This window comes from Nannobrachium achirus, assembly GCF_963921795.1.
Source record: "Nannobrachium achirus genome assembly, chromosome: 13".
Lineage (NCBI taxonomy): Eukaryota > Metazoa > Chordata > Actinopteri > Myctophiformes > Myctophidae > Nannobrachium > Nannobrachium achirus.
Genome location: NC_137833.1, coordinates 53,247,794 through 53,391,972, shown reverse-complemented (window position 1 = coordinate 53,391,972; position 144,179 = coordinate 53,247,794). Strand labels below are relative to the sequence as shown.

At 42.2% G+C, this 144,179-nt stretch overlaps 5 protein-coding genes across 6 annotated transcripts in view; all 5 read right to left on the bottom strand.

Moving 5' to 3' along the window:
• The window catches only part of LOC308297645 (semaphorin-4G-like), a 98,207-nt gene extending 59,449 nt beyond the window's left edge, over positions 1 to 38,758 (bottom strand). For both annotated transcript variants that reach the window (XM_080741160.1, XM_080741161.1), the window contains exons 1-2: positions 38,580 to 38,758; positions 12,225 to 12,559 (exon numbers count right to left, since the gene is read on the bottom strand). In XM_080741160.1, coding sequence (XP_080597286.1) covers positions 12,225 to 12,381 — 157 coding nt within the window. In that variant the 5' untranslated portion in view covers positions 12,382 to 12,559; positions 38,580 to 38,758. The remainder of the gene's footprint in view (positions 1 to 12,224; positions 12,560 to 38,579) is intronic.
• Positions 38,759 to 45,139: 6,381 nt separating this feature from the next.
• On the bottom strand, positions 45,140 to 79,482 carry LOC308297436 (uncharacterized protein; the record flags this gene model as incomplete). The annotated part of the gene is made up of 16 exons (XM_080740842.1): positions 45,140 to 45,181; positions 45,766 to 45,968; positions 47,251 to 47,417; positions 48,031 to 48,164; positions 49,663 to 49,800; positions 50,882 to 50,977; positions 51,484 to 51,636; positions 63,428 to 63,489; positions 64,442 to 64,678; positions 65,549 to 65,785; positions 67,091 to 67,257; positions 67,891 to 68,024; positions 69,523 to 69,660; positions 70,741 to 70,836; positions 71,340 to 71,492; positions 79,396 to 79,482. The coding sequence occupies 16 exons, from the start codon at positions 79,480 to 79,482 to the stop codon at positions 45,140 to 45,142; spliced, it is 2,244 nt and encodes a 747-aa protein (XP_080596968.1).
• Positions 79,483 to 81,133: 1,651 nt separating this feature from the next.
• On the bottom strand, positions 81,134 to 89,322 carry LOC308296998 (apoptosis-stimulating of p53 protein 2-like). The gene is made up of 8 exons (XM_080740378.1): positions 89,187 to 89,322; positions 88,625 to 88,771; positions 88,023 to 88,118; positions 86,799 to 86,936; positions 85,224 to 85,357; positions 83,722 to 83,888; positions 82,944 to 83,146; positions 81,134 to 81,248 (listed from the first exon to the last, which is right to left on the bottom strand). The coding sequence occupies exons 2-8, from the start codon at positions 88,658 to 88,660 to the stop codon at positions 81,207 to 81,209; spliced, it is 816 nt and encodes a 271-aa protein (XP_080596504.1). The 5' UTR covers positions 88,661 to 88,771; positions 89,187 to 89,322; the 3' UTR covers positions 81,134 to 81,206.
• Positions 89,323 to 96,713: 7,391 nt separating this feature from the next.
• Positions 96,714 to 104,922, bottom strand: LOC308296798 (apoptosis-stimulating of p53 protein 2-like). Its single transcript, XM_080740123.1, has 8 exons — positions 104,787 to 104,922; positions 104,225 to 104,371; positions 103,623 to 103,718; positions 102,399 to 102,536; positions 100,824 to 100,957; positions 99,326 to 99,492; positions 98,548 to 98,750; positions 96,714 to 96,846 (listed from the first exon to the last, which is right to left on the bottom strand). The coding sequence occupies exons 2-8, from the start codon at positions 104,258 to 104,260 to the stop codon at positions 96,805 to 96,807; spliced, it is 816 nt and encodes a 271-aa protein (XP_080596249.1). The 5' UTR covers positions 104,261 to 104,371; positions 104,787 to 104,922; the 3' UTR covers positions 96,714 to 96,804.
• Positions 104,923 to 112,363: 7,441 nt separating this feature from the next.
• LOC308297435 (uncharacterized protein) lies at positions 112,364 to 143,940 on the bottom strand (the record flags this gene model as incomplete). The annotated part of the gene is made up of 14 exons (XM_080740841.1): positions 112,364 to 112,405; positions 114,113 to 114,315; positions 114,945 to 115,111; positions 116,420 to 116,553; positions 118,087 to 118,224; positions 119,309 to 119,404; positions 119,911 to 120,063; positions 130,808 to 131,010; positions 131,638 to 131,804; positions 133,071 to 133,204; positions 134,738 to 134,875; positions 135,960 to 136,055; positions 136,562 to 136,714; positions 143,854 to 143,940. 14 exons carry the CDS (start codon positions 143,938 to 143,940, stop codon positions 112,364 to 112,366), a joined length of 1,911 nt encoding a protein of 636 aa, XP_080596967.1.
• Positions 143,941 to 144,179: the final 239 nt, after the last annotated feature.

Here is a 144,179-nt window from a genome sequence, read left to right as displayed (position 1 = left end):
ACTGTGTAGTGATTTTCGTGATTGTAGGGCAAAATCTGTAGGAGCAGTGTCCAAAAAAATTTGTTTTTAAAAATCGGCCTGAAGGTGGCGCTATATGGGACAGATTCATGTTGATGGGATGAGTGTAGACATACTGTGTACCGATTTGCGTGATTTTAGGGCAAAAATGTTAGGAGCAGTGTCCAAAAATGTGTTTTGCAAGAATCGGCCTCATGGTGGCGCTAGAAGAGGGCCATGTGAGAAAAGTATAACTATAAAAGTATATAAAAAATCGATCTAAGTCAAGTGGATGGCAGAGTAGCTAGCTTACACACCTGCTATAAAAATAAGTAATATAGTGAGGGGGAAAAAAGAAAGAAAAAAAAAAGATATAAAAACTATATGTAGCCCTGGCTAAATCTCATTCACCATTTAATTTAGGCTACTGGCTTTAATTCATGCAATAAATAAATGGATTAAAACATTTAAAGCATTGTATTAAAAAGACTGAGTTCATATTGTTTGAATGGGGTTAAAATAAGGTAAAATATATGGAAGGATTTCATGTATGAAAATGGGAAACTAATTCATGGTCTTTTGAGTTAAAACCTCATAATGCATGCAAAAGGGCATAGTTTGTTTGAAGTGTACATGCCCAGCACATGATTGCAGTCTCACAGCCTAGCTTGTGAGCAGCAGCATGTGTCAATCTTGTGTTTCTTTTGTTTTTGATTTGTTCGTGCTTAATTGACAGCCAATCATGAGTCCAGTTCCAGTTGGAAGGTTGGGTTCTCAGATCCTGCTAGCTGCTAGGGGAACAGGTGTACTAGATCAGTCCTTTTCTCTCTAATCAGTCATTCCAACTCAGACAGCCAGAGTGAAAAGTCACAGTTTGTTCAGTGAAGCCTGTGTCAAGACATAAATGTTTGTAACCTTGGTTGACGACCAGTTATCCTGTTGGTGTGAACATTATTGATCTGCAAGAGGTAAATATATGCCTGTATTGTTTCTGTTGCTGTAACTAAATGTTGGAGTGTAACAGTTAATGTGTTTGCAAATTGTGATTAGCCATTTGCACTTCCACAACATCAAAGAGCTTTGTATTGTGTTGTAAATGCATAGCTTGGCATTTTAAGTCATTGGATTAAGTACAAGCTACCACTATCTCTTCATGATGTAGTATTTTGGACTTGTGGCTTAGCTGATGTATTTGCTTCAGGACACTGGCAAGTGTGAGCGTGGAACACTTTGCCCAGCTGTAGAGTGAGGTCCCTACTGTTTCTTCGGGAGTGTTTCTTCTTCTGGACTGATTCTCCTGGACTGATTCTTCTGGACACTGACCTGTGTTGCTGTTCCCCCTGCTGCATTCCCCCCATCATGCAGTAACCCCTCACCAAACGTAACCTCCTATGTAACCATGGCGTTGTGAGTACTGTACATTGAGCACGTGCATTTTATTTTCTGCTTGTGAGATCAAGTGAAGCGGCCACTACAGTTTGTAGGCCTCAACGCACCCAAGCCACGACTCAGGCCTGCAACGAGCGTTCAGTTAGGGTCACTAAAGGACTTACACGTTGCAGTCAGGTGTGTGTGTGAGAGTGTGAGTGGGGCCCATTTATTGTGTGACCTGTTTGATATTTGTATCCACATTCGCAATCTTTTATTTTATTTTTCATACTGCATTTGGAGACATTATTCATATTTTATTGCTTTTTTGTATAATAAATATTCCTGCCTACGTTGGGTAGTTATAGTTAAAGTAACCTTGTTGTGTCATACTAGCTCACAGAGAATTCATGTTTGGTACTATTTAATTCATGTTGGGAAATAAGTAATTTAAAAGGTGTTTAAAAGCAAGAGTTACATACAGTACTTTTGAGGAGTATTTGATGCTCTAAGTTTATATGGAGGAACAGCCGGTTGAATTAAAATTACTTAAGTACCCAATTAAATAGTTAATAAGTTAGACTACAGGTAGACGCGTTAGTTCATTAAAACGAACTCAGGCCCCGCCCAGTGTACTACTACACAAGAACCCTCATAGCTACCTGGGACGGGTGTTACACATTGGAGGCACTGCTGAGATGGTACCAAACATAAATTGAGCTAATTGACACACAAGTAAAGAACAGTATTTTAGTTGCAGTGAAAGTTTAGCACGTTGTAAATATGGCCAGCCGTACAAACAGTCCAACACAGTCAGATTTAATTGATTGGTGCCGGGGAGAGGGATTAGATGTAAAACATGCTCTCTTAATATATGATGTGCCAGAAGACACTAACCAAGATGTTATTGAAGAAACAGTAGCGACTGTCAAAGCTTTGGGCAAAATTCAGATAAGGGGAAGGATATTTCGTTCACAACTCCAATCCCTAATGTTATTAGTAGAGTGCCGTGAAGAGATAGACCCCACTAAAATTCCCCCAGAGATTACGCCAATAGCGGGTGGGAGCTCTTGGGGTACATTGCACTACATAGAAGATACTGGCAGCCCAGATGAGTTCAAAGAGAAGTTAAAGAAACTCCTCCAGGACGAAGGGAAAACAATGGATGATATCCAGAGACTATACACCCCCAGTGCATCGGGGCCCAGCAACACTGAGTCCATCATACGTGCAGTTGGAGATGTATGGAGCAGAAGCAGTAAATTCGCAGACAGCCATGGTTATAGACGTCTGAGGACATTCTCCGGAGTCAGTCCCACTCCAACAGGAGAAGAATGCCTAGATCTCTGGCTGGAGCAGGCCAAATTCATGGTTGAGGAAGGCGAATGCTCGGAGAAAGAAAAACGCAGAAGAATACTTGAGAGTCTCAGAGGTCCCGCCTTAGAGATCATTCAAGCCGTCCGTATGACTGATCCTGATGCTAGCCCCATGGAGTACATAGAGGCCATAGAAAGCATCTTCGGTGTGACAGGGTCAGGTGAAGACCTTTACTATGCGTTCAGATCCCTCCGACAGAAGCCCGAGGAGCGTTTATCTGAATTTCTGCAAAGAGTTGAGAAGTCCCTTATGAAAGTAGTGCAAGGAGGTGGCCTCCCTGCACACGCAGCTAACAGAGCCAGAATTGAGCAGCTCATTAGGGGTTCGACCTCTGACCTCCTGTTACTTCAGCTGAAGGTTAGGGAGCGCAAGGATGACCCCCCTTATTTTCTGAACCTGCTGAAGGAGATACGGGAAGAGGAAGACCGCCACTCTGTTAGAGAAAGCCTATCCGCACCAAAGCACCGTCAGCATGTGCGCACAGTGCAGGCATCAAAAGAAAGAGTGCAGTGTGAACCTGAAGACCAGATGGATGAGGAAAGTCCCCAGCCCTCTGATCGTTCAAGTGGTTCAAAGAAAAGGAAGAAGCCAAAACCTGAGTCACACAGTGAAATGCAGTCACTTAAAGAACAGGTGAAAGCACTAGAAAATATGATGAGTGTTATGTCAGTGACATCAACCGCAGGCCGCGGCTCAACTACCTGGTCCAGAAGGAACAAGGCTTCAGGCCATAAGCCTGGTCCAACCAAAGAGCAGTCTCCCAAAGAGGCTGATGGGTATTTCTGCTACCGGTGTGGAGAGAGTGGTCATATTGCGCCAAATTGCACTGCCCCAGAGAACACACAGAAAGTAATCAGAAAGCTAATACGCTTAGCGCGAACCGGAAAAGACAACAAGAAAGACAATCCAGAAGAGGATCAAGAGGACCCCGAAGACTCCTCAAACGAGCCTGTTGCCAGGGTCAACAAAGTAGAAGTCCCTGAAGACGACAGCCTGCCTGAGGGTCTCGTGGGCCCGTCAATGATTTACCCAATCAAAGTCAATGACTTGACCTGCAATGCTCTCCTAGACAGTGGTTCCAACGTGACCATAATATTTGAGAGTTGGTTCAACGAACACTTGCAGGATGTCCCAGTACAGCCCATCTCTCGTTTAGGCCTCTGGGGTCTGTCCGACACAGAGTACCCTTACCAAGGTTATGCCGTCGTGGAGATGGAGTTCCCAGAAAGTTTGACAGGCGTCAAAGGGCCCATAGTAGTTTTAGCTTTGATCTGTCCAGAGCCAGAGCACTACAGTCAAGCCCCTGTTATTGTCGGTACCAACACATTCCTGTTTCACAGACTGTGGGAGCTGTTGAAAGAAGGTGGTGACGAAACCATTGTTCACTCTATGAGAATCCAACCAGTGTATGCACCAGTCCAAGTAAAGGCTGGGCTCACTGCATCTGAGACAGTGGATGACACTGTTGGACAAGTGAAATGGCAAGGACCTGGTCCACTCTCAATACCCCCAGGGGAGAAGTATTACGCCACTTGTACAGTAGACAGTCCAACTCCCATGTCAAGAGACATAGTGATGATTGATGCACCCGCTGAACAGTCACTACCCGCTGGCGTACTAGTACAGCCCAGTGTGCTGCAGAGCACCGACATAGACGCCAACAGTTTCACAGTGCTACTTCATAATGAGTCCCAAAAGCGAACCTCAATACCAGTAGGCACTGTAGTGGCAGAGATGTATGCTGTTGATGCAGTTACCCCAGTCCAGTCATCTAGCGTCCCAGCTGATGCAATAGACCCAGCTCTGTTTGATTTCGGCAGTTCCCCCATCTCTGCGGAGTGGCAGAACCGGCTTCAACAGAAGTTAGCTGAGAGAATAAATGTCTTCTCATTGCAGGAGTGGGATGTTGGCCTGGCGAAGGGGGTGGAGCACCACATACGCCTACATGACCCCAGACCATTCAGGGAAAGGTCACGCAGACTGGCTCCCGCAGACATCGACGATGTCCGACGCCACCTACAGCAGCTGCTAGAGACCGGGATTGTTAAGGAGTCCCGTAGTCCCTACGCCTCTCCCATTGTGGTTGTCCGCAAAAAGAACGGACGGGTCAGATTCTGTATTGATTACAGAACCCTCAACAGTCGCACCATACCGGACCAGTACACGATGCCTCGCATCGATGATGCTTTAGATGCACTGACAGGCAGCAAGTGGTTCTCGGTATTGGATTTAAGGAGTGGCTATTATCAGATAGCTATGACTGAGGAGGATAAAGAGAAGACAGCCTTCATTTGCCCCCTTGGATTCTATGAGTTTGAGCGCATGCCACAAGGGATAACTGGAGCTCCTGCAACGTTCCAACGCTTAATGGAGAAAGCTGTTGGGGACATGCATCTCCTTCAAGTCCTTGTGTACTTGGATGACATAATTGTCTTTGGCAAAACGCTCGAGGAGCATGAGCAGCGTTTACTCAAGGTCCTAGATAGACTTGAAGAAGTAGGCCTGAAAGTATCAATTGACAAATGCCAATTCTGTCAACCACAAGTGAAATACGTGGGCCACATCGTTTCGGAGTCCGGAATCGCCACTGACCCAGAGAAGGTGGAAGTGGTAAAACACTGGAAGGAGCCCACCGATATCAGATCTCTGAGATCATTCCTAGGCTTTTGCGGCTACTATCGCCGTTTCATTGCCAATTACTCAGTCATTGTCCGTCCTCTTACTGAACTCACCAAAGGCTATCCACCAACTCAGCGTGAGACTAAGGCCCGAAAGGGGAAAGACCCAAACAAGACGTACTTCAAAGAGTCTGAGCCTTTCGGAGAACGTTGGGATGACGCCTGTCGTGATGCCTTTCATGAGATCATTGAGCGCCTGATTAATGCCCCTGTTTTAGCCTTCGCCGACCCTTCTAAGCCCTACATTCTGCATGTGGATGCTAGCATGAATGGCCTTGGCGCCGTGTTGAATCAGGAGCACCCAGAGGGCCTCAGACCAGTGGCCTTCGCCAGTCGTAAACTTAGTGGACCTGAGCAACGCTACCCCATCCACCAGCTGGAATTTCTGGCGTTAAAGTGGGCAGTGGTGGACAAGTTCCATGACTACTTGTATGGTGCTAAGTTTACTGTAAGAACCGACAATAACCCGTTAACGTATGTCCTTACGTCCGCCAAGCTGAGTGCAGTAGGACATCGTTGGCTTGCTGCCCTAGCCACCTACGACTTCACTGTTCAGTATCGTCCAGGGCGTCACAATATTGATGCTGATCTACTGTCCAGGCAGTACGACCAAGAGGCTAGGGGCTGGACAAACATCCTACCATCAGGGATCAAAGCCATCTGTCAGCGAGCTTGCGGCAATGAAGCACATGTCAGATTAGTAGAGCAACTAGGGGTTCCAGCAACTGTGGTGCCTGAAGCCTATGCCTTCCCAGTGAACCTGAGCCTAAGCACCATCGACCAGTTGACCCCAAAAGACCTAGAGACCGCTCAAGATCTAGATCCAGTGATTGGTCCTGTGAAAAAGATGATTGAAACGAAACAGACATTGACTCATAATAAGAGCGATCCCCCTGATGTCGCCTTACTCATCCGTGAGGGGAGCAAGCTTGAGTCACGGGATGGAATACTCTTCAGAGTAACAAAGAAAGTGTCTGGAAAGAAGATTAGACAGCTTGTCTTGCCTGAAAGATACCGGATCGTGGTGTTAAGATCACTACACGATGAGTGTGGGCACATGGGAGTGGAACGAACCACCCAGCTCATCAAAGACAGGTTCTACTGGCCACGTCTAACAAGTGAAGTGGAGCAATACGTCCGCACCTGTGGGAGATGCATCTCTAGAAAGACACTTCCCCACCGTGCCTCACCACTAAATCAAATAACCAGTGATGGCCCTTTGGATTTAGTCTGTATTGACTTCCTACAAATCGAGCCAGACTCCAAAGGCACGGCTAATGTCTTAGTTGTGACAGATCACTACACGCGCTATGCACAGGCATTTCCTACCAAGGACCAAAAAGCCCTCACTGTAGCAAAGGTCTTGTGGGAAAAATACTTTGTGCATTACGGTTTACCTGCACGGATTCACTCTGATCAGGGCCGGGACTTTGAGTGTCGACTGATCAAGGAGCTCCTGTCCATGCTTGGGATCCGTAAGTCACGTACCTCCCCATACCATCCACAAGGTGATGCCCAACCAGAGAGGTTTAACCGAACTCTCCTGGCGATGCTTGGTACCCTGGACACTAAAAAGAAGCAATGTTGGAGCCAGCACATCAGTCAGCTTGTACACGCGTACAATTGTACTAGGAATGATGCTACTGGTTACTCTCCATATTGTCTAATGTTCGGGAGAGAAGCAAGGTTACCAGTTGACATCTGCTTTGGTACGTCACCAGATGGAGAGGGTGAGTCGTCTTACCTGCAGTACGTCGCTCAGATGAGAAAAGAGTTGCAGAGTGCCTACAAGCTCGCATCTGAGGCAGCTTCAAAGAGTCACCTGAGAAACAAGTCATACTATGACCAGCGTGTGAGGGATTTGCCCTTGGGAGTTGGTGATAGAGTCCTTATCCGGAATGTTGGACTCAAAGGCAAGCACAAACTGGAAGACAGATGGAAGTCAACCCCCTATGTCGTGGTGAAGAAGCTACCGAACCTGCCAGTGTACAAGGTCAAACCAGAAGGCTCTGGTGTAGGCACAGTCAAGACTCTGCACCGAGACCATCTGTTGCCCATAGGTTACCTGGTAAGGATGTCCGCTCCTCCTGATGATACCGGGCATGTCAAAAGAAGACCTGTCACCAGATCGCAGCATGCTCGACGGAGTCACAGACCGACTACGTCTGTTGAAGAGTCTTTGGAAAGTGGCACAGACTCATCGGACGAAGAGTTTGAACAAAGCCATAGTCCACCAACTTTGGATGTGGATGAGGTACGGAGACACCTCTCTACAACCTATCAAGCCCCTCAAGATCCTGAAGGTCAAGAGGAAGAGGTCTCTGAAGATCAATCAGTTATGGAAACTGAGGATGAAGAGGAATCGCCTGAAGGCACAGCACCTTCTACTGATGACGAGGAACCTGAAGGCACTGAACCTTCTAGTGTAGCATCTGATGCAGAAGAGATGAGTGATGATGCTGTGGAGGAAACTGAGCCAGATTCAGAAGGGGGAGAAAGCTCAGTCCCTACACCTGCCACAAGGAGTAAAGAAACTCCTAGTCCCCGAAAGTCTCTCAGAGAGCCGAAACCAGTCATACGATTGACTTACGATAAGCCTGGTGACCCATCCAATGACCCAGTTACCATCATGCATCATGGGATGGTCATTCAGTTCAAGTTGAATCACCAGGAAACCAGAAGATCAGTTAAGAAGTCTAAACTAAGCCGGATGTCAACGGATGATGATAGACGGAGGCACCCTACTAAACTGAAGAAGAAGGATGTCAAATGAGGGCATCTTGACAGTCAGAAGGGGGAGGGTGTAGCCCTGGCTAAATCTCATTCACCATTTAATTTAGGCTACTGGCTTTAATTCATGCAATAAATAAATGGATTAAAACATTTAAAGCATTGTATTAAAAAGACTGAGTTCATATTGTTTGAATGGGGTTAAAATAAGGTAAAATATATGGAAGGATTTCATGTATGAAAATGGGAAACTAATTCATGGTCTTTTGAGTTAAAACCTCATAATGCATGCAAAAGGGCATAGTTTGTTTGAAGTGTACATGCCCAGCACATGATTGCAGTCTCACAGCCTAGCTTGTGAGCAGCAGCATGTGTCAATCTTGTGTTTCTTTTGTTTTTGATTTGTTCGTGCTTAATTGACAGCCAATCATGAGTCCAGTTCCAGTTGGAAGGTTGGGTTCTCAGATCCTGCTAGCTGCTAGGGGAACAGGTGTACTAGATCAGTCCTTTTCTCTCTAATCAGTCATTCCAACTCAGACAGCCAGAGTGAAAAGTCACAGTTTGTTCAGTGAAGCCTGTGTCAAGACATAAATGTTTGTAACCTTGGTTGACGACCAGTTATCCTGTTGGTGTGAACATTATTGATCTGCAAGAGGTAAATATATGCCTGTATTGTTTCTGTTGCTGTAACTAAATGTTGGAGTGTAACAGTTAATGTGTTTGCAAATTGTGATTAGCCATTTGCACTTCCACAACATCAAAGAGCTTTGTATTGTGTTGTAAATGCATAGCTTGGCATTTTAAGTCATTGGATTAAGTACAAGCTACCACTATCTCTTCATGATGTAGTATTTTGGACTTGTGGCTTAGCTGATGTATTTGCTTCAGGACACTGGCAAGTGTGAGCGTGGAACACTTTGCCCAGCTGTAGAGTGAGGTCCCTACTGTTTCTTCGGGAGTGTTTCTTCTTCTGGACTGATTCTCCTGGACTGATTCTTCTGGACACTGACCTGTGTTGCTGTTCCCCCTGCTGCATTCCCCCCATCATGCAGTAACCCCTCACCAAACGTACTGTACATTGAGCACGTGCATTTTATTTTCTGCTTGTGAGATCAAGTGAAGCGGCCACTACAGTTTGTAGGCCTCAACGCACCCAAGCCACGACTCAGGCCTGCAACGAGCGTTCAGTTAGGGTCACTAAAGGACTTACACGTTGCAGTCAGGTGTGTGTGTGAGAGTGTGAGTGGGGCCCATTTATTGTGTGACCTGTTTGATATTTGTATCCACATTCGCAATCTTTTATTTTATTTTTCATACTGCATTTGGAGACATTATTCATATTTTATTGCTTTTTTGTATAATAAATATTCCTGCCTACGTTGGGTAGTTATAGTTAAAGTAACCTTGTTGTGTCATACTAGCTCACAGAGAATTCATGTTTGGTACTATTTAATTCATGTTGGGAAATAAGTAATTTAAAAGGTGTTTAAAAGCAAGAGTTACATACAGTACTTTTGAGGAGTATTTGATGCTCTAAGTTTATATGGAGGAACAGCCGGTTGAATTAAAATTACTTAAGTACCCAATTAAATAGTTAATAAGTTAGACTACAGGTAGACGCGTTAGTTCATTAAAACGAACTCAGGCCCCGCCCAGTGTACTACTACACAAGAACCCTCATAGCTACCTGGGACGGGTGTTACATATATATTTGTTATGTTATGCGTCTGTTGGGTTGCTTGAGAGAGCGCACCACAACACAAAATACTTACATAAAAATGAAGAGCTTCCCATTCGTTCTCAAAGTGTGGTCCGGGGACCCTTGGGGGTCCCCAGCTAAATGATATATAATACTGCACGGAAGCGGGGATAGAACCCGGAGTTTCCACTTGACAGTCCAACACACAAGCCATCACACCAATCGAGCAATGAATTTTATTGGCAGGGCTGTTGTATTTAGTTAGGAAGTTATATGAACCAAATGGACCCTAATCTTGGGTATGTAGCCTGCTACGTGCATGTACAAATGGGACCATTTAATTGTACAGAAGGCCTACACTCTCTGAGTTACACCCATGATGAGGGTTCATTTGGTTCCTACTTCAACCTTGTTGCCACCGCTGTTGGCTTGGCGGACTGTATGTTAGACTGATGAGTCAAAGCCTCGGGTTCGACTCCCGTTTAAGTACATCGCCACATATCAAGGACCTCTTGGGGTCCCCGGACCCACTTTGAAAATCAAAGCTCTATAATACAGTCTCATGGTAGCTTATATAAATATTTAAGATGATTTAGACGAACAGTTAAGTCTTAGTTTAAAATTAAAACAACTAGGCTATTTTGTGCAGCCGTTAAATCTTCCAAGTAGAGTTTAAAATAAAAACAAGGGGTCTGTGTGGTCAGTTAGCCTACCAACAAGTTTGTTAATTTTCAGCATTGTTTTCTACTTCTTTCTCGCGGGGCGAGTACAATCACACAACAGCTGAAATTCATTCGCGAGCGCAGCTGGTTGTGGGGATCAATCAGGACCCAGAGCCATTCAAGGAGAGTCGGTGCAGAGTTGCATCATCTCCGTTCACATGGGGGCAGAGTTGGCAGAACTCTATAATACAAGGCTCTGGCCAGCCTAAGGGCATGCGTAGCCTGTTTTGAGAGAGGCGCGTTTGGGAAACAGCTTCGTCGTCGTACCGGAGTGTCCTACGACGGGCTTCTACGACTGCGCTTTGGGAAACCCGGCCAATGATAATAATAATAATTATTATTATTATTATGCATCATTAATTAAGGTGTGTGTGTGTGTATGTGTGTGTGTGTGTGTGTGTGTGTGTGTGTGTGTGTGTGTGTGTGTGTGTGTGTGTGTGTGTGTGTGTGTGTGTGAGAGAGAGAGAGAGAGAGAGAGAGAGAGAGAGAGAGAGAGAGAGAGAGACTACAGACAAGTGATGAAGGGCTTGCAATCAAACACAATTATTTCGCTACAGTATCAGATGATCAGATCTGGTGGGTTACACACAGTGCATGTAATAACATTATGACACAAACGTTTGTATGAGCTTGTAGATCAGCTATTTTCGCTGTGCAGCATGCTTCCACAGAAGACAGGCTGACTTCCATGGCATCCATTTGGCTGAAATCAGTTGTGGCGAGTGGCGACAGATAACTTTAATCCATGATATGACTTGGCTATGTATCATATCGTTGTTATCTGGGGTGGAAACCTTGTGTGTCCAAAACCGTTCATTTTGTTATTATCATTTAAAAGAAAATCTAAAATAGTGAAAATAGCCGATCTACAAGCACACAACACCTCGCATCGCGCCTCGCACATAGGGTACAGACCTGTGGAAGGTACAGTGATAAAAAAATGAAGAAAAATTACACATTCCTTAATCTCATCTCACGCATCTTAATTACAATGAATTTGGTGTGTTTTTTCTTTTAAGGGCAACGGTTGTATAATCGCAATGACACTCGGGGGTGTGCAATATGTCAATATAATCACTTCTGCGCTGGCAACGGAACTCGCCCTTCGGGCTCGTTCCTGAGGCAACGCAGGCGTGATTATATTGACGATATTGCACACCCTCTCGTGTCATATTGCTTAATCCATTCAGAACGGGTACACATTATTGTGTATCATTATTTTATGCTTTAACTATAAAGAAATACTGAGTGCCGCGCTGCGAGCTTGTAGATCTGCTATTTTGAAAATCCGATTCTATAAGTGTCTTTTGAATCCTTCTAAGGTTTTTTGAAACACCTATGTTTCTATGTCAGCAACCTAGCCATCGTCACAGAAAAGGTCCTTTTCACTTAACTGGAGCTCAGTCTGTTCTTGAGAGACTACTATGTCAGTGCTTCTCAAACTTTTTCATGTGAAGGACCCCCAAAATGATATGTATTTTGCCACAGACCCCCATCTCAAAATATTTAGTTCCAGGGACCCCCCAGAAGCAAAATTTGAGTTACAAACGTTCGCTTTAAAAATACATATATTCAAAGATTTGCACACGTCATTTTCACGACTTTTTCAAAAATAGCCTAACTAAAATGGGTTAATTAACATAGGGTACAGACCTGTGGCAGGTACAGTGATGCGTGGGGTGACGTCCAGGTCCTGGGGCGTTCTGAACAGATAGCCGCCGGCCACGCCCACACAGCAGCCCAATAGGACCGCCCACAGCCACCATGGCCGACGCCACACGGCCGCGGAGCGCCCGGCCGCCGGACACATCGCCGCTCCCTCCTCCACCCCGGGTGCAAAACACACGTCCAGGAGACGCTCACGCACACATGTTTACACACACACGCGCACGCACGCACACACACACACACTCACGATACACACACACACACACACACAAACGGTAGCGTAGTGTGTGTTGTACAGCGGGATGGAGGGCTGCTGTTATCTGCAGAGAAATACACAAACACAACACTGTAGTCTTGTCTAGACTGTCACAAATAAACGCTGAATAAAAACGTAACAATGAAAATCACACCTAGTGTGAAGTGAGCATTGCTATTCATGAGTTAATTTCAGCAAGCATCCCGCTATAGCCAATCACGGTGCGTCCTGGCGAAGCCTGGCCAATGGGACCCTGGGCGTACAATAAACTGTGAGCCAAGATGTACAGCATCTAGGCCAGATTTAGGCCACGCTTCTTTACTTTAGGGCCCGGACATTTTTTGGGGAGCGGACATAAGGAGCTTAGCACCTTCCATGAGCACCGCTCAATAAGTACAAAAAAAGTACACTCAATGGCTTCAATTAAAAACCTTTTCAGATGTGGGCTCCACGGCCAATTAAATGTCGATTTGGGGTTCTTCTTGAAAAGGTTTGAGAACCATCGGTATCCACAAGTTTCCGCGGGAGTTTACTGGAGACTATCCGGACCAAACTTCCGGGTTTAACAGCAGACATACAATACTCACGTCGCGTTGCAGATGCAGCCCGTTGAGAGCTTGTAAATCGGCGCCGGAAGATCGATGCAAACGTTTGCGCAATGCACTATGGGGCGTAGGAAACTCGTGGATAGACTATAGAGGGTTTTAGTGGTTCAACGTATCATCAGACAGAATGTTTGACATGAATGTCAAAGACGACACGCACAGTCGCACACACTTAAAAACATCACGATAAGGAGCCATACACACTCTGAAGGATCACACACACACACACACACACACACACACACACACACACACACACACACACACACTCTCACACACACACACACACACACACACACACACACACACACACACACACACACACACACACACACACACACACACACACACACACAGGAAAGATGAATCTAACTCACAGGGGGAGGGGGGGTGAGAAATGATATTGGGGATCTGCATGGTGCAATATGGTGGTTTGAATACTAATAGTGTTCCAGCAAGAGAAGATGGAGTTGAACTTGACTTGCGTGTGTGTGGGAGAGAGAGAAACGCATCAGTGCACAATACACACACACGCGCGCGCACACACACACACACGTTGACTTTGTGTGGTGGAGTATCATTGACTTTGTCCCTCCTAACACCGATGATGACATATGTCTGTCTGTCTGTCTGTCTGTCTGTCTGTCTGTCTCCCCCCTTTTAGGACATCATCATGGCAGCCTCGAAAACGAGGATCCGTTCTCCTCATCGATTCATTTGCTCTCTTCTTGAGCAAGCCGAGCTGATCCCTCTGCCTGTGTGCCTGCTGGTGACTGTGGACTCCACAGTGTGGAGTCCAAGGTGTGAGTAGAAGAGTCGGGGGCAGTCTGGACAAGGAAAGTGTTGGAGGTGGACGGGGTAACATAAGACGTTGGTGTCTTTGTTGGCGCTTCGCTTCGGCTGCTTGTGCCCGATCAGTCTCAAGTTTCTTAACACCGTTTTCAATTGTGTTGCGCCAGGATGAGCGGTCCGCTGCAAGGGTCTCCCAGTTTCTCCCACAGGGATCCTGGCAGGGACGTGCTGGGCCCCTGATTCAGCCCGGGAAAAAGAGTTGTAGAGGCCCTCATTGCACGCTATAGAGAGAGATCTCTCTCTATAGCGCTGCTGCTACTCAAAGATTTGCCATTTCAGATCATGACAAGTGACAAGCCAGTGTGCCAATTACTGTACATGAGTTATATTTCATCGTTGTCGGGTGGAAACCTTGGAGTCCAAAACCGTTTGTTTTGTATTTATAATTAAAAAAAACGTAAACTAGAGAAAACAGCCGATCTACAAGCACACAACGCCGATCTGCTGTTTTCACTACTTTTGTGCAACTGCCTTATATGATGAAGCGGGGCTTTGCTTTGCGAAAAAATGTATTTGAAACTTGGAGATACAAGGTTTCTGCCCGACAGTGATGATTTACTTTGTTGGCCGCCCAGCCCCCAAAATGGAATGAAGGCCGACATTTTATTTGTAATTTTTTCCTAATGGCCGGCCTGGACCGGCCGGGAATGAACCGGCCGTTCGGGAGTTGTCCCGCTTTTCCCAATGGCCAGCACGTCCCTGGATCCTGGTCTTTTTGAGTAGCTGTTTAAATTGGTCTTTCCGCCGTCTCTTGGGTCCCCCTAGCAGCCTAGAGCCATGAGCCAGTTCACAAAACAGGGTCTGTTTTGGGGAGGGACGAGTCTTCCCTGCGACATAAATGACCAAGGAAGCGCAGCTGGTTCTTGGCAATGATAGCTTCTACACTTGGGAGACCGGCACGGGTTAGAACGTCGTTGTAAGTAATGCGTTCTTCCCAGCCGATTCCCAGGATTGCCCGCAGCTTTTGCTGGTGAAACCACACTGTCTCTCTCTTTCTCTCTCTCTCTGGAACTCCTGTAGTTATTATTTAGTCACAGTTATTATACAGTCATGCTAATAGAGGAGAGAGACGCTGGAGCAGCTCAGACAGTTCAAGCCCTTTATTCAGGTACGACAAGTTACAGGTGAACGTTGTGATGATGCATCTTCATCAGAGTCACGTTATACGAGTCTGTAACGACCGCTCAAAAATCCAAAATACCAAAATGAGCACAAGTTCACGACGCATCACGATGCGGTTCATCGTGAGCTTGTAGATCGGCTTTGTTCGCTACTTTTGTGTGACACTGTCGTATGATGAAGAAGGCCAGGGTTCCCCAATAGGCGGCCCGCAGGCCATTTGCGGCCCGCGGGGGGCTACTGTCTGGCCCCCACCAACCCCAGTAATAATGGTGGCACAAGAGCAGCAACAACACTAGTATATCGTCGTTGTCGGGTGGGAAACCCGTATCTTCTCAAAATGTGTATGTTCTTTCGCAACGTAAAGCTCTGCTTCATCAAACAAGGCCGTCGCACAAAAGTAGTGAAAACAGCAGATCTACAAGCACACAACGCCTTGGGGTGCGAGGCGTTGTGTGCTTGTAGATCGGCTGTTTTCACTAGTTTAAATCTTTTTTTTAAATGATAAATGCAAAACGAACGGTTTTGGACATACAAGACTTTCACCCGACAACGACAATATCTGAACTTTCGCTGGTGTAGCGGGAACGCCACTGTCGCCCCCTGCAATGTTGTGGCCTTCGGCTCGGTACCCTAGACATAATTCGGCCCTTGGGGAAAACTAATTGGGGAACCCTGAAGTAGGGTATTATTCATTTACCAAAAACGTAGGTTTCTGCCCGACTGCAACAATGTGGTGGATGTCAAGAACACTCTCTCTCTCTCTCTCTCTCTCTCTCCTGCCCCCCGCCTCTCTCTCTCTCTCTCTCTCTCTCTCTCTCTCTCTCTCTCTGTCTGTCTCTATCTCTCTCTCTCAGTGTAAACACAGTTGGCGCTCTCTCTGTGTTAAACAAACCAAGAGAGAAGACAGCCTGCTCCATGCACCCTGAACAACACACACACACACACACACACACACACGCGCACACACACACACGCACACACACACACACACACACACACACACGATGCCAACTTGCGTTCCATGCGTGTGCGGCTGCAAGCGTGTCTTGAGACGAATGAATGCCATTAAGCACTTAAGCCATGATACTGAGACTACTTCATACTTCAGCTATTTCAAAAAGGAACAAATCTGCTGCTCCATAGACCAGCTGTTTTCTGGGTGAAAGTGTGGTGAACGTAACCTAAGCCTGTGTGGCCCAAGGTGCGGCCCGGGGGCCCTGCAATGGTACGGTAAGACAGGGGTCTTCAACGTTTTCAGGACAAGGACCCCTTAGTTGAGAGAAAGAGATGAAGCAGGGACCCCCACAACCTGTTCATAGATTCCATATAGTTTCATTGTTTGACAGCACAATCGTCAATGTATTTTGGATTCATGTCAATTTGTGTTTTCAGATATTTAACCACTTGAACTGTATAAACTTGACCTTTCACTCTGTAGTTAGTCTGCTCTTTTTCCCCTCTACACCAAACCTCTTTGCCTAAAGTTGGCTAAAGTTCTCAGAATATGGACGCTAGGGTTCAAGTGGTTAATATATAAAGGGAGAAAAAAGGTTTTTATCACACAAAGATTTGGAGGACCCCCTGTAGTAACTTTGAGGACCCCCTAGGGGTCCCGGACCCCCTGTTGAAGACCCTTGCCCGAGGGTAGGTACCCTAAAAAAATATAATGCCTCCCCCTGGTCAGCCGGACCAGCCTTGACCCAGCCTGATGGAGGGGAAAGGAACTGGCTGGAATAACGTGTTCCTTCCACGCGCTGCGTCCAACCGGGGAAGCTCGCCCTGTCAGGTGATAAGAAGCGTCGTGCTCACACCTCTTGCATTGAAGGAAACATAAGCTCAGTTCTGGGCTCTCCCCAGGTTGGCAGAGGGAGAGTAACGCCCAGGATTAGGCTACAGCTTAGGCAATTGGCACTGGGTGAAAAATGGGTTACAAAATCGTGGGATAAAAAAGACACAGCTGTAGGACAACAGCTGGCCATATGCAGTGGTGGGAGAATACTGTCATTTATGTTTTACTTTAAGTATCAATACCACAATGTAGAAATACTCTCTTAAGGTCTTTGCACACTGCTGCGTTTTTCATTGCGAAATGCATTTTTCAGGGCAAGGAGAGAGAGATAGAGAGAGCGAAACAGGCGGCAGTGTGCAAACGTGACTGACATAATGTGAGGTTGATTTTTGTATTTGCGCACTCCGAAATTCACTCCGATATTCGACCCGAAAAACACCCATATTCAAAATGTACTTGAGTAAAAGTACAATAGTATTGGCATCAACATCCTAAACGACCGAATATCTGTCTGTCCGATGTCTTGCTGACATCACTGATACACTAAACAAAGCCCAAATTTGGAGATGACTGACATCACTGATACCGCCATCATGGTAACAGCCACATGGTGAAAGAGTGCCCAAATTTGGAATTGACTGACATCACTGAGTGAGCCAAAATATATGTAGTTAATCATGAATGTTGTTAATGTAGCCTATGTCTTGAAATAATAATCAAGATCTACAACAGTTTTCAAATAATTGTAGCGGAGTAAGAATTTATCTTTCTTTTCGAGCGGTGGTAAACCGCTCCATAGAGTGGCTGTGCGTGTGTCTGTAGCCTTTTTCCTCAGCGTTTTGCCATAGTAAAATGTGTGTACGTAGCATCATGTTTGTCTAGTGATGTCATATGTCGTATGTCTGTAGCCTTTTTCCTCAGTGTTTTGCCATAGCAAAACGTGTGTGTGTAGCATGGCCTGTACATCCTAGACTCAAATCCTAGTCTGAAGCATATGCAAGCACGACCACCGCTCACTTCACATTGGGTGTGATTTTTTATAATACTCTACTCTGTCCTGCATATCAGGTTTGGCTCAAAATGACTTGGCTATCAGTCAGTAAATCACCCGTGCCTCTGTCAATCAGCCAGCCAGCCAGCCAGCCAGCCAGCCAGACAGACAGACAGACAGACAGGCAGACACTCACTGTCAATCAGAAAGTCAGTCAGTCATCAGTCACGCCACAAATGTCAGCCTGTCAAACAATCAATCAATGCAAGTGAGCCACCTATAGGCTTGACAGCATGATATCACGGTAGTCCAGCCTGAGACCTGCTGCGAAGAGAGAGAGAGAGAGAGAGAGAGAGAGAGAGAGAGAGAGAGAGAGAGAGAGAGAGAGAGAGAGAGACAGAGACAGTGAGAGTGAGAGTGATAGAGAGATGTGTTTCCAATCTTCTGTCATCTTCAACATGTCTCTCCCCACAGGACATGTGTGTGTTCATCATTTCACATCCACTGGTGGCTGCGCTCAGCAGTGAAAAGATGGGAGGTTTGTGGAGAATGTATTCAAAAAAGTGCTACGACTATAAGGGCCGATGCATACTCCACTTTTAGAGACAAATCTATTTCGGTTCGGTTCGGGGAGTCACAAAAACTCATGAATTAATGACAGTACCCGCCCGGACGAACCTCTTGTCATCTTGTAGTTTAGACAGAGCCGAACCAAAATAAATGACGCTTCTAAAAGTGCAATCGGCCTTAAAACTACAACAAATTGTGCTGTCAAAAGTAACACTGATGAGGACAGTGGTAGAAAGAGAAGGCGACCACCACGAGCCAATGTGACGGTGACTGCAGCAGCAGCGCTCAGCGTCTGACCTTTCTCACCTTCTTCCTCGTCTCTCTGTCCCCTCGCCGTCGGCCCGCTGCCAGCGGCCGCCAGGGCTGTCGCACCAAACTCTGGGCCCTGGGTACAAGGATCCACTCACATTTTGCGCTTTAACTATTGAAAAATAGCAGATATACAAGCTCACAGCGCGGCACCGAGTGCCGCGATGTGCGAGCTTGTAGACCTGCTATTTTTGAAAAATCGTGAAAACTTGTGCAAGTCTTTGAATATTTCAAATTCTTCTAAGGTTTTTTGAAAAAAACGATGTTTCTATGTCAGTGGTGCTCAAACTTTTTCATGTGAAGGACCCCCCAAATGATATGTACCCCCATGTCAAAATATTTAGTTCCAGGGACCACCCCCAGAAGCAAAAATTGAGTTACAAATGTTCGCTTAAAAAATACATATATTCAAAGATTTGCACACATTTTCACGACTTTAAAAAAATTGCAGATATACAAGCTTGCAGCGTGGCACTCTGCATATCTGCTATTTTTCAGTAGCTAAAGTATAAAATAATTAAGGCCCATCTACCTTGGGCCCTGGTAACTCAGTCCCACTTTCCCCCCCATGTGACGCCCCTGGCGGCCGCTGGCTCCCTCCCAGCCCACGCTCCATTGATTCATCCACAGGTCAAATGGGTTTTTACAAAATCCCTGTCCTGACCGAGACGGCGCTAAGATGCCAGCTCCACCGAAGAAACACGCCACACTGAAGCACGTGTTGGCCTTGTGTGTGCTCACTTTGCACAGGTTTGATTGTTTTACGACCGTAGGTCGCAAGTTTACTATGAAAACCGGCACATCTTCCACATATCTGTGTATCTCTGAAGGTCACGCCTGACACTGTGGTTCCCCTGACACATCACTGTGACATCACAGGTGATATCACAGGTGACATCACCTAGGTAAAAGTAGGGGTGGGCAATATGGTGATAATTATCGTTGAGACAATACAATGTATCCGATATGCCTTTTCAAAGGTATTGTATATATATCGTGATACAATTGAGGGAGCCTTGTAAAAAATCCTGTTTAATCGTTAATACAGAGATTCATTGCAGAATTCAATTAAACCTGCATTTTGGTCAAAATCGTCAGTTCTCAAACTTTAAAATGTCAAGGTCTCCACTTAACTATTTGTATACTGTCAGAGTTACATACTTGTAAAGTTCAATTTAGACCTTCCAAAAGGAACCCAGAGAGTCTAGTTTTTGTCAAGTAACTTGAAAAATAACCATAAAAACCAACGTGAATCGTGATAAAATTGTGTATCGTGATACAGCTTGGGAAAAGATCGTGATATTGTATTTTTCCATATCGCCCACCCCTAGGTAAAAGTCAATATATAGGTATTCCCCAGAATCCCTTTTATGTCCATATACTGTATGAAGATCCCTGATGTCATCGATATACATCACTGGCCAGATGGCCCATAATCTGTGGCTGGTTCAGATAGGGATCTCCACGTATGGGCATAAAAGGGATGTACCATATACATTACATGGCTCTCCATATATGGGTACCAGGGGTCTCCATATGGGTAACTGGTCCGATATACTGTACATCACTGGCCAGATGGCCAAGAATTGTCACGTGTTGCAAGTAGTCTAATAGGGCGCGCCTTTTTATCATTTGTGGCCACTAGGGGGAAAAGTGGCGCTGTTTTAATTAATGAATAAATTAATGATTAAATTAAATTAATTGAATAAATTAATGATTAAATTAAAATATTTTAATTGTTGCATAAATTAATGATTAAATTAAATTCATTTAATTAATGTAATCATAACTATATGTTTATGGTTTTATATTTTTTATGGTTTTATAGTTTAAAGTACTGTAGTATGTCTTTGTGTGAGAGATAGAGTGGAGGAGAGAGAGCAGAGTGTGGGTTTGTGAGTGCTTCATGTGCATGTCTGCATAGTTGAGCAACGTGCTGTGCAACTTCTGGCCAACTGCCAGGTGATGTGCAACTCTTTGCAACATTATTGCGGAGATGGTAGTGCAGGGCTGAAGTCTTCCATTCTAACGTGATGCAAGCAGTGTATCATAGTAAATGATAATTAGATGTACCAAACATGTATCATTGGATTACATCGTATAATCGGTGTAACCATTGTTGTCTAAAAGACTGATCTACACATCATGGGGTGTTTTTTTCATATATTTAACCACTTGAGCCATCATTACCTAATAAATTGGTATTATACTCTGTACTCGGTCTGCTATTTTGTCCCCCTACACCAAACCTCTTTGTGAAAATAGCCAATCTGCAAGCTCACAACGTCTCATTGTATGCATGTAGATCTGCTATTTTTGTGTACAGTTCTACAGTGTTAATATAAAATGATTGGAAGCTTTTGAGGACCCCCTTTACTAACTCTGAAGCCCTTAGTTGATATTAAACCTACATTATAATTTAGTTTCATCTACACCTGTGATTTCAAAACCCTTCCACCCATGCATAGTCATATTGGGTACTGTATGACAGGGTGCACAAATATATTTCCTTATCAAGGTATCTAATTACCCTTATCTGACCCCCCACAGATGACACCAAGAGGGTACTCTATATCTTTATCTCTGATCATACTAGCAGTAGCTGATCTGTCATTTGAAAGTGTTACACGACAATCAGTCATTCGATAAAACAATGTGTTTATACATAAGATATTTAAAAGGGTAAACAAAAATTAAATCATGTGTAAAAGTAGGTGAAATAACTACATGTTGTACCAAGTGCCCCCATCTCTGGTTAGTTAATCCTAAACTTCCTCATTTTTTCACAAGTCTTCTTATCTACAGTACTCTACTGACTGTATCTCTTATCACACTAACATTAGGTAACCTGTTATTTGAAAGCTTCTCATAACTAATCAGCCATTCGATAAAATATAATGTGATCATAGGCCATACCATGGTTTTATAGGGTAAAAGAAATAAAATCAAGTGTAAAAGTAGGTGAAATAACTACATATGTTGTACCAAGTCCCCCCTACTCTGCTTAGCAAAACACTTAAAGATCTGTTATACTGTTAATTAGCAATTGATGAAAGCATGATCAGGTAGTTTCAAAGTAAGAGGACAGCGCTGTTTTAAATAGCTGAAAGGAAGTTGTTGATCGAATATGAACATTACCTATTAAAAGGTACCAACCTACAAGCTCACAACGTCTCGCAGCGCGACACAATATGTACTTGTAGATCTGCTATTTTAGGCATTTGGAAGAATCATGGCTTCTTGAGATGATAAAGGTTCGTCTGTTACCATTGATCATTGCAGTGCTAATGATTTAATGCTTAGGGTTGGGGGTTAAGATGAAATGAATTAAATGATCTGAAAGTGTGTTGTCATGGTATAGTTGATGCAATGTGTTGCAGACAGAATGTGCAACTTCTGGCCAACGGCCGTGTATTGCGGAATGACAGCACATACAGTAGCAAACTACTCTAACCCTCTGTAGTAACTATTTGATATTAAACTCACATTAAAGTGTGTTGTCATGGTATAGTTGATGCAACGTGAGGCAAGCAGAATGTGCAACTTCTGGCCAACTGCCATTGTTTATGCTACTCCTTGTAGATGTGCAACTGTTGACCAACTGCCATAGTGATTGCCCTGACAATAGTCACCCATGTCTATGTGAGTGGTCACTAGTGGTACTGCATCTGTGCTGTAACAGTATTATAGGCTTGAGGGATGTCCCTGTTGAATAGTATACTGGAAATATAGTCTGCCTTATCACTAAACGCAGCCATAGTGGTCAGAACTGGTACTACACATGACATTGTATTAATATTACAAAATGATGATGGGTAGCAGGATTTGTTATTGTCCATGATATGGTTATAGCAACATGTGTGGACACTAGTGGTCACTAGTGGTACTGCAGTGGTAAAATACTATTTGTATTGTCCATTAATAATTACCTTTGCTTGTAGCTTGTAGATTGTTATTTTGAGTATCAGCTTGTAGAAGGGCTATTTTGAACCCATAGGCTAACAGCTTGTAGACGTGTTATTTTGGGATAATACCTTGCCTATCTATTATTTTCACTGGGGGGTGTGATGTTTGAAAGTATTATTTGCATGAGGAAATCATGTTGAATAATATATTGAAATATGGTATGATTTATTCATGGATTTGTTGGGTTGTGACTAGGGGGATTATTTGTGTGGTCAGTAGTTGTATCTATAAAATAATAAATGTATTTCTCATTAACATTACAAAATGAGAGAGGAACCCAACTTGTAGATCGGCTATTTTCACTAGTATGACTGACTCTACTACTGGTAATACACATGACAATGTCCTAATATTACAAAGAATGATAAAGTGTCAGCTTTGTAGATCTGCTATTTTAACTGTTTCTGTGATATATTCTTAACATAAATGTGTATGGTTGGTATAATCTCTAATCAAATGATAACATAAGCACTAAAGCCACCATAATGTTAACATTGAAAATGATCAACCAGTTACTGTTTTATTCAACCAGTCAGATCATTTTGTTACATGTCAATTCCCTATAGGTCTATTCATTCTTACCAAGCTACTGACTATCTCCACAGAGTATTGGTAAATGAGGGGCTGTTCTATTATGTTTATCTGATATTAATCCCCAATGGTCTCAGTTACAACTATCGACCCATCCCATAACAAACAAGTTACAATTATACCGACAAGGCAATGACAGATTGAAAATAACCTTATATTAGTGTTTTAACCACTTGAATCCCAAATTGGTAAAAGATACCTGTTACAGGGGGGTCTGTGAGAAAACTAGTTTATTCTTTTTGTGTGAACAAATCTCAACAGCCCCAAATATGGGGTATCACTGTGTTTAAACCTTATGATATGCAAGAGACTAACCATGTTCATTCGATTTACATTATATTCACTAAAACATCCCATTAGATGAATATGTTAACATTTTTAAAGTTTTTGTGACATTAGTCCAATACACTGAAAACATTTATTTGTTATAGTATATTATCTATAGATGGGTTAAAAGACTAGGTATTCCTTAAATTGTACAACATATTGCGTATAATCTAAATATTTAACTATACATACAGCATCATAACCCATAGCATGTTGCCACTGCACATATTGTACGCTATTATATGCTATATGGTAGGATGATGTGATAGGACGTAATGTAATTACTGTAGATAGAATTTATGTATAACACTATGCATTGGGATACAACCTATGCTGCATAGTCTAAATGTACAGATTTCAGATTTTTTCTCTTTGGTTAATCAGGACACCGGAGCTAAATGGTAAATGTTATCCATATTGCATGGGGCCCAGAGGGTGGTTATCTACAAAGCTTAGCTATAGGTGACAGACCTGATACATTAGGTGGCTATGATAAACCTATTTTGCTCTTTTTGTGAACAAATCTCAAACAGCATAGATATGAGGACTGATTGTCTGTGTATTCATGTAATGTGTAATGATGCTTATTTCAGATGGAATTGCAAACCCATCATACAGGCCTTTTTCTGAAATTATGTGTCAGATGTACTCATGGAACACTAAGTTGACAGGTGTAGTAGGGGGTATAGTTATATATTATGATAGGCTGAATCACTAACAAAGATATGTGTATTCGTTGTAAGTTGCTGGGGATAGGGAGATCACATATTATTTTGTGACAAACAATGAATCTGAGTACATGTAAAAGCAGTATCCATATGAATTTCATCAAATGTCCCATACATCCCCAATATTTTACCTATCATACACATTTGATACGGTACATTTTCAGTATAGTGTATGTCTAAGATGACTATTTAGTGTGTTTTAAAACAATTATTCATTTCACTTGTAAAATAGCCCACAATATTCTGAAATGTGAGGTATTATAGTCTTTGAATCAACACATACGTGTCTCCAAGCTCCTCAAGTCCCCCATAGTTTGCTGATCAGCCAAACTTTATCACAGGATGCATAATGTGCTATAGTTTTGAATATTACAACTGACATAGATATGAGGTATGAAGGATTCGCTATTCAATATTACCTGTCTATTTTCATCTAACTAGTGTTTCTCCCCACAATTTAAATAAAACATGGCCCTCATACACTTCAACATAACTAAACAACCCCGTACACCATCAACAAAACATAAAACTTTGCAAACAAAATAGAAAAATATTTAAAACATAACACCACTAAGAATTTCAATCACCACTAAAACGCACAAAACATAAAACTTTGACACATAACAAAAATATTTAAAACATAACCACTAAGAATTTCATTCACCACTAAAACGCACAAAACATAAAACTTTGCCACAACAAAAATATTTAAAACAACACCACTAAGAATTTCAACCACCACTAAAACGCACAAAACATAAAACTTTGCAACATAACAGAAACATTTTACAAAAAATAACACCACTAAGAATTTCATTCAACACTAAAACGCACAAAACATAAAACTTTGCAACATAACAGAAAAAATAACACCACTAAGAATTTAATTCAACACTAAAACACACAAAACATAAAACTTTGCCACATAACAAAAACATTACAAAAATAACACCACTAAGAATTTCAACCAGACCCAAAACGCACAAAACATAAAACTTTGTCACATAACAAAAATATTTAAAAAATAACTCCACTAAGAATTTCATTCAACACTAAATGCACAAAACATACAACTTTGCAACATAACAGAAAATATTTAAAAAAAAAATAACACCACTAAGAATTTCAATCACCACTAAAACGCACAAAACATACAACTTTGCAACATAACAGAAAATATTTACAAAAATAACTACTATGAATTTCAACCACCACTAAAACGCAAAAAACATACAACTTTGCAGCATAACAGAAAGAAATATTACAAAAATAACATCACTAAGAATTTCAATCACCACTAAAACGCACATCATAAAACTTTGCAGCATAACCGAAAAAATATGACAAAAATTTCAACCAGCACTAAAACACAAAACAAAACATCAAATAGTATAAAATAACATCACTAAGAATTTCAATCACCACTAAAACACAAAACATAACACTTTGCAACATAACAGCATATATTACAAAAATAATACCACTAAGAATTTCAACTACCACTAAACACTTTTCCACATAACAAAATATTTTAAACATAACACCACTAAGAATTTCAACCAGACCCAAAACGCACAAAACATAACACTTTACCACATAACAAAATATTTAAAACATAACACCACTAAGAATTTCAATCACCACTAAATGCACAAAACATACAACTTTGCAACATAACAGAAAAACTTTACAAAAATAACACCACTAAGAATTTCATTCAACACTAACATGCACAAAACATAAAACGTACAACATAACAGAACATAATATAAAAATAACACTAAGAATTTCAACCAGAACCAAAACACACAAAACATAAAACTTTGCAACAAAATAGAAAAATATTACAAAAATAACACCACTAAGAGTTTCATTCATCACCAAAAGGCACACAGCATTAAACTATGCAGCATAACAGAAAAAATATTACAAAAATAACAACACTAAGAATTTCAACCATAACCAAAACATAAAACCTTAGCCATGTAACAGAAAATATTACAAAAATAACAACCCTAAGAATTCTCAACCAGAACCAAAACGCACAAAACATAAAATATTGTCACCTAACAGAAAATATTACAAAAATAACAACCCTAAGAATTTCAATCACTACTAAAACGCATAAAACATAAAAATTTGCAGCATAACAGAAAACATATTACAAAAATAACAACACTAAGAATTTTCAACCAGAACCAAAGCATAAAACCTTTGCCATGTAACAGAAAAATATTTAAAAAATAACACCACTAAGAATTGCAACTATCACTAAAACGCACAAAATATAAAACTTTGCAAACATAACAGAAAATATATAACAACCCTAAGAATTTACAACCAGAACTAAAACGCACAAAACATAGAACTTTGCAACATAACAGAAAATATTAAAAAATAATGCCACTAAGAGTCGCGACTATCACTAAAACGCACAACACATGAAACTTTGCAGCATAACAGAAAATATATAACATTACCACTAAAACGCACAAAACATAACACTTTGCCACATAACAGAAAAATATAAAAAAATAACACCACTAAGAATTGCGACTATCACTAAAACGCACAAAACAGAAAACTGCAACATAACAGAAAAATTATTAAAAAAATAACCACTGAGATTTCCAACGAGCACAAAACCAAACAAAAACAGCAAATATTGCAAGAATAACCTCACTGAGAATTACAACCAACACAAAAACGAACAAAAACAGCTAATATTAAAAAATAACATCACTTAGAATGCCAACGAGCACAACACCAAACAAAACCAGCAAATATTGCAAACGTCACTGAGAATTAGAACTGACACAAAACCAAACAAAAACAGCAAATATTGCAAAAATAACATCACAGAGAATCACAACTAACACAAAAACAAACAAAACTAATATTACTGCACAAACATCTCTAAGAAAATTTAAACTAGCACAAATCAGACAAAATAACGGCACTGAGAATTTCAACTAACACCATAACACACAAAACAAAACTTTACATCATAAGGGTCATACAGGGGCTACATAATATGTCCAGGACATGTCAACAAAAGGAACGGAGACATCACTGAGACATCTAGATTACGCTCTACAACTATTGCACAGTCATTAGTTTGTTACTTATTTTGCAAATGGTATTGTTCATCTGTGGATTTTTAGATAAAAAACATATTTTTGGGGTCAAAGGGGGACTCTCTCTCATACATAATATCTCTGAATCTCTCTCCAATACAATTTCACTCATAATTTCTCTATTTTTTTCTCCTCTAAACTATAACAACTAGCAAACATATCTAACATGGCAGTGCCCCAGTACATCATTACATCAAAATCGGGGACCTATAATACGTAGGTGAGTTGAATTGTAACATGGATGATATTACATGTACAAAGATGAAAAGATTTGTGTGGTCCTGTCTCTGCTAAAAGACACAAAACTTGGACAGGATATCTGATCTGAAGAAAATGTCTTGGCACGGTCTTCCAGCAATGGTTTTCGAAACAGAGAAGGAAGGCTTTCGTTTCAAGCAGGGAATGTCATTTACAGAGATTTTAAGGGTAAACAAGCCCAACGGCAACGAAAGCCTTCCTTCTCTGTTTCGAAAACCATTGCTGGAAGACCGTGCCAAGACATTTTCTTCAGATCAGATATCCTGTCCAAGTTTTGTGTCTTTTAGCAGAGACAGGACCACACAAATCTTTTCATCTTTGTACATGTAATATCATCCATGTTACAATTCAACTCACCTACGTATTATAGGTCCCCGATTTTGATGTAATGATGTACTGGGGCACTGCCATGTTAGATATGTTTGCTAGTTGTTATAGTTTAGAGGAGAAAAAAATAGAGAAATTATGAGTGAAATTGTATTGGAGAGAGATTCAGAGATATTATGTATGAGAGAGAGTCCCCCTTTGACCCCAAAAATATGTTTTTTATCTAAAAATCCACAGATGAACAATACCATTTGCAAAATAAGTAACAAACTAATGACTGTGCAATAGTTGTAGAGCGTAATCTAGATGTCTCAGTGATGTCTCCGTTCCTTTTGTTGACATGTCCTGGACATATTATGTAGCCCCTGTATGACCCTTATGATGTAAAGTTTTGTTTTGTGTGTTATGGTGTTAGTTGAAATTCTCAGTGCCGTTATTTTGTCTGATTTGTGCTAGTTTAAATTTTCTTAGAGATGTTTGTGCAGTAATATTAGTTTTGTTTGTTTTTGTGTTAGTTGTGATTCTCTGTGATGTTATTTTTGCAATATTTGCTGTTTTTGTTTGGTTTTGTGTCAGTTCTAATTCTCAGTGACGTTTGCAATATTTGCTGGTTTTGTTTGGTGTTGTGCTCGTTGGCATTCTAAGTGATGTTATTTTTTAATATTAGCTGTTTTTGTTCGTTTTTGTGTTGGTTGTAATTCTCAGTGAGGTTATTCTTGCAATATTTGCTGTTTTTGTTTGGTTTTGTGCTCGTTGGAAATCTCAGTGGTTATTTTTTTAATAATTTTTCTGTTATGTTGCAGTTTTCTGTTTTGTGCGTTTTAGTGATAGTCGCAATTCTTAGTGGTGTTATTTTTTTATATTTTTCTGTTATGTGGCAAAGTGTTATGTTTTGTGCGTTTTAGTGGTAATGTTATATATTTTCTGTTATGCTGCAAAGTTTCATGTGTTGTGCGTTTTAGTGATAGTCGCGACTCTTAGTGGCATTATTTTTTAATATTTTCTGTTATGTTGCAAAGTTCTATGTTTTGTGCGTTTTAGTTCTGGTTGTAAATTCTTAGGGTTGTTATATATTTTCTGTTATGTTTGCAAAGTTTTATATTTTGTGCGTTTTAGTGATAGTTGCAATTCTTAGTGGTGTTATTTTTTAAATATTTTTCTGTTACATGGCAAAGGTTTTATGCTTTGGTTCTGGTTGAAAATTCTTAGTGGTGTTATTTTTGTAATATGTTTTCTGTTATGCTGCAAATTTTTATGTTTTATGCGTTTTAGTAGTGATTGAAATTCTTAGGGTTGTTATTTTTGTAATATTTTCTGTTAGGTGACAATATTTTATGTTTTGTGCGTTTTGGTTCTGGTTGAGAATTCTTAGGGTTGTTATTTTTGTAATATTTTCTGTTACATGGCTAAGGTTTTATGTTTTGGTTATGGTTGAAATTCTTAGTGTTGTTATTTTTGTAATATTTTTTCTGTTATGCTGCATAGTTTAATGCTGTGTGCCTTTTGGTGATGAATGAAACTCTTAGTGGTGTTATTTTTGTAATATTTTTCTATTTTGTTGCAAAGTTTTATGTTTTGTGTGTTTTGGTTCTGGTTGAAATTCTTAGTGTTATTTTTATATTATGTTCTGTTATGTTGTACGTTTTATGTTTTGTGCATGTTAGTGTTGAATGAAATTCTTAGTGGTGTTATTTTTGTAAAGTTTTTCTGTTATGTTGCAAAGTTGTATGTTTTGTGCATTTAGTGGTGATTGAAATTCTTAGTGGTGTTATGTTTTAAATATTTTGTTATGTGGTAAAGTGTTATGTTTTGTGCGTTTTGGGTCTGGTTGAAATTCTTAGTGGTGTTATGTTTAAAATATTTTGTTATGTGGAAAAGTGTTTAGTGGTAGTTGAAATTCTTAGTGGTATTATTTTTGTAATATATGCTGTTATGTTGCAAAGTGTTATGTTTTGTGTTTTAGTGGTGATTGAAATTCTTAGTGATGTTATTTTATACTATTTGATGTTTTGTTTTGTGTTTTAGTGCTGGTTGAAATTTTTGTCATATTTTTTCGGTTATGCTGCAAAGTTTTATGATGTGCGTTTTAGTGGTGATTGAAATTCTTAGTGATGTTATTTTTGTAATATTTCTTTCTGTTATGCTGCAAAGTTGTATGTTTTTTGCGTTTTAGTGGTGGTTGAAATTCATAGTAGTTATTTTTGTAAATATTTTCTGTTATGTTGCAAAGTTGTATGTTTTGTGCGTTTTAGTGGTGATTGAAATTCTTAGTGGTGTTATTTTTTTTTTAAATATTTTCTGTTATGTTGCAAAGTTGTATGTTTTGTGCATTTAGTGTTGAATGAAATTCTTAGTGGAGTTATTTTTTAAATATTTTTGTTATGTGACAAAGTTTTATGTTTTGTGCGTTTTGGGTCTGGTTGAAATTCTTAGTGGTGTTATTTTTGTAATGTTTTTGTTATGTGGCAAAGTTTTATGTTTTGTGTGTTTTAGTGTTGAATTAAATTCTTAGTGGTGTTATTTTTTCTGTTATGTTGCAAAGTTTTATGTTTTGTGCGTTTTAGTGTTGAATGAAATTCTTAGTGGTGTTATTTTTTGTAAAATGTTTCTGTTATGTTGCAAAGTTTTATGTTTTGTGCGTTTTAGTGGTGGTTGAAATTCTTAGTGGTGTTGTTTTAAATATTTTTGTTGTGGCAAAGTTTTATGTTTTGTGCGTTTTAGTGGTGAATGAAATTCTTAGTGGTGTTATGTTTTAAATATTTTTGTTATGTGTCAAAGTTTTATGTTTTGTGCGTTTTAGTGGTGATTGAAATTCTTAGTGGTGTTATGTTTTAAATATTTTTCTATTTTGTTTGCAAAGTTTTATGTTTTGTTGTTGATTGGTGTACGGGGTTGTTTAGTTATGTTGAAGTGTATGAGGGCCATGTTTTATTTAAATTGTGGGGAGAAACACTAGTTAGATGAAAATAGACAGGTAATATTGAATAGCGAATCCTTCATACCTCATATCTATGTCAGTTGTAATATTCAAAACTATAGCACATTATGCATCCTGTGATAAAGTTTGGCTGATCAGCAAACTATGGGGGACTTGAGGAGCTTGGAGACACGTATGTGTTGATTCAAAGACTATAATACCTCACATTTCAGAATATTGTGGGCTATTTTACAAGTGAAATGAATAATTGTTTTAAAACACACTAAATAGTCATCTTAGACATACACTATACTGAAAATGTACCGTATCAAATGTGTATGATAGGTAAAATATTGGGGATGTATGGGACATTTGATGAAATTCATATGGATACTGCTTTTACATGTACTCAGATTCATTGTTTGTCACAAAATAATATGTGATCTCCCTATCCCCAGCAACTTACAACGAATACACATATCTTTGTTAGTGATTCAGCCTATCATAATATATAACTATACCCCCTACTACACCTGTCAACTTAGTGTTCCATGAGTACATCTGACACATAATTTCAGAAAAAGGCCTGTATGATGGGTTTGCAATTCCATCTGAAATAAGCATCATTACACATTACATGAATACACAGACAATCAGTCCTCATATCTATGCTGTTTGAGATTTGTTCACAAAAAGAGCAAAATAGGTTTATCATAGCCACCTAATGTATCAGGTCTGTCACCTATAGCTAAGCTTTGTAGATAACCACCCTCTGGGCCCCATGCAATATGGATAACATTTACCATTTAGCTCCGGTGTCCTGATTAACCAAAGAGAAAAAATCTGAAATCTGTACATTTAGACTATGCAGCATAGGTTGTATCCCAATGCATAGTGTTATACATAAATTCTATCTACAGTAATTACATTACGTCCTATCACATCATCCTACCATATAGCATATAATAGCGTACAATATGTGCAGTGGCAACATGCTATGGGTTATGATGCTGTATGTATAGTTAAATATTTAGATTATACGCAATATGTTGTACAATTTAAGGAATACCTAGTCTTTTAACCCATCTATAGATAATATACTATAACAAATAAATGTTTTCAGTGTATTGGACTAATGTCACAAAAACTTTAAAAATGTTAACATATTCATCTAATGGGATGTTTTAGTGAATATAATGTAAATCGAATGAACATGGTTAGTCTCTTGCATATCATAAGGTTTAAACACAGTGATACCCCATATTTGGGGCTGTTGAGATTTGTTCACACAAAAAGAATAAACTAGTTTTCTCACAGACCCCCCTGTAACAGGTATCTTTTACCAATTTGGGATTCAAGTGGTTAAAACACTAATATAAGGTTATTTTCAATCTGTCATTGCCTTGTCGGTATAATTGTAACTTGTTTGTTATGGGATGGGTCGATAGTTGTAACTGAGACCATTGGGGATTAATATCAGATAAACATAATAGAACAGCCCCTCATTTACCAATACTCTGTGGAGATAGTCAGTAGCTTGGTAAGAATGAATAGACCTATAGGGAATTGACATGTAACAAAATGATCTGACTGGTTGAATAAAACAGTAACTGGTTGATCATTTTCAATGTTAACATTATGGTGGCTTTAGTGCTTATGTTATCATTTGATTAGAGATTATACCAACCATACACATTTATGTTAAGAATATATCACAGAAACAGTTAAAATAGCAGATCTACAAAGCTGACACTCTATCATTCTTTGTAATATTAGGACATTGTCATGTGTATTACCAGTAGTAGAGTCAGTCATACTAGTGAAAATAGCCGATCTACAAGTTGGGTTCCTCTCTCATTTTGTAATGTTAATGAGAAATACATTTATTATTTTATAGATACAACTACTGACCACACAAATAATCCCCCTAGTCACAACCCAACAAATCCATGAATAAATCATACCATATTTCAATATATTATTCAACATGATTTCCTCATGCAAATAATACTTTCAAACATCACACCCCCCAGTGAAAATAATAGATAGGCAAGGTATTATCCCAAAATAACACGTCTACAAGCTGTTAGCCTATGGGTTCAAAATAGCCCTTCTACAAGCTGATACTCAAAATAACAATCTACAAGCTACAAGCAAAGGTAATTATTAATGGACAATACAAATAGTATTTTACCACTGCAGTACCACTAGTGACCACTAGTGTCCACACATGTTGCTATAACCATATCATGGACAATAACAAATCCTGCTACCCATCATCATTTTGTAATATTAATACAATGTCATGTGTAGTACCAGTTCTGACCACTATGGCTGCGTTTAGTGATAAGGCAGACTATATTTCCAGTATACTATTCAACAGGGACATCCCTCAAGCCTATAATACTGTTACAGCACAGATGCAGTACCACTAGTGACCACTCACATAGACATGGGTGACTATTGTCAGGGCAATCACTATGGCAGTTGGTCAACAGTTGCACATCTACAAGGAGTAGCATAAACAATGGCAGTTGGCCAGAAGTTGCACATTCTGCTTGCCTCACGTTGCATCAACTATACCATGACAACACACTTTAATGTGAGTTTAATATCAAATAGTTACTACAGAGGGTTAGAGTAGTTTGCTACTGTATGTGCTGTCATTCCGCAATACACGGCCGTTGGCCAGAAGTTGCACATTCTGTCTGCAACACATTGCATCAACTATACCATGACAACACACTTTCAGATCATTTAATTCATTTCATCTTAACCCCCAACCCTAAGCATTAAATCATTAGCACTGCAATGATCAATGGTAACAGACGAACCTTTATCATCTCAAGAAGCCATGATTCTTCCAAATGCCTAAAATAGCAGATCTACAAGTACATATTGTGTCGCGCTGCGAGACGTTGTGAGCTTGTAGGTTGGTACCTTTTAATAGGTAATGTTCATATTCGATCAACAACTTCCTTTCAGCTATTTAAAACAGCGCTGTCCTCTTACTTTGAAACTACCTGATCATGCTTTCATCAATTGCTAATTAACAGTATAACAGATCTTTAAGTGTTTTGCTAAGCAGAGTAGGGGGGACTTGGTACAACATATGTAGTTATTTCACCTACTTTTACACTTGATTTTATTTCTTTTACCCTATAAAACCATGGTATGGCCTATGATCACATTATATTTTATCGAATGGCTGATTAGTTATGAGAAGCTTTCAAATAACAGGTTACCTAATGTTAGTGTGATAAGAGATACAGTCAGTAGAGTACTGTAGATAAGAAGACTTGTGAAAAAATGAGGAAGTTTAGGATTAACTAACCAGAGATGGGGGCACTTGGTACAACATGTAGTTATTTCACCTACTTTTACACATGATTTAATTTTTGTTTACCCTTTTAAATATCTTATGTATAAACACATTGTTTTATCGAATGACTGATTGTCGTGTAACACTTTCAAATGACAGATCAGCTACTGCTAGTATGATCAGAGATAAAGATATAGAGTACCCTCTTGGTGTCATCTGTGGGGGGTCAGATAAGGGTAATTAGATACCTTGATAAGGAAATATATTTGTGCACCCTGTCATACAGTACCCAATATGACTATGCATGGGTGGAAGGGTTTTGAAATCACAGGTGTAGATGAAACTAAATTATAATGTAGGTTTAATATCAACTAAGGGCTTCAGAGTTAGTAAAGGGGGTCCTCAAAAGCTTCCAATCATTTTATATTAACACTGTAGAACTGTACACAAAAATAGCAGATCTACATGCATACAATGAGACGTTGTGAGCTTGCAGATTGGCTATTTTCGCAAAGAGGTTTGGTGTAGGGGGACAAAATAGCAGACCGAGTACAGAGTATAATACCAATTTATTAGGTAATGATGGCTCAAGTGGTTAAATATATGAAAAAAACACCCCATGATGTGTAGATCAGTCTTTTAGACAACAATGGTTACACCGATTATACGATGTAATCCAATGATACATGTTTGGTACATCTAATTATCATTTACTATGATACACTGCTTGCATCACGTTAGAATGGAAGACTTCAGCCCTGCACTACCATCTCCGCAATAATGTTGCAAAGAGTTGCACATCACCTGGCAGTTGGCCAGAAGTTGCACAGCACGTTGCTCAACTATGCAGACATGCACATGAAGCACTCACAAACCCACACTCTGCTCTCTCTCCTCCACTCTATCTCTCACACAAAGACATACTACAGTACTTTAAACTATAAAACCATAAAAAATATAAAACCATAAACATATAGTTATGATTACATTAATTAAATGAATTTAATTTAATCATTAATTTATGCAACAATTAAAATATTTTAATTTAATCATTAATTTATTCAATTAATTTAATTTAATCATTAATTTATTCATTAATTAAAACAGCGCCACTTTTCCCCCTAGTGGCCACAAATGATAAAAAGGCGCGCCCTATTAGACTACTGTTGCATGTCGCCCTGAGGCGTCTTACTAGTGTATGCTATTAATTAAAAATCTGTTTGAGACAAAAATGCTGCTATTTGTCCCAAAGCATGCGTGTATGTGTGTGTGTGTGTGTGTGTGTGTGTGTGTGTGTGTGTGTGTGTGTGTGTGAGTGTGTGAGAGAGAGAGAGAGAGAGAGAGAGAGAGAGAGAGAGAGAGAGAGAGAGAGAGAGAGAGAGAGAGAGAGAGAGAGAAACTAATAATGGTAGAAACAGGGCCAGTCAAAGCCATTGAACTGAGCTTCCATTGACACACACACACACACACACACACACACACACACACACACACACACACACACACACACACACACACACACACACACACACACTGTGTTTACGACGGGACAAACAGAGGCTGAATGAACCGCTATATGCTATAATAAAAGACCAGTGTCATATTCTTACACTGTCGCACCATAACACCATTGACTGACCGCATTATAAGGACCATGCCATGTGAGTGTGTTATTAGTGTGTTTTTCTTTGAATTGAGTACAACGGTCCACAACCACAATGTAAACAAGCCAAGTCTTGGGTTTAAAATCCTCTTAGCAGAACTTGTATTGAACTGTACTTTTATTTTGGGAAACTGCTAATAAAGTATTCAATCAAACAATCAAACTATGTGCTCTTTGAAGAGATACTACCTAAAATTGCTTTTTTTTCCTCTCCTCCTCCCCATCCTTTTCTCACCCCATGAAAGCCTTGTATTAATGGAGAGTTGTTTTGCTATTGTCGCATCTCTGAATGAACAACGCACGAAACGAAGAGAATATTTGATGAATTGAAGAGAATGTATGGGCTGGGGGGCCAAGCTATAAAAAGAACATCCTGTGCCTACCAAAACAAACAGTGAAAACAGCAGAATACAACGAGAGGCCAGTGTGCTTCTGCAGGTAAACAACACCGCACTGCTCCAGTGGCTGGTATAAATGATGGGTCAAGACCAGTCAACCTGAGTCAAGACATACATAGCCTACAGACAGACAGACAGCTCACAGTTAGTGAGCTCGCCTGGGGAACCAGAGCCCTGGGTGTCGCAGGTACGATTCCAGGCCAGGCCAGCAATGTGTCGTAGTATCCCTGAGCAAGACATCTAACCCCTAATTCTTCCTCCCCCCTCCGCGCTCCTCCTCTGTGGGCAGCACTCAGCTGGGTTAAACTGAAAACTGAAGTTCCCCCTTTGGATAAGCTAAGTGTAAATACAAATAAATACATATAATAACCAGTAAAGACTCCCTAATCGGGAGATAAGCGACCGCGACGTCACATACACAAACTTTAGAAGGCAGTCGTAGCCAATCAGGAGGGAATATGGTAAATGGGAACGGTCCTTGTTGATGACATGACATGATGAAATCACCGCTTTGCGTGATTTTCGGCCAAAATCTGTAGGAGCAGTACGTGTCCAAAAATATGTTTTGCTAAAATCGGCCTACAGGGCAAAGTTACATCCTATGTTTCAAGCCTGGCCCCTATAGCTGGGTATTATCTTCAGTTCAACAAATTCAATTCTTCGTGGGGTAAGCAATTGATTTTGGGGATGCAGTCAGCGCCTGTTTAAACTGACCTTTCACGCCATGAATCTTCAGATTGGATTGTGAAACTGGTGCAAAGAGCAGATTCATTGTCTGTATAGCGGTGATTCAAATGTTCTTTAGAACGAGAAGGATTTCAGCATTGACGCACGAAGGGTCCATGGAAGCTGTTTCTCAATGTCAGCTGACCACCCCTATATGGACCCTTATGGGGGTCTGTAGAACTCTGAGTGTACAAATGGAACCAAATTGACCCGTACGGGTCCATTATTTGGTTCCATTTGTACACTGTCAGAGTTCAGATGGACACTGATTTCACAGTGCAGGCTCCCTGTCCCAGAGATAATACAAACAAAAGATAAGCTAATTCAAACTGGGGGTTCATCAGGATTCAGCCCCTTGCACCAGTGAAATGGTCAAACTGTGAAAGTTTAGTTCGAGGAAAAGAAGGGGGGACGGTTTAAAGTAACTAATGAGGTATAGCTCCTCTAAGTGTATTCATTATTTACATCCATTATTTGACATCCACAGGGACTGACCCAGTGGCTGTTCACTTGAAATGATGGTGTTGACAAGCACAGAGTAGAGAATAGAATAGAATCGAATCGAATAGAATAGTGCATCCCAATATATATATATATATATATATATATATATATATATATATATATATGGCTGCAGAGTAGATCGACTACCCCCATCTGCATTTGTGGCAGACACCCCCCCCCCCCCCCCTCTCCATCCTCTCCATATACAAGATGTGTGATGTTAAAATGTTTCAAAACTGTTTTTCAAAAATATGCCAATTCAATCAAGATCAGATGAAGAGCTGAAAGTAGGCTATTATAGGGTTGAAGTGGTTCATTTCTATAAACCCCCCCCCCCCCCCCCCTATATCAAAAGCTCAAAACCTGTCTAGAAATGACAGTTGCAACTTCAAATGGCAGTTGGGACCAAATACATGCGGTGTGTGTTGCAATACAATAGCCTACAATACAAAGTACAGTAACAGTAAGCTACAGTGTAACCGTCTGAGCGCCACCAAGAACAAGACCAGTTTGCAACATGGGAGGGGAAAGGAAAGCCATGCAGGCGATAGACTTGGAAACGTTACAATGTAGCTACAACACACGTGAAACACATCGTTCAATTAATTAGTTCCAGATAATTACTTAATTACAAGCCAGTAAAGCCACCTATCACCTGAACAAGAAGAAAACTATGTCTCGGCTTTCGAATAGTCTCATTTCAAGTCAAGTGTAAGCTATTTGGTCTGACAGGTTGATTACTGTACACGCCTATACCGTGTTAACATAATTATTCTCTTCAATGGGAATTATGTGAATAAAGAACTAAGCGACAGACCTATGTATACTGTATACAGTAGCCTATATATATCCTTTTATCACAGACAGATATCATAATCGCACGATGAGATTCATTATTACACAAGACAAGAGATTGATCAGTGTGGAGCTGTTCTGTTGTCTCATATAACATCATAACGACAGGTAATAATTAATATAATACCTGAATTATGACGTGGAGGATTCCTTTACAAGCACACAGCATGCATCTGAACCGCGGTGCGTGGTGGAATATCAGCTCCGGATCATATTCCCAGTGGACTTTAAACCTCTCTCCCTACAGACCAAGACGAGTAGGATCCAACCTGGTGCAGCCTGGCTGTGTGTGACTGTGTCTCACACTCTCCCACGCCACGGACTGTAGTGTAGTCACTAGTACAGTGTCTGTCCATAGAGAAACACTTGCGGGTTCTCACCGTCACAGGTGGCACCGCCCTCACTCTCTCCACTAGTGTTTCCCAAGCAATGGGTCGGGGGCTCATTTTGGGGTCTCTCGATCACTCTCGATCGGACCGGCCCGTTTGTATGGGTCGTGATCTTTTTTACAGTCTATGATCGTGATTCGTGAGTACGCACGCACGCACGCACGCACGCACGCACGCACGCACGCACACACACACACACACACACACACACACACACACACACACACACACACACACACACACACACACACACACACACACACACGTATATAGCCTATATGTAGGCCTACTGTGTGTGTGTGTGTGTGTGTGTGTGTGTGTGTGTGTGTGTGTGTGTGTGTGTGTGTGTGCGTGCGTGCGTGCGTGCGTGCGTGCGTGCGTGTGTGCGTGTGTGTGTGTGTGTGTATATATATACACTGTATATATTTCTTTCCCCAACTAAACTGAAACACTGTCTTATATTATAGTTCCTCCATTACAAATCCATCAGCTGGCTGGCACATTTAACAGCAGCGTTCTCATGTAGACTAACCTGTCCTATTCAATGAAACAGTGTCTCTCTGACACCTACTGGACACAAAGAGCATTACAATTCTTACACTCTAGTTTTGACATAATGAAGAAATGCGTATTATTGTGTGCTGCTGCTAAGCCTATTAACAGAGATGACATACTTAAACACTTTATCAAAGCATCATTAACAGAGTATTAACCACTTTGTGATGATATAAGTGTACCATACAATAACAAACAATACAAAAAAGTGTCCCAATTTCATTACGTCAATGTATTGTTATTTCCATTTTCTCCAAGTTCAGGCCCAGTCCCAGGCAGGCATATCATTGTAAACATAGCTGTGTGGGCAAAGAGGTCACCTACATTAGCACCATTTCATTACTATTATATACTAGCCTGAAAATATTCCTTACAGCAGGATCCTATCTATACCCAGGGGCTATAAGATGATATCATGTCATGATTCCATTCAGTTGTAGTCTGTGCAGTCAGTGTCACCTGCTAGTTGTCCAATAGTCAGCGAATGCCAATTGTGTGTGCGCGCGTGTGTGTGTGTGTGTGTGTGTGTGTGTGTGTGTAACACACACACACACACACACACACACACACACACACACACACACACACACACACACACACACACACAGGTAAGGATTTTATGTTCTTTCTTGGTGCATTGAATAAAATCATAGGTCTTAGGTTAAAATCTGATATTCTAAGCAAGAGATCGGTGTGGTAAGATACCTTTTGTTGAGTACCCCCCAGTCTCCTAAGATAACACTCAAGAGAAATGGCACCAAATGGCCAGAAACGAGTATAAAAATCACCACAAATACTTAGTAGTACAAAGTATTTTTATTGTAAATGTGGGAAATACTACGTGTGTGTGTGTGTGTGGTTACAGTATATTGCCAAGAGGACAAGAAAATAGAACGATAGGTAGCAAAAATAAATATATCTGCGTTGACAGCCATGATGTCTGGGATTTAGAACGCATCAACTGATGGCAGACGGGTTTAATGAAATATGAAACTTAAAAAATAACTGCACTCATTATAAAGAGAACGGCAGCGTTCACCGTTACTACAAAACAACAAAGATTGAAGAGGGTTTGGATCATATCAGTGGTTCTTTTTCATGTCAAGGACCCCCCAAATTGACACATATTAGCCCACAGCCACGGATCCCCCATAAAAGAAGCCTTTTAACAACTAATAGCAATGATTCTCAACCATTTTCATTTCAAGGACCACCCAGTTTGATATGGATTACGCCATTTGATACCATTTTGATACCCCGAATCTACACTGTGGTACAAATGGAACACAATCCATTGATTTGCTCTCAGAGTTAGACACACAAGGGTCCATTCGGTTCCTAACTATCAGACATTTGGCTGGGGACCCCCTAGAACCCCTCTCGAGGACCACTGGGGGGCCCCCTGGAGCCCACTTTGAGAACCACTGAATTGAAGGAACATTTTACGTCTTTATCACCCCCATACATATTGTATGTACGTACTGTATCCATATTATACTGCAATTATGGAACGCTCACTACAGGACGCTGTCTACAAGCTTTCTCAGCGGTGGGCCGTGGATGGTTGGAAAACGTGCTTATCGACGATGGCATCGTCTGTGGTAGAGGTCTTCACGGGTCCAAAAAAGCGAACCGAAATCGAAAAGTACCGTCAAATTTCGTCCGATTCCGACCGGTTCCGAAATAATAATCACATTACAAAACCAAACCCGAGTGGCCCCGTAACGGCCTCGTCCGATTCCGTCCCGTTCCGACGTTCTTTCTTTTTTTACAGACCGAAACCCGTGACATGTTGTCCCGAAATCCATTTTTTCCCCGAGGATCCGAGAGACCTGACCATTAAATCATTATTAAAATGCCCTTTCATGTACCGAGATCCCTCACTCACAGCAGCTGTGCGGCGTTCGCTGTTAACTGATTGACAGGCAGAAGAAGGCTGCCAAGGAATCTAATATTAACATCGAAACAAATGCCAGGGATAAAGGAATACTTTTAGGCTATTTTCTATCAACAGAGGTAAGTCGATTTCTGTTTGTTTGTCATGGTTTAACTTGTAGGCGAGTGCGTTCTCACCAGCCTGACGGGCGACCAGGGGCGTAGCCAGGAATTAAATTTTGGTAGGCGAAATGCCAACCCCCCCCCCCCCCCCCCCCCTTTCAAAAAGCACAGTATGGAGCATTACAAACAAGGCGAACATTGCTCCCAAATAGTGACATATAGGCCTATTTCAACTTGTGATTACAACACTAGCTAAATTAGTTCAAAGTAAACTTGTGTCCCTTAAAATACATGGCTCACAACATGCGGTGGGGCTTGAGCTTGAAAATATCGATAATTTTGAGAGTGAACTACTCCTTTAATGAAATACATTTTATTTTTTATTTAAGGCCCATTCCCACTGGGCCAGATAACAGATAAAAAAAACTCTTTCTTTAGATATTTTTCCATTCAAAGTGGATGGTAGATACAGATAAAAAAATATATATATCTACCATGCACAGATATTTGCCACAGGTACTTCTATCTGTGGTAGATATTATAGATATATTTTTTATCTGTTATCTGACCCAGTGGGAATGGGCCTTACATTTATGGAAGAGGCTTGCTTAATGAGTTTTAATATGCTACAGCTGGAGAGACAACAAGATGTCAATTCTTAATCCAGCAGTGCTGGATTTAAACAACACAATGATCACGTATTGTGTTTGGAAGCTGTTTACCTACTACATTAAGGACTTTATTCATTTGGAACAGAGGATATCCTACAGGTAGGAGGAAAGCAGAATGGACTTTGTTCAGTGTGTTATTGTCTCTGTTGTTGCGACTTGAGTTAAATAGCCCGGCAGCCCAAATTTACATATCTCTAAAAGGGTAACACTTTCTCAATGGCCAGGCCGCCTACTAGTCAATGAATGGAACTGGTTGAGCGACATTCTATAGGCCTATGGTCCTCTCCACACTGTAGGCCTACTGCCCAGTCAGGCCTTTACACAATGGAAATAAGAGACTTTTTTTTTTTTTGAGATTTTTTTTTTTTTTGCCAGATCATTTCTCAGTTGGTAGGCGGTCGGCTCGTTCGCCTACCGCTGCCTACGCCCCTGCGGGCGACAGCAGGAGAAGCTCGCACACGCATGCATTACGCACGCACCAAGGTCTTTTTTTCCCCCGCTGTAAATCTGATCTTAGACCAGCATTATCATCTCAAAGACACAGTTACAGCCATTCTTCATGTCGCTGCCTCGCGGCTAATAACGGACCTAAATCTGATCCTAGGTCAGCCTAAACACAGCACAGCACACACGTTAAACACAACTCGCAGTTCGTTCGTTCCGTATCCTCATCATAGCGCAGCAGCGCTCGCCAGCGCGCACACACACATTGATTGATTGCTTGCTTTATAGTTTGCATATCGGGTCCTCTCGGGTTATACACATGATGATTACAGTCCCGAGTTCCGAAGTGTTCCGAGGGAAATGCGACCGTTTCCAACCCGACTCCGAGTGATTATGATAAAACACTGACCGAACCGAACCCGATACGGGTCTCTCGGGTCCTCGGGTAATTTCGGGGTCGGGGCCCCCGTGAAGACCTCTAGTCTGTGGTCATTTCAGAACAAGATTTCAAACTTTTTCAAACAAAAGAACAACGGCTCCATAAAGGCCAGGGTTTCTATTAGTTTGGAATCCCCCATTGATGATGTATGTCACTGGCTGCTGAACTGTCCCCAGCAGCCAACCAACGAGACAGTCACAGTGATTAGACAGAAACGGCACCATCTTATAACGATCATCATTTCGTCGTTGTCGGGCAAAAACCTTGTATCTCCAAAGTTTAAAATGTGTATGTTTTTTCGCAAAGTAAAGCCCTGCTTCATCAGACAAGGCCGTCGCACATTGTAGATCGACTGTTTTCACTAGTTTAGTTATTTTTTTTTTAATGATAAAAAGGTTTCCACCCGACAACGACGATTAGCAAGGACTAATTATGTGAAGATGGGGTTGGGGGAAAGGGGAAAAATGGGTGAAGAGTGCTCCTTCAAGAGTGGCCTTCTCATCGCAAAGCCTCTAAAACAATCTGTATCATAAAGTGATATAAAAAAACGACATATTATTATATCACCTCCTTGGTCTCTTGCCTATGATCTCCTTCACACCAATATTCAACCTGCTGCAGTATATGTTAGTATCAGTATGTCTGTGGGTATCTCGGCCACACTGCCAGCCCGGGGAAGAGAAGGAGGCTGGCTTCTGGGGTGTCATCGACCACAGAAGAGTCAAAAGCAAAGCAGTAGGTCTCTCTCTTTTAGAACGGGTACACATTATTGTGTATCATTATTTTAAGCTTTAACTATTGAAAAGTAGCAGATATACAAGCTCACAGCGCACCACCGAGTGCCGCGCTGCGAGCTTGTAGATCTGCTATTTTTGAAAAATCGTGAAAATCAAGAATTTTGATCAAAATTTGAGTTACAAACATTCACTTTGAAAATACATATATTCAACGATTTGCACACATTTTCACGACTTTCTTCAAAAATAGCAGATCTACAAGCTTGCAGCGTGCTGTAAGCTTGTATATCTGCTATTTTTCACTGGTTAAAGCTTTCAATAATTCTAGGCCTAAATGGGCTAAGCAAAATCATCAACCACATCATGGTGATCATTGCACATTCTAGAATCCAGAGCTGGAATGGTGGTTTGAGGAATTAATCCAAGTTTGAAAAGCTGTACAGCTGTTGTTGATGTAGCCATTACTGTATATTATGTTAAACTGAGGCATATTTGCCAAGTAAAGGACCAAGGCAAAAGTACCAAGCCTCAAGGGATTGTCACGGTAACAGAAAGGGGGACATTTTCAAAAAGCACGATCATCATCATCATCATCATCCTCCTGTCATTCATATCATGCACTGTGTGGTGAACCTATCGAAAACAACCAGTTAAGCTCAAAGAAATAACTACAAAAAATAAAGGTGTAAAGACAAAAAATAATTCACATTTTCTACTGTAAAATACTGCTTGCTCCCTTTTAGGGGTGCAACAGTTAATGACACTAATTGATAGTGAAACGGTGAAAATAGCCATTTACGAGTTAATGAGCTTGTAGATCGGCTATTTTGGCTGTTTTTTTCTTAACACCATTGTAGAACGAAATATAAAATAGGGCTAAAGTGGTTAATCAGTCAGACTCGTCGATTTAGTTGATTATAAAAAAATAAAACACAATTTAAATTTGAACCCTTCTCGATTATCCGATTAATCGAAAAAAGTAAACCGATAGAATATTGCAACCCTATTCCATTTGACATCCCAACAGAATGGCTCGGGGGTCGCATTATAAACGGCCCCAGATGCTTAAATCTCATTATGAAACAAGTTAAAAAATAAAATATAAAAAAAGAGGAAAGGGAGCAATACAGCATAATGCCATTAGTGTACAGTACATCAAGGAGTGGTCTGGAAAAATAGATGTGGAAATCCTGTCTGTGGAGACGTTATATAAAAAAAGTGCCAGTTGGACCAGAAAAGTACGGTGGTTTCCCGGGCCCAGCTATTAGTGTGTTGTTCATAATAGTTCATAGTTCATTTTTTAAAGATCCTTCATATGGTTTGGTCTTATTTCCACATTCTTCATTTTGATTGCTTTGTCTCTGGTGGTCCACCCAGCTGAAGATGTCCAGTGAGTGTCTGTGTCCTCTCAGTCTGTCTGTCTGTCTGTCTGACACAGTGGGACATGTCCTCCTCTAAGCCAGGCTTCTCTGACGGGGCTTTATTCTGGGGTAGAGCTGTTGGGAGGACAGGAGACACAAAGGGACACAACGTTAAATCCAGGGGCTCCCAAACTTTGCAGTTCAAGGCCCAAAAGATACATTTGGTGTCTCCCCGGAACCCAAACGTACAATTATGAATTAAAGGTGCGGTAAGTGATATTTTTGAAAAATCGTGAACATTTGAATTTTGACCCCTTCTATAAGTGTCTTCTAAATCCTCAGAAGGTTTTTTGAAAAACACGTTTCTACGTCAGTGGTTCTCAAACTCTTTCATGTCAAGGACCCCTAGAATATGTATTTGGCCACCGACACCCGTCTCAAAATATATATATTTTCAGGACCCCCCAGAAGCAAATATTTGAGTTACAAATGTTCACTTAAAAAAATCGATATTCAAAGATCCACACATTTTCGTGACTTTTTCAAAAAATTACAGATCTACAAGCTCACAGCATGGCACTCGGTGCCACGCTGTGAGCTTGTAGATCTGTTATTTTTCAATAGTTAAAGTATTAAATAATTCCTAAATGGATTAACCAATCAAGCACTGTGAAAATCGATCTACCACTGGCTATCATTATCTTCCTCCGTGAACTCACCCCTAGCAGGTTCCGGGGGATGTACCCCTCGGCGCCGGCGGCCGTGCGCGCCCACCACCACTCCACCTCGTCCTCGTCCTCCCGGCGTACGATGGCCATGCAGTCGCCCTCGTGGTAGGCCAGCTCGTCGGAGTTCTCGGCGGCATAGTCCCACAGGCCGTACACCACGCCCCGGTTCATGATGCCCATCTTCTCCTGGACGCCTGGGGAGTGGGGGAGAGGTGGGGGTTAAGACCTGAGGACCCGATTCTAAAAATGTCCTTCTACCACTTTTTGTGGTCACATGTTCAGATACTGGATTCTGATTGGCTTAAAACAGTAGTAAATCAGTCAACAACCTTGAGTTGGCTCATGGACCCCGCCCACTGTTGTGTTGCAGTTGTAACATTTCCAAGATCTTGCAAGTTACAACTGTGTTTTCTTTCATTTATATGGTAGAAGTGGTATAAAAGCAATTTACCATTCAAGGGTCGTGGGTTGTTGGCTGATTTACCAGAACAACCCACTCCCTCTCATGGTAAATGGCTTACTTCTAAGGCTTTTGAAAAACCTATGTTTCTATGATCAGTGGTTCTCAAAAGTTTTAATCTCAAGGACCCCCCAGAATGATATGTATTTAGCAGCGGACCCTCCCATCTCTAAATATTTGGGATGGGACGATATGAACATTTCATGTGAGAGTTATGGCGATTTACGATATTATCGCAATGATCAAAACATCCCAAACATCCATTATTCTGAGGTGGAATGTTAAAAAAAAAAAAAAAAAAAAATAGCAGATCTACAATTGTGAGATAGTAGATCGGCAATTTTTTGGCAGAGCGAGATTTGATAGAGAGTGAAAAGAGACAGTATCAAGTACGTCATTTCATCAGAGGGTTTAAAATGGTACTAGATATGCAGCTCGGCAAATACAAGGTGAATTGATCCCAGTGCATGACGGACTGTTTTTTTTATCACGATAAACAATAATAACGAATGTCGTCCCATCCCGAACACACACACATGGCTGTCACGATAATTACATTTTACATGACGATTATTGTCACTCAAATAATTGTGATTAACGATTTAATTGTGTTTTTGTCGTACATTACTTGTTGGCTTTTAGGCTTTGAAGTTGCTCATGGCAGATATGACACATAACCTAAATATACAAAGAAATTATGACATATTTGACAACTTTATACTTAAAAAAAGAAGATTAATAGTGGAAATAGCCGATCTACAGTACGAGCTTGTTGTAGATCTGCTATTTCCACTATTTTCGACTTTAAAAAAATATATAATGAACATTTTTCAACGTGGAAACGATTATGAAAAATAATCGCGATTATGTCAAATAATTGCGATTAGACGATCATGTAATAATTGTGACAGCCCACACACACACACACACACACACACACACACACACACACACACACACACACACACACACACACACACACACACACACACACACACACACACACACAGTCTTACCGTAGAGGAACTGGGAGCACTGGGTGTATCCCTCCTCCATCTCCTCACACTTATCAGCGGCAGTCTGCATGTCGCTGTAGGTCATGGCGAACACCGCCGCTCCAGACTCCACCAGGAACTTACACACCTGCACGTTGTTACAGGAGGCAGCACAGTGCAGCGGTGTCCTGAGACAGACAGAGAGACAGAGAGAGAGAGAGAGAGAGAGAGAGAGAGAGAGAGAGAGAGAGAGAGAGAGAGAGAGAGAGAGAGAGAGAGAGAGAGAGAGAGAGAGTTACAGTTTACAACCGCATTTTCTGGGGTCATTTTACACAGGACTTAATCAACAAAAGAAAGGTTAGGATAGAACCTAGTCTTGCGTAGCCAGAAAATCTCAGAATGCTACAGGTATATAGAGCACTACACCCTAACTACACCCTTCCTGGCTGTATATAAAATCAGGAAGCTGGCATTTCTCTTAAAAAATATATTTTAAAATATCTTTACATTTTATGTTTACAGCAAGCTATATATCGTCGTTGTCGGGTGGAAACCTTGTATGTCCAAAACCTTTTGTTTTTATCATTTAAAAAAATTTAACTAAACTAGTGAAAACAGCCGATCTACAAGCACACAACGCCTCGCACGGCAAGGCATTGTGTGCTTGTAAATCTGCTGTTTTTACTACTTTTGTGTGACGGCCTTGTCTGATGAAGCAGGGCTTTACTTTGTGGGAAAACATACATATGGAAAACATAATGTGATTTTTTTGTCATCAGGAGTGTAACGGCGGCCACTTACCATCCGTCGCTGTCTGCTGCGTTGACGTTGACTCCAAACTGCACCAGGAACTTGACGATCTCCGTGTGTCCGGCACACACTGCGTTGTGCAGGGCAGTGATGCCCTCGTCGTTGGGCTGGCTCGGATCGTCCACCTGGGGGCGCCATATTGACATGTTAGTGACAAAAATACAGGCACTGGGGCCTGGAGTTCCACAGGACTAAGGCACACCTAGTGCCAGTCTAATGTATTAGGTAGATGGATCTTGTATATCTGCTATTTTTTAATAGCCAAAGCTTTCGAATCCAAGATGACACACATGCTTTTGCGGTCTTCATTTGTTGAGGAAATCAGGGTAGCTAGAAGAGGAGTATAATTCAAAGAGTACCAAACACCAGTGGTGGAAAAAGTACTAAAATTATTTACTTAAGTAAAAGTACAGTATCGGTGATGGAATATAGAAATACTGTTACAAGTAAAAGTCCGGAATTCAAAATGTACTTAACTGAAAGTACAAAAGTAAAAGTACTCATTATGCAGAATGTCCCATTTCAAGTTTTCAAGCGTATAAAAATCTTTTGAAAGCTCACAACGCGTCAAGGTTGCAACGCGTTGTGAGCTTGTAGATCTGCTATTTTTGTTGGCAAATGTTCCGCCCCCCGGGGATATTTGATTATCACAATAATATTGTAAATCGCTTATTTCTTTGGTAACAATAATCGTGCCATGAAACCTTCATATCGTCCCGTCCCTATTGGGAACCAGTACTTTACACCAGTGGTTGAAACATTGTTTTCTCTCTCAACAGTAAACAAACCAACGTAAAGTTTAAGTGTATAGAGGGTACCTGCACATTTCTAAAGTGACAATTTAAGGACTTTTTAATACCTCTAAAACAGGGGTTTTCAAAGTGGGTGACGGGGCACCCTGGGGGGCCGCGACGGCAGTCCAGGGGTGCCGCGAGATCAGTTGATAATATTTGGACACTTGAAAAAATATTTAGTATCAGTTTAAACTTGAAGTAAGTACACAGTTATTTTCAGCCAGTTCTAACCAAAATGGCTATTGGCTCAACGTTTTCCTCGCAACATAATCACTAAAATATCATTACTGTCAGGCAGAAACCTCTGTCGCACAAAACTAGTGAAAACAGCCAATCTACAAGCACACAACGCCTCCCATCGCGAAGCGTTTTGTGCTTGTAGATTGGCTGTTTTCACTAGTACATTTTATAGTTAATAAATACAAAACGAACAGTTTTGGACATACATGGTTTCCACCCGACAAGATGATATGCTATAAATATAAGGTGCTGGGAGTGAAATTTATAATGTAGGGGTGCCTCAGATTAGAAAAATACTCATGGGGTGCCCTGAGACAAAAAAGTTTGGGAACCCCTGTTCTAAAAAGACAAATGAAACATTGGCCAAATTGTCAAATATTAGTGGCAGAAATTGTGAAAATAGACGATCTACATGCTCATGTAGATCTGCTATTTTCACAAGAGAACCGTGTTATACAAGATGTAATGCCTCAACTCTTAGTGCTTGTCTTGGTGGGGGGGTCCCCAGTTAAAATGGGATTCTTTTGGGGATTGCTGCCTGAAAAGGTTGAGAACCGGTGCTTTACACCACTTGAAGGTGCTTCCTCACCTCGTAGATGATCCTCTGCACCAGGTCAAACTCTCCCTCCAGCGAGGAGTCCAGCAGCAGAGCCAGCGGGTTGAACTTGACCCTCATGCTGTGGCTGATGCGCTCCGAGCCGTTCTTACGCAGGTTGGTCCTCTTGCCCTGCAGAACACAATCACACCACCGGTGAGCCGCACCACAGAGGCATCAGGAATCCCAAGCAGCAACACAAAACAAATAAAATAAAGAAAGCGAAAGAGACTAAATCTATGTGTTTGCGTCCAGATAATGTCCGCCTGCTTCGGTGTTTCGAGGGAGAAAAAGAGGAGGTGCTCGTTTCGAGAGGCTCTTAACCTCACCACTAATCCAATTCAGCAATGAAGGGTGGCTTGCTGTACCAAAAACGCACCCGCTTCGCTGAAAGATCGTTATGCAATCTGTTATTGTTGTACAAATCCTGTCTGGGGTTACGGGGCACAGGGCAGGACCCAGGGCAGCCAGAGAGAAATGGGACATAAGCAGAGGTGGGAAAGTAATGAATAAATACATAGACTCAGTAATTAAGAAGTACAATTAGTTATTCATTACAAGTAGTTTTGTAGATTTAGATGATTAACAAGTACTTTTATTTTTGGCACCGTAGTAATATTTTGATGCAAACACTTTTGCAATTTTGAATAAACGACTGACTTGCAACAGAGTATTTTTACACAGAGGTATTGCATTATTACTTTTATTATATTTTTCCTCCTCTGGTCAGAGCACTGATTGTCAGTGGTGGGACGTTCAATTCTTTTTTTTTAAGTAAAAGTATCAATACTGCAATGTAGAAATACTCTGCTACAAGTTAAAGTCCAATATTAAAAATATATATATTTTAGTTATAGTACAAAAGTACTGGTATCAAAATGTACTTAAAGTACCAAAAGTATAAAATAGTCATTAAGCAGAATGTCCTATTTCGCAAGTTTTCAAATGAATAAAATGTATACAAATCTTTTGAAAACTAAAATATTTTCAAATGGCCGAAATGTATAATACTGTAGGACTGACGTGCTTTAATGTATGTTTTGTAATAAAAATCAAAATCTAAAAAGAAGTAGTAACTAAAAGTTTTAAATAATTGTAGTCGAGTAGAAGTAAAAGTACAGAAAATTGGAAATACTCCAATACACCACTGCTGATTGCTGGTTGGTTTGACACTTTTAGGGCAAGACCTTCCACCTCACGGTTAAAGGCATACCTTGATGAGAGCTTTCTCAGGGCCTTCGTCGTCAAAGGTTTGTCTGGCCTTGGCAATAGCCATGATGACTCCCTGCATGGCTGGAGTCAGCATCATCTGGACAGGGAACAACATACAAGCACATAGATGTTAGAAACTACATTCCTATCCACATCATCATAGCCATGAACAGAAGACGTATGGATTAAAAACACACACGTGTGACATAACTCAGTGGTTCTCAAAGGGAGGCCCAGCAGCCGGTGGGGACCCCCAAGGATCCTTGAAGGGGTTCCAGGGGGTCCCCAGCAAAATGAGTGAATAAAGCCCTTTGCATACAGGGAGGGAGGGCGAGCTCTCTTGGACAATATTGTCTGTTTTGTCCGTGTGGAAAATCAGACCCTGTGTGCAAAAAAAACCCTATTTTATACTTCGGATATTCAAAGATAGCTATGAGCTCACAACGCATGGCGACGCGTTGTGAGCTTGTAGATCGTCAATTCCCAATATGAACATTTGGGGAATCATTTGTAAGATTTTAGTCAAGATTTTTGAAAAAGTCCCCGACATAAAAATGTAAATAAAAAAGAACCACCGATACAATCCGACCACATTTTACGAACCCCTTCGCTGTATCCGTCTGCGTCCGCTCTGACCATGATGCGTCCCACGTTGGGGATGTCCACCTCTGACACCACGTTCTCCGCCGGGGGCTGGCGCCGTCTCCTTCTGCGCCTGGCGGCACCCTCGTCCTCCGACTCCGACTCCGCCTCCACCTAGGGATGGGACCATAATCCTTATTATCGTTTATCGTGATAAATAACCCATTTAGGCCTAGAAATGATTGAATGCTTTAACCAGTGAAAAATAGCAGATATACAAGCTCACAGCGCGGCACTCGGTGCCGCGCTGCGAGCTTGTAGATCTGCTATTTTTGAAAGAGTCGTGAAAATGTGTGCAAATCTTTGAATATATGTATTTTCAAAGCGAACGTTTGTAACTCACATTTTGCTTCTGGGTGGTCCCTGGAACTAAATATTTTGAGATGGGGGTCCGTGGCCAAATAAATATCATTTTGGGGGTCCTTCACATGAAAAGGTTTGAGAACCACTGGCTTAGTTCATTTAGAATATTATAACTAAATACAATCTTTGTGACAAAGCATTACAGCATTATTTTCATTCCTCTCACCCTCAGTGCCGTCTGGTTCTGCCTGTTCCTCGCGCTGCTTCTGTTTGAAGTTCATGACACCATGGGGCATCACCTCCTCTCCTCTCCTCACGAGGCACGTTGACCCACGTCTTGTGTCCAAATGTACACAGCGTCGTCTCATGTTGTCCCAAGTTGTTTAAAGAGCAATTGAACAGAGCAATGTGACATCTATATACATCCCTTGACATAGTTTGAAGCAACACTCAACTCATGCGTCTGCTCCTAGGTAAACAGAGAAGGAGAGAGAACACTTCCTGGTCAGGTGATTGGGGAGAGCCAACCGGCTGCCAGGAGAATGTATCCCATGGGCTGGGGGGCCATGGCTGGCTTGATTGGTTACGTGGTTTGGGTTTTCTAGCGTAGCTGCCATGGCAGCTAGTGTCAATAGCGGGAGATAGGTTCTTATTTCACCAGACTCTACCTGGCTCCAGGGGGTTGAGGGGGGCCGCGGCCGCTTCGCGGCCGCAGCCAGAGCACGCAGTCCGGCTTGGGTGCCCTCCGAGACCTCGGTGTCTGAGTCTGGAGCTCTGAGAGAAAAAAAAAAAAAAAAAAAAAGCCAGCTGCTAAGCTGAGCTGACCTGTGCGTGCGTGCATTCAGTGCAATGTGAATGCATGTGACTAATTGATAGGAAGATAGAGAGATAGATAGATACGTAATAAACATGATTTGGTACAAGCCCAACTAAAAGGAGATCCCAGTAATGTTGTTGGCTTATTTCCACAGGGAAGTCATTCATGAATGAACTAATTATTGATATAGGACTGTCATAGGTATACAGTGTCATTGACAGTACAGTTCACTGGTACAAGGTCAACTAAAAGGAGATCCTAGAAAAGACTAAGCTTATTTCCACAGGAAACCATTGAAGTATCTCATATAACATTGAATGACGGATAGAACAAAGCACTATGCAGGGGAAACAATTTAAAAAATAAAACAATAAAAACAGCCGATCTACAAGGCTGCATATGTGAGCTTGTGGATCAGCTGTTTTGGGCGCCGCCACTGTCGAGGCTGACAAATGAATGATTGCGACCGTCAGGTCGCAGTTACTATCGAAACCTCGACCAGCTGTCTGTATGTCCGTCACACTTTTGCACTGCTCATATCTCTGCAACCTATCTCTGCAACCGCTGGCCGATCCGTGCCAAATTTTGCACAGACAGTCCTTGCCCTCCACCCATCGATTCTCTCCTCCTCTTCTAGCGCCACCATGAGGCGAAACCCATTCTGGACACTACTCCTACAGATTTTGCCCTAAAATCACGCAAATCGCCACGCAGTATATATTAGGGAGTCTTACTGGTTTAATTATTTATTTATCCATGCCAAACGTTGCACACACACACACACACACACACACACACACACACACACACACACACACACACACACACACACACACACACACACACACACACTCCTTGGCTGTATTTATTTAATGAATGAATGAATGAATGAATTAATTATTTCCCTGTCTGCACCAGGCCGAAAGGACACATTGGCCCCGGCAACTAACTTTCCCCCGACTGCGTAGGCTACTGATTCTTTAAATAATTAATTAATTAATTATGGCCCCGCCCCCTGCACTGGCTGGGCTCACTGGTACAAGGTCAACTAAAAGGAGCTTTATTTATTTCATTAATTATTATTATTATATGAGGCCCCTGTCGAGACTGACTATTTATTTATTTATTTATTTATTTATTTATTTATTTATTTATTTATTTATTTATTTATTTATTTATTCATTCATTCATTCATTCATTTATTTATGTATTTATTTATTTCCCTCCCGACTATGTTTCCTTCCATCCATCCATCCATCCATCCATCCATCTTCAACCGCTTATCCGGAATCGGGTCTCCGCCCCCCCCCCCCCCCCCCCCAGGCGTCTGCCTATCGGCTAAATAAATAAATAAATAAATAAATATATATAAACAAATAGCGTACATCTTTCTTCCTTCCTTCCTTCCTTCCTTCCTTCCTTCAATAAATAAATAAATAAATAAATAATTAAATAGCGTGCAACCTTTCTTTCTTTCTTTCTTTCTTTCTTTCTTTCTTTCTTTCTTCCTTCCTTCAATAAATAAATAAATAAATAAATAAATAAATAATCTCATTTACATATTGTTATGTAAATGAGGCTACATTAATTATGCAAATGATTATTATGTAAATGAGGCTGCATTAATTATGCAAATGAGGTTGGGGGCGTGGTCTGCATTAATTATGTAAATGAGACTGCACAACATGCATTCGACGTGCGCGTCTTGTTGCTAATTAGCCTAATTAATTATGCAAATGTGTTGGGGGCATGGTTTGCAGTAATTATGCAAATTAGGTTGGGGGCGTGGTCTGCCGTAATTATGCAAATGAGGTTGGGGGCGTGGTCTGCATTAATTATGTAAATGAGACTGCACAACATGCATTCCACGCGCGCGTCTTGTTGCTTATTGCACGCGAATGCAGGGGGCGGAGCTAATTAGCCTAATTATTCAAATTGGGGGCGTGGCATGTAAATGAGGTTGGGGGCGTGGTCTGCATTAATTATGTAAATGAGACTGCACAACATGCATTTGACGCGCGCGTCTTGTTGCTAATTACACGCGAATGCAGGGGGTGGGGCTAATTAGCCTAATTATTCAAATTGGGGGCGCGGTCTGCATTAATTATGTAAATGAGGTTGGGGCGTGGTCTGCATCAATTACGTAAATGAGCCTGCACAACATGCATTTGACGCGCGCGTCTTGTTGCTAATTATACGCGAATGCAGGGGGCGGGGCTAATTAGACTAATTATTCAAATTGGGGGCGTGGTCTGCATTAATCATGTAAATGAGGTTGGGGCGTGGTCTGCATTAATTATGTAAATGAGGCCGCATGACAAGCGTTCTCTTCACCGCGCTGACGTGGACGCAAATACAAGAGGTGGAGTCAAACTTAATGAGTGGGAGGAGTCTAACTTAATGAGTGGGCGTGGTTTCAACAAGAGGGAGGAGTCTGACTTAATGAGTGGGCCTAACGTAATGAGTTTTGTGGGCGTCGCACGCATTAATTATGTAAATTAAGCCGACTTATGCAAATGAGGGGGGGCGGGGCATGGTTTGGAAATGCGTGTGGGTGTGGTGCGCATACATTATGCAAATGAGGCTGTTAAGTGGCGTTTCCCAGCGCGTAAAAAATGCAGACGGCCGTATGTAAATGAAGGGGAGGAGCTTAGTCGACATATGCAAATTTGGGGCGGGCGTGGTTTGGAAATGCGTGTGGGCGTGGTGCGCATACATTATGCTCGCATACATTATGCTAATGAGGGCGTTAAGGTAGGTTTCCCAGCGCGTAAAAAAAGCAGACGACCGTATGTAAATGAAGGGGAGGAGTTTAGTCGACTTAAAAAAATTGGGGGCGGGGCATGGTTTGGAAATGCGTGTGGGTGTGGTTCGCATAAATTATGCTAATGAGGCTGTTAAGTGGCCTTTCCCAGCGCGTAAAAAATGCAGATGACCGTATGTAAATGAAGGGGAGGAGCTTAGACGACATATGCAAATTGGGGGCGGGGCATGGTTTGGAAATGCGTGTGGGCGTGGTGCGCATACATTATGCTCGCATACATTATGCTAATGAGGGCGTTAAGTGGCCTTTCCCAGCGCATAAAAATGCAGACGACCGTATGTAAATGAAGGGGAGGAGCTTAGTCAACGTATGCAAATTGGGGGCGGTGCATGGTTTGGAAATGCGTGTGGGTGTGGTTCGCATAAATTATGCTAATGAGGCTGTTAAGTGGCGTTTCCCAGCGCGTAAAAAATGCAGGCGGCCGTATGTAAATGAAGGGGAGGAGCTTAGTCGACAAATGCAAATTGGGGGCGGGGCGTGGTTTGGAAATGCGTGTGGGCGTGGTGCGCATACATTATGCTCGCATACATTATGCTAATGAGGGCGTTAAGGTAGGTTTCCCAGCGCGTAAAAAAAGCAGACGACCGTATGTAAATGAAGGGGAGGAGTTTAGTCGACTTAAAAAAATTGGGGGCGGGGCATGGTTTGGAAATGCGTGTGGGTGTGGTCCGCATAAATTATGCTAATGAGGCTGTTAAGTGGCGTTTCCCAGCGCGTAAAAAATGCAGGCGGCCGTATGTAAATGAAGGGGAGGAGCTTAGTCAACATATGCAAATTGGGGGCGGGGCGTGGTTTGGAAATGCGTGTGGGCGTGGTGCGCATACATTATGCTCGCATACATTATGCTAATGAGGGCGTTAAGGTAGGTTTCCCAGCGCGTAAAAAAAGCAGACGACCGTATGTAAATGAAGGGGAGGAGTTTATTCGACTTAAAAAAATTGGGGGCGGGGCATGGTTTGGAAATGCGTGTGGGTGTGGTCCGCATAAATTATGCTAATGAGGCTGTTAAGTGGCGTTTCCCAGCGCGTAAAAAATGCAGGCGGCCGTATGTAAATGAAGGGGAGGAGCTTAGTCAACATATGCAAATTGGGGGCGGGGCGTGGTTTGGAAATGCGTGTGGGCGTGGTGCGCATACATTATGCTCGCATACATTATGCTAATGAGGGCGTTAAGGTAGGTTTCCCAGCGCGTAAAAAAAGCAGACGACCGTATGTAAATGAAGGGGAGGAGCTTAGTCGACATATGCAAATTGGGGGCGGGGCGTGGTTTGGAAATGCGTGTGGGCGTGGTGCGCATACATTATGCTCGCATACATTATGCTAATGAGGGCGTTAAGGTAGGTTTCCCAGCGCGTAAAAAAAGCAGACGACCGTATGTAAATGAAGGGGAGGAGTTTAGTCGACTTAAAAAAATTGGGGGCGGGGCATGGTTTGGAAATGCGTGTGGGTGTGGTCCGCATAAATTATGCTAATGAGGCTGTTAAGTGGCGTTTCCCAGCGCGTAAAAAATGCAGGCGGCCGTATGTAAATGAAGGGGAGGAGCTTAGTCAACATATGCAAATTGGGGGCGGGCGTGGTTTGGAAATGCGTGTGGGCGTGGTGCGCATACATTATGCTCGCATACATTATGCTAATGAGGGCGTTAAGGTAGGTTTCCCAGCGCGTAAAAAAAGCAGACGACCGTATGTAAATGAAGGGGAGGAGTTTAGTCGACTTAAAAAAATTGAGGGCGGGGCATGGTTTGGAAATGCGTGTGGGTGTGGTCCGCATAAATTATGCTAATGCGGCTGTTAAGTGGCGTTTCCCAGCGTGTAAAAAATGCAGGCGGCCGTATGTAAATGAAGGGGAGGAGCTTAGTCGACATATGCAAATTGGGGGCGGGGCGTGGTTTGGAAATGCGTGTGGGCGTGGTGCTTATACATTATGCTCGCATAAATTATGCTAATGAGGGCGTTAAGTGGCCTTTCCCAGCGCGTAAAAATGCAGACGACCGTATGTAAATGAAGGGGAGGAGCTTAGTCAACGTATGCAAATTGGGGGCGGTGCATGGTTTGGAAATGCGTGTGGGTGTGGTTCGCATAAATTATGCTAATGAGGCTGTTAAGTGGCGTTTCCCAGCGCGTAAAAAATGCAAGCGGCCGTATGTAAATGAAGGGGAGGAGCTTAGTCGACATATGCAAATTGGGGGCGGGGCGTGGTTTGGAAATGCGTGTGGGCGTGGTGCGCATACATTATGCTCGCATAAATTATGCTAATGAGGGCGTTAAGTGGCCTTTCCCAGCGCGTAAAAATGCAGACGACCGTATGTAAATGAAGGGGAGGAGCTTAGTCAACGTATGCAAATTGGGGGCGGTGCATGGTTTGGAAATGCGTGTGGGTGTGGTTCGCATAAATTATGCTAATGAGGCTGTTAAGTGGCGTTTCCCAGCGCGTAAAAAATGCAAGCGGCCGTATGTAAATGAAGGGGAGGAGCTTAGTCGACATATGCAAATTGGGGGCGGGGCGTGGTTTGGAAATGCGTGTGGGCGTGGTGCGCATACATTATGCTCGCATAAATTATGCTAATGAGGGCGTTAAGTGGCCTTTCCCAGCGCGTAAAAATGCAGACGACCGTATGTAAATGAAGGGGAGGAGCTTAGTCAACGTATGCAAATTGGGGGCGGTGCATGGTTTGGAAATGCGTGTGGGTGTGGTTCGCATAAATTATGCTAATGAGGCTGTTAAGTGGCGTTTCCCAGCGCGTAAAAAATGCAGGCGGCCGTATGTAAATGAAGGGGAGGAGCTTAGTCGACATATGCAAATTGGGGGCGGGGCGTGGTTTGGAAATGCGTGTGGGCCTGGTGCGCATACATTATGCTCGCATACATTATGCTAATGAGGGCGTTAAGGTAGGTTTCCCAGCGCGTAAAAAAAGCAGACGACCGTATGTAAATGAAGGGGAGGAGTTTAGTCGACTTAAAAAAATTGGGGGCGGGGCATGGTTTGGAAATGCGTGTGGGTGTGGTTCGCATAAATTATGCTATTGAGGCTGTTAAGTGGCGTTTCCCAGCGCGTAAAAAATGCAGGCGGCCGTATGTAAATGAAGGGGAGGAGCTTAGTCGACATATGCAAATTGGGGGCGGGGCGTGGTTTGGAAATGCGTGTGGGCGTGGTGCGCATACATTATGCTCGCATACATTATGCTAATGAGGGCGTTAAGGTAGGTTTCCCAGCGCGTAAAAAAAGCAGACGACCGTATGTAAATGAAGGGGAGGAGTTTAGTCGACTTAAAAAAATTGGGGGCGGGGCATGGTTTGGAAATGCGTGTGGGTGTGGTTCGCATAAATTATGCTAATGAGGCTGTTAAGTGGCGTTTCCCAGCGCGTAAAAAATGCAGGCGGCCGTATGTAAATGAAGGGGAGGAGCTTAGTCGACATATGCAAATTGGGGGCGGGGCGTGGTTTGGAAATGCGTGTGGGCGTGGTGCGCATACATTATGCTCGCATACATTATGCTCGCATACATTATGCTAATGAGGGCGTTAAGGTAGGTTTCCCAGCGCGTAAAAAAAGCAGACGACCGTATGTAAATGAAGGGGAGGAGTTTAGTCGACTTAAAAAAATTGGGGGCGGGGCATGGTTTGGAAATGCGTGTGGGTGTGGTGCGCATACATTATGCTCGCATACATTATGCTAATGAGGGCGTTAAGGTAGGTTTCCCAGCGCGTAAAAAATGCAGACGACCGTATGTTAATGAAGGGGAGGGGCTTAGTCGATGTATGCAAAAAAGTTTCGTCACCAACGCACGCACGCACGCACGCACGCACACACGCACACACACACACACTTAGATGACATACTTAAACACTTTATCAAAGCATCATTACAGAGTACAAACCACTTTGTGATGATGCAAGTGTACCATAAATAACAAACAATACAAAAAAAGTGTCCCAATTTCATTACGTCAATGTATTGTTATTTCCATTTTCTCCAAGTTCAGGCCCAGTCCCAGGCAGGCACATCATTGTAAACATAGCTGAGTGGGCCTAGCACCATTTCATTACTATTATATACTAGCCTGAAAATATTCCTTACAGCAGGATCCTATCTATACCCAGGGGCTATACGATGATATCATGTCATGATTCCATTCAGTTGTAGTCTGTGCAGTCAGTGTCACCTGCTAGTTGTCCCATAGTCAGTGAATGCCAACTGTGTGTGTGCAACGCGCGCACACGCACACGCTCTGCGCACACACACACACACACACACACACACACACACACACACACACACATCCGATATTCTAAGCAAGAGATCAGTGTGGTAAGATACCTTTTGTTACGTACCCCCAGTCTCCTAAGATAACACTCAAGAGAAATGGCACCAAATGGCCAGAAACGAGTATAAAAATCACCACAAATACTTAGTAGTACAAAGTATTTTTATTGTAAATGTGGGAAATACTACATGTGTGTGTGGTTACAGTATATTGCCAAGAGGACAAGAAAATAGAACGATAGGTAGCAAAAATAAATATATCTGCGTTGACAGCCATGATGTCTGGGATTTAGAACGCATCAACTGATGGCAGACGGGTTTAGTGAAACATGAGACTTAAAAAAAAATAACTGCACTCGTTATAAAGAGAACGGCATCGTTCACCGTTACTACAAAACAACAAAGATTGACGAGGGTTTGGATCAAATCAGTGGTTCTTTTTCATGTCAAGGACCCCCCAAATTGACACATATTAGCCCACAGCCACGGATCCCCCATAAAAGAAGCCTTTTAACAACTAATAGCAATGATTCTCAACCATTTTCATTTCAAGGACCGCCCAGTTTGATATGGCCCATTTGATACCATTTTGATACCCCCAATCTACACTGTGGTACAAATGGAACACAATCCATTTGTACGCTCTCAGAGTTACAGACAACTATCAGACATTTGGTTGGGGACCCCCTGGAACCCCTCTGGAGGACCCCTGGGGAGGCCCCCCTGGAGCCCACTTTGAGAACCACTGGATTAAAGGAACGGTTTGCGTCTTTATCACCTCCATACATATTGTATGTACGTACTGTATAGAATATATGAATCCATATTATAGTCCATGGGCCATACGAGATGTCGGTATCGGAAAGGTGGCAAAGGTTATCATGCATTTTTGAAAAGCTCTATATCTGTAGATTATATTTTGGTATGATAACCCTTTCTGAGACACAGCTAAATTGGTGTTATCAGCCGCTAGAGTTGGTGTCCCATTAACTTTACATTACAGGGAAAAAAAGCAAAAGATTAATCTGCTTTAAGTAACATATGAGGGGTCAAACTAGGGGTTTTTCATGATTCTAAATCCATTGCAAACATCTGTTTTGCATAAAAAACATTCATTGGGCTAAAACGGCCCCTACAAAAGTGTGAAAAGTGATGACTCATCACTTTTCATCACTAAACCATAGTCTTGTGGGGCCGTCTTTTAGCCCAAGGAATGTTTTTTGTGCAAAACTCTAGCGGCTGATAACACCAATTTAGCTGTGTCTCAGAAAGGGTTATCATACCAAATTATAATCTACAGATATAGAGCTTTTAAAAAATGCATGATAACCTTTGCCACCTTTCCGATACCGACATCTCGTATGGCCCATGGACTATTATACTGTAATTATGGAACGCTCACTACAGGACGCTGTCGACAAGCTGTCTCAGCGGTGGGCCGTGGATGATTGGAAAACGTGCTTATTGATGATGGCATCGATAAGCACGATGATGATGACAGTGGTCATTTCAAAACAAGATTTCAAACTTTCTTTCAAAACATGGAACAATGGCTCCAGGGAAGCGAAAAGGCCGGGGTTTCTATTAGCCAGGAATCCCCCATTGATGATGTATGTCACTGGTACCAGTGGTACTACAGGCAGGCTGCTGACCTGTCCCCAGCAGCCAACCAACGAGACACAGTCACAGTGATTAGACGGAAAGGGCGCCATCTTATAACGATCATCATTCCGTCGTTGTCGGGTAGAAACCTTGTATCTCCAAGTTTCAAATGTGTATGTTTTTTTTTTTGCGAAGCGAAGCCCTGCTTCATCAGACAAGGCCGTCGCACGAAAGTAGTGAAAACAGCCGATCTACAAGCACACAACGCCTCGCGGTGCGAGGCGTTGTGTGCTTGTAGATCGGCTGTTTTCACTAGTTTAGTTATTTTTTTTTAAATGATAAAAAGGTTTCCACCCGACAACGACGATTAGCAAGGACTAATATCATGTGAAGATGGGGTTGGGGGGAAAGGGGAAAAATGGGTGAAGAGTGCTCCTTCAAGAGTGGCCTTCTCATCGCAACGCCTCTAAAACAATCTGTATCATAAAGTGATATAAAAAAACAACATATTATTATATCACCTCCTTGGTCTCTTGCCTATGATTTCCTTCACACCAATATTCAACCTGCTGCAGTATGTTAGAATCAGTATGTCTGTGGGTATCTCGGCCACACTGCCAGCCCGGGGAAGAGAAGGAGGCTGGCTTCTTGGGTGTCATCGACCACAGAAGAGTCAAAAGCATAGCAGTAGGTCTCTCTCTTTTAGAACGGGTGCACATTATTGTGTCACATTATTTTAAGCTTTAACTATTGAAAAATAGCAGATATACAAGCTCACAGCGTGGCACCGACTGCCGCGCTGCGAGCTTGTAGATCTGCTATTTTTGGAAAAAGTCGTGAAAATGTGTGCAAATCGTTGAATAATATGTATTTTCAAAGCGAACGTTTGTAACTCAAATTTTGATTCTGGGGGGTTCCTGGAACTAAATATTTTGAGATGGGGGGAGCTTGTATATCTGCTATTTCTCACTGGTTAAAGCTTTCAATAATTCTAGGCCTAAATGGGTTAAGCAAAATCATCAACCACATCATGGTGATCATTGCACATTCTAGAATCCAGAGCTGGAATGGTGGTTTGAGGAAAGAATCCACGTTTGAAAAGCTGTAGAGCTGTTGTTGATGCAGCCATTACTGTATATTATGTTAAACTGAGGCATATTTGCCAAGTAAAGGACCAAGGCAAAAGTACCAAGCCTCAAGGGATTGTCACGGTAACAGAAAGGGGGACATTTTCAAAAAGCACGATCATCATCATCATCATCTTCTCATTCATATCATGCACTGTGTGGTGAACCTATCGAAAACAACCAGTTAAGCTCGAAGAAATAACTAAAAAAAATAAAGGTGTAAAGACAAAAAATAATTCACATTTTCTACTGTAAAATACTGCTTGCTCCCATTTAGGGGTGCAACAGTTAATGACACTAATTGATAGTGAAACAGTGAAAATAGCCATTTACGAGTTAATGAGCTTGTAGATCGGCTATTTTGGCTGTTTTCTTCTTAACACCATTGTAGAACAAAATATAAAATAGGGCTAAAGTGGTTAATCAGTCAGACTCATCGATTTAGTTGATTATAAAAAATAAAATACATTTAAATTTGAAACCCTTCTCGATTATCCGATTAATCGAAAAAAGTAAACCGATAGAATATTGCAACCCTATTCCATTTGACATCCCAACAGAATGGCTCGGGGGTCGCATTATAAACGGCCCCAGATGCTTAAATCTCATTATGAAACAAGTTAAAAAATAGAAAATAAAAAAAAGGAAAGGGAGCAATACAGCATAATGCCATTAGTGTACAGTACATCAAGGAGTGGTCTGGAAAAATACATGTGGAAATCCTGTCTGTGGAGACGTTATATAAAAAAAGTGCCAGTTGGACCAGAAACGTACTGTGGTTTCCCGGGCCCAGCTATTAGTGTGGTGTTCATAATAGTTCATAGTTCATTTTTTTAAAGATCCTTCATATGGTTTGGTCTTATTTCCACGTTCTTCATTTTGATTGCTTTGTCTCTGGTGGTCCACCCAGCTGAAGATGTCCAGTGAGTGTCTGTGTCCTCTCAGTCTGTGTGTCTGTCTGTGTGTCTGACACAGTGGGACATGTCCTCCTCTAAGCCAGGCTTCTCTGACGGGGCTTTATTCTGGGGTAGAGCTGTTGGGAGGACAGGAGACATAAAGGGACACAACGTTAAATCCAGGGGCTCCCAATCTTTGCAGCTCAAGGCCCAAAAAGATACATTTGGTGTCTCCCCGGAACGCAAACGTATAATTACAGAGTTCCCACACATCTTTACCAGTTAATTTCCAAAACTTTTCCAAAACCCTTCCAGAATATTTAACCCGATTTCCAGGACTATCTAACAATAATTCAGCTCAATAACGAGTCGCTTACTCCTATGCGCAATGCCCAAAGACAGGTAGTGTATGCCAGTGGTTCTTAACCTTTTCAGGCTGTGACCCCCCGAAATAATCATATTTGAAGAGAGTTGAGGAATTTTGTATAACACGGTTTTATTGTGAAAATAGCCGATCTACATGCTCACAACGCCTCGCAACGTGAGGCGTTGTGAGCATGTAGGATCTGCTATTTTCACAATTTCTGTCTCTAATATTTGGCCCAATTTGGCCCATGTTTAATTTGTCATTTCAGAGGTATTAACAAAATCAATAACCAAAGACAATGCATAGTTATTTTTTCCAGGCCCTTCCAGGACCCTTGATCAATTCCAAAACTTTTCCAGTACTGGAAAAATATTTTTTCTAATTTCAAAATATTTCCAGGAATTTCATGACCGTGGGAACCCTGTAATTATGAATTAAAGGTAGGATAAGTGACATTTTTGTTTTTGTTAAACGTTAAAAGCAATGTCTTTTGTTAGGTGAATGGTGCATTTATATAGCGCCTTTATGCAAGGCGCTTTACAGAGATTGTGCGTTACATTCACCCATACATTCATACACCGAAACAATGCAAGAACCAATGAAAAGTAGTAAAAAGCACTTCGGTCAAAACCTCCCAATTCCACCTGAACTCATTTTCCAGAAAATGTACATTTTGGAGTTTCGGCCCGACAGCCAATCAAGCGCAGTGAAAATCGTTCTACCACTGGCTATCATTATCTTCCTCCGTGAACTCACCCCTAGCAGGTTCCGGGGGATGTACCCCTCGGCGCCGGCAGCCGTGCGCGCCCACCACCACTCCACCTCGTCCTCGTCCTCCCGGCGTACAATGGCCATGCAGTCGCCCTCGTGGTAGGACAGCTCGTCGGAGTTCTCGGCGGCATAGTCCCACAGGCCGTACACCACGCCCCGGTTCATGATGCCCATCTTCTCCTGGACGCCTGGGGAGTGGGGGAGAGGTGGGGGTTAAGACCTGAGGACCCGATTCTAAAAATGTCCTTCTACCACTTTTTGTGGTCACATGTTCAGATACTGGATTCTGATTGGCTTAAAACAGTAGTAAATCAGTCAACAACCTTGAGTTGGCTCATGGACCCCGCCCACTGTTGTGTTGCAGTTGTAACATTTCCAAGATCTTGCAAGTTACAACTGTGTTTTCTTTCATTTATATGGTAGAAGTGGTATAAAAGCAATTTACCATTCAAGGGTCGTGGGTTGTTGGCTGATTTACCAGAACAACCCACTCCCTCTCATGGTAAATGGCTTACTTCTAAGGCTTTTGAAAAACCTATGTTTCTATGATCAGTGGTTCTCAAAAGTTTTAATCTCAAGGACCCCCCAGAATTATATGTATTTAGCAGCGGACCCTCCCATCTCTAAATATTTGGGATGGGACGATATGAACATTTCATGTGAGAGTTATGGCGATTTACGATATTATCGCAATGATCAAAACATCCCAAACATCCATTATTCTGAGGTGGAATGTTAAAAAAAAAAAAAAAAAAATAGCAGATCTACAATTGTGAGATAGTAGATCGGCAATTTTTTGGCAGAACGAGATTTGATAGAGAGTGAAAAGAGACAGTATCAAGTACGTCATTTCCTGGTCCGTTTTACCAATCAGAGGGTTTAAAATGGTACTAGATATGCAGCTCGGCAAATACAAGGTGAATTGATCCCAGTGCATGATCCCAGTAAAAAGCACTTCGGTCAAAACCTCCCAATTCCACCTGAACTCATTTTCCAGAAAATGTACATTTTGGAGTTTCGGCCCGACAGCCAATCAAGCGCAGTGAAAATCGTTCTACCACTGGCTATCATTATCTTCCTCCGTGAACTCACCCCTAGCAGGTTCCGGGGGATGTACCCCTCGGCGCCGGCAGCCGTGCGCGCCCACCACCACTCCACCTCGTCCTCGTCCTCCCGGCGTACAATGGCCATGCAGTCGCCCTCGTGGTAGGACAGCTCGTCGGAGTTCTCGGCGGCATAGTCCCACAGGCCGTACACCACGCCCCGGTTCATGATGCCCATCTTCTCCTGGACGCCTGGGGAGTGGGGGAGAGGTGGGGGTTAAGACCTGAGGACCCGATTCTAAAAATGTCCTTCTACCACTTTTTGTGGTCACATGTTCAGATACTGGATTCTGATTGGCTTAAAACAGTAGTAAATCAGTCAACAACCTTGAGTTGGCTCATGGACCCCGCCCACTGTTGTGTTGCAGTTGTAACATTTCCAAGATCTTGCAAGTTACAACTGTGTTTTCTTTCATTTATATGGTAGAAGTGGTATAAAAGCAATTTACCATTCAAGGGTCGTGGGTTGTTGGCTGATTTACCAGAACAACCCACTCCCTCTCATGGTAAATGGCTTACTTCTAAGGCTTTTGAAAAACCTATGTTTCTATGATCAGTGGTTCTCAAAAGTTTTAATCTCAAGGACCCCCCAGAATTATATGTATTTAGCAGCGGACCCTCCCATCTCTAAATATTTGGGATGGGACGATATGAACATTTCATGTGAGAGTTATGGCGATTTACGATATTATCGCAATGATCAAAACATCCCAAACATCCATTATTCTGAGGTGGAATGTTAAAAAAAAAAAAAAAAAAATAGCAGATCTACAATTGTGAGATAGTAGATCGGCAATTTTTTGGCAGAACGAGATTTGATAGAGAGTGAAAAGAGACAGTATCAAGTACGTCATTTCCTGGTCCGTTTTACCAATCAGAGGGTTTAAAATGGTACTAGATATGCAGCTCGGCAAATACAAGGTGAATTGATCCCAGTGCATGACGGACTGTTTTTTTTATCACGATAAACAATAATAACGAATGTCGTCCCATCCCGAACACACACACATGGCTGTCACGATAATTACATTTTACATGACGATTATTGTCACTCAAATAATTGTGATTAACGATTTAATTGTGTTTTTGTCGTACATTACTTGTTGGCTTTTAGGCTTTGAAGTTGCTCATGGCAGATATGACACATAACCTAAATATACAAAGAAATTATGACATATTTGACAACTTTATACTTAAAAAAAGAAGATTAATAGTGGAAATAGCCGATCTACAGTACGAGCTTGTTGTAGATCTGCTATTTCCACTATTTTCGACTTTAAAAAAATATATAATGAACATTTTTCAACGTGGAAACGATTATGAAAAATAATCGCGATTATGTCAAATAATTGCGATTAGACGATCATGTAATAATTGTGACAGCCCCACACACACACACACACACACACACACACACACACACACACACACACACACACACACACACACACACACACACACACACACACACACACACACACACACACACAGTCTTACCGTAGAGGAACTGGGAGCACTGCGTGTATCCCTCCTCCATCTCCTCACACTTATCAGCAGCAGTCTGCATGTCGCTGTAGGTCATGGCGAACACCGCCGCTCCAGACTCCACCAGGAACTTACACACCTGCACGTTGTTACAGGAGGCCGCACAGTGCAGCGGCGTCCTGAGACAGACAGACAGAGAGAGAGAGAGAGAGAGAGAGAGAGAGAGAGAGAGAGAGAGAGAGAGAGAGAGAGAGAGAGAGAGAGAGAGAGAGAGAGAGAGAGAGAGAGAGAGAGAGAGAGAGAGAGTTACAGTTTACAACCGCATTTTCTGGGATCATTTTACACAGGACTTAATCAACAAAAGAAAGGTTAGGATAGAACCTAGTCTTGCGTAGCCAGAAAATCTCAGAATGCTACAGGTATATAGAGCACTACACCCTAACTACACCCTTCCTGGCTGTATATAAAATCAGGAAGCTGGCATTTCTCTTAAAAAATATATTTTAAAATATCTTTACATTTTATGTTTACAGCAAGCTATATATCGTCGTTGTCGGGTGGAAACCTTGTATGTCCAAAACCTTTTGTTTTTATCATTTAAAAAAATTCAACTAAACTAGTGAAAACAGCCGATCTACAAGCACACAACGCCTCGCACGGCAAGGCATTGTGTGCTTGTAAATCTGCTGTTTTTACTACTTTTGTGTGACGGCCTTGTCTGATGAAGCAGGGCTTTACTTTGTGGGAAAACATACATATGGAAAACATAATGTGATTTTTTTGTCATCAGGAGTGTAACGGCGGCCACTTACCATCCGTCGCTGTCTGCTGCGTTGACGTTGACTCCAAACTGCACCAGGAACTTGACGATCTCCGTGTGTCCGGCACACACTGCGTTGTGCAGGGCAGTGATGCCCTCGTCGTTGGGCTGGCTCGGATCGTCCACCTGGGGGCGCCATATTGACATGTTAGTGACAAAAATACAGGCACTGGGGCCTGGAGTTCCACAGGACTAAGGCACACCTAGTGCCAGTCTAATGTATTAGGCAGATGGATCTTGTATATCTGCTATTTTTTAATAGCCAAAGCTTTCGAATCCAAGATGACACACATGCTTTTGCGGTCTTCATTTGTTGAGGAAATCAGGGTAGCTAGAAGAGGAGTATAATTCAAAGAGTACCAAACACCAGTGGTGGAAAAAGTACTAAAATTATTTACTTAAGTAAAAGTACAGTATCGGTGATGGAATATAGAAATACTGTTACAAGTAAAAGTCCGGAATTCAAAATGTACTTAACTGAAAGTACAAAAGTAAAAGTACTCATTATGCAGAATGTCCCATTTCAAGTTTTCAAGCGTATAAAAATCTTTTGAAAGCTCACAACGCGTCAAGGTTGCAACGCGTTGTGAGCTTGTAGATCTGCTATTTTTGTTGGCAAATGTTCCGCCCCCCGGGGATATTTGATTATCACAATAATATTGTAAATCGCTTATTTCTTTGGTAACAATAATCGTGCCATGAAACCTTCATATCGTCCCGTCCCTATTGGGAACCAGTACTTTACACCAGTGGTTGAAACATTGTTTTCTCTCTCAACAGTAAACAAACCAACGTAAAGTTTAAGTGTATAGAGGGTACCTGCACATTTCTAAAGTGACAATTTAAGGACTTTTTAATACCTCTAAAACAGGGGTTTTCAAAGTGGGTGACGGGGCACCCTGGGGGGCCGCGACGGCAGTCCAGGGGTGCCGCGAGATCAGTTGATAATATTTGGACACTTGAAAAAATATTTAGTATCAGTTTAAACTTGAAGTAAGTACACAGTTATTTTCAGCCAGTTCTAACCAAAATGGCTATTGGCTCAACGTTTTCCTCGCAACATAATCACTAAAATATCATTACTGTCAGGCAGAAACCTCTGTCGCACAAAACTAGTGAAAACAGCCAATCTACAAGCACACAACGCCTCCCATCGCGAAGCGTTTTGTGCTTGTAGATTGGCTGTTTTCACTAGTACATTTTATAGTTAATAAATACAAAACGAACAGTTTTGGACATACATGGTTTCCACCCGACAAGATGATATGCTATAAATATAAGGTGCTGGGAGTGAAATTTATAATGTAGGGGTGCCTCAGATTAGAAAAATACTCATGGGGTGCCCTGAGACAAAAAAGTTTGGGAACCCCTGTTCTAAAAAGACAAATGAAACATTGGCCAAATTGTCAAATATTAGTGGCAGAAATTGTGAAAATAGACGATCTACATGCTCATGTAGATCTGCTATTTTCACAATAGAACCGTGTTATACAAGATGTAATGCCTCAACTCTTAGTGCTTGTCTTGGTGGGGGGGTCCCCAGTTAAAATGGGATTCTTTTGGGGATTGCTGCCTGAAAAGGTTGAGAACCGGTGCTTTACACCACTTGAAGGTGCTTCCTCACCTCGTAGATGATCCTCTGCACCAGGTCAAACTCTCCCTCCAGCGAGGAGTCCAGCAGCAGAGCCAGCGGGTTGAACTTGACCCTCATGCTGTGGCTGATGCGCTCCGAGCCGTTCTTACGCAGGTTGGTCCTCTTGCCCTGCAGAACACAATCACACCACCGGTGAGCCGCACCACAGAGGCATCAGGAATCCCAAGCAGCAACACAAAACAAATAAAATAAAGAAAGCAAGAGAGACTAAATCTATGTGTTTGCGTCCAGATAATGTCCGCCTGCTTCGGTGTTTCGAAGCAGAAAAAGAGGAGGTGCTCGTTTCAAGAGGCTCTTAACCTCACCACTAATCCAATTCAGCACTGAAGGGTGGCTTGCTGTACCAAAAACGCACCCGCTTCGCTGAAAGATCGTTATGCAATCTGTTATTGTTGTACAAATCCTGTCTGGGGTTACGGGGCACAGGGCAGGACCCAGGGCAGCCAGAGAGAAATGGGACATAAGCAGAGGTGGGAAAGTAATGAATAAATACATAGACTCAGTAATTAAGAAGTACAATTAGTTATTCATTACAAGTAGTTTTGTAGATTTAGATGATTAACAAGTACTTTTATTTTTGGCACCGTAGTAATATTTTGATGCAAACACTTTTGCAATTTTGAATAAACGACTGACTTGCAACAGAGTATTTTTACACAGAGGTATTGTATTATTACTTTTATTATATTTTTCCTCCTCTGGTCAGAGCACTGATTGTCAGTGGTGGGACGTTCAATTCTTTTTTTTAAGTAAAAGTATCAATACTGCAATGTAGAAATACTCTGCTACAAGTTAAAGTCCAATATTAAAAATATATATATTTTAGTTATAGTACAAAAGTACTGGTATCAAAATGTACTTAAAGTACCAAAAGTATAAAATAGTCATTAAGCAGAATGTCCTATTTCGCAAGTTTTCAAATGAATAAAATGTATACAAATCTTTTGAAAACTAAAATATTTTCAAATGGCCGAAATGTATAATACTGTAGGACTGACGTGCTTTAATGTATGTTTTGTAATAAAAATCAAAATCTAAAAAGAAGTAGTAACTAAAAGTTTTAAATAATTGTAGTCGAGTAGAAGTAAAAGTACAGAAAATTGGAAATACTCCAATACACCACTGCTGATTGCTGGTTGGTTTGACACTTTTAGGGCAAGACCTTCCACCTCACGGTTAAAGGCATACCTTGATGAGAGCTTTCTCAGGGCCTTCGTCGTCAAAGGTTTGTCTGGCCTTGGCAATAGCCATGATGACTCCCTGCATGGCTGGAGTCAGCATCATCTGGACAGGGAACATACAAGCACATAGATGTTAGAAACTACATTCCTATCCACATCATCATAGCCATGAACAGAAGACGTATGGATTAAAAACACACACGTGTGACATAACTCAGTGGTTCTCAAAGGGAGGCCCAGCAGCCGGTGGGGACCCCCAAGGATCCTTGAAGGGGTTCCAGGGGGTCCCCAGCAAAATGAGTGAATAAAGCCCTTTGCATACAGGGAGGGAGGGCGAGCTCTCTTGGACAATATTGTCTGTTTTGTCCGTGTGGAAAATCAGACCCTGTGTACAAAAAAAACCCTATTTTATACTTCGGATATTCAAAGATAGCTATGAGCTCACAACGCATGGCGACGCGTTGTGAGCTTGTAGATCGTCAATTCCCAATATGAACATTTGGGGAATCATTTGTAAGATTTTAGTCAAGATTTTTGAAAAAGTCCCCGACATAAAAATGTAAATAAAAAAGAACCACCGATACAATCCGACCACATTTTACGAACCTCTTCGTTGTATCCGTCTGCGTCCGCTCGGACCATGATGCGTCCCACGTTGGGGATGTCCACCTCTGACACCACGTTCTCCGCCGGGGGCTGGCGCCGTCTCCTTCTGCGCCTGGCGGCACCCTCGTCCTCCGACTCCGACTCCGCCTCCACCTAGGGATGGGACCATAATCCTTATTATCTTTTATCGTGATAAATAACCCATTTAGGCCTAGAAATGATTGAATGCTTTAACCAGTGAAAAATAGCAGATATACAAGCTCACAGCGCGGCACCGAGTGCCGCGCTGCGAGCTTGTAGATCTGCTATTTTTGAAAGAGTCGTGAAAATGTGTGCAAATCTTTGAATATATGTATTTTCAAAGCGAACGTTTGTAACTCACATTTTGCTTCTGGGTGGTCCCTGGAACTAAATATTTTGAGATGGGGGTCCGTGGCCAAATAAATATCATTTTGGGGGTCCTTCACATGAAAAGGTTTGAGAACCACTGGCTTAGTTCATTTAGAATATTATAACTAAATACAATCTTTGTGACAAAGCATTACAGCATTATTTTCATTCCTCTCACCCTCAGTGCCGTCTGGTTCTGCCTGTTCCTCGCGCTGCTTCTGTTTGAAGTTCATGACACCATGGTGCATCACCTCCTCTCCTCTCCTCACGAGGCACGTTGACCCACGTCTTGTGTCCAAATGTACACAGCGTCGTCTCATGTTGTCCCAAGTTGTTTAAAGAGCAATTGAACAGAGCAATGTGACATCTATATATATACATCCCTTGACATAGTTTGAAGCAACACTCAACTCATGCGTCTGCTCCTAGGCAAACAGAGAAGGAGAGAGAACACTTCCTGGTCAGGTGATTGGGGAGAGCCAACCGGCTGCCAGGAGAATGTATCCCATGGGCTGGGGGGCCATGGCTGGCTTGATTGGTTACGTGGTTTGGGTTTTCTAGCGTAGCTGCCATGGCAGCTAGTGTCAATTAAGGGAGATAGGTTCTTATTTCACCAGAATCTACCTGGCTCCAGGGGGTTGAGGGGGGCCGCGGCCGCTTCGCGGCCGCAGCCAGAGCACGCAGTCCGGCTTGGGTGCCCTCCGAGACCTCGGTGTCTGAGTCTGGAGCTCTGAGAGAAAAAAAAAAAAAAAAAAAAAGCCAGCTGCTAAGCTGAGCTGACCTGTGCGTGCGTGCATTCAGTGCAATGTGAATGCATGTGACTAATTGATAGGAAGATAGAGAGATAGATAGATACGTAATAAACATGATTTGGTACAAGCCCAACTAAAAGGAGATCCCAGTAATGTTGTTGGCTTATTTCCACAGGGAAGTCATTCATGAATGAACTAATTATTGATATAGGACTGTCATAGGTATACAGTGTCATTGACAGTTCACTGGTACAAGGTCAACTAAAAGGAGATCCTAGAAAAGACTAAGCTTATTTCCACAGGAAACCATTGAAGTATCTCATATAACATTGAATGACGGATAGAACAAAGCACTATGCAGGGGAAACAATTTAAAAAATAAAACAATAAAAACAGCCGATCTACAAGGCTGCATATGTGAGCTTGTGGATCAGCTGTTTTGGGCGCCGCCACTGTCGAGGCTGACAAATGAATGATTGCGACCGTCAGGTCGCAGTTACTATCGAAACCTCGACCAGCTGTCTGTATGTCCGTCACACTTTTGCACTGCTCATATCTCTGCAACCTATCTCTGCAACCGCTGGCCGATCCGTGCCAAATTTTGCACAGACAGTCCTTGCCCTCCACCCATCGATTCTCTCCTCCTCTTCTAGCGCCACCATGAGGCGAAACCCATTCTGGACACTACTCCTACAGATTTTGCCCTAAAATCACGCAAATCGCCATGCAGTATATATTAGGGAGTCTTACTGGTTTAATTATTTATTTATCCATGCCAAACGTTGCACACACACACTGACTATTTATTTATTTATTTATTTATTTATTTATTTATTTATTTATTTATTTATTTATTTATTTATTTATTTATTTATTTATTTATTTATTCATTCATTCATTCATTCATTCATTCATTTATTTATGTATTTATTTATTTATTTCCCTCCCGACTATGTTTCCTTCCATCCATCCATCCATCCATCCATCCATCTTCAACCGCTTATCCGGAATCGGGTCTCCGCCCCCCCCCCCCCCCCCCCCCAGGCGTCTGCCTATCGGCTAAATAAATAAATAAATAAATAAATATATATAAACAAATAGCGTACATCTTTCTTCCTTCCTTCCTTCCTTCCTTCCTTCCTTCCTTCAATAAATAAATAAATAAATAAATAATTAAATAGCGTGCAACCTTTCTTTCTTTCTTTCTTTCTTTCTTTCTTTCTTTCTTTCTTTCTTTCTTTCTTTCTTTCTTTCTTTCTTTCTTTCTTTCTTTCTTTCTTTCTTCCTTCCTTCCTTCCTTCCTTCCTTCCTTCCTTCCTTCCTTCAATAAATAAATAAATAAATAAATAAATAAATAAATAAATAAATAATCTCATTTACATATTGTTATGTAAATGAGGCTACATTAATTATGCAAATGATTATTATGTAAATGAGGCTGCATTAATTATGCAAATGAGGTTGGGGGCGTGGTCTGCATTAATTATGTAAATGAGACTGCACAACATGCATTCGACGTGCGCGTCTTGTTGCTAATTAGCCTAATTAATTATGCAAATGTGTTGGGGGCATGGTTTGCAGTAATTATGCAAATTAGGTTGGGGGCGTGGTCTGCCGTAATTATGCAAATGAGGTTGGGGGCGTGGTCTGCATTAATTATGTAAATGAGACTGCACAACATAAATTCCACGCGCGCGTCTTGTTGCTTATTGCACGCGAATGCAGGGGGCGGAGCTAATTAGCCTAATTATTCAAATTGGGGGCGTGGCATGTAAATGAGGTTGGGGGCGTGGTCTGCATTAATTATGTAAATGAGACTGCACAACATGCATTTGACGCGCGCGTCTTGTTGCTAATTACACGCGAATGCAGGGGGTGGGGCTAATTAGCCTAATTATTCAAATTGGGGGCGCGGTCTGCATTAATTATGTAAATGAGGTTGGGGCGTGGTCTGCATCAATTACGTAAATGAGCCTGCACAACATGCATTTGACGCGCGCGTCTTGTTGCTAATTATACGCGAATGCAGGGGACGGGGCTAATTAGACTAATTATTCAAATTGGGGGCGTGGTCTGCATTAATCATGTAAATGAGGTTGGGGCGTGGTCTGCATTAATTATGTAAATGAGGCCGCATGACAAGCGTTCTCTTCACCGCGCTGACGTGGACGCAAATACAAGAGGTGGAGTCAAACTTAATGAGTGGGAGGAGTCTAACTTAATGAGTGGGCGTGGTTTCAACAAGAGGGAGGAGTCTGACTTAATGAGTGGGCCTAACGTAATGAGTTTTGTGGGCGTCGCACGCATTAATTATGTAAATTAAGCCGACTTATGCAAATGAGGGGGGGCGGGGCATGGTTTGGAAATGCGTGTGGGTGTGGTGCGCATACATTATGCAAATGAGGCTGTTAAGTGGCGTTTCCCAGCGCGTAAAAAATGCAGACGGCCGTATGTAAATGAAGGGGAGGAGCTTAGTCGACATATGCAAATTTGGGGCGGGCGTGGTTTGGAAATGCGTGTGGGCGTGGTGCGCATACATTATGCTCGCATACATTATGCTAATGAGGGCGTTAAGGTAGGTTTCCCAGCGCGTAAAAAAAGCAGACGACCGTATGTAAATGAAGGGGAGGAGTTTAGTCGACTTAAAAAAATTGGGGGCGGGGCATGGTTTGGAAATGCGTGTGGGTGTGGTCCGCATAAATTATGCTAATGAGGCTGTTAAGTGGCGTTTCCCAGCGCGTAAAAAATGCAGGCGGCCGTATGTAAATGAAGGGGAGGAGCTTAGTCAACATATGCAAATTGGGGGCGGGGCGTGGTTTGGAAATGCGTGTGGGCGTGGTGCGCATACATTATGCCCGCATACATTATGCTAATGAGGGCGTTAAGGTAGGTTTCCCAGCGCGTAAAAAAAGCAGACGACCGTATGTAAATGAAGGGGAGGAGCTTAGTCGACATATGCAAATTGGGGGCGGGCGTGGTTTGGAAATGCGTGTGGGCGTGGTGCGCATACATTATGCTCGCATACATTATGCTAATGAGGGCGTTAAGGTAGGTTTCCCAGCGCGTAAAAAAAGCAGACGACCGTATGTAAATGAAGGGGAGGAGTTTAGTCGACTTAAAAAAATTGGGGGCGGGGCATGGTTTGGAAATGCGTGTGGGTGTGGTCCGCATAAATTATGCTAATGCGGCTGTTAAGTGGCGTTTCCCAGCGTGTAAAAAATGCAGGCGGCCGTATGTAAATGAAGGGGAGGAGCTTAGTCGACATATGCAAATTGGGGGCGGGGCGTGGTTTGGAAATGCGTGTGGGCGTGGTGCGCATACATTATGCTCGCATACATTATGCTAATGAGGGCGTTAAGGTAGGTTTCCCAGCGCGTAAAAAAAGCAGACGACCGTATGTAAATGAAGGGGAGGAGTTTAGTCGACTTAAAAAAATTGGGGGCGGGGCATGGTTTGGAAATGCGTGTGGGTGTGGTCCGCATAAATTATGCTAATGCGGCTGTTAAGTGGCGTTTCCCAGTGTGTAAAAAATGCAGGTGGCCGTATGTAAATGAAGGGGAGGAGCTTAGTCGACATATGCAAATTGGGGGCGGGGCGTGGTTTGGAAATGCGTGTGGGCGTGGTGCGCATACATTATGCTCGCATACATTATGCTAATGAGGGCGTTAAGGTAGGTTTCCCAGCGTGTAAAAAAAGCAGACGACCGTATGTAAATGAAGGGGAGGAGTTTAGTCGACTTAAAAAAATTGGGAGCGGGGCATGGTTTGGAAATGCGTGTGGGTGTGGTCCGCATAAATTATGCTAATGCGGCTGTTAAGTGGCGTTTCCCAGCGCGTAAAAAATGCAGGCGGCCGTATGTAAATGAAGGGGAGGAGCTTAGTCGACATATGCAAATTGGGGGCAGGGCGTGGTTTGGAAATGCGTGTGGGCGTGGTGCGCATACATTATGCTCGCATACATTATGCTAATGAGGGCGTTAAGGTAGGTTTCCCAGCGCGTAAAAAAAGCAGACGACCGTATGTAAATGAAGGGGAGGAGTTTAGTCGACTTAAAAAAATTGGGAGCGGGGCATGGTTTGGAAATGCGTGTGGGTGTGGTCCGCATAAATTATGCTAATGCGGCTGTTAAGTGGCGTTTCCCAGCGCGTAAAAAATGCAGGCGGCCGTATGTAAATGAAGGGGAGGAGCTTAGTCGACATATGCAAATTGGGGGCAGGGCGTGGTTTGGAAATGCGTGTGGGCGTGGTGCGCATACATTATGCTCGCATACATTATGCTAATGAGGGCGTTAAGGTAGGTTTCCCAGCGCGTAAAAAAAGCAGACGACCGTATGTAAATGAAGGGGAGGAGTTTAGTCGACTTAAAAAAATTGGGGGCGGGGCATGGTTTGGAAATGCGTGTGGGTGTGGTCCGCATAAATTATGCTAATGCGGCTGTTAAGTGGCGTTTCCCAGCGCGTAAAAAATGCAGGCGGCCGTATGTAAATGAAGGGGAGGAGCTTAGTCGACATATGCAAATTGGGGGCGGGGCGTGGTTTGGAAATGCGTGTGGGCGTGGTGCGCATACATTATGCTCGCATACATTATGCTAATGAGGGCGTTAAGGTAGGTTTCCCAGCGCGTAAAAAATGCAGACGACCGTATGTTAATGAAGGGGAGGGGCTTAGTCGATGTATGCAAAAAAGTTTCGTCACCAACGCACGCACGCACGCACGCACGCACGCACGCACACACGCACACACACACACACACACTTATGACATACTTAAACACTTTATCAAAGCATCATTACAGAGTACAAACCACTTTGTGATGATGCAAGTGTACCATAAATAACAAACAATACAAAAAAAGTGTCCCAATTTCATTACGTCAATGTATTGTTATTTCCATTTTCTCCAAGTTCAGGCCCAGTCCCAGGCAGGCACATCATTGTAAACATAGCTGAGTGGGCCTAGCACCATTTCATTACTATTATATACTAGCCTGAAAATATTCCTTACAGCAGGATCCTATCTATACCCAGGGGCTATACGATGATATCATGTCATGATTCCATTCAGTTGTAGTCTGTGCAGTCAGTGTCACCTGCTAGTTGTCCCATAGTCAGTGAATGCCAACTGTGTGTGTGTGTGCAACGCGCGCACACGCACACGCTCTGCACACACACACACACACACACACACACACACACACACACACACACACACACACACACACACACACACACACACACACACACACACACACACACACACACACACACAGTTCTTTCTTGGTGCATTGAATAAAATCATGGAATCTTAGGTTAGGTTAAAATCCGATATTCTAAGCAAGAGATCAGTGTGGTAAGATACCTTTTGTTACGTACCCCCAGTCTCCTAAGATAACACTCAAGAGAAATGGCACCAAATGGCCAGAAACGAGTATAAAAATCAGCACAAATACTTAGTAGTACAAAGTATTTTTATTGTAAATGTGGGAAATACTACGTGTGTGTGTGGTTACAGTATATTGCCAAGAGGACAAGAAAATAGAACGATAGGTAGCAAAAATAAATATATCTGCGTTGACAGCCATGATGTCTGGGATTTAGAACGCATCAACTGATGGCAGACGGGTTTAGTGAAACATGAGACTTAAAAAAAAATAACTGCACTCGTTATAAAGAGAACGGCATCGTTCACCGTTACTACAAAACAACAAAGATTGAAGAGGGTTTGGATCAAATCAGTGGTTCTTTTTCATGTCAAGGACCCCCCAAATTGACACATATTAGCCCACAGCCACGGATCCCCCATAAAAGAAGCCTTTTAACAACTAATAGCAATGATTCTCAACCATTTTCATTTCAAGGACCGCCCAGTTTGATATGGCCCATTTGATACCATTTTGATACCCCGAATCTACACTGTGGTACAAATGGAACACAATCCATTTGTACGCTCTCAGAGTTACAGACATTTGGTTGGGGACCCCCTGGAACCCCTCTCGAGGACCCCTGGGGAGGCCCCCCTGGAGCCCACTTTGAGAACCACTGGATTAAAGGAACGGTTTGCGTCTTTATCACCTCCATACATATTGTATGTACGTACTGTATATAATATATGAATCCATATTATAGTCCATGGGCCATACGAGATGTCGGTATCGGAAAGGTGGCAAAGGTTATCATGCATTTTTGAAAAGCTCTATATCTGTAGATTATATTTTGGTATGATAACCCTTTCTGAGACACAGCTAAATTGGTGTTATCAGCCGCTAGAGTTGGTGTCCCATTAACTTTACATTACAGGGAAAAAAAAGCAAAAGATTAATCTGCTTTAAGTAACATATGAGGGGTCAAACTAGGGGTTTTTCATGATTCTAAATCCATTGCAAACATCTGTTTTGCATAAAAAACATTCATTGGGCTAAAACGGCCCCTACAAAAGTGTGAAAAGTGATGACTCATCACTTTTCATCACTAAACCATAGTCTTGTGGGGCCGTCTTTTAGCCCAAGGAATGTTTTTTGTGCAAAACTCTAGCGGCTGATAACACCAATTTAGCTGTGTCTCAGAAAGGGTTATCATACCAAATTATAATCTACAGATATAGAGCTTTTAAAAAATGCATGATAACCTTTGCCACCTTTCCGATACCGACATCTCGTATGGCCCATGGACTATTATACTGTAATTATGGAATGCTCACTACAGGACGCTGTCGACAAGCTGTCTCAGCGGTGGGCCGTGGATGATTGGAAAACGTGCTTATTGATGATGGCACCGATAAGCACGATGATGATGACAGTGGTCATTTCAAAACAAGATTTCAAACTTTCTTTCAACATGGAACAATGGCTCCAGGGAAGCTAAAAGGCCGGGGTTTCTATTAGCCAGGAATCCCCCATTGATGATGTATGTCACTGGTACCAGTGGTACTACAGGCAGGCTGCTGACCTGTCCCCAGCAGCCAACCAACGAGACACAGTCACAGTGATTAGACGGAAAGGGCGCCATCTTATAACGATCATCATTCCGTCGTTGTCAGGTAGAAACCTTGTATCTCCAAGTTTCAAATGTGTATGTTTTGTTTTTGCGAAGCGAAGCCCTGCTTCATCAGACAAGGCCGTCGCACGAAAGTAGTGAAAACAGCCGATCTACAAGCACACAACGCCTCGCGGTGCGAGGCGTTGTGTGCTTGTAGATCGGCTGTTTTCACTAGTTTAGTTATTTTTTTTTAAATGATAAAAAGGTTTCCACCCGACAACGACGATTAGCAAGGACTAATTATGTGAAGATGGGGTTGGGGGAAAGGGGGAAACATGGGTGAAGAGTGCTCCTTCAAGAGTGGCCTTCTCATCGCAACGCCTCTAAAACAATCTGTATCATAAAGTGATTAAAAAAACGACATATTATTATATCACCTCCTTGGTCTCTTGCCTATGATCTCCTTCACACCAATATTCAACCTGCTGCAGTATATGTTAGTATCAGTATGTCTGTGGGTATCTCGGCCACATTGCCAGCCCGGGGAAGAGAAGGAGGCTGGCTTCTTGGGTGTCATCGACCACAGAAGAGTCAAAAGCATAGCAGTAGGTCTCTCTCTTTTTTTTTAAGCAAAATCATCAACCACATCATGGTGATCATTGCACATTCTAGAATCCAGAGCTGGAATGGTGGTTTGAGGAAAGAATCCACGTTTGAAAAGCTGTAGAGCTGTTGTTGATGCAGCTAATTACTGTATATTATGTTAAACTGAGGCATATTTGCCAAGTAAAGGACCAAGGCAAAAGTACCAAGCCTCAAGGGATTGTCACGGTAACAGAAAGGGGGACATTTTCAAAAAGCACGATCATCATCACGATCATCATCATCATCCTCCTGTCATTCATATCATGCACTGTGTGGTGAACCTATCGAAAACAACCAGTTAAGCTCGAAGAAATAACAAAAAAAAATAAAGGTGTAAAGACAAAAAATAATTCACATTTTCTACTGTAAAATACTGCTTGCTCCCTTTTAGGGGCGCAACAGTTAATGACACTAACTGATAGTGAAATGGTGAAAATAGCCATTTACGAGTTAATGAGCTTGTAGATCGGCTATTTTGGCTGTTTTTTTCTTAACACCATTGTAGAACGAAATATAAAATAGGGCTAAAGTGGTTAATCAGACTCGTCGATTTAGTTGATTATAAAAAAAAAGTAAAATACAATTTAAATTTGAACCCCTTCTCGATTATCCGATTAATCGAAAAAAGTAAACCGATAGAATATTGCAACCCTATTCCATTTGACATCCCAACAGAATGGCTCGGGGGTCGCACGCATTATAAACGGCCCCAGATGCTTAAATCTCATTATGAAACAAGTTAAAAAATAGAAAATAAAAAAAAGGAAAGGGAGCAATACAGCATAATGCCATTAGTGTACAGTACATCAAGGAGTGGTCTGGAAAAATAGATGTGGAAATCCTGTCTGTGGAGACGTTATATAAAAAAAGTGCCAGTTGGACCAGAAACGTACTGTGGTTTCCCGGGCCCAGCTATTAGTGTGGTGTTCATAATAGTTCATAGTTCATTTTTTAAAGATCCTTCATATGGTTTGGTCTTATTTCCACGTTCTTCATTTTGATTGCTTTGTCTCTGGTGGTCCACCCAGCTGAAGATGTCCAGTGAGTGTCTGTGTCCTCTCAGTCTGTCTGTCTGTCTGTGTGTCTGACACAGTGGGACATGTCCTCCTCTAAGCCAGGCTTCTCTGACGGGGCTTTATTCTAGGGTAGAGCTGTTGGGAGGACAGGAGACATAAACCCAGTTAGAACATTATTTTATGCTTTAACTATTGAAAAATAGCAGATATACAAGCTCACAGCGCGGCACCGAGTGCCGCGCTGCGAGCTTGCAGATCTGCTATTTTTGAAAAATCATGAAAATTAGAATTTTGACCCGATTCTATAAGTGTCATTTGAATCCTTCTAAGGTTTTTTGAAAAATCTATGTTTCTATGTCAGCAATCTGGCGAGCCATCGTCAAAGAAAAGGTTCTTTTCACTTGAACTGGAGCTCAGTTAGTCTGTTCTTGAGAGACTACTATGTCAGTGGTTCTCAAACATTTTCATGTGAAGTACCCCCAAAATGATATTTATTTGGCCACGGACCCCCATCTCAAAATATCTAGTTCCAGGGACCACCCCAGAAGCAAAATTTGAGTTACAAACGTTCGCTTTAAAAATACATATATTCAAAGATTTGCACACATTTTCACAACTTTTTCAAAAATAGCAGATCTACAAGCTTGCAGCGCGGCACTCGGTGCCGCGCTGTGAGCTTGTAGATCTGCTATTTTTCAATAGCTAAAGCATTCAATAATTCTAGGCCTAAATGGGTTAAGGGACACAACGTTAAATCCAGGGGCTCCCAATCTTTGCAGCTCAGGGCCCAAAAAGATACATTTGGTGTCTCCCCGGAACCCAAACGTATAATTATGAATTAAAGGTAGGGTAAGTGAAATTTTTGTTTTTGTTAAACATTAAACATTATCCCCGGAAGCAACTAGGGGTTCAGAGTCTTGCTCAAGGACTCTTCGACACCAACTCTGGGGGAGCCCGGGATCGAACCGGGAACCTTTCGGGAACCCTCCGTGTTCTAAGACGGCAACTCTACCCCTGAGCCACTGCCGCCATTATTAATCACTGCTACAGAGTTTTATATATGTATATTTTTTGTAACAGTCTCCCTGTCTCAGAACAGAAAATATTCTTTTAGGTGGGTTGGAAATTTTAAACCAATTATAAGAGAGAACCCATTTATCAGTGTCAATTATATACAGTAGTGTTCCAGTTCCAATTGTGTCTGCTCATTTCTTTGTGTCATCGCTTCCGATACCACTTGTTTAACCTGTATCCTGTATGAGTTCCTGATTGGATAAAATCTGTATCCCAACCAAAAAAGGTTGATTTATTCTGTTTATTAAAGAGCTGAAGAAACAGGGAGACACCTGTTACTGAACAAAGACTCTATAGCAATGATTACTATCGGATTATATTCGTCACTGTCTGGCCAAAACCTCTTAACTCCATTTTTGAGGTTTTTGATTTCTTTTTGCATAAATCAGGGCTATTGAACACTCTTTACATCTGAGTGTTGGTTAAAATAATATTGAACCAATGGAAAGTAGTAAAAAGTGCTTGGGCCAAAACCTCCTAACTCCACACTTTCTGCCAAACCAGCTAACTCCACCCGATTGGCCCTCTCTTGTTTTCATAAATATGTGCTATTGAACACCCTTTACGTCTGTGTGTTGGTTAAAATAATATTGAACCAATGAAAAGTAGTAAAAAGCACGTCGGTCAAAACCTCCCAACTCCACTTGAACTCATTTTCAAGAAAATTAACATTTTGGAGTTTCGGCCCGAAAGCCGATCAAGCACTGTGAAAATCGTTCTGCCACTGGCTATCATTATCTTCCTCCGTGAACTCACCCCTAGCAGGTTCCGGGGGATGTACCCCTCGGCGCCGGCGGCCGTGCGCGCCCACCACCACTCCACCTCGTCCTCGTCCTCCCGGCGCACGATGGCCATGCAGTCGCCCTCGTGGTAGGACAGCTCGTCGGCGTTCTCGGCGGCGTAGTCCCACAGGCCGTACACCACGCCCCGGTTCATGATGCCCATCTTCTCCTGGACGCCTGGGGAGTGGGGGAGAGGTGGGGGTTATGACCTGAGGACCTGATTCTAAAAAATGCCCTGCTAAGGTTCTTGTTAAACCTGTGATCAGTGGTTCTCAAACATTTTAATGTCAAGGACCCCCCCGGTATTATATGTATTTAGCAGCGGACCCCCATCTTAAAATATGTCGTTCCAGGGACCACCCAGAAGCAATATTTGAGTTACAAATGTTCGCTTTTTAAAAAATATATTCAAAGACTTGCAAAAATTAGACGGAAACGGAGCCATCTTATAACGACCATCATTTTGTCGTTGAAAAATAAAGCTCCGCATTGTGAGCTATAGATTGCCTATTTTTTGGCAGAGAGTGTGAAAAGAGACAGTATCAAGTACGTTATTTCCAGGTCAGTTTTACCAATCATAGAGGGTTTAAATGGTGCCTGATATGCAGCTTGGCAAATTAAAGGTGAATTGATCCCAGTGCATGACAGAGGACAATCTCACGATAAATCTAAATCTCCACGCTATGATTATGTTTTTTAATCACAATAAACAATAATAAATCACACACACACACACACACACACAGTCTTACCGTAGAGGAACTGGGAGCACTGCGTGTATCCCTCCTCCATCTCCTCACACTTATCAGCAGCAGTCTGCATGTCGCTGTAGGTCATGGCGAACACCGCCGCTCCAGACTCCACCAGGAACTTACACACCTGCACGTTGTTACAGGAGGCAGCACAGTGCAGCGGCGTCCTGAGACAGACAGAGAGACAGAGAGAGAGAGAGAGAGAGAGAGAGAGAGAGAGAGAGAGAGAGAGAGAGAGAGAGAGAGAGAGAGAGAGAGAGAGAGAGAGAGAGAGAGAGAGAGAGAGAGAGAGAGAGAGTTACAGTTTACAACCGCATTTTCTGGGGTCATTTTACACAGGACTTAATTGACAAAAAAGAAAGGTTAGGATAGAACCTTGTCTCGCGTAGCCAGAACATCTACAGGTATTTGAGCACTACACCCTAACTACACCCTTCCTGGCTGTATATAAAATCAGGAAAATGTTAAATGGTAAATGGTGCATTTATATAGCGCTTTTATCCAAAGCGCTTTACATAGATTGTGCATTACATTCACACATTCACGCACACATTCATACACCGGTGGCGGAGGAAACCATGCAAGGTACCAACCTACTCACCGGGAGCAATTAGGGGTTCAGAGTCTTGCCCAAGGACCCTTCGACATTAACTCAGGGGGAGCCCGGATTCGAACTGGGAACCCTTCGGGAACCCTTCGTGCTCTAATAACGGTTTCTCTACCCCTGAGCTATGCCGCCCCTCAAGCTGGCATTTCTCTTAAAAAAATACATTTTAACATATCTTTACATTTTATGTTTACATTTAGGGCTGTCACGATTATGGCATCTTACATGACGATTAATTGTCACTCAAATTACTGCGATTAACGATTTAATTGTGTTTTTGTCGTTGACAATTACATTACTGTTTGGCTTTTAGGCTTTGAAGTTGCACATGGCAGATATGACACATAACCTAAACATACAAAGAAAATATGAAATATTTGATAACTTTATACTTAAAAAAAGAACATTGATAGTGGAAATAGCCGATCTACAAGCTCACAATTGTGAGCTTGTAGATCTGCTATTTCCACTATTTCTGAAAATGTTTGTAAAGTATGAGCATTTTTCAACATTCACGATTATAACAAAATATTTGCGATTATGTCAAATAATTGCGATTAGACGATTATATAATAATCGTGACAGCCCTATTTAAATTTTTTCTAAGCAGCAAGCTATATATCGTCATTGTCGGGTGGAAACCTTGTATGTCCAAAACCGTTTGTTTTCATCATTTAAAAAAAATGAACTAAACTAGTGAAAACAGGCAATCTACAAGCACACAACGCCTCGCACCGCGAGGCATTGTGTGCTTGTAAATCTGCTGTTTTCACTACTTTTGTGCGACGGCCTTGTCTGATGAAGCAGGGCTTTACTTCGCGGGGCTTTACTTTCCATACATATGGAAAACATAATGTGATTTTTCGTCATCACGATTGTAACGGCGGCCACTTACCATCCGTCGCTGTCTGCAGCGTTGACGTTGACTCCAAACTGCACCAGGAACTTGACGATCTCTGTGTGTCCGGCACACACAGCGTTGTGCAGGGCAGTGATGCCCTCGTCGTTGGGCTGGCTCGGATCGTCCACCTGGGGGCGCCGTATTGACTTGTTAGTCACAGAAATACAGGCACTGGGGCCTGGTCTGAGCTCCAGGCACACCTGTCAGCTGATGGATCTTGTATATCTGCTACTTTCGAATGGCCAAATAGGCTGATGGATCTTGTATATCTGCTACTTTCGAATGGCCAAATAGTACCAAACACCAGTGGTGGATAAAGTACTAAAATTCTTTACTTAAAAGTATCAGTGATGGAATATAGAAATACTCTGTTACAAGTAAAAGTCCGGAAATTCAAAATGTACTTGACTGAAAGTACAAAAGTATTGGCATAAAAATGTACTTAAAAGTAAGTAAGTAAAGTAACTCGTAAAAATCTTTTGAAAGCTCACAATGTGTCGCGATGAGATCGGCTATTTTCAAATGGCCGAAATGTAAATAGGGTTGAAGTGGTTAATGTTTAGTGATAATAATCAATTGAAATTAGACGTTTGCCCCGGGAACCAAACAACCGATCTACAAGCTGTACGTGCGCGACACGACCAACACTGGTCCCGACCCACTGTTGGGGAACTAGGGATGGGACGATAATCGTTATTGTCGGTTATCGTGATAAAAAAAACATGAAACCGCGAAATTATCCTCCGTCATGCACTGGGATCAATTCACCTTTTATTTGCCGAGCTGCATAAACGACAACGATTATCGTCCCATCCATTACCATTTAAACCCTCGATAAAACTAACCTGGAAATAACATACTTGATAGTCTTTTTTTCACTCTCTACCAAATCTCTTTGCCCAAAAAATAGCCGACCTTCAAGCTCACAACGCGTCGCAACCGTAATGCGTTGTGAGCTTGTAGATCTGATTTTTTTTGGCAAATGTTCCGCCACCGGGATAATGTTGGGGATATTTTGATTATCGCGATAATATTGTAAATCACCATTTCTTTGGTCACAATAATCGGGACATGAAACTTTCATATCGTCCCATCCCTAAATGGGAACCAGTGCTCCGGGATGCTCCGATCACTTTTTTGGAGGTTTATTTCCGATCACCGATTTATTTTTTCATGATCCGCCGATACCGATTTATTTTGAAAGGAAAATATTTAACCTCTGTTATAGATGATTATTGATTAATTACGTATGTAGTAATAAAATACAATGTCAAATGCAAAACATTAGCATGCCATACAGTTGAATTATTGCAAATTATAGAAACATGAATTCAAAATGATTTAAACTAATATACCTAACAAAAGGATGTCTGCAGTTGCATTACTTCCACCACCAAACGTGTTCTACCAATCAGACTGTGCTGTGTGGCAACAGCTATTTAGGGTGTAAACTTAGCAGCTATATTATAAAAGATCCACTTTCCGGATCGGTGACGGCCGATCGCATCATTAATTGAATAAATCGGCTAATTTAAATCTGCCACCGATCGATCGGAGCAGCTTCCTCACCTCGTAGATGATCCTCTGCACCAGGTCAAACTCTCCCTCCAGCGAGGAGTCCAGCAGCAGAGCCAGCGGGTTGAACTTGACCCTCATGCTGTGGCTGATGCGCTCCGAGCCGTTCTTACGCAGGTTGGTCCTCTTGCCCTGCAGAACACAATCACACCACCGGTGAGGCACAGCGCGGCAGCAGAGGCATCGGGAGTCCCAAGCAGCAACACAAAACAAATGAAATAAAGAAAGCGAAAGAGACTAAATCTATGTGTTTGCGTCCAGATAATGTCCGCCTGCTTCGGTGTTTCGAAGCAGAAAAAGAGGAGGTGCTCGTTTCAAGAGGCTCTTAACCTCACCACTAATCCAATTCAGCAATGAAGGGTGGCTTGCTGTACCAAAAACGCACCCTTTTCGCTGAAAGATTGTTATGCAATCTGTTATTGTTGTACAAATCCTGTCTGGGGTTACGGGGCACAGGGCAGGACCCAGGGCAGCCAGAGAGAAATGGGACATAAGCAGAGGTGGGAAAGTAATGAATAAATACATAGACTCAGTAATTAAGAAGTACAATTAGTTATTCATTACAAGTAGTTTTGTAGATTTAGATGATTAACAAGTACTTTTATTTTTGGCACCGTAGTAATATTTTGATGCAAACACTTTTGCAATTTTGAATAAACGACTGACTTGCAACAGAGTATTTTTACACAGAGGTATTGCATTATTACTTTTATTATATTTTTCCTCCTCTGGTCAGAGCACTGATTGTCAGTGGTGGGAAGTTCAATTCTTTTTTTTAAGTAAAAGTATCAATACTGCAATGTAGAAATACTCTGCTACAAGTTAAAGTCCAATATTAAAAATATATATATTTTAGTTATAGTACAAAAGTACTGGTATCAAAATGTACTTAAAGTACCAAAAGTATAAAATAGTCATTAAGCAGAATGTCCTATTTCGCAAGTTTTCAAATGAATAAAATGTATACAAATCTTTTGAAAACTAAAATATTTTCAAATGGCCGAAATGTATAATACTGTAGGACTGACGTGCTTTAATGTATGTTTTGTAATAAAAATCAAAATCTAAAAAGAAGTAGTAACTAAAAGTTTTAAATAATTGTAGTCGAGTAGAAGTAAAAGTACAGAAAATTGGAAATACTCCAATACACCACTGCTGATTGCTGGTTGGTTTGACACTTTTAGGGCAAGACCTTCCACCTCACGGTTAAAGGCATACCTTGATGAGAGCTTTCTCAGGGCCTTCGTCGTCAAAGGTTTGTCTGGCCTTGGCAATAGCCATGATGACTCCCTGCATGGCTGGAGTCAGCATCATCTGGACAGGGAACAACATACAAGCACATAGATGTTAGAAACTACATTCCTATCCACATCATCATAGCCATGAACAGAAGACGTATGGATTAAAAACACACACGTGTGACATAACTCAGTGGTTCTCAAAGGGAGGCCCAGCAGCCGGTGGGGACCCCCAAGGATCCTTGAAGGGGTTCCAGGGGGTCCCCAGCAAAATGAGTGAATAAAGCCCTTTGCATACAGGGAGGGAGGGCGAGCTCTCTTGGACAATATTGTCTGTTTTGTCCGTGTGGAAAATCAGACCCTGTGTGCAAAAAAAACCCTATTTTATACTTCGGATATTCAAAGATAGCTATGAGCTCACAACGCATGGCGACGCGTTGTGAGCTTGTAGATCGTCAATTCCCAATATGAACATTTGGGGAATCATTTGTAAGATTTTAGTCAAGATTTTTGAAAAAGTCCCCGACATAAAAATGTAAATAAAAAAGAACCACCGATACAATCCGACCACATTTTACGAACCTCTTCGTTGTATCCGTCTGCGTCCGCTCGGACCATGATGCGTCCCACGTTGGGGATGTCCACCTCTGACACCACGTTCTCCGCCGGGGGCTGGCGCCGTCTCCTTCTGCGCCTGGCGGCACCCTCGTCCTCCGACTCCGCCTCCACCTAGGGATGGGACCATAATCCTTATTATCGTTTATCGTGATAAATAACCCATTTAGGCCTAGAAATGATTGAATGCTTTAACCAGTGAAAAATAGCAGATATACAAGCTCACAGCGCGGCACCGAGTGCCGCGCTGCGAGCTTGTAGATCTGCTATTTTTGAAAGAGTCGTGAAAATGTGTGCAAATCTTTGAATATATGTATTTTCAAAGCGAACGTTTGTAACTCACATTTTGCTTCTGGGTGGTCCCTGGAACTAAATATTTTGAGATGGGGGTCCGTGGCCAAATAAATATCATTTTGGGGGTCCTTCACATGAAAAGGTTTGAGAACCACTGGCTTAGTTCATTTAGAATATTATAACTAAATACAATCTTTGTGACAAAGCATTACAGCATTATTTTCATTCCTCTCACCCTCAGTGCCGTCTGGTTCTGCCTGTTCCTCGCGCTGCTTCTGTTTGAAGTTCATGACACCATGGTGCATCACCTCCTCTCCTCTCCTCACGAGGCACGTTGACCCACGTCTTGTGTCCAAATGTACACAGCGTCGTCTCATGTTGTCCCAAGTTGTTTAAAGAGCAATTGAACAGAGCAATGTGACATCTATATACATCCCTTGACATAGTTTGAAGCAACACTCAACTCATGCGTCTGCTCCTAGGTAAACAGAGAAGGAGAGAGAACACTTCCTGGTCAGGTGATTGGGGAGAGCCAACCGGCTGCCAGGAGAATGTATCCCATGGGCTGGGGGGCCATGGCTGGCTTGATTGGTTACGTGGTTTGGGTTTTCTAGCGTAGCTGCCATGGCAGCTAGTGTCAATAGCGGGAGATAGGTTCTTATTTCACCAGACTCTACCTGGCTCCAGGGGGTTGAGGGGGGCCGCGGCCGCTTCGCGGCCGCAGCCAGAGCACGCAGTCCGGCTTGGGTGCCCTCCGAGACCTCGGTGTCTGAGTCTGGAGCTCTGAGAGAAAAAAAAAAAAAAAAAAAAAGCCAGCTGCTAAGCTGAGCTGACCTGTGCGTGCGTGCATTCAGTGCAATGTGAATGCATGTGACTAATTGATAGGAAGATAGAGAGATAGATAGATACGTAATAAACATGATTTGGTACAAGCCCAACTAAAAGGAGATCCCAGTAATGTTGTTGGCTTATTTCCACAGGGAAGTCATTCATGAATGAACTAATTATTGATATAGGACTGTCATAGGTATACAGTGTCATTGACAGTACAGTTCACTGGTACAAGGTCAACTAAAAGGAGATCCTAGAAAAGACTAAGCTTATTTCCACAGGAAACCATTGAAGTATCTCATATAACATTGAATGACGGATAGAACAAAGCACTATGCAGGGGAAACAATTTAAAAAATAAAACAATAAAAACAGCCGATCTACAAGGCTGCATATGTGAGCTTGTGGATCAGCTGTTTTGGGCGCCGCCACTGTCGAGGCTGACAAATGAATGATTGCGACCGTCAGGTCGCAGTTACTATCGAAACCTCGACCAGCTGTCTGTATGTCCGTCACACTTTTGCACTGCTCATATCTCTGCAACCTATCTCTGCAACCGCTGGCCGATCCGTGCCAAATTTTGCACAGACAGTCCTTGCCCTCCACCCATCGATTCTCTCCTCCTCTTCTAGCGCCACCATGAGGCGAAACCCATTCTGGACACTACTCCTACAGATTTTGCCCTAAAATCACGCAAATCGCCACGCAGTATATATTAGGGAGTCTTACTGGTTTAATTATTTATTTATCCATGCCAAACGTTGCACACACACACACACACACACACACACACACACACACACACACACACACACACACACACACACACACACACACACTCACACTCCTTGGCTGTATTTATTTAATGAATGAATGAATGAATTAATTATTTCCCTGTCTGCACCAGGCCGAAAGGACACATTGGCCCCGGCAACTAACTTTCCCCCGACTGCGTAGGCTACTGATTCTTTAAATAATTAATTAATTAATTATGGCCCCGCCCCCTGCACTGGCTGGGCTCACTGGTACAAGGTCAACTAAAAGGAGCTTTATTTATTTCATTAATTATTATTATTATATGAGGCCCCTGTCGAGACTGACTATTTATTTATTTATTTATTTATTTATTTATTTATTTATTTATTTATTTATTTATTTATTTATTTATTTATTTATTTATTCATTCATTCATTCATTCATTCATTCATTCATTTATTTATGTATTTATTTATTTCCCTCCCGACTATGTTTCCTTCCATCCATCCATCCATCCATCCATCCATCCATCCATCTTCAACCGCTTATCCGGAATCGGGTCTCCGCCCCCCCCCCCCCCCCCCCCCAGGCGTCTGCCTATCGGCTAAATAAATAAATAAATAAATATATATAAACAAATAGCGTACATCTTTCTTCCTTCCTTCCTTCCTTCCTTCCTTCCTTCCTTCAATAAATAAATAAATAAATAAATAATTAAATAGCGTGCAACCTTTCTTTCTTTCTTTCTTTCTTTCTTTCTTTCTTTCTTTCTTCCTTCAATAAATAAATAAATAAATAAATAAATAAATAAATAATCTCATTTACATATTGTTATGTAAATGAGGCTACATTAATTATGCAAATGATTATTATGTAAATGAGGCTGCATTAATTATGCAAATGAGGTTGGGGGCGTGGTCTGCATTAATTATGTAAATGAGACTGCACAACTTGCATTCGACGTGCGCGTCTTGTTGCTAATTAATTGGAAATGCGTGTGGGTGTGGTGCGCATACATTATGCAAATGAGGCTGTTAAGTGGCGTTTCCCAGCGCGTAAAAAATGCAGACGGCCGTATGTAAATGAAGGGGAGGAGCTTAGTCGACATATGCAAATTTGGGGCGGGCGTGGTTTGGAAATGCGTGTGGGCGTGGTGCGCATACATTATGCTCGCATACATTATGCTAATGAGGGCGTTAAGGTAGGTTTCCCAGCGCGTAAAAAATGCAGACGACCGTATGTAAATGAAGGGGAGGAGTTTAGTCGACTTAAAAAAATTGGGGGCGGGGCATGGTTTGGAAATGCGTGTGGGTGTGGTCCGCATAAATTATGCTAATGAGGCTGTTAAGTGGCGTTTCCCAGCCCGTAAAAAATGCAGGCGGCCGTATGTAAATGAAGGGGAGGAGCTTAGTCAACATATGCAAATTGGGGGCGGGGCGTGGTTTGGAAATGCGTGTGGGCGTGGTGCGCATACATTATGCTCGCATACATTATGCTAGTGAGGGCGTTAAGGTAGGTTTCCCAGCGCGTAAAAAAAGCAGACGACCGTATGTAAATGAAGGGGAGGAGTTTAGTCGACTTAAAAAAATTGGGGGCGGGGCATGGTTTGGAAATGCGTGTGGGTGTGGTCCGCATAAATTATGCTAATGAGGCTGTTAAGTGGCGTTTCCCAGCGCGTAAAAAATGCAGGCGGCCGTATGTAAATGAAGGGGAGGAGCTTAGTCAACATATGCAAATTGGGGGCGGGGCGTGGTTTGGAAATGCGTGTGGGCGTGGTGCGCATACATTATGCTCGCATACATTATGCTAATGAGGGCGTTAAGGTAGATTTCCCAGCGCGTAAAAAAAGCAGACGACCGTGTGTAAATGAAGGGGAGGAGTTTAGTCGACTTAAAAAAATTGGGGGCGGGGCATGGTTTGGAAATGCGTGTGGGTGTGGTCCGCATAAATTATGCTAATGCGGCTGTTAAGTGGCGTTTCCCAGCGCGTAAAAAATGCAGGCGGTCGTATGTAAATGAAGGGGAGGAGCTTAGTCGACATATGCAAATTGGGGGCGGGCGTGGTTTGGAAATGCGTGTGGGCGTGGTGCGCATACATTATGCTCGCATACATTATGCTAATGAGGGCGTTAAGGTAGGTTTCCCAGCGCGTAAAAAATGCAGACGACCGTATGTTAATGAAGGGGAGGGGCTTAGTCAATGTATGCAAAAAAGTTTCGTCACCAACGCACGCACGCACGCACGCACGCACGCACGCACGCACGCACACACGCACACACACACACACACAGATGACATACTTAAACACTTTATCAAAGCATCATTACAGAGTACAAACCACTTTGTGATGATGCAAGTGTACCATAAATAACAAACAATACAAAAAAAGTGTCCCAATTTCATTACGTCAATGTATTGTTATTTCCATTTTCTCCAAGTTCAGGCCCAGTCCCAGGCAGGCACATCATTGTAAACATAGCTGAGTGGGCCTAGCACCATTTCATTACTATTATATACTAGCCTGAAAATATTCCTTACAGCAGGATCCTATCTATACCCAGGGGCTATACGATGATATCATGTCATGATTCCATTCAGTTGTAGTCTGTGCAGTCAGTGTCACCTGCTAGTTGTCCCATAGTCAGTGAATGCCAACTGTGTGTGTGCAACGTGCGCACACGCACACGCTCTGCACACACACACACACACACACACACACACACACACACACACACACACACACACACACACACACACACACACACACACACACACACACACACACACACACACACACACAATGTTCTTTCTTGGTGCATTGAATAAAATCATGGAATCTTAGGTTAAAATCCGATATTCTAAGCAAGAGATCAGTGTGGTAAGATACCTTTTGTTACGTACCCCCAGTCTCCTAAGATAACACTCAAGAGAAATGGCACCAAATGGCCAGAAACGAGTATAAAAATCACCACAAATACTTAGTAGTACAAAGTATTTTTATTGTAAATGTGGGAAATACTACGTGTGTGTGTGGTTACAGTATATTGCCAAGAGGACAAGAAAATAGAACGATAGGTAGCAAAAATAAATATATCTGCGTTGACAGCCATGATGTCTGGGATTTAGAACGCATCAACTGATGGCAGACGGGTTTAGTGAAACATGAGACTTAAAAAAAAATAACTGCACTCGTTATAAAGAGAACGGCATCGTTCACCGTTACTACAAAACAACAAAGATTGAAGAGGGTTTGGATCAAATCAGTGGTTCTTTTTCATGTCAAGGACCCCCCAAATTGACACATATTAGCCCACAGCCACCGATCCCCCATAAAAGAAGCCTTTTAACAACTAATAGCAATGATTCTCAACCATTTTCATTTCAAGGACCGCCCAGTTTGATATGGCCCATTTGATACCATTTTGATACCCCGAATCTACACTGTGGTACAAATGGAACACAATCCATTTGTACGCTCTCAGAGTTACAGACATTTGGTTGGGGACCCCCTGGAACCCCTCTCGAGGACCCCTGGGGAGGCCCCCCTGGAGCCCACTTTGAGAACCACTGGATTAAAGGAACGGTTTGCGTCTTTATCACCTCCATACATATTGTATGTACGTACTGTATATAATATATGAATCCATATTATAGTCCATGGGCCATACGAGATGTCGGTATCGGAAAGGTGGCAAAGGTTATCATGCATTTTTGAAAAGCTCTATATCTGTAGATTATATTTTGGTATGATAACCCTTTCTGAGACACAGCTAAATTGGTGTTATCAGCCGCTAGAGTTGGTGTCCCATTAACTTTACATTACAGGGGAAAAAAGCAAAAGATTAATCTGCTTTAAGTAACATATGAGGGGTCAAACTAGGGGTTTTTCATGATTCTAAATCCATTGCAAACATCTGTTTTGCATAAAAAACATTCATTGGGCTAAAACGGCCCCTACAAAAGTGTGAAAAGTGATGACTCATCACTTTTCATCACTAAACCATAGTCTTGTGGGGCCGTCTTTTAGCCCAAGGAATGTTTTTTTGTGCAAAACTCTAGCGGCTGATAACACCAATTTAGCTGTGTCTCAGAAAGGGTTATCATACCAAATTATAATCTACAGATATAGAGCTTTTAAAAAATGCATGATAACCTTTGCCACCTTTCCGATACCGACATCTCGTATGGCCCATGGACTATTATACTGTAATTATGGAATGCTCACTACAGGACGCTGTCGACAAGCTGTCTCAGCGGTGGGCCGTGGATGATTGGAAAACGTGCTTATCGATGATGGCATCGATAAGCACGATGATGATGACAGTGGTCATTTCATAACAAGATTTCAAACTTTCTTTCAAAACATGGAACAATGGCTCCAGGGAAGCGAAAAGGCCGGGGTTTCTATTAGCCAGGAATCCCCCATTGATGATGTATGTCACTGGTACCAGTGGTACTACAGGCAGGCTGCTGACCTGTCCCCAGCAGCCAACCAACGAGACACAGTCACAGTGATTAGACGGAAACGGCGCCATCTTATAACGATCATCATTCCGTCGTTGTCGGGTAGAAACCTTGTATCTCCAAGTTTCAAATGTGTATGTTTTTTTTTTGCGAAGCGAAGCCCTGCTTCATCAGACAAGGCCGTCGCACGAAAGTAGTGAAAACAGCCGATCTACAAGCACACAACGCCTCGCGGTGCGAGGCGTTGTGTGCTTGTAGATCGGCTGTTTTCACTAGTTTAGTTATTTTTTTTTAAATGATAAAAAGGTTTCCACCCGACAACCACGATTAGCAAGGACTAATTATGTGAAGATGGGGTTGGGGGAAAGGGGGAAACATGGGTGAAGAGTGCTCCTTCAAGAGTGGCCTTCTCATCGCAACGCCTCTAAAACAATCTGTATCATAAAGTGATTAAAAAAACGACATATTATTATATCACCTCCTTGGTCTCTTGCCTATGATCTCCTTCACACCAATATTCAACCTGCTGCAGTATATGTTAGTATCAGTATGTCTGTGGGTATCTCGGCCACATTGCCAGCCCGGGGAAGAGAAGGAGGCTGGCTTTGTGGGTGTCATCGACCACAGAAGAGTCAAAAGCATAGCAGTAGGTCTCTCTCTTTTTTTTTAAATTAAAATCATCAACCACATCATGGTGATCATTGCACATTCTAGAATCCAGAGCTGGAATGGTGGTTTGAGGAAAGAATCCAAGTTTGAAAAGCTGTAGAGCTGTTGTTGATGCAGCTAATTACTGTATATTATGTTAAAATGAGGCATATTTGCCAAGTAAAGGACCAAGGCAAAAGTACCAAGCCTCAAGGGATTGTCACGGTAACAGAAAGGGGGACATTTTCAAAAAGCACGATCATCATCACGATCATCTTCATCATCATCATCCTCCTGTCATTCATATCATGCACTGTGTGGTGAACCTATCGAAAACAACCAGTTAAGCTCGAAGAAATAACTAAAAAAAATAAAGGTGTAAAGACAAAAAATAATTCACATTTTCTACTGTAAAATACTGCTTGCTCCCTTTTAGGGGTGCAACAGTTAATGACACTAATTGATAGTGAAACAGTGAAAATAGCCATTTACGAGTTAATGAGCTTGTAGATCGGCTATTTTGGCTGTTTTTTTCTTAACACCATTGTAGAACGAAATATAAAATAGGGCTAAAGTGGTTAATCAGTCAGACTCATCGATTTAGTTGATTATAAAAAATAAAATACATTTAAATTTGAAACCCTTCTCGATTATCCGATTAATCGAAAAAAGTAAACCGATAGAATATTGCAACCCTATTCCATTTGACATCCCAACAGAATGGCTCGGGGGTCGCACGCATTATAAACGGCCCCAGATGCTTAAATCTCATTATGAAACAAGTTAAAAAATAGAAAATAAAAAAAAAGGAAAGGGAGCAATACAGCATAATGCCATTAGTGTACAGTACATCAAGGAGTGGTCTGGAAAAATAGATGTGGAAATCCTGTCTGTGGAGACGTTATATAAAAAAAGTGCCAGTTGGACCAGAAACGTACTGTGGTTTCCTGGGCCCAGCTATTAGTGTGGTGTTCATAATAGTTCATAGTTCATTTTTTTAAAGATCCTTCATATGGTTTGGTCTTATTTCCACGTTCTTCATTTTGATTGCTTTGTCTCTGGTGGTCCACCCAGCTGAAGATGTCCAGTGAGTGTCTGTGTCCTCTCAGTCTGTCTGTCTGTCTGTGTGTCTGACACAGTGGGACATGTCCTCCTCTAAGCCAGGCTTCTCTGACGGGGCTTTATTCTGGGGTAGAGCTGTTGGGAGGACAGGAGACATAAACCCAGTTAGAACATTATTTTATGCTTTAACTATTGAAAAATAGCAGATATACAAGCTCACAGCGCGGCACCGAGTGCCGCGCTGCGAGCTTGTAGATCTGCTATTTTTGAAAAATCATGAAAATTAGAATTTTGACCCGATTCTATAAGTGTCTTTTGAATCCTTCTAAGGTTTTTTGAAAAACCTATGTTTCTATGTCAGCAATCTGGCCAGCCATCGTTAAAGAAAAGGTCCTTTTCACTTGAACTGGAGCTCAGTTAGTCTGTTCTTAATCTTGAGAGACTACTATGTCAGTGGTTCTCAAACATTTTCATGTGAAGTACCCCCAAAATGATATTTATTTGGCCACGGACCCCCATCTCAAAATATCTAGTTCCAGGGACCACCCCAGAAGCAAATTTTGAGTTACAAACGTTCGCTTTAAAAATACATATATTCAAAGATTTGCACACATTTTCACAACTTTTTCAAAAATAGCAGATCTACAAGCTTGCAGCGCGGCACTCGGTGCCGCGCTGTGAGCTTGTAGATCTGCTATTTTTCAATAGCTAAAGCATTCAATAATTCTAGGCCTAAATGGGTTAAGGGACACAACGTTAAATCCAGGGGCTCCCAATCTTTGCAGCTCAAGGCCCAAAAAGATACATTTGGTGTCTCCCCGGAACCCAAACGTATAATTATGAATTAAAGGTAGGGTAAGTGAAATTTTTGTTTTTGTTAAACATTAAACATTATCCCCGGAAGCAACTAGGGGTTCAGAGTCTTGCTCAAGGACTCTTCGACACCAACTCTGGAGGAGCCCGGGATCGAACTGGGAACCCTTCGGGAACCCTCCGTGTTCTAAGACGGCAACTCTACCCCTGAGCCACTGCCGCCATTATTAATCACTGCTACAGAGTTTTATATATGTATATGTTTTGTAACAGTCTCCCTGTCTCAGAACAGAAAATATTCTTTTAGGTGGGTCGGAAATTTTAAACCAATTATAAGAGAGAACCCATTTATCAGTGTCAATTATATACAGTAGTGTTCCAGTTCCAATTGTGTCTGCTCATTTCTTTGTGTCATCGCTTCCGATACCACTTGTTTAACCTGTATCCTGTATGAGTTCCTGATTGGATAAAATCTGTATCCCAACCAAAAAAGGTTGATTTATTCTGTTTATTAAAGAGCTGAAGAAACAGGGAGACACCTGTTACTGAACAAAGACTCTATAGCAATGATTACTATCGGATTATATTCGTCACTGTCTGGCCAAAACCTCTTAACTCCATTTTTGAGGTTTTTGATTTCTTTTTGCATAAATCAGGGCTATTGAACACTCTTTACATCTGAGTGTTGGTTAAAATAATATTGAACCAATGGAAAGTAGTAAAAAGTGCTTGGGCCAAAACCTCCTAACTCCACACTTTCTGCCAAACCAGCTAACTCCACCCGATTGGCCCTCTCTTGTTTTCATAAATATGTGCTATTGAACACCCTTTACGTCTGTGTGTTGGTTAAAATAATATTGAACCAATGAAAAGTAGTAAAAAGCACGTCGGTCAAAACCTCCCAACTCCACTTGAACTCATTTTCAAGAAAATTAACATTTTGGAGTTTCGGCCCGAAAGCCGATCAAGCACTGTGAAAATCGTTCTGCCACTGGCTATCATTATCTTCCTCCGTGAACTCACCCCTAGCAGGTTCCGGGGGATGTACCCCTCGGCGCCGGCGGCCGTGCGCGCCCACCACCACTCCACCTCGTCCTCGTCCTCCCGGCGCACGATGGCCATGCAGTCGCCCTCGTGGTAGGACAGCTCGTCGGCGTTCTCGGCGGCGTAGTCCCACAGGCCGTACACCACGCCCCGGTTCATGATGCCCATCTTCTCCTGGACGCCTGGGGAGTGGGGGAGAGGTGGGGGTTATGACCTGAGGACCTGATTCTAAAAAATGCCCTGCTAAGGTTCTTGTTAAACCTGTGATCAGTGGTTCTCAAACATTTTAATGTCAAGGACCCCCCCGGTATTATATGTATTTAGCAGCGGACCCCCATCTTAAAATATGTCGTTCCAGGGACCACCCAGAAGCAATATTTGAGTTACAAATGTTCGCTTTTTAAAAAATATATTCAAAGACTTGCAAAAATTAGACGGAAACGGAGCCATCTTATAACGACCATCATTTTGTCGTTGAAAAATAAAGCTCCGCATTGTGAGCTATAGATTGCCTATTTTTTGGCAGAGAGTGTGAAAAGAGACAGTATCAAGTACGTTATTTCCAGGTCAGTTTTACCAATCATAGAGGGTTTAAATGGTGCCTGATATGCAGCTTGGCAAATTAAAGGTGAATTGATCCCAGTGCATGACAGAGGACAATCTCACGATAAATCTAAATCTCCACGCTATGATTATGTTTTTTAATCACAATAAACAATAATAAATCACACACACACACACACACACACAGTCTTACCGTAGAGGAACTGGGAGCACTGCGTGTATCCCTCCTCCATCTCCTCACACTTATCAGCAGCAGTCTGCATGTCGCTGTAGGTCATGGCGAACACCGCCGCTCCAGACTCCACCAGGAACTTACACACCTGCACGTTGTTACAGGAGGCCGCACAGTGCAGCGGCGTCCTGAGACAGACAGAGAGACAGAGAGAGAGAGAGAGAGAGAGAGAGAGAGAGAGAGAGAGAGAGAGAGAGAGAGAGAGAGAGAGAGAGAGAGAGAGAGAGAGAGAGAGAGAGAGAGAGAGAGAGAGAGTTACAGTTTACAACCGCATTTTCTGGGGTCATTTTACACAGGACTTAATTGACAAAAAAGAAAGGTTAGGATAGAACCTTGTCTCGCGTAGCCAGAACATCTACAGGTATTTGAGCACTACACCCTAACTACACCCTTCCTGGCTGTATATAAAATCAGGAAAATGTTAAATGGTAAATGGTGCATTTATATAGCGCTTTTATCCAAAGCGCTTTACATAGATTGTGCATTACATTCACACATTCACGCACACATTCATACACCGGTGGCGGAGGAAACCATGCAAGGTACCAACCTACTCACCGGGAGCAATTAGGGGTTCAGAGTCTTGCCCAAGGACCCTTCGACATTAACTCAGGGGGAGCCCGGATTCGAACTGGGAACCCTTCGGGAACCCTTCGTGCTCTAATAACGGTTTCTCTACCCCTGAGCTATGCCGCCCCTCAAGCTGGCATTTCTCTTAAAAAAATACATTTTAACATATCTTTACATTTTATGTTTACATTTAGGGCTGTCACGATTATGGCATCTTACATGACGATTAATTGTCACTCAAATTACTGCGATTAACGATTTAATTGTGTTTTTGTCGTTGACAATTACATTACTGTTTGGCTTTTAGGCTTTGAAGTTGCACATGGCAGATATGACACATAACCTAAACATACAAAGAAAATATGAAATATTTGATAACTTTATACTTAAAAAAAGAACATTGATAGTGGAAATAGCCGATCTACAAGCTCACAATTGTGAGCTTGTAGATCTGCTATTTCCACTATTTCTGAAAATGTTTGTAAAGTATGAGCATTTTTCAACATTCACGATTATAACAAAATATTTGCGATTATGTCAAATAATTGCGATTAGACGATTATATAATAATCGTGACAGCCCTATTTAAATTTTTTCTAAGCAGCAAGCTATATATCGTCATTGTCGGGTGGAAACCTTGTATGTCCAAAACCGTTTGTTTTCATCATTTAAAAAAAATGAACTAAACTAGTGAAAACAGGCAATCTACAAGCACACAACGCCTCGCACCGCGAGGCATTGTGTGCTTGTAAATCTGCTGTTTTCACTACTTTTGTGCGACGGCCTTGTCTGATGAAGCAGGGCTTTACTTCGCGGGGCTTTACTTTCCATACATATGGAAAACATAATGTGATTTTTCGTCATCACGATTGTAACGGCGGCCACTTACCATCCGTCGCTGTCTGCAGCGTTGACGTTGACTCCAAACTGCACCAGGAACTTGACGATCTCTGTGTGTCCGGCACACACAGCGTTGTGCAGGGCAGTGATGCCCTCGTCGTTGGGCTGGCTCGGATCGTCCACCTGGGGGCGCCGTATTGACTTGTTAGTCACAGAAATACAGGCACTGGGGCCTGGTCTGAGCTCCAGGCACACCTGTCAGCTGATGGATCTTGTATATCTGCTACTTTCGAATGGCCAAATAGGCTGATGGATCTTGTATATCTGCTACTTTCGAATGGCCAAATAGTACCAAACACCAGTGGTGGATAAAGTACTAAAATTCTTTACTTAAAAGTATCAGTGATGGAATATAGAAATACTCTGTTACAAGTAAAAGTCCGGAAATTCAAAATGTACTTGACTGAAAGTACAAAAGTATTGGCATAAAAATGTACTTAAAAGTAAGTAAGTAAAGTAACTCGTAAAAATCTTTTGAAAGCTCACAATGTGTCGCGATGAGATCGGCTATTTTCAAATGGCCGAAATGTAAATAGGGTTGAAGTGGTTAATGTTTAGTGATAATAATCAATTGAAATTAGACGTTTGCCCCGGGAACCAAACAACCGATCTACAAGCTGTACGTGCGCGACACGACCAACACTGGTCCCGACCCACTGTTGGGGAACTAGGGATGGGACGATAATCGTTATTGTCGGTTATCGTGATAAAAAAAACATGAAACCGCGAAATTATCCTCCGTCATGCACTGGGATCAATTCACCTTTTATTTGCCGAGCTGCATAAACGACAACGATTATCGTCCCATCCATTACCATTTAAACCCTCGATAAAACTAACCTGGAAATAACATACTTGATAGTCTTTTTTTCACTCTCTACCAAATCTCTTTGCCCAAAAAATAGCCGACCTTCAAGCTCACAACGCGTCGCAACCGTAATGCGTTGTGAGCTTGTAGATCTGATTTTTTTTGGCAAATGTTCCGCCACCGGGATAATGTTGGGGATATTTTGATTATCGCGATAATATTGTAAATCACCATTTCTTTGGTCACAATAATCGGGACATGAAACTTTCATATCGTCCCATCCCTAAATGGGAACCAGTGCTCCGGGATGCTCCGATCACTTTTTTGGAGGTTTATTTCCGATCACCGATTTATTTTTTCATGATCCGCCGATACCGATTTATTTTGAAAGGAAAATATTTAACCTCTGTTATAGATGATTATTGATTAATTACGTATGTAGTAATAAAATACAATGTCAAATGCAAAACATTAGCATGCCATACAGTTGAATTATTGCAAATTATAGAAACATGAATTCAAAATGATTTAAACTAATATACCTAACAAAAGGATGTCTGCAGTTGCATTACTTCCACCACCAAACGTGTTCTACCAATCAGACTGTGCTGTGTGGCAACAGCTATTTAGGGTGTAAACTTAGCAGCTATATTATAAAAGATCCACTTTCCGGATCGGTGACGGCCGATCGCATCATTAATTGAATAAATCGGCTAATTTAAATCTGCCACCGATCGATCGGAGCAGCTTCCTCACCTCGTAGATGATCCTCTGCACCAGGTCAAACTCTCCCTCCAGCGAGGAGTCCAGCAGCAGAGCCAGCGGGTTGAACTTGACCCTCATGCTGTGGCTGATGCGCTCCGAGCCGTTCTTACGCAGGTTGGTCCTCTTGCCCTGCAGAACACAATCACACCACCGGTGAGGCACAGCGCGGCAGCAGAGGCATCGGGAGTCCCAAGCAGCAACACAAAACAAATGAAATAAAGAAAGCGAAAGAGACTAAATCTATGTGTTTGCGTCCAGATAATGTCCGCCTGCTTCGGTGTTTCGAAGCAGAAAAAGAGGAGGTGCTCGTTTCAAGAGGCTCTTAACCTCACCACTAATCCAATTCAGCAATGAAGGGTGGCTTGCTGTACCAAAAACGCACCCTTTTCGCTGAAAGATTGTTATGCAATCTGTTATTGTTGTACAAATCCTGTCTGGGGTTACGGGGCACAGGGCAGGACCCAGGGCAGCCAGAGAGAAATGGGACATAAGCAGAGGTGGGAAAGTAATGAATAAATACATAGACTCAGTAATTAAGAAGTACAATTAGTTATTCATTACAAGTAGTTTTGTAGATTTAGATGATTAACAAGTACTTTTATTTTTGGCACCGTAGTAATATTTTGATGCAAACACTTTTGCAATTTTGAATAAACGACTGACTTGCAACAGAGTATTTTTACACAGAGGTATTGCATTATTACTTTTATTATATTTTTCCTCCTCTGGTCAGAGCACTGATTGTCAGTGGTGGGAAGTTCAATTCTTTTTTTTAAGTAAAAGTATCAATACTGCAATGTAGAAATACTCTGCTACAAGTTAAAGTCCAATATTAAAAATATATATATTTTAGTTATAGTACAAAAGTACTGGTATCAAAATGTACTTAAAGTACCAAAAGTATAAAATAGTCATTAAGCAGAATGTCCTATTTCGCAAGTTTTCAAATGAATAAAATGTATACAAATCTTTTGAAAACTAAAATATTTTCAAATGGCCGAAATGTATAATACTGTAGGACTGACGTGCTTTAATGTATGTTTTGTAATAAAAATCAAAATCTAAAAAGAAGTAGTAACTAAAAGTTTTAAATAATTGTAGTCGAGTAGAAGTAAAAGTACAGAAAATTGGAAATACTCCAATACACCACTGCTGATTGCTGGTTGGTTTGACACTTTTAGGGCAAGACCTTCCACCTCACGGTTAAAGGCATACCTTGATGAGAGCTTTCTCAGGGCCTTCGTCGTCAAAGGTTTGTCTGGCCTTGGCAATAGCCATGATGACTCCCTGCATGGCTGGAGTCAGCATCATCTGGACAGGGAACAACATACAAGCACATAGATGTTAGAAACTACATTCCTATCCACATCATCATAGCCATGAACAGAAGACGTATGGATTAAAAACACACACGTGTGACATAACTCAGTGGTTCTCAAAGGGAGGCCCAGCAGCCGGTGGGGACCCCCAAGGATCCTTGAAGGGGTTCCAGGGGGTCCCCAGCAAAATGAGTGAATAAAGCCCTTTGCATACAGGGAGGGAGGGCGAGCTCTCTTGGACAATATTGTCTGTTTTGTCCGTGTGGAAAATCAGACCCTGTGTGCAAAAAAAACCCTATTTTATACTTCGGATATTCAAAGATAGCTATGAGCTCACAACGCATGGCGACGCGTTGTGAGCTTGTAGATCGTCAATTCCCAATATGAACATTTGGGGAATCATTTGTAAGATTTTAGTCAAGATTTTTGAAAAAGTCCCCGACATAAAAATGTAAATAAAAAAGAACCACCGATACAATCCGACCACATTTTACGAACCTCTTCGTTGTATCCGTCTGCGTCCGCTCGGACCATGATGCGTCCCACGTTGGGGATGTCCACCTCTGACACCACGTTCTCCGCCGGGGGCTGGCGCCGTCTCCTTCTGCGCCTGGCGGCACCCTCGTCCTCCGACTCCGCCTCCACCTAGGGATGGGACCATAATCCTTATTATCGTTTATCGTGATAAATAACCCATTTAGGCCTAGAAATGATTGAATGCTTTAACCAGTGAAAAATAGCAGATATACAAGCTCACAGCGCGGCACCGAGTGCCGCGCTGCGAGCTTGTAGATCTGCTATTTTTGAAAGAGTCGTGAAAATGTGTGCAAATCTTTGAATATATGTATTTTCAAAGCGAACGTTTGTAACTCACATTTTGCTTCTGGGTGGTCCCTGGAACTAAATATTTTGAGATGGGGGTCCGTGGCCAAATAAATATCATTTTGGGGGTCCTTCACATGAAAAGGTTTGAGAACCACTGGCTTAGTTCATTTAGAATATTATAACTAAATACAATCTTTGTGACAAAGCATTACAGCATTATTTTCATTCCTCTCACCCTCAGTGCCGTCTGGTTCTGCCTGTTCCTCGCGCTGCTTCTGTTTGAAGTTCATGACACCATGGTGCATCACCTCCTCTCCTCTCCTCACGAGGCACGTTGACCCACGTCTTGTGTCCAAATGTACACAGCGTCGTCTCATGTTGTCCCAAGTTGTTTAAAGAGCAATTGAACAGAGCAATGTGACATCTATATACATCCCTTGACATAGTTTGAAGCAACACTCAACTCATGCGTCTGCTCCTAGGTAAACAGAGAAGGAGAGAGAACACTTCCTGGTCAGGTGATTGGGGAGAGCCAACCGGCTGCCAGGAGAATGTATCCCATGGGCTGGGGGGCCATGGCTGGCTTGATTGGTTACGTGGTTTGGGTTTTCTAGCGTAGCTGCCATGGCAGCTAGTGTCAATAGCGGGAGATAGGTTCTTATTTCACCAGACTCTACCTGGCTCCAGGGGGTTGAGGGGGGCCGCGGCCGCTTCGCGGCCGCAGCCAGAGCACGCAGTCCGGCTTGGGTGCCCTCCGAGACCTCGGTGTCTGAGTCTGGAGCTCTGAGAGAAAAAAAAAAAAAAAAAAAAAGCCAGCTGCTAAGCTGAGCTGACCTGTGCGTGCGTGCATTCAGTGCAATGTGAATGCATGTGACTAATTGATAGGAAGATAGAGAGATAGATAGATACGTAATAAACATGATTTGGTACAAGCCCAACTAAAAGGAGATCCCAGTAATGTTGTTGGCTTATTTCCACAGGGAAGTCATTCATGAATGAACTAATTATTGATATAGGACTGTCATAGGTATACAGTGTCATTGACAGTACAGTTCACTGGTACAAGGTCAACTAAAAGGAGATCCTAGAAAAGACTAAGCTTATTTCCACAGGAAACCATTGAAGTATCTCATATAACATTGAATGACGGATAGAACAAAGCACTATGCAGGGGAAACAATTTAAAAAATAAAACAATAAAAACAGCCGATCTACAAGGCTGCATATGTGAGCTTGTGGATCAGCTGTTTTGGGCGCCGCCACTGTCGAGGCTGACAAATGAATGATTGCGACCGTCAGGTCGCAGTTACTATCGAAACCTCGACCAGCTGTCTGTATGTCCGTCACACTTTTGCACTGCTCATATCTCTGCAACCTATCTCTGCAACCGCTGGCCGATCCGTGCCAAATTTTGCACAGACAGTCCTTGCCCTCCACCCATCGATTCTCTCCTCCTCTTCTAGCGCCACCATGAGGCGAAACCCATTCTGGACACTACTCCTACAGATTTTGCCCTAAAATCACGCAAATCGCCACGCAGTATATATTAGGGAGTCTTACTGGTTTAATTATTTATTTATCCATGCCAAACGTTGCACACACACACACACACACACACACACACACACACACACACACACACACACACACACACACACACACACACACACTCACACTCCTTGGCTGTATTTATTTAATGAATGAATGAATGAATTAATTATTTCCCTGTCTGCACCAGGCCGAAAGGACACATTGGCCCCGGCAACTAACTTTCCCCCGACTGCGTAGGCTACTGATTCTTTAAATAATTAATTAATTAATTATGGCCCCGCCCCCTGCACTGGCTGGGCTCACTGGTACAAGGTCAACTAAAAGGAGCTTTATTTATTTCATTAATTATTATTATTATATGAGGCCCCTGTCGAGACTGACTATTTATTTATTTATTTATTTATTTATTTATTTATTTATTTATTTATTTATTTATTTATTTATTTATTTATTTATTTATTTATTTATTTATTTATTTATTCATTCATTCATTCATTCATTCATTCATTTATTTATGTATTTATTTATTTCCCTCCCGACTATGTTTCCTTCCATCCATCCATCCATCCATCCATCCATCCATCCATCTTCAACCGCTTATCCGGAATCGGGTCTCCGCCCCCCCCCCCCCCCCCCCAGGCGTCTGCCTATCGGCTAAATAAATAAATAAATAAATATATATAAACAAATAGCGTACATCTTTCTTCCTTCCTTCCTTCCTTCCTTCCTTCCTTCCTTCAATAAATAAATAAATAAATAAATAATTAAATAGCGTGCAACCTTTCTTTCTTTCTTTCTTTCTTTCTTTCTTTCTTTCTTTCTTTCTTCCTTCAATAAATAAATAAATAAATAAATAAATAAATAAATAATCTCATTTACATATTGTTATGTAAATGAGGCTACATTAATTATGCAAATGATTATTATGTAAATGAGGCTGCATTAATTATGCAAATGAGGTTGGGGGCGTGGTCTGCATTAATTATGTAAATGAGACTGCACAACTTGCATTCGACGTGCGCGTCTTGTTGCTAATTAATTGGAAATGCGTGTGGGTGTGGTGCGCATACATTATGCAAATGAGGCTGTTAAGTGGCGTTTCCCAGCGCGTAAAAAATGCAGACGGCCGTATGTAAATGAAGGGGAGGAGCTTAGTCGACATATGCAAATTTGGGGCGGGCGTGGTTTGGAAATGCGTGTGGGCGTGGTGCGCATACATTATGCTCGCATACATTATGCTAATGAGGGCGTTAAGGTAGGTTTCCCAGCGCGTAAAAAATGCAGACGACCGTATGTAAATGAAGGGGAGGAGTTTAGTCGACTTAAAAAAATTGGGGGCGGGGCATGGTTTGGAAATGCGTGTGGGTGTGGTCCGCATAAATTATGCTAATGAGGCTGTTAAGTGGCGTTTCCCAGCCCGTAAAAAATGCAGGCGGCCGTATGTAAATGAAGGGGAGGAGCTTAGTCAACATATGCAAATTGGGGGCGGGGCGTGGTTTGGAAATGCGTGTGGGCGTGGTGCGCATACATTATGCTCGCATACATTATGCTAGTGAGGGCGTTAAGGTAGGTTTCCCAGCGCGTAAAAAAAGCAGACGACCGTATGTAAATGAAGGGGAGGAGTTTAGTCGACTTAAAAAAATTGGGGGCGGGGCATGGTTTGGAAATGCGTGTGGGTGTGGTCCGCATAAATTATGCTAATGAGGCTGTTAAGTGGCGTTTCCCAGCGCGTAAAAAATGCAGGCGGCCGTATGTAAATGAAGGGGAGGAGCTTAGTCAACATATGCAAATTGGGGGCGGGGCGTGGTTTGGAAATGCGTGTGGGCGTGGTGCGCATACATTATGCTCGCATACATTATGCTAATGAGGGCGTTAAGGTAGATTTCCCAGCGCGTAAAAAAAGCAGACGACCGTGTGTAAATGAAGGGGAGGAGTTTAGTCGACTTAAAAAAATTGGGGGCGGGGCATGGTTTGGAAATGCGTGTGGGTGTGGTCCGCATAAATTATGCTAATGCGGCTGTTAAGTGGCGTTTCCCAGCGCGTAAAAAATGCAGGCGGTCGTATGTAAATGAAGGGGAGGAGCTTAGTCGACATATGCAAATTGGGGGCGGGCGTGGTTTGGAAATGCGTGTGGGCGTGGTGCGCATACATTATGCTCGCATACATTATGCTAATGAGGGCGTTAAGGTAGGTTTCCCAGCGCGTAAAAAATGCAGACGACCGTATGTTAATGAAGGGGAGGGGCTTAGTCAATGTATGCAAAAAAGTTTCGTCACCAACGCACGCACGCACGCACGCACGCACGCACGCACGCACGCACGCACGCACACACGCACACACACACACACACAGATGACATACTTAAACACTTTATCAAAGCATCATTACAGAGTACAAACCACTTTGTGATGATGCAAGTGTACCATAAATAACAAACAATACAAAAAAAGTGTCCCAATTTCATTACGTCAATGTATTGTTATTTCCATTTTCTCCAAGTTCAGGCCCAGTCCCAGGCAGGCACATCATTGTAAACATAGCTGAGTGGGCCTAGCACCATTTCATTACTATTATATACTAGCCTGAAAATATTCCTTACAGCAGGATCCTATCTATACCCAGGGGCTATACGATGATATCATGTCATGATTCCATTCAGTTGTAGTCTGTGCAGTCAGTGTCACCTGCTAGTTGTCCCATAGTCAGTGAATGCCAACTGTGTGTGTGCAACGTGCGCACACGCACACGCTCTGCACACACACACACACACACACACACACACACACACACACACACACACACACACACACACACACACACACACACACACACACACACACACACACACACACACACACACACACACACAATGTTCTTTCTTGGTGCATTGAATAAAATCATGGAATCTTAGGTTAAAATCCGATATTCTAAGCAAGAGATCAGTGTGGTAAGATACCTTTTGTTACGTACCCCCAGTCTCCTAAGATAACACTCAAGAGAAATGGCACCAAATGGCCAGAAACGAGTATAAAAATCACCACAAATACTTAGTAGTACAAAGTATTTTTATTGTAAATGTGGGAAATACTACGTGTGTGTGTGGTTACAGTATATTGCCAAGAGGACAAGAAAATAGAACGATAGGTAGCAAAAATAAATATATCTGCGTTGACAGCCATGATGTCTGGGATTTAGAACGCATCAACTGATGGCAGACGGGTTTAGTGAAACATGAGACTTAAAAAAAAATAACTGCACTCGTTATAAAGAGAACGGCATCGTTCACCGTTACTACAAAACAACAAAGATTGAAGAGGGTTTGGATCAAATCAGTGGTTCTTTTTCATGTCAAGGACCCCCCAAATTGACACATATTAGCCCACAGCCACGGATCCCCCATAAAAGAAGCCTTTTAACAACTAATAGCAATGATTCTCAACCATTTTCATTTCAAGGACCGCCCAGTTTGATATGGATTAGGCCACCAACCCCCATTTGATACAATTTTGATACCCCCAATCTATACTTTAGTACGTACAAATGGAACACAATCCATTTGTACGCTCTCAGAGTTACAGACAACTATCAGACATTTGGTTGGGGACCCCCTGGAACCCCTCTCGAGGACCCCTGGTGGGGCCCCCTGGAGCCCACTTTGAGAACCACTGAATTGAAGGAACATTTTGCGTCTTTATCACCTCCATACATATTGTATGTACGTACTGTATCCATATTATACTGCAATTATGGAACGCTCACTACAGGACGCCGTCTACAAGCTTTCTCAGCGGTGGTCCGTGGATGGTTGGAAAACGTGCTTATCGATGATGGCATCATCTGTGGTCATTTCAGAACAAGATTTCAAACTTTCTTTCAAAACAAAGGAACAATGGCTCCATAAAGGCCAGGGTTTCTATTAGTTTGGAATCCCCCATTGATGATGTATGTCACTGGTACAGGCAGGCTGCTGACCTGTCCCCAGCAGCCAACCGACGAGACACAGTCACAGTGATTAGACGGAAACGGCGCCATCTTATAACGATCGTCATTTCGTCGTTGTCGGGCAGAAACCTCATATCTCCAAAGTTTCAAATTTGTATGTTTTTTCGCGAAGTAAAGCCCCGCTTCATCAGACAAGGCCGTCGCATGAAAGTTGTGAAAACAGCCGATCTACAAGCACACCGCGAGGCGTTGTGTGCTTGTAGATCGGCTGTTTTCACTAGTTTAGTTATTTTTTTTAAATGATAAAAAGGTTTCCACCCGACAACGACGATTAGCAAGGACTAATTATGTGAAGATGGGGTTGGGGGAAAGGGGGAAACATGGGTGAAGAGTGCTCCTTCAAGAGTGGCCTTCTCATCGCAACGCCTCTAAAACAATCTGTATCATAAAGTGATATAAAAAAACAACATATTATTATATCACCTCCTTGGTCTCTTGCCTATGATCTCCTTCACACCAATATTCAACCTGCTGCAGTATATGTTAGTATCAGTATGTCTGTGGGTATCTCGGCCACATTGTCAGCCCGGGGAAGAGAAGGAGGCTGGGCTGGCTTCTGGGGTGTCATTGACCACAGAAGAGTCAAAAGCATAGCAGTAGGTCTCTCTCTTTTAGAACGGGTACACATTATTATCATTATTTTAAGCTTTAACTATTGAAAAATAGCAGATATACAAGCTCACAGCGTGGCACCGAGTGCCGCGCTGTGAGCTTGTAGATCTGCTACTTTTGAAAAATCGTGAAAATCAGAATTTTGACCCGATTCAATAAGTGTCTTTTGAATCCTTCTCACTTAACTGGAGCTCAGTTAGTCTGTTCTTGAGAGACTACTATGTTAGTGGTTCTCAAACCTTTTCATGTCAAGGACCCCCAAAATGATATGTATTTGGCCATGGACCCCCATCTCAAAATATTTAGTCCAGGAACCCTCCAGAATCAAAATTTGAGTTACAAACGTTCGCTTTGAAAATACATATATTCAACGATTTGCACACATTTTCACGACGAATTAGCAGATCTACAAGCTCGCAGATCTACAAGCTCGCAGCGCGGCACTCGGTGCCGCGCTGTGAGCTTGTATATCTGCTATTTTTCACTGGTTAAAGCTTTCAATAATTCTAGGCCTAAATGGGTTAAGCAAAATCATCAACCACATCATGGTGATCATTGCACATTCTAGAATCCAGAGCTGGAATGGTAGTTTGAGGAAAGAATCCAAGTTTGAAAAGCTGTACAGCTGTTGTTGATGCAGCTAATTACTGTATATTATGTTAAACTGAGGCATATTTGCCAAGTAAAGGACCAAGGCAAAAGTACCAAGCCTCAAGGGATTGTCACGGTAACAGAAAGGGGGACATTTTCAAAAAGCACGATCATCATCACGATCATCTTCATCATCATCATCCTCCTGTCATTCATATCATGCACTGTGTGGTGAACCTATCGAAAACAACCAGTTAAGCTCGAAGAAATAACTAAAAAAAATAAAGGTGTAAAGACAAAAAATAATTCACATTTTCTACTGTAAAATACTGCTTGCTCCCTTTTAGGGGCGCAACAGTTAATGACACTAACTGATAGTGAAACAGTGAAAATAGCCATTTACGAGTTAATGAGCTTGTAGATCGGCTATTTTGGCTGTTTTCTTCTTAACACCATTGTAGAACAAAATATAAAATAGGGCTAAAGTGGTTAATCAGTCAGACTCATCGATTTAGTTGATTATAAAAAATAAAATACATTTAAATTTGAAACCCTTCTCGATTATCCGATTAATCGAAAAAAGTAAACCGATATTGCAACCCTATTCCATTTGACATCCCAACATAATGGCTCGGGGGTCGCACGCATTATAAACGGCCCCAGATGCTTAAATCTCATTATGAAACAAGTTAAAAAATAGAAAATAAAAAAAAGGAAAGGGAGCAATACAGCATAATGCCATTAGTGTACAGTACATCAAGGAGTGGTCTGGAAAAATAGATGTGGAAATCCTGTCTGTGGAGACGTTATATAAAAAAAGTGCCAGTTGGACCAGAAACGTACTGTGGTTTCCCCGGGCCCAGCTATTAGTGTGGTGTTCATAATAGTTCATAGTTCATTTTTTAAAGATCCTTCATATGGTTTGGTCTTATTTCCACGTTCTTCATTTTGATTGCTTTGTCTCTGGTGGTCCACCCAGCTGAAGATGTCCAGTGAGTGTCTGTGTCCTCTCAGTCTGTCTGTCTGTGTGTCTGACACAGTGGGACATGTCCTCCTCTAAGCCAGGCTTCTCTGACGGGGCTTTATTCTAGGGTAGAGCTGTTGGGAGGACAGGAGACATAAACCCAGTTAGAACATTATTTCATGCTTTAACTATTGAAAAATAGCAGATATACAAGCTCACAGCGCGGCACCGAGTGCCGCGCTGCGAGCTTGTAGATCTGCTATTTTTGAAAAATCATGAAAATTCGAATTTTGACCCGATTCTATACAGTAAGTGTCATTTGAATCCTTCTAAGGTTTTTTGAAAAATCTATGTTTCTATGTCAGCAATCTGGCGAGCCATCGTTAAAGAAAAGGTTCTTTTCACTTAACTGGAGCTCAGTTAGTCTGTTCTTGAGAGACTACTACTGTATGTCAGTGGTTCTCAAACATTTTCATGTGAAGGACCCCCAAAATGATATTTATTTGGCCACGGACCCCCATCTCAAAATATCTAGTTCCAGGGACCACCCCAGAAGCAAAATTTGAGTTACAAACGTTCGCTTTAAAAATACATATATTCAAAGATTTGCACACATTTTCACAACTTTTTCAAAAATAGCAGATCTACAAGCTTGCAGCGCGGCACTCGGTGCCGCGCTGTGAGCTTGTAGATCTGCTATTTTTCAATAGCTAAAACATTCAATAATTCTAGGCCTAAATGGGTTAAGGGACACAACGTTAAATCCAGGGGCTCCCAATCTTTGCAGCTCAAGGCCCAAAAAGATACATTTGGTGTCTCCCCGGAACCCCAAACATATAATTATGAATTAAAGGTAGGGTAAGTGAAATTTTTGTTTTTGTTAAACATTAAACATTATCCCCAGAAGCAATTAGGGGTTCAGAGTCTTGCTCAAGGACTCTTCGACACCAACTCTGGAGGAGCCCGGGATCGAACTGGGAACCCTTCGGGAACCCTCCGTGTTCTAAGACGGCAACTCTACCCCTGAGCCACTGCCGCCGTTATTAATCACTCTGCTACAGAGTTTTATATATGTATATTTTTTGTAACAGTCTCCCTGTCTCAGAACAGAAAATATTCTTTTAGGTGGGTTGGAAATTTTAAACCAATTATAAGAGAGAACCCATTTATCAGTGTCAATTATATACAGTAGTGTTCCAGTTCCAATTGTGTCTGCTCATTTCTTTGTGTCATCGCTTCCGATACCACTTGTTTAACCTGTATCCTGTATGAGTTCCTGATTGGATAAAATCTGTATCCCAACCAAAAAAGGTTGATTTATTCTGTTTATTAAAGAGCTGAAGAAACAGGGAGACACCTGTTACTGAACAAAGACTCTATAGCAATGATTACTATCGGATTATATTCGTCACTGTCTGGCCAAAACCTCTTAACTCCATTTTTGAGGTTTTTGATTTCTTTTTGCATAAATCAGGGCTATTGAACACTCTTTACATCTGAGTGTTGGTTAAAATAATATTGAACCAATGGAAAGTAGTAAAAAGTGCTTGGGCCAAAACCTCCTAACTCCACACTTTCTGCCAAACCAGCTAACTCCACCCGATTGGCCCTCTCTTGTTTTCATACATATGTGCTATTGAACACCCTTTACGTCTGTGTGTTTGTTAAAATAATATTGAACCAATGAAAAGTAGTAAAAAGCACGTCGGTCAAAACCTCCCAACTCCACTTGAACTCATTTTCAAGAAAATTAACATTTTGGAGTTTCGGCCCGAAAGCCGATCAAGCACTGTGAAAATCGTTCTGCCACTGGCTATCATTATCTTCCTCCGTGAACTCACCCCTAGCAGGTTGCGGGGGATGTACCCCTCGGCGCCGGCGGCCGTGCGCGCCCACCACCACTCCACCTCGTCCTCGTCCTCCCGGCGTACGATGGCCATGCAGTCGCCCTCGTGGTAGGACAGCTCGTCTGCGTTCTCGGCGGCGTAGTCCCACAGGCCGTACACCACGCCACGGTTCATGATGCCCATCTTCTCCTGGACGCCTGGGGAGTGGGGGAGAGGTGGGGGTTATGACCTGAGGACCTGATTCTAAAAGATGCCCTGCTAAGGTTCTTGTTAAACCTGTGATCAGTGGTTCTCAAACATTTTAATGTCAAGGACCCCCCCGGTATTATATGTATTTAGCAGCGGACCCCATCTTAAAAATATGTCGTTCCAGGGACCACCCAGAAGCAATATTTGAGTTACAAATGTTCGCTTTTAAAAAAATATATTCAAAGACTTGCAAAAATTAGACGGAAACGGAGCCATCTTATAACGACCATCATTTTGTCGTTGAAAAATAGCAGATCCACAAGCTCCGCATTGTGAGCTATAGATTGCCTATTTTTTGGCAGAGAGTGTGAAAAGAGACAGTATCAAGTACGTTATTTCCTGGTCAGTTTTACCAATCATAGAGGGTTTAAATGGTGCCTGATATGCAGCTTGGCAAATAAAAGGTGAATTGATCCCAGTGCATGACAGAGGACAATCTCACGATAAATCTAAATCTCCACGTTATGATTATGTTTTTTAATCACAATAAACAATAATAAATCTCACACACACACACACACACACACACACACACACACACACACACACACACACACACACACACACACAGTCTTACCGTAGAGGAACTGGGAGCACTGCGTGTATCCCTCCTCCATCTCCTCACACTTATCAGCAGCAGTCTGCATGTCGCTGTAGGTCATGGCGAACACCGCCGCTCCAGACTCCACCAGGAACTTACACACCTGCACGTTGTTACAGGAGGCAGCACAGTGCAGCGGCGTCCTGAGACAGACAGAGAGAGAGAGAGAGAGAGAGAGAGAGAGAGAGAGAGAGAGAGAGAGAGAGAGAGAGAGAGAGAGAGAGAGAGAGAGAGAGAGAGAGAGAGAGAGAGAGAGAGAGAGAGAGAGTTACAGTTTACAACCGCATTTTCTGGGGTCATTTTACACAGGACTTAATTGACAAAAAAGAAAGGTTAGGATAGAACCTTGTCTCGCGTAGCCAGAACATCTACAGGTATTTGAGCACTACACCCTAACTACACCCTTCCTGGCTGTATATAAAATCAGGAAAATGGTAAATGGTGCATTTATATAGCGCTTTTATCCAAAGCGCTTTACATAGATTGTGCATTACATTCACACATTCACGCACACATTCATACACCGGTGGCGGAGGAAACCATGCAAGGTACCAACCTACTCACCGGGAGCAATTAGGGGTTCAGAGTCTTGCCCAAGGACCCTTCGACATTAACTCAGGGGGAGCCCGGATTCGAACTGGGAACCCTTCGGGAACCCTTCGTGCTCTAATAACGGTTTCTCTACCCCTGAGCTATGCCGCCCCTCAAGCTGGCATTTCTCTTAAAAAAATACATTTTAACATATCTTTACATTTTATGTTTACATTTAGGGCTGTCACGATTATGGCATCTTACATGACGATTAATTGTCACTCAAATTACTGCGATTAACGATTTAATTGTGTTTTTGTCTTTGACAATTACATTACTGTTTGGCTTTTAGGCTTTGAAGTTGCACATGGCAGATATGACACATAACCTAAACATACAAAGAAAATATGAAATATTTGATAACTTTATACTTAAAAAAAGAACATTGATAGTGGAAATAGCCGATCTACAAGCTCACAATTGTGAGCTTGTAGATCTGCTATTTCCACTATTTCTAAAAATGTTTGAAAAGTATGAGCATTTTTCAAAATTCACGATTATGACAAAATATTTGCGATTATGTCAAATAATTGCGATTAGACGATTATATAATAATCGTGACAGCCCTATTTTTTTTTTTTTCTAAGCAGCAAGCTATATATCGTCATTGTCGGGTGGAAACCTTGTATGTCCAAAACCGTTTGTTTTCATCATTTAAAAAAAATGAACTAAACTAGTGAAAACAGGCAATCTACAAGCACACAACGCCTCGCACCGCGAGGCATTGTGTGCTTGTAAATCTGCTGTTTTCACTACTTTTGTGCGACGGCCTTGTTTGATGAAGCAGGGCTTTACTTTCCATACATATGGAAAACATAATGTGATTTTTCGTCATCACGATTGTAACGGCGGCCACTTACCATCCGTCGCTGTCTGCAGCGTTGACGTTGACTCCAAACTGCACCAGGAACTTGACGATCTCTGTGTGTCCGGCACACACAGCGTTGTGCAGGGCAGTGATGCCCTCGTCGTTGGGCTGGCTCGGATCGTCCACCTGGGGGCGCCATATTGACTTGTTAGTCACAGAAATACAGGCACTGGGGCCTGGTCTGAGCTCCAGGCACACCTGTCAGCCTAATATATTAGGCTGATGGATCTTGTATATCTGCTACTTTCGAATGGCCAAATAGGCTGATGGATCTTGTATATCTGCTACTTTCGAATGGCCAAATAGGCTGATGGATCTTGTATATCTGCTACTTTCGAATGGCCAAATAGGCTGATGGATCTTGTATATCTGCTACTTTCGAATGGCCAAATAGTACCAAACACCAGTGGTGGATAAAGTACTAAAATTCTTTACTTAAAAGTATCAGTGATGGAATATAGAAATACTCTACAAGTAAAAGTCCGGAAATTCAAAATGTACTTGACTGAAAGTACAAAAGTATTGGCATAAAAATGTACTTAAAAGTAAGTAAGTAAAGTAACTCGTAAAAATCTTTTGAAAGCTCACAATGTGTCGCGATGAGATCGGCTATTTTCAAATGGCCGAAATGTAAATAGGGTTGAAGTGGTTAATTAGTGATAATAATCAATTGAAATTAGAGGTTTGCCCCGGGACCCAAACAACCGATCTACAAGCTGTACGTGCGCGACACGACCAACACTGGTCCCGACCCACTGTTGGGGAACTAGGGATGGGACGATAATCGTTATTGTCGGTTATCGTGATAAAAAAACATGAAACCGCGAAATTATCCTCCGTCATGCACTGGGATCAATTGACCTTTTATTTGCCGAGTTGCATAAACGACAACGATTATCGTCCCATCCATTACCATTTTAAACCCTCGATAAAACTAACCTGGAAATAACATACTTGATAGTCTTTTTTTCACTCTCTACCAAATCTCTTTGCCCAAAAAATAGCCGACCTTCAAGCTCACAACGCGTCGCAACCGTAATGCGCTGTGAGCTTGTAGATCAGATTTTTTTTTGGCAAATGTTCCGCCACCGGGATAATGTTGGGGATATTTTGATTATCGCGATTGTAAATCACCATTTCTTTGGTCACAATAATCGGGACATGAAACTTTCATACCGTCCCATCCCTAAATGGGAACCAGTGCTCCGGGATGCTCCGATCACTTTTTTGGAGGTTTATTTCCGATCACCGATTTATTTTTTCATGATCCGCCGATACCGATTTATTTTTAAAGGAAAATATTTAACCTCTGTTACAGATGATTATTGATTAATTACGTATGTAGTAATAAAATACAATGTCAAATACAAAACATTAGCATGCCATACAGTTGAATTATTGCAAATTATAGAAACATGAATTCAAAATTATTTAAACTGATATACCTAACAAAAGGATGTCTGCAGTTGCATTACTTCCACCACCAAACGTGTTCTACCAATCAGACTGTGCTGTGTGGCAACAGCTATTTAGGATGTAAACTTAGCAGCTATATTATAAAAGATCCACTTTCCGGATCGGTGACGGCCGATCGCATCATTAATTGAATAAATCGGCTAATTTAAATCTGCCACCGATCGATCGGAGCAGCTTCCTCACCTCGTAGATGATCCTCTGCACCAGGTCAAACTCTCCCTCCAGCGAGGAGTCCAGCAGCAGAGCCAGCGGGTTGAACTTGACCCTCATGCTGTGGCTGATGCGCTCCGAGCCGTTCTTACGCAGGTTGGTCCTCTTGCCCTGCAGAACACAATCACACCACCGGTGAGGCACAGCGTGGCGGCAGAGGCATCGGGAATCCCAAGCAGCAACACAAAACAAATAAAATAAAGAACGCAAGAGACTAAATCTATGTGTTTGCGTCCAGATAATGTCCGCCTGCTTCGGTGTTTCGAAGCAGAAAAAGAGGAGGTGCTCGTTTCGAGAGGCTCTTAACCTCACCACTAATCCAATTCAGCAATGAAGGGTGGCTTGCTGTACCAAAACGCACCCGTTTCGCTGAAAGATCGTTATGCAATCTGTTATTGTTGTACAAATCCTGTCTGGGGTTACGGGGCACAGGGCAGGACCCAGGGCAGCCAGAGAAAAATGGGACATAAGCAGAGGTGGGAAAGTAATGAATAAATACATAGACTCAGTAATTAAGAAGTACAATTAGTTATTCATTACAAGTAGTTTTGTAGATTTAGATGATTAACAAGTACTTTTATTTTTGGCACTGTAGTAATATTTTGATGCAAACACTTTTGCAATTTTGAATAAACGACTGACTTGCAACAGAGTATTTTTACACAGAGGTATTGCATTATTACTTTTATTATATTTTTCCTCCTCTGGTCAGAGCACTGTTTGTCAGTGGTGGGACGTTCAATTCTTTTTTTTTAAGTAAAAGTATCAATACTGCAATGTAGAAATACTCTGCTACAAGTTAAAGTCCAATATTAAAAATATATATATTTTAGTTATAGTACAAAAGTACTGGTATCAAAATGTACTTAAAGTACCAAAAGTATAAAATAGTCATTAAGCAGAATGTCCTATTTCGCAAGTTTTCAAATGAATAAAATGTATACAAATCTTTTGAAAACTAAAATATTTTCAAATGGCCGAAATGTATAATACTGTAGGACTGACGTGCTTTAATGTATGTTTTGTAATAAAAATCTAAATCTAAAAAGAAGTAGTAACTAAAAGTTTTAAATAATTGTAGTCGAGTAGAAGTAAAAGTACAGAAAATTGGAAATACTCCAATACACCACTGCTGATTGCTGGTTGGTTTGACACTTTTAGGGCAAGACCTTCCACCTCACGGTTAAAGGCATACCTTGATGAGAGCTTTCTCAGGGCCTTCGTCGTCAAAGGTTTGTCTGGCCTTGGCAATAGCCATGATGACTCCCTGCATGGCTGGAGTCAGCATCATCTGGACAGGGAACAACATACAAGCACATAGATGTTAGAAACTACATTCCTATCCACATCATCATAGCCATGAACAGAAGACGTATGGATTAAAAACACACACGTGTGACATAACTCAGTGGTTCTCAAAGGGAGGCCCAGCAGCCGGTGGGGACCCCCAAGGATCCTTGAAGGGGTTCCAGGGGGTCCCCAGCAAAATGAGTGAATAAAGCCCTTTGCATACAGGGAGGGAGGGCGAGCTCTCTTGGACAATATTGTCTGTTTTGTCCGTGTGGAAAATCAGACCCTGTGTGCAAAAAAAACCCTATTTTATACTTCGGATATTCAAAGATAGCTATGAGCTCACAACGCATGGCGACGCGTTGTGAGCTTGTAGATCGTCAATTCCCAATATGAACATTTGGGGAATCATTTGTAAGATTTTAGTCAAGATTTTTGAAAAAGTCCCCGACATAAAAATGTAAATAAAAAAGAACCACCGATACAATCCGACCACATTTTACGAACCTCTTCGTTGTATCCGTCTGCGTCCGCTCGGACCATGATGCGTCCCACGTTGGGGATGTCCACCTCTGACACCACGTTCTCCGCCGGGGGCTGGCGCCGTCTCCTTCTGCGCCTGGCGGCACCCTCGTCCTCCGACTCCGACTCCGCCTCCACCTAGGGATGGGACCATAATCCTTATTATCGTTTATCGTGATAAATAACCCATTTAGGCCTAGAAATGATTGAATGCTTTAACCAGTGAAAAATAGCAGATATACAAGCTCACAGCGCGGCACCGAGTGCCGCGCTGCGAGCTTGTAGATCTGCTATTTTTGAAAGAGTCGTGAAAATGTGTGCAAATCTTTGAATATATGTATTTTCAAAGCGAACGTTTGTAACTCACATTTTGCTTCTGGGTGGTCCCTGGAACTAAATATTTTGAGATGGGGGTCCGTGGCCAAATAAATATCATTTTGGGGGTCCTTCACATGAAAAGGTTTGAGAACCACTGGCTTAGTTCATTTAGAATATTATAACTAAATACAATCTTTGTGACAAAGCATTACAGCATTATTTTCATTCCTCTCACCCTCAGTGCCGTCTGGTTCTGCCTGTTCCTCGCGCTGCTTCTGTTTGAAGTTCATGACACCATGGTGCATCACCTCCTCTCCTCTCCTCACGAGGCACGTTGACCCACGTCTTGTGTCCAAATGTTCACAGCGTCGTCTCATGTTGTCCCAAGTTGTTTAAAGAGCAATTGAACAGAGCAATGTGACATCTATATACATCCCTTGACATAGTTTGAAGCAACACTCAACTCATGCGTCTGCTCCTAGGTAAACAGAGAAGGAGAGAGAACACTTCCTGGTCAGGTGATTGGGGAGAGCCAACCGGCTGCCAGGAGAATGTATCCCATGGGCTGGGGGGCCATGGCTGGCTTGATTGGTTACGTGGTTTGGGTTTTCTAGCGTAGCTGCCATGGCAGCTAGTGTCAATTAAGGGAGATAGGTTCTTATTTCACCAGACTCTACCTGGCTCCAGGGGGTTGAGGGGGGCCGCGGCCGCTTCGCGGCCGCAGCCAGAGCACGCAGTCCGGCTTGGGTGCCCTCCGAGACCTCGGTGTCTGAGTCTGGAGCTCTGAGAGAAAAAAAAAAAAAAAAAAAAAGCCAGCTGCTAAGCTGAGCTGACCTGTGCGTGCGTGCATTCAGTGCAATGTGAATGCATGTGACTAATTGATAGGAAGATAGAGAGATAGATAGATACGTAATAAACATGATTTGGTACAAGCCCAACTAAAAGGAGATCCCAGTAATGTTGTTGGCTTATTTCCACAGGGAAGTCATTCATGAATGAACTAATTATTGATATAGGACTGTCATAGGTATACAGTGTCATTGACAGTACAGTTCACTGGTACAAGGTCAACTAAAAGGAGATCCTAGAAAAGACTAAGCTTATTTCCACAGGAAACCATTGAAGTATCTCATATAACATTGAATGACGGATAGAACAAAGCACTATGCAGGGGAAACAATTTAAAAAATAAAACAATAAAAACAGCCGATCTACAAGGCTGCATATGTGAGCTTGTGGATCAGCTGTTTTGGGCGCCGCCACTGTCGAGGCTGACAAATGAATGATTGCGACCGTCAGGTCGCAGTTACTATCGAAACCTCGACCAGCTGTCTGTATGTCCGTCACACTTTTGCACTGCTCATATCTCTGCAACCTATCTCTGCAACCGCTGGCCGATCCGTGCCAAATTTTGCACAGACAGTCCTTGCCCTCCACCCATCGATTCTCTCCTCCTCTTCTAGCGCCACCATGAGGCGAAACCCATTCTGGACACTACTCCTACAGATTTTGCCCTAAAATCACGCAAATCGCCACGCAGTATATATTAGGGAGTCTTACTGGTTTAATTATTTATTTATCCATGCCAAACGTTGCACACACACACACACACACACACACACACACACACACACACACACACACACACACACACACACACACACACACACACACACACACTCCTTGGCTGTATTTATTTAATTAATGAATGAATGAATTAATTATTTCCCTGTCTGCACCAGGCCGAAAGGACACATTGGCCCCGGCAACTAACTTTCCCCCGACTGCGTAGGCTACTGATTCTTTAAATAATTAATTAATTAATTATGGCCCCGCCCCCTGCACTGGCTGGGCTCACTGGTACAAGGTCAACTAAAAGGAGCTTTATTTATTTCATTAATTATTATTATTATATGAGGCCCCTGTCGAGACTGACTATTTATTTATTTATTTATTTATTTATTTATTTATTTATTTATTTATTTATTTATTTATTTATTTATTTATTTATTTATTTATTTATTTATTTATTTATTTATTCATTCATTCATTCATTCATTTATTTATGTATTTATTTATTTCCCTCCCGACTATGTTTCCTTCCATCCATCCATCCATCCATCCATCCATCCATCCATCCATCTTCAACCGCTTATCCGGAATCGGGTCTCCGCCCCCCCCCCCCCCCCCCCAGGCGTCTGCCTATCGGCTAAATAAATAAATAAATAAATAAATATATATAAACAAATAGCGTACATCTTTCTTCCTTCCTTCCTTCCTTCCTTCCTTCCTTCCTTCAATAAATAAATAAATAAATAAATAATTAAATAGCGTGCAACCTTTCTTTCTTTCTCTTTCTTTCTTTCTTTCTTTCTTTCTTTCTTTCTTTCTTTCTTTCTTTCTTTCTTTCTTTCTTTCTTTCTTTCTTTCTTTCTTTCTTCCTTCCTTCCTTCCTTCCTTCCTTCCTTCCTTCCTTCCTTCCTTCCTTCAATAAATAAATAAATAAATAAATAAATAAATAAATAAATAAATAAATAATCTCATTTACATATTGTTATGTAAATGAGGCTACATTAATTATGCAAATGATTATTATGTAAATGAGGCTGCATTAATTATGCAAATGAGGTTGGGGGCGTGGTCTGCATTAATTATGTAAATGAGACTGCACAACATGCATTCGACGTGCGCGTCTTGTTGCTAATTAGCCTAATTAATTATGCAAATGTATTGGGGGCATGGTTTGCAGTAATTATGCAAATTAGGTTGGGGGCGTGGTCTGCCGTAATTATGCAAATGAGGTTGGGGGCGTGGTCTGCATTAATTATGTAAATGAGACTGCACAACATGCATTCCACGCGCGCGTCTTGTTGCTTATTGCACGCGAATGCAGGGGGCGGAGCTAATTAGCCTAATTATTCAAATTGGGGGCGTGGCATGTAAATGAGGTTGGGGGCGTGGTCTGCATTAATTATGTAAATGAGACTGCACAACATGCATTTGACGCGCGCGTCTTGTTGCTAATTACACGCGAATGCAGGGGGTGGGGCTAATTAGCCTAATTATTCAAATTGGGGGCGCGGTCTGCATTAATTATGTAAATGAGGTTGGGGCGTGGTCTGCATCAATTACGTAAATGAGCCTGCACAACATGCATTTGACGCGCGCGTCTTGTTGCTAATTATACGCGAATGCAGGGGGCGGGGCTAATTAGACTAATTATTCAAATTGGGGGCGTGGTCTGCATTAATCATGTAAATGAGGTCGGGGCGTGGTCTGCATTAATTATGTAAATGAGGCCGCATGACAAGCGTTCTCTTCACCGCGCTGACGTGGACGCAAATACAAGAGGTGGAGTCAAACTTAATGAGTGGGAGGAGTCTAACTTAATGAGTGGGCGTGGTTTCAACAAGAGGGAGGAGTCTGACTTAATGAGTGGGCCTAACGTAATGAGTTTTGTGGGCGTCGCACGCATTAATTATGTAAATTAAGCCGACTTATGCAAATGAGGGGGGGCGGGGCATGGTTTGGAAATGCGTGTGGGTGTGGTGCGCATACATTATGCAAATGAGGCTGTTAAGTGGCGTTTCCCAGCGCGTAAAAAATGCAGACGGCCGTATGTAAATGAAGGGGAGGAGCTTAGTCGACATATGCAAATTTGGGGCGGGCGTGGTTTGGAAATGCGTGTGGGCGTGGTGCGCATACATTATGCTCGCATAAATTATGCTAATGAGGGCGTTAAGTGGCCTTTCCCAGCGCGTAAAAATGCAGACGACCGTATGTAAATGAAGGGGAGGAGCTTAGTCAACGTATGCAAATTGGGGGCGGTGCATGGTTTGGAAATGCGTGTGGGTGTGGTTCGCATAAATTATGCTAATGAGGCTGTTAAGTGGCGTTTCCCAGCGCGTAAAAAATGCAGGCGGCCGTATGTAAATGAAGGGGAGGAGCTTAGTCGACATATGCAAATTGGGGGCGGGGCGTGGTTTGGAAATGCGTGTGGGCGTGGTGCGCATACATTATGCTCGCATACATTATGCTAATGAGGGCGTTAAGGTAGGTTTCCCAGCGCGTAAAAAAAGCAGACGACCGTATGTAAATGAAGGGGAGGAGTTTAGTCGACTTAAAAAAATTGGGGGCGGGGCATGGTTTGGAAATGCGTGTGGGTGTGGTTTGCATAAATTATGCTAATGAGGCTGTTAAGTGGCCTTTCCCAGCGCGTAAAAAATGCAGATGACCGTATGTAAATGAAGGGGAGGAGCTTAGACGACATATGCAAATTGGGGGCGGGGCATGGTTTGGAAATGCGTGTGGGCGTGGTGCGCATACATTATGCTCGCATAAATTATGCTAATGAGGGCGTTAAGTGGCCTTTCCCAGCGCGTAAAAATGCAGACGACCGTATGTAAATGAAGGGGAGGAGCTTAGTCAACGTATGCAAATTGGGGGCGGTGCATGGTTTGGAAATGCGTGTGGGTGTGGTCCGCATAAATTATGCTAATAAGGCTGTTAAGTGGCGTTTCCCAGCGCGTAGAAAATGCAGGCGGCCGTATGTAAATGAAGGGGAGGAGCTTAGTCGACATATGCAAATTGGGGGCGGGGCGTGGTTTGGAAATGCGTGTGGGCGTGGTGCGCATACATTATGCTCGCATACATTATGCTAATGAGGGCGTTAAGGTAGGTTTCCCAGCGCGTAAAAAATGCAGACGACCGTATGTTAATGAAGGGGAGGGGCTTAGTCGATGTATGCAAAAAAGTTTCGTCACCAACGCACGCACGCACGCACGCACGCACGCACGCACGCACACAGATGACATACTTAAACACTTTATCAAAGCATCATTACAGAGTACAAACCACTTTGTGATGATGCAAGTGTACCATAAATAACAAACAATACAAAAAAAGTGTCCCAATTTCATTACGTCAATGTATTGTTATTTCCATTTTCTCCAAGTTCAGGCCCAGTCCCAGGCAGGCACATCATTGTAAACATAGCTGAGTGGGCCTAGCACCATTTCATTACTATTATATACTAGCCTGAAAATATTCCTTACAGCAGGATCCTATCTATACCCAGGGGCTATACGATGATATCATGTCATGATTCCATTCAGTTGTAGTCTGTGCAGTCAGTGTCACCTGCTAGTTGTCCCATAGTCAGTGAATGCCAACTGTGTGTGTGCAACGCGCGCACACGCACACGCTCTGCGCACACACACACACACACACACACACACACACACACACACACACACACACACACACACACACACACACACACACACACACACACACACACACACACAATGTTCTTTCTTGGTGCATTGAATAAAATCATGGAATCTTAGGTTAAAATCCGATATTCTAAGCAAGAGATCAGTGTGGTAAGATACCTTTTGTTACGTACCCCCAGTCTCCTAAGATAACACTCAAGAGAAATGGCACCAAATGGCCAGAGACGAGTATAAAAATCACCACAAATACTTAGTAGTACAAAGTATTTTTATTGTAAATGTGGGAAATACTACGTGTGTGTGTGGTTACAGTATATTGCCAAGAGGACAAGAAAATAGAACGATAGGTAGCAAAAATAAATATATCTGCGTTGACAGCCATGATGTCTGGGATTTAGAACGCATCAACTGATGGCAGACGGGTTTAGTGAAACATGAGACTTAAAAAAAAATAACTGCACTCGTTATAAAGAGAACGGCATCGTTCACCGTTACTACAAAACAACAAAGATTGAAGAGGGTTTGGATCAAATCAGTGGTTCTTTTTCATGTCAAGGACCCCCCAAATTGACACATATTAGCCCACAGCCGCGGATCCCCCATAAAAGAAGCCTTTTAACAACTAATAGCAATGATTCTCAACCATTTTCATTTCAAGGACCGCCCAGTTTGATATGGCCCATTTGATACCATTTTGATACCCCGAATCTACACTGTGGTACAAATGGAACACAATCCATTTGTACGCTCTCAGAGTTACAGACAACTATCAGACATTTGGTTGGGGACCCCCTGGAACCCCTCTCGAGGACCCCTGGGGAGGCCCCCCTGGAACCCCTCTCGAGGACCCCTGGGGAGGCCCCCCTGGAGCCCACTTTGAGAACCACTGGATTAAAGGAACGGTTTGCGTCTTTAACACCTCCATACATATTGTATGTACGTACTGTATATAATATATGAATCCATATTATAGTCCATGGGCCATACGAGATGTCGGTATCGGAAAGGTGGCAAAGGTTATCATGCATTTTTGAAAAGCTCTATATCTGTAGATTATATTTTGGTATGATAACCCTTTCTGAGACACAGCTAAATTGGTGTTATCAGCCGCTAGAGTTGGTGTCCCATTAACTTTACATTACAGGGAAAAAAAGCAAAAGATTAATCTGCTTTAAGTAACATATGAGGGGTCAAACTAGGGGGTTTTTCATGATTCTAAATCCATTGCAAACATCTGTTTTGCATAAAAAACATTCATTGGGCTAAAACGGCCCCTACAAAAGTGTGAAAAGTGATGACTCATCACTTTTCATCACTAAACCATAGTCTTGTGGGGCCGTCTTTTAGCCCAAGGAATGTTTTTTGTGCAAAACTCTAGCGGCTGATAACACCAATTTAGCTGTGTCTCAGAAAGGGTTATCATGCCAAATTATAATCTACAGATATAGAGCTTTTAAAAAATGCATGATAACCTTTGCCACCTTTCCGATACCGACATCTCGTATGGCCCATGGACTATTATACTGTAATTATGGAACGCTCACTACAGTACGCCGTCTACAAGCTGTCTCAGCGGTGGGCCGTGGATGATTGGAAAACGTGTTTATTGATGATGGCATCGATAAGCACGATGATGATGACAGTGGTCATTTCAAAACAAGATTTCAAACTTTCTTTCTTTCAAAACATGGAACAATGGCTCCAGGGAAGCGAAAAGCCCGGGGTTTCTATTAGCCAGGAATCCCCCATTGATGATGTATGTCACTGGTACCAGTGGTACTACAGGCAGGCTGCTGACCTGTCCCCAGCAGCCAACCAACGAGACACAGTCACAGTGATTAGACGGAAAGGGCGCCATCTTATAACGATCATCATTCCGTCGTTGTCAGGTAGAAACCTTGTATCTCCAAGTTTCAAATGTGTATGTTGTTTTTTTGCGAAGCGAAGCCCTGCTTCATCAGACAAGGCCGTCGCACGAAAGTAGTGAAAACAGCCGATCTACAAGCACACAACGCCTCGCGGTGCGAGGCGTTGTGTGCTTGTAGATCGGCTGTTTTCACTAGTTTAGTTTTTTTTTTTTAAATGATAAAAAGGTTTCCACCCGACAACGACGATTAGCAAGGACTAATTATGTGAAGATGGGGTTGGGGGAAAGGGGAAACATGGGTGAAGAGTGCTCCTTCAAGAGTGGCCTTCTCATCGCAACGCCTCTAAAACAATCTGTATCATAAAGTGATTAAAAAAACAACATATTATTATATCACCTCCTTGGTCTCTTGCCTATGATCTCCTTCACACCAATATTCAACCTGCTGCAGTATATGTTAGTATCAGTATGTCTGTGGGTATCTCGGCCACATTGCCAGCCCGGGGAAGAGAAGGAGGCTGGCTTCTTGGGTGTCATCGACCACAGAAGAGTCAAAAGCATAGCAGTAGGTCTCTCTCTTTTTTTTTAAGCAAAATCATCAACCACATCATGGTGATCATTGCACATTCTAGAATCCAGAGCTGGAATGGTGGTTTGAGGAAAGAATCCAAGTTTGAAAAGCTGTACAGCTGTTGTTGATGCAGCTAATTACTGTATATTATGTTAAACTGAGGCATATTTGCCAAGTAAAGGACCAAGGCAAAAGTACCAAGCCTCAAGGGATTGTCACGGTAACAGAAAGGGGGACATTTTCAAAAAGCACGATCATCATCACGATCATCATCATCATCATCATCCTCCTGTCATTCATATCATGCACTGTGTGGTGAACCTATCGAAAACAACCAGTTAAGCTCGAAGAAATAACTAAAAAAAATAAAGGTGTAAAGACAAAAAATAATTCACATTTTCTACTGTAAAATACTGCTTGCTCCCTTTTAGGGGCGCAACAGTTAATGACACTAATTGATAGTGAAACAGTGAAAATAGCCATTTACGAGTTAATGAGCTTGTAGATCGGCTATTTTGGCTGTTTTCTTCTTAACACCATTGTAGAACAAAATATAAAATAGGGCTAAAGTGGTTAATCAGTCAGACTCGTCGATTTAGTTGATTATAAAAAATAAAATACATTTAAATTTGAAACCCTTCTCGATTATCCGATTAATCGAAAAAAGTAAACCGATAGAATATTGCAACCCTATTCCATTTGACATCCCAACAGAATGGCTCGGGGGTCGCATTATAAACAGCCCCAGATGCTTAAATCTCATTATGAAACAAGTTAAAAAATAGAAAATAAAAAAAAAGGAAAGGGAGCAATATACAGCATAATGCCATTAGTGTACAGTACATCAAGGAGTGGTCTGGAAAAATAGATGTGGAAATCCTGTCTGTGGAGACGTTATATAAAAAAAGTGCCAGTTGGACCAGAAACGTACTGTGGTTTCCCGGGCCCAGCTATTAGTGTGGTGTTCATAATAGTTCATAGTTCATTTTTTAAAGATCCTTCATATGGTTTGGTCTTATTTCCACGTTCTTCATTTTGATTGCTTTGTCTCTGGTGGTCCACCCAGCTGAAGATGTCCAGTGAGTGTCTGTGTCCTCTCAGTCTGTCTGTCTGTGTGTCTGACACAGTGGGACATGTCCTCCTCTAAGCCAGGCTTCTCTGACGGGGCTTTATTCTAGGGTAGAGCTGTTGGGAGGACAGGAGACATAAACCCAGTTAGAACATTATTTCATGCTTTAACTATTGAAAAATAGCAGATATACAAGCTCACAGCGCGGCACCGAGTGCCGCGCTGCGAGCTTGTAGATCTGCTATTTTTGAAAAATCATGAAAATTCGAATTTTGACCCGATTCTATACAGTAAGTGTCATTTGAATCCTTCTAAGGTTTTTTGAAAAATCTATGTTTCTATGTCAGCAATCTGGCGAGCCATCGTTAAAGAAAAGGTTCTTTTCACTTAACTGGAGCTCAGTTAGTCTGTTCTTGAGAGACTACTACTGTATGTCAGTGGTTCTCAAACATTTTCATGTGAAGGACCCCCAAAATGATATTTATTTGGCCACGGACCCCCATCTCAAAATATCTAGTTCCAGGGACCACCCCAGAAGCAAAATTTGAGTTACAAACGTTCGCTTTAAAAATACATATATTCAAAGATTTGCACACATTTTCACAACTTTTTCAAAAATAGCAGATCTACAAGCTTGCAGCGCGGCACTCGGTGCCGCGCTGTGAGCTTGTAGATCTGCTATTTTTCAATAGCTAAAACATTCAATAATTCTAGGCCTAAATGGGTTAAGGGACACAACGTTAAATCCAGGGGCTCCCAATCTTTGCAGCTCAAGGCCCAAAAAGATACATTTGGTGTCTCCCCGGAACCCCAAACATATAATTATGAATTAAAGGTAGGGTAAGTGAAATTTTTGTTTTTGTTAAACATTAAACATTATCCCCAGAAGCAATTAGGGGTTCAGAGTCTTGCTCAAGGACTCTTCGACACCAACTCTGGAGGAGCCCGGGATCGAACTGGGAACCCTTCGGGAACCCTCCGTGTTCTAAGACGGCAACTCTACCCCTGAGCCACTGCCGCCGTTATTAATCACTCTGCTACAGAGTTTTATATATGTATATTTTTTGTAACAGTCTCCCTGTCTCAGAACAGAAAATATTCTTTTAGGTGGGTCGGAAATTTTAAACCAATTATAAGAGAGAACCCATTTATCAGTGTCAATTATATACAGTAGTGTTCCAGTTCCAATTGTGTCTGCTCATTTCTTTGTGTCATCGCTTCCGATACCACTTGTTTAACCTGTATCCTGTATGAGTTCCTGATTGGATAAAATCTGTATCCCAACCAAAAAAGGTTGATTTATTCTGTTTATTAAAGAGCTGAAGAAACAGGGAGACACCTGTTACTGAACAAAGACTCTATAGCAATGATTACTATCGGATTATATTCGTCACTGTCTGGCCAAAACCTCTTAACTCCATTTTTGAGGTTTTTGATTTCTTTTTGCATAAATCAGGGCTATTGAACACTCTTTACATCTGAGTGTTGGTTAAAATAATATTGAACCAATGGAAAGTAGTAAAAAGTGCTTGGGCCAAAACCTCCTAACTCCACACTTTCTGCCAAACCAGCTAACTCCACCCGATTGGCCCTCTCTTGTTTTCATACATATGTGCTATTGAACACCCTTTACGTCTGTGTGTTTGTTAAAATAATATTGAACCAATGAAAAGTAGTAAAAAGCACGTCGGTCAAAACCTCCCAACTCCACTTGAACTCATTTTCAAGAAAATTAACATTTTGGAGTTTCGGCCCGAAAGCCGATCAAGCACTGTGAAAATCGTTCTGCCACTGGCTATCATTATCTTCCTCCGTGAACTCACCCCTAGCAGGTTGCGGGGGATGTACCCCTCGGCGCCGGCGGCCGTGCGCGCCCACCACCACTCCACCTCGTCCTCGTCCTCCCGGCGTACGATGGCCATGCAGTCGCCCTCGTGGTAGGACAGCTCGTCTGCGTTCTCGGCGGCGTAGTCCCACAGGCCGTACACCACGCCACGGTTCATGATGCCCATCTTCTCCTGGACGCCTGGGGAGTGGGGGAGAGGTGGGGGTTATGACCTGAGGACCTGATTCTAAAAGATGCCCTGCTAAGGTTCTTGTTAAACCTGTGATCAGTGGTTCTCAAACATTTTAATGTCAAGGACCCCCCCGGTATTATATGTATTTAGCAGCGGACCCCATCTTAAAAATATGTCGTTCCAGGGACCACCCAGAAGCAATATTTGAGTTACAAATGTTCGCTTTTAAAAAAATATATTCAAAGACTTGCAAAAATTAGACGGAAACGGAGCCATCTTATAACGACCATCATTTTGTCGTTGAAAAATAGCAGATCCACAAGCTCCGCATTGTGAGCTATAGATTGCCTATTTTTTGGCAGAGAGTGTGAAAAGAGACAGTATCAAGTACGTTATTTCCTGGTCAGTTTTACCAATCATAGAGGGTTTAAATGGTGCCTGATATGCAGCTTGGCAAATAAAAGGTGAATTGATCCCAGTGCATGACAGAGGACAATCTCACGATAAATCTAAATCTCCACGTTATGATTATGTTTTTTAATCACAATAAACAATAATAAATCTCACACACACACACACACACACACACACACACACACACACACACACACACACACACACACACACAGTCTTACCGTAGAGGAACTGGGAGCACTGCGTGTATCCCTCCTCCATCTCCTCACACTTATCAGCAGCAGTCTGCATGTCGCTGTAGGTCATGGCGAACACCGCCGCTCCAGACTCCACCAGGAACTTACACACCTGCACGTTGTTACAGGAGGCAGCACAGTGCAGCGGCGTCCTGAGACAGACAGAGAGACAGAGAGAGAGAGAGAGAGAGAGAGAGACAGAGAGAGAGAGAGAGAGAGAGAGAGAGAGAGAGAGTTACAGTTTACAACCGCATTTTCTGGGGTCATTTTACACAGGACTTAATTGACAAAAAAGAAAGGTTAGGATAGAACCTTGTCTCGCGTAGCCAGAACATCTACAGGTATTTGAGCACTACACCCTAACTACACCCTTCCTGGCTGTATATAAAATCAGGAAAATGGTAAATGGTGCATTTATATAGCGCTTTTATCCAAAGCGCTTTACATAGATTGTGCATTACATTCACACATTCACGCACACATTCATACACCGGTGGCGGAGGAAACCATGCAAGGTACCAACCTACTCACCGGGAGCAATTAGGGGTTCAGAGTCTTGCCCAAGGACCCTTCGACATTAACTCAGGGGGAGCCCGGATTCGAACTGGGAACCCTTCGGGAACCCTTCGTGCTCTAATAACGGTTTCTCTACCCCTGAGCTATGCCGCCCCTCAAGCTGGCATTTCTCTTAAAAAAATACATTTTAACATATCTTTACATTTTATGTTTACATTTAGGGCTGTCACGATTATGGCATCTTACATGACGATTAATTGTCACTCAAATTACTGCGATTAACGATTTAATTGTGTTTTTGTCTTTGACAATTACATTACTGTTTGGCTTTTAGGCTTTGAAGTTGCACATGGCAGATATGACACATAACCTAAACATACAAAGAAAATATGAAATATTTGATAACTTTATACTTAAAAAAAGAACATTGATAGTGGAAATAGCCGATCTACAAGCTCACAATTGTGAGCTTGTAGATCTGCTATTTCCACTATTTCTAAAAATGTTTGAAAAGTATGAGCATTTTTCAAAATTCACGATTATGACAAAATATTTGCGATTATGTCAAATAATTGCGATTAGACGATTATATAATAATCGTGACAGCCCTATTTTTTTTTTTTTCTAAGCAGCAAGCTATATATCGTCATTGTCGGGTGGAAACCTTGTATGTCCAAAACCGTTTGTTTTCATCATTTAAAAAAAATGAACTAAACTAGTGAAAACAGGCAATCTACAAGCACACAACGCCTCGCACCGCGAGGCATTGTGTGCTTGTAAATCTGCTGTTTTCACTACTTTTGTGCGACGGCCTTGTTTGATGAAGCAGGGCTTTACTTTCCATACATATGGAAAACATAATGTGATTTTTCGTCATCACGATTGTAACGGCGGCCACTTACCATCCGTCGCTGTCTGCAGCGTTGACGTTGACTCCAAACTGCACCAGGAACTTGACGATCTCTGTGTGTCCGGCACACACAGCGTTGTGCAGGGCAGTGATGCCCTCGTCGTTGGGCTGGCTCGGATCGTCCACCTGGGGGCGCCATATTGACTTGTTAGTCACAGAAATACAGGCACTGGGGCCTGGTCTGAGCTCCAGGCACACCTGTCAGCCTAATATATTAGGCTGATGGATCTTGTATATCTGCTACTTTCGAATGGCCAAATAGGCTGATGGATCTTGTATATCTGCTACTTTCGAATGGCCAAATAGGCTGATGGATCTTGTATATCTGCTACTTTCGAATGGCCAAATAGGCTGATGGATCTTGTATATCTGCTACTTTCGAATGGCCAAATAGTACCAAACACCAGTGGTGGATAAAGTACTAAAATTCTTTACTTAAAAGTATCAGTGATGGAATATAGAAATACTCTACAAGTAAAAGTCCGGAAATTCAAAATGTACTTGACTGAAAGTACAAAAGTATTGGCATAAAAATGTACTTAAAAGTAAGTAAGTAAAGTAACTCGTAAAAATCTTTTGAAAGCTCACAATGTGTCGCGATGAGATCGGCTATTTTCAAATGGCCGAAATGTAAATAGGGTTGAAGTGGTTAATTAGTGATAATAATCAATTGAAATTAGAGGTTTGCCCCGGGACCCAAACAACCGATCTACAAGCTGTACGTGCGCGACACGACCAACACTGGTCCCGACCCACTGTTGGGGAACTAGGGATGGGACGATAATCGTTATTGTCGGTTATCGTGATAAAAAAACATGAAACCGCGAAATTATCCTCCGTCATGCACTGGGATCAATTGACCTTTTATTTGCCGAGTTGCATAAACGACAACGATTATCGTCCCATCCATTACCATTTTAAACCCTCGATAAAACTAACCTGGAAATAACATACTTGATAGTCTTTTTTTCACTCTCTACCAAATCTCTTTGCCCAAAAAATAGCCGACCTTCAAGCTCACAACGCGTCGCAACCGTAATGCGCTGTGAGCTTGTAGATCAGATTTTTTTTTGGCAAATGTTCCGCCACCGGGATAATGTTGGGGATATTTTGATTATCGCGATTGTAAATCACCATTTCTTTGGTCACAATAATCGGGACATGAAACTTTCATACCGTCCCATCCCTAAATGGGAACCAGTGCTCCGGGATGCTCCGATCACTTTTTTGGAGGTTTATTTCCGATCACCGATTTATTTTTTCATGATCCGCCGATACCGATTTATTTTTAAAGGAAAATATTTAACCTCTGTTACAGATGATTATTGATTAATTACGTATGTAGTAATAAAATACAATGTCAAATACAAAACATTAGCATGCCATACAGTTGAATTATTGCAAATTATAGAAACATGAATTCAAAATTATTTAAACTGATATACCTAACAAAAGGATGTCTGCAGTTGCATTACTTCCACCACCAAACGTGTTCTACCAATCAGACTGTGCTGTGTGGCAACAGCTATTTAGGATGTAAACTTAGCAGCTATATTATAAAAGATCCACTTTCCGGATCGGTGACGGCCGATCGCATCATTAATTGAATAAATCGGCTAATTTAAATCTGCCACCGATCGATCGGAGCAGCTTCCTCACCTCGTAGATGATCCTCTGCACCAGGTCAAACTCTCCCTCCAGCGAGGAGTCCAGCAGCAGAGCCAGCGGGTTGAACTTGACCCTCATGCTGTGGCTGATGCGCTCCGAGCCGTTCTTACGCAGGTTGGTCCTCTTGCCCTGCAGAACACAATCACACCACCGGTGAGGCACAGCGTGGCGGCAGAGGCATCGGGAATCCCAAGCAGCAACACAAAACAAATAAAATAAAGAACGCAAGAGACTAAATCTATGTGTTTGCGTCCAGATAATGTCCGCCTGCTTCGGTGTTTCGAAGCAGAAAAAGAGGAGGTGCTCGTTTCGAGAGGCTCTTAACCTCACCACTAATCCAATTCAGCAATGAAGGGTGGCTTGCTGTACCAAAACGCACCCGTTTCGCTGAAAGATCGTTATGCAATCTGTTATTGTTGTACAAATCCTGTCTGGGGTTACGGGGCACAGGGCAGGACCCAGGGCAGCCAGAGAAAAATGGGACATAAGCAGAGGTGGGAAAGTAATGAATAAATACATAGACTCAGTAATTAAGAAGTACAATTAGTTATTCATTACAAGTAGTTTTGTAGATTTAGATGATTAACAAGTACTTTTATTTTTGGCACCGTAGTAATATTTTGATGCAAACACTTTTGCAATTTTGAATAAACGACTGACTTGCAACAGAGTATTTTTACACAGAGGTATTGCATTATTACTTTTATTATATTTTTCCTCCTCTGGTCAGAGCACTGTTTGTCAGTGGTGGGACGTTCAATTCTTTTTTTTTAAGTAAAAGTATCAATACTGCAATGTAGAAATACTCTGCTACAAGTTAAAGTCCAATATTAAAAATATATATATTTTAGTTATAGTACAAAAGTACTGGTATCAAAATGTACTTAAAGTACCAAAAGTATAAAATAGTCATTAAGCAGAATGTCCTATTTCGCAAGTTTTCAAATGAATAAAATGTATACAAATCTTTTGAAAACTAAAATATTTTCAAATGGCCGAAATGTATAATACTGTAGGACTGACGTGCTTTAATGTATGTTTTGTAATAAAAATCTAAATCTAAAAAGAAGTAGTAACTAAAAGTTTTAAATAATTGTAGTCGAGTAGAAGTAAAAGTACAGAAAATTGGAAATACTCCAATACACCACTGCTGATTGCTGGTTGGTTTGACACTTTTAGGGCAAGACCTTCCACCTCACGGTTAAAGGCATACCTTGATGAGAGCTTTCTCAGGGCCTTCGTCGTCAAAGGTTTGTCTGGCCTTGGCAATAGCCATGATGACTCCCTGCATGGCTGGAGTCAGCATCATCTGGACAGGGAACAACATACAAGCACATAGATGTTAGAAACTACATTCCTATCCACATCATCATAGCCATGAACAGAAGACGTATGGATTAAAAACACACACGTGTGACATAACTCAGTGGTTCTCAAAGGGAGGCCCAGCAGCCGGTGGGGACCCCCAAGGATCCTTGAAGGGGTTCCAGGGGGTCCCCAGCAAAATGAGTGAATAAAGCCCTTTGCATACAGGGAGGGAGGGCGAGCTCTCTTGGACAATATTGTCTGTTTTGTCCGTGTGGAAAATCAGACCCTGTGTGCAAAAAAAACCCTATTTTATACTTCGGATATTCAAAGATAGCTATGAGCTCACAACGCATGGCGACGCGTTGTGAGCTTGTAGATCGTCAATTCCCAATATGAACATTTGGGGAATCATTTGTAAGATTTTAGTCAAGATTTTTGAAAAAGTCCCCGACATAAAAATGTAAATAAAAAAGAACCACCGATACAATCCGACCACATTTTACGAACCTCTTCGTTGTATCCGTCTGCGTCCGCTCGGACCATGATGCGTCCCACGTTGGGGATGTCCACCTCTGACACCACGTTCTCCGCCGGGGGCTGGCGCCGTCTCCTTCTGCGCCTGGCGGCACCCTCGTCCTCCGACTCCGACTCCGCCTCCACCTAGGGATGGGACCATAATCCTTATTATCGTTTATCGTGATAAATAACCCATTTAGGCCTAGAAATGATTGAATGCTTTAACCAGTGAAAAATAGCAGATATACAAGCTCACAGCGCGGCACCGAGTGCCGCGCTGCGAGCTTGTAGATCTGCTATTTTTGAAAGAGTCGTGAAAATGTGTGCAAATCTTTGAATATATGTATTTTCAAAGCGAACGTTTGTAACTCACATTTTGCTTCTGGGTGGTCCCTGGAACTAAATATTTTGAGATGGGGGTCCGTGGCCAAATAAATATCATTTTGGGGGTCCTTCACATGAAAAGGTTTGAGAACCACTGGCTTAGTTCATTTAGAATATTATAACTAAATACAATCTTTGTGACAAAGCATTACAGCATTATTTTCATTCCTCTCACCCTCAGTGCCGTCTGGTTCTGCCTGTTCCTCGCGCTGCTTCTGTTTGAAGTTCATGACACCATGGTGCATCACCTCCTCTCCTCTCCTCACGAGGCACGTTGACCCACGTCTTGTGTCCAAATGTTCACAGCGTCGTCTCATGTTGTCCCAAGTTGTTTAAAGAGCAATTGAACAGAGCAATGTGACATCTATATACATCCCTTGACATAGTTTGAAGCAACACTCAACTCATGCGTCTGCTCCTAGGTAAACAGAGAAGGAGAGAGAACACTTCCTGGTCAGGTGATTGGGGAGAGCCAACCGGCTGCCAGGAGAATGTATCCCATGGGCTGGGGGGCCATGGCTGGCTTGATTGGTTACGTGGTTTGGGTTTTCTAGCGTAGCTGCCATGGCAGCTAGTGTCAATTAAGGGAGATAGGTTCTTATTTCACCAGACTCTACCTGGCTCCAGGGGGTTGAGGGGGGCCGCGGCCGCTTCGCGGCCGCAGCCAGAGCACGCAGTCCGGCTTGGGTGCCCTCCGAGACCTCGGTGTCTGAGTCTGGAGCTCTGAGAGAAAAAAAAAAAAAAAAAAAAAGCCAGCTGCTAAGCTGAGCTGACCTGTGCGTGCGTGCATTCAGTGCAATGTGAATGCATGTGACTAATTGATAGGAAGATAGAGAGATAGATAGATACGTAATAAACATGATTTGGTACAAGCCCAACTAAAAGGAGATCCCAGTAATGTTGTTGGCTTATTTCCACAGGGAAGTCATTCATGAATGAACTAATTATTGATATAGGACTGTCATAGGTATACAGTGTCATTGACAGTACAGTTCACTGGTACAAGGTCAACTAAAAGGAGATCCTAGAAAAGACTAAGCTTATTTCCACAGGAAACCATTGAAGTATCTCATATAACATTGAATGACGGATAGAACAAAGCACTATGCAGGGGAAACAATTTAAAAAATAAAACAATAAAAACAGCCGATCTACAAGGCTGCATATGTGAGCTTGTGGATCAGCTGTTTTGGGCGCCGCCACTGTCGAGGCTGACAAATGAATGATTGCGACCGTCAGGTCGCAGTTACTATCGAAACCTCGACCAGCTGTCTGTATGTCCGTCACACTTTTGCACTGCTCATATCTCTGCAACCTATCTCTGCAACCGCTGGCCGATCCGTGCCAAATTTTGCACAGACAGTCCTTGCCCTCCACCCATCGATTCTCTCCTCCTCTTCTAGCGCCACCATGAGGCGAAACCCATTCTGGACACTACTCCTACAGATTTTGCCCTAAAATCACGCAAATCGCCACGCAGTATATATTAGGGAGTCTTACTGGTTTAATTATTTATTTATCCATGCCAAACGTTGCACACACACACACACACACACACACACACACACACACACACACACACACACACACACACACACACACACACACACACACTCCTTGGCTGTATTTATTTAATGAATGAATGAATGAATTAATTATTTCCCTGTCTGCACCAGGCCGAAAGGACACATTGGCCCCGGCAACTAACTTTCCCCCGACTGCGTAGGCTACTGATTCTTTAAATAATTAATTAATTAATTATGGCCCCGCCCCCTGCACTGGCTGGGCTCACTGGTACAAGGTCAACTAAAAGGAGCTTTATTTATTTCATTAATTATTATTATTATATGAGGCCCCTGTCGAGACTGACTATTTATTTATTTATTTATTTATTTATTTATTTATTTATTTATTTATTTATTTATTTATTTATTTATTTATTTATTTATTTATTTATTTATTCATTCATTCATTCATTCATTTATTTATGTATTTATTTATTTCCCTCCCGACTATGTTTCCTTCCATCCATCCATCCATCCATCCATCCATCCATCCATCCATCTTCAACCGCTTATCCGGAATCGGGTCTCCGCCCCCCCCCCCCCCCCCCCAGGCGTCTGCCTATCGGCTAAATAAATAAATAAATAAATAAATATATATAAACAAATAGCGTACATCTTTCTTCCTTCCTTCCTTCCTTCCTTCCTTCCTTCCTTCAATAAATAAATAAATAAATAAATAATTAAATAGCGTGCAACCTTTCTTTCTTTCTTTCTTTCTTTCTTTCTTTCTTTCTTTCTTTCTTTCTTTCTTTCTTTCTTTCTTTCTTTCTTTCTTTCTTTCTTTCTTTCTTTCTTTCTTTCTTCCTTCCTTCCTTCCTTCCTTCCTTCCTTCCTTCCTTCCTTCCTTCCTTCAATAAATAAATAAATAAATAAATAAATAAATAAATAAATAAATAAATAATCTCATTTACATATTGTTATGTAAATGAGGCTACATTAATTATGCAAATGATTATTATGTAAATGAGGCTGCATTAATTATGCAAATGAGGTTGGGGGCGTGGTCTGCATTAATTATGTAAATGAGACTGCACAACATGCATTCGACGTGCGCGTCTTGTTGCTAATTAGCCTAATTAATTATGCAAATGTATTGGGGGCATGGTTTGCAGTAATTATGCAAATTAGGTTGGGGGCGTGGTCTGCCGTAATTATGCAAATGAGGTTGGGGGCGTGGTCTGCATTAATTATGTAAATGAGACTGCACAACATGCATTCCACGCGCGCGTCTTGTTGCTTATTGCACGCGAATGCAGGGGGCGGAGCTAATTAGCCTAATTATTCAAATTGGGGGCGTGGCATGTAAATGAGGTTGGGGGCGTGGTCTGCATTAATTATGTAAATGAGACTGCACAACATGCATTTGACGCGCGCGTCTTGTTGCTAATTACACGCGAATGCAGGGGGTGGGGCTAATTAGCCTAATTATTCAAATTGGGGGCGCGGTCTGCATTAATTATGTAAATGAGGTTGGGGCGTGGTCTGCATCAATTACGTAAATGAGCCTGCACAACATGCATTTGACGCGCGCGTCTTGTTGCTAATTATACGCGAATGCAGGGGGCGGGGCTAATTAGACTAATTATTCAAATTGGGGGCGTGGTCTGCATTAATCATGTAAATGAGGTCGGGGCGTGGTCTGCATTAATTATGTAAATGAGGCCGCATGACAAGCGTTCTCTTCACCGCGCTGACGTGGACGCAAATACAAGAGGTGGAGTCAAACTTAATGAGTGGGAGGAGTCTAACTTAATGAGTGGGCGTGGTTTCAACAAGAGGGAGGAGTCTGACTTAATGAGTGGGCCTAACGTAATGAGTTTTGTGGGCGTCGCACGCATTAATTATGTAAATTAAGCCGACTTATGCAAATGAGGGGGGGCGGGGCATGGTTTGGAAATGCGTGTGGGTGTGGTGCGCATACATTATGCAAATGAGGCTGTTAAGTGGCGTTTCCCAGCGCGTAAAAAATGCAGACGGCCGTATGTAAATGAAGGGGAGGAGCTTAGTCGACATATGCAAATTTGGGGCGGGCGTGGTTTGGAAATGCGTGTGGGCGTGGTGCGCATACATTATGCTCGCATAAATTATGCTAATGAGGGCGTTAAGTGGCCTTTCCCAGCGCGTAAAAATGCAGACGACCGTATGTAAATGAAGGGGAGGAGCTTAGTCAACGTATGCAAATTGGGGGCGGTGCATGGTTTGGAAATGCGTGTGGGTGTGGTTCGCATAAATTATGCTAATGAGGCTGTTAAGTGGCGTTTCCCAGCGCGTAAAAAATGCAGGCGGCCGTATGTAAATGAAGGGGAGGAGCTTAGTCGACATATGCAAATTGGGGGCGGGGCGTGGTTTGGAAATGCGTGTGGGCGTGGTGCGCATACATTATGCTCGCATACATTATGCTAATGAGGGCGTTAAGGTAGGTTTCCCAGCGCGTAAAAAAAGCAGACGACCGTATGTAAATGAAGGGGAGGAGTTTAGTCGACTTAAAAAAATTGGGGGCGGGGCATGGTTTGGAAATGCGTGTGGGTGTGGTTTGCATAAATTATGCTAATGAGGCTGTTAAGTGGCCTTTCCCAGCGCGTAAAAAATGCAGATGACCGTATGTAAATGAAGGGGAGGAGCTTAGACGACATATGCAAATTGGGGGCGGGGCATGGTTTGGAAATGCGTGTGGGCGTGGTGCGCATACATTATGCTCGCATAAATTATGCTAATGAGGGCGTTAAGTGGCCTTTCCCAGCGCGTAAAAATGCAGACGACCGTATGTAAATGAAGGGGAGGAGCTTAGTCAACGTATGCAAATTGGGGGCGGTGCATGGTTTGGAAATGCGTGTGGGTGTGGTCCGCATAAATTATGCTAATAAGGCTGTTAAGTGGCGTTTCCCAGCGCGTAGAAAATGCAGGCGGCCGTATGTAAATGAAGGGGAGGAGCTTAGTCGACATATGCAAATTGGGGGCGGGGCGTGGTTTGGAAATGCGTGTGGGCGTGGTGCGCATACATTATGCTCGCATACATTATGCTAATGAGGGCGTTAAGGTAGGTTTCCCAGCGCGTAAAAAATGCAGACGACCGTATGTTAATGAAGGGGAGGGGCTTAGTCGATGTATGCAAAAAAGTTTCGTCACCAACGCACGCACGCACGCACGCACGCACGCACGCACGCACACAGATGACATACTTAAACACTTTATCAAAGCATCATTACAGAGTACAAACCACTTTGTGATGATGCAAGTGTACCATAAATAACAAACAATACAAAAAAAGTGTCCCAATTTCATTACGTCAATGTATTGTTATTTCCATTTTCTCCAAGTTCAGGCCCAGTCCCAGGCAGGCACATCATTGTAAACATAGCTGAGTGGGCCTAGCACCATTTCATTACTATTATATACTAGCCTGAAAATATTCCTTACAGCAGGATCCTATCTATACCCAGGGGCTATACGATGATATCATGTCATGATTCCATTCAGTTGTAGTCTGTGCAGTCAGTGTCACCTGCTAGTTGTCCCATAGTCAGTGAATGCCAACTGTGTGTGTGCAACGCGCGCACACGCACACGCTCTGCGCACACACACACACACACACACACACACACACACACACACACACACACACACACACACACACACACACACACACACACACACACACACACACACACACACACACAATGTTCTTTCTTGGTGCATTGAATAAAATCATGGAATCTTAGGTTAAAATCCGATATTCTAAGCAAGAGATCAGTGTGGTAAGATACCTTTTGTTACGTACCCCCAGTCTCCTAAGATAACACTCAAGAGAAATGGCACCAAATGGCCAGAGACGAGTATAAAAATCACCACAAATACTTAGTAGTACAAAGTATTTTTATTGTAAATGTGGGAAATACTACGTGTGTGTGTGGTTACAGTATATTGCCAAGAGGACAAGAAAATAGAACGATAGGTAGCAAAAATAAATATATCTGCGTTGACAGCCATGATGTCTGGGATTTAGAACGCATCAACTGATGGCAGACGGGTTTAGTGAAACATGAGACTTAAAAAAAAATAACTGCACTCGTTATAAAGAGAACGGCATCGTTCACCGTTACTACAAAACAACAAAGATTGAAGAGGGTTTGGATCAAATCAGTGGTTCTTTTTCATGTCAAGGACCCCCCAAATTGACACATATTAGCCCACAGCCGCGGATCCCCCATAAAAGAAGCCTTTTAACAACTAATAGCAATGATTCTCAACCATTTTCATTTCAAGGACCGCCCAGTTTGATATGGCCCATTTGATACCATTTTGATACCCCGAATCTACACTGTGGTACAAATGGAACACAATCCATTTGTACGCTCTCAGAGTTACAGACAACTATCAGACATTTGGTTGGGGACCCCCTGGAACCCCTCTCGAGGACCCCTGGGGAGGCCCCCTGGAGCCCACTTTGAGAACCACTGGATTAAAGGAACGGTTTGCGTCTTTATCACCTCCATACATATTGTATGTACGTACTGTATATAATATATGAATCCATATTATAGTCCATGGGCCATACGAGATGTCGGTATCGGAAAGGTGGCAAAGGTTATCATGCATTTTTGAAAAGCTCCATATCTGTAGATTATATTTTGGTATGATAACCCTTTCTGAGACACAGCTAAATTGGTGTTATCAGCCGCTAGAGTTGGTGTCCCATTAACTTTACATTACAGGGAAAAAAAGCAAAAGATTAATCTGCTTTAAGTAACATATGAGGGGTCAAACTAGGGGTTTTTCATGATTCTAAATCCATTGCAAACATCTGTTTTGCATAAAAAACATTCATTGGGCTAAAACGGCCCCTACAAAAGTGTGAAAAGTGATGACTCATCACTTTTCATCACTAAACCATAGTCTTGTGGGGCCGTCTTTTAGCCCAAGGAATGTTTTTTGTGCAAAACTCTAGCGGCTGATAACACCAATTTAGCTGTGTCTCAGAAAGGGTTATCATACCAAATTATAATCTACAGATATAGAGCTTTTAAAAAATGCATGATAACCTTTGCCACCTTTCCGATACCGACATCTCGTATGGCCCATGGACTATTATACTGTAATTATGGAACGCTCACTACAGGACGCCGTCTACAAGCCGTCTCAGCGGTGGGCCGTGGATGATTGGAAAACGTGCTTATTGATGATGGCATCGATAAGCACGATGATGATGACAGTGGTCATTTCAAAACAAGATTTCAAACTTTCTTTCAAAACATGGAACAATGGCTCCAGGGAAGCGAAAAGGCCGGGGTTTCTATTAGCCAGGAATCCCCCATTGATGATGTATGTCACTGGTACCAGTGGTACTACAGGCAGGCTGCTGACCTGTCCCCAGCAGCCAACCAACGAGACACAGTCACAGTGATTAGACGGAAAGGGCGCCATCTTATAACGATCATCATTCCGTCGTTGTCAGGTAGAAACCTTGTATCTCCAAGTTTCAAATGTGTATATTTTTTTTTTGCGAAGCGAAGCCCTGCTTCATCAGACAAGGCCGTCGCACGAAAGTAGTGAAAACAGCCGATCTACAAGCACACAACGCCTCGCGGTGCGAGGCGTTGTGTGCTTGTAGATCGGCTGTTTTCACTAGTTTAGTTATTTTTTTTAAATGATAAAAAGGTTTC

Bases quoted from the DNA above. Each gene is read 5' to 3' on its own strand.
- LOC308296998 (XM_080740378.1), bottom strand. From the start codon at position 88,660: ATGGTCCGAGCGGACGCAGACGGATACAACGAAGAG. The intron at 83,147-83,721 runs GTAAGACTGTGT...CCCACTCCCCAG, and splicing joins GTGCTCCCAGTTCCTCTACG to GCGTCCAGGAGAAGATGGGC. The intron at 81,249-82,943 runs GTGAGTTCACGG...TCCTCCCAACAG, and splicing joins TCCCCCGGAACCTGCTAGGG to CTCTACCCTAGAATAAAGCC.
- LOC308296798 (XM_080740123.1), bottom strand. From the start codon at position 104,260: ATGGTCCGAGCGGACGCAGACGGATACAACGAAGAG. The intron at 103,719-104,224 runs GTTCGTAAAATG...TTCCCTGTCCAG, and splicing joins CAGACGGATACAACGAAGAG to ATGATGCTGACTCCAGCCAT. The intron at 100,958-102,398 runs GTGAGGAAGCTG...CGGCGCCCCCAG, and splicing joins TGCAGAGGATCATCTACGAG to GTGGACGATCCGAGCCAGCC.